This window comes from Amblyomma americanum, chromosome 11 (genome assembly GCF_052857255.1).
Source record: "Amblyomma americanum isolate KBUSLIRL-KWMA chromosome 11, ASM5285725v1, whole genome shotgun sequence".
Lineage (NCBI taxonomy): Eukaryota > Metazoa > Arthropoda > Arachnida > Ixodida > Ixodidae > Amblyomma > Amblyomma americanum.
In genome coordinates this window covers 77,166,374-77,310,552 of record NC_135507.1, presented here as the reverse complement: position 1 = coordinate 77,310,552, position 144,179 = coordinate 77,166,374, and the positions used below count along the sequence as shown (strand labels likewise).

Below are 144,179 nucleotides of genomic sequence, written 5' to 3'. Positions count from 1 at the left end.
AATCATATTGTGCGGCCAGCAGTATCGGCGAAAACGTTTTCACTGAGTCCACGGTGACAAATGGATGTCCAAACGCAGGCTCGGTCAGCTGGCTTGTATTCTGCGAGGCACCGACGAAGATTGTAATGTCAACGGTTAGTGCCCTATTCGTCTTGAGTGCGCGACCAGGCATGACATCGGGGTTCTTCTACGGACTATACTATATAAACATAACTGTGCTGAAATGTAGTGGGGTGTCCTCTAGCACAGTCCCTTTATCAAAGGGAGTGCCCTAGAGGGCAGCTTCGTCATCATCCTGTCTACACCCACTGCAGGGCAAAGACCTCTCCCACATCTGTCCATTTAACCCTCTCCTTTGCCAGCTGCGACCACAATATGCCTGCAAACTTCCTAATCTCATCCGCCCACCTAACTTTCTTCCTCCCCCAGCTACGCTTGCGCTGTCTTGGTATCCACTTCGTTACCCTGAAGAACCAGCGGTTATCTTGCCTTCGCATTACATGCACTGCCGAAGCCCAATTCTTCCTCTTGACCCTGACTAGGATGTCATTAATCCCCGTTTTCTCCCTCACCCACTCTGCCCGCTTCCGGTCACTTAACGTTACATCCATCCTTTTTTTTTCCTTGGCTCGCTGCGTCGTCCTTAACTAAATCTGAACAATTTTCATTAGCCTCCACGTTTCTGTCCCTTAGGAGAACACCGGTAAGATACAGCAGTTGCACACTTTTCTCTTGAGGGATACCGGTAATTTGGTCTTCTTTATCTAAGAGAACCTGCCATATGCGCTGCACTCCATTCTTACCCTTCTAGTGATTTCCCTTTCATGATCCGGATCAGCTGCCACTACCTGCCCTAAATAGATGTAATCCTTTACCACTTCCTGCACCTCGCTGCCGATTGTGATCTGCTGTTTTCTTCCTAGACTGTTGAAAAGTACTACGGTTTTCTGCATGTTAATTTTAGACCCACCATTCTGCTCCGTCTAACGCATTGATCATGATTTTCAGTTAATCGCCTGAATGACTCAGTAAGACAATGTCATCAGCCAATTGCAGATTATTTAGGTATTCTCCATTAACACTTATCCCCAACTTTTAACTAATTCAGGCCTCGGAATACCTCCTGTAAACAGGCGGTGAATAGCATTGGCGAGATCGTGTCTTCTTGCCTGGCCAGACGCCTTCCTTATTGGAATTTTATTGCTGACTTTATGGAGGACTACGGCAGTCGTACAGTTCCTATATATATATATATATATATATATATATATATATATATATATATATATATATATATATATATATATATATATATATATATATATATATATATATGTTACGAACGTAGGTTGCGTTGGCTCTGCAGAATAAAGATTTAAGAGAAGTGGGCACTTCTACAAAGACACTTTTATTTATCAACGTTTCGACCGCGGTGCGGTCTTCTTCAGGACTGTAGTGGTCTCGCGTCAGATGGACGTTTTAAGTTTGTGAGCTCAAGAGGAGGGAGAAAGGAGTGTAACACGCAAATAGCAACAACGGTTCAAAAAATGAAAAAAAAATAAATATGGGGGTGCGGGGAGCAGACAGGGACAATATTGGGGGAGAAAGCAAAAAATAGAATTAAAAGAAAAAAAGGGGGGGGGACTATTATAGTAAGGAAGGGTGGGGTACAAAAGGAGATGGCGAAACGAGAGAAAGGGAGAGGAAGACGGCGCGGGGGACATGGGCAGCACGGCAACCACAGGCGTACGAAAGCAAAACGTGCAAACAAAACACACAAACAAAATGCACAAACACAAAGGGCGCCGCTGCAGATGCGTGGCCGAAGAGGAGCCGCTGAAGAGGATTCACGCTGTTCACGTTCTCGCCTGTTTTTGAAGTCCCCTTGAAGGATTCACGCTGTTCACGTTCTCGCCTGTTTTTGAAGCCCCCTTGAAATATTCAAGGGGGCTTCAAAAACAGGCGAGAACGTGAACAGCGTGAATCCTATTTTATCCACAAGTTTAATACTATTCAAGAAGGTCTTAACGAAAAGCCTGGTACCCTTTCTTTTATTCACGACCTCAAAACAAAATAATACTACATTTCTCGTTAATTGGCTAACTCAGATATACCTTTTATAACTCCTAGTGTATATCCCAGGCAATCATACACCTCCTTACTTACACTATCCTGCCTCGTGCAGTATTGATAAGCTTTTGACGTTCTTTCCTTACATTTTCCGACAATTTGAAATCTTTGCACACAGCTAGCCCAGCCCTCCTCCCCTACAAACAAGTATTCCCGGCGAGGTCGGTTCAACGACCCACCCACGGAGAGGGGTGCACCGTTCAGTGAAACCCAGACCCCGTGAGTAAGTTCTTAGACATGTGCTCGTTAACGTAGTCCACTCCTTCCTTAACGTTCTAGCCCTCGGCTCACCGGAAATTAGTGAGACCCAAAAGGCGCCTGGTTTGGCCTGTTCGTCACTGCCAGTGTCATTTGCGCAGCGGCTCCTCTTCGGCCACGCATCTGCAGCGGCGCCCTTTGTGTTTGTGCATTTTGTTTGTGTGTTTTGTTTGCACGTTTTGCTTTCGTACGCCTGTGGTTGCCGTGCTGCCCATGTCCCCCGTACCGTCTTCCTCTCCCTTTCTCTCGTTTCGCCATCTCCTTTTGTACCCCACCCTTCCTTACTATACTAGTTCCCCCCCCCTTTTTTCTTTTATTTCTATTTTTTGCTTCCTCCCCCAATATTGTCCCTGTCTGCTCCCCGCACCCCCATCTTTATTTTTTATTTTTTTTTCATTTTTTGAACCGTTGTTGCTATTTGCGTGTTACACACCTTTCTCCCTCCTCTTGAGCTCACAAACTTAAAACGTCCATCTGACGCGAGACCACTACAGTCCTGAAGAAGACCGCACCGCGGTCGAAACGTTGATAAATAAAAGTGTCTTTGTAGAAGTGCCCACTTCTCTTAAATATATATATATATATATATATATATATATATATATATATATATATATCCCAGTATTTTGACATAAGGCTCACCTACACACTGATTCCGCAGCACCTGTACGACTGCGGAGGTTTTCACTGAGTCTAATGCTTTCTCATATTCAATGAAGGCAATATATAGGAGTAGGTTATATGCTGCGCATTTCTCTATCATCTGAGTGATAGCGTGAATATTATCTATTGTGGAATACCGTTCACGAAAGCCTGCCTGATCATTTGGTTGATTAGAGTCGAAAGTTGCCCTGAATCTGTTAGTGATTACCTTAGTAAATACCTTGCAGGCAACGGACAGTAACCTGACCGGTCTGTACTTTTGCAAGTCCTTGGCGTCTCAACGTGAGGAGTCAGCGTAAGGCATCAGTCAGCGTAAGGTAACAGTCAGCGTAAGGTATTCCACAAGAGTACATTACAAACGGATCTAGTTGTTACTACTAGTAAGCAGCATTAAGAAAACAAACGAAATACGTTTACGCCTGCCTACTGCATGAAAAATGACAGATATTAACCCTTCTCGATCTTAGAAGGCATCAAGGCTCTGACTAACAACGCATTACCCATTAAAGCAAAAGGGTTAACTGTCTCGATCGGAGGAAAATCCGGCATCGGCGGAGCTGGGAAATTCAGAATCGTGGATTGTGTGTAGCCCCGCCGCGGTGGCTCAGTGGTTAGGACGCTCGACTACTGATCCGGAATTCCCGGGTTCGAACCCGACCGCGGCGGCTGCGTTTTTATGGAGGAAAAACGCTAAGGCGCCCATGTGCTGTGCGATGTCAGTGCACGTTAAAGATCCCCAGGTGGTCGAAATTATTCCGGAGTCCTCCACTACGGCACCTCTCTCTTCCTTTCTTCTTTCACTCCCTCCTTTACCCTTCCCTTACGGCGCGGTTCAGGTGTCCAACGATATATGAGACAGATACTGCGCCATTTCCTTTCCCCCAAAAACCAATTATTATTATTATTATTATTATTATTATTATTATTATTATTATTGTGTGTAGGGATTCTTCGGTGGGCGTTCGAAGCGAGCGGACGTGTTTTTTTGCTCTCTGCTCCTTCGGACGCTGGGCCTAAGGCTTCGCGGCGTTGCGGGGTCTCCCCTTGGAGGCCACAGACACCGTGAACGAACGAAAGCCTGCGTTCGGCGGTGACAATCAGCAACGCAGGGCAGGCCGCTCACGCTCACGATCACGGAGACTAACACCATCCAGAGGAAGTCGTCCAGCACCATTCGGCGAATGCAGGCCGAGATCGCTGATCTGCGGGACACGGTGAGGTGCCTGACGGCGGCGCTCATCACCACCTCGGAGAACCTTGAGTCCGTCATCGGGACCTTGGACGTGTCGCCGGTGGACCCACGCGTTCTAGCCTTGAGGGACGCCATGGCGCTCGCTCACCAGACGCAGAACTCCATGGCGGCTCCCTCCCCGCCTCTGGCCACCCCTGCGCTTCCTGCCGCCACTGCTACACCTGGGGAACCGGCTGTGATGCCCTCTCGCCCTGATGCTGCTGCTGCGGGCTCACCGCGGACACCTGCAGCCGAGGAGAGCATGTGCACCCCAATGGACGAGTCTGCTCTCCGGAAACGGCGACGCTCAACGGGGTCCGAGGAGGAGATGGACTCGAAAACGAAAAGGGACATCGCGGTGGCCACGCATGAAGCTCGAAGCCCCCCCCCCCCCCCCCACCGTCACTGTTCCCTCTTCCTCCACACTCGAAGGAGCAGGGCCTTCCCAGCAGGAGCCCCATGGAGCCCACCTCCAGCCTGCTGCTGATGCTGCTGCTGTTGCTGGTGGGGCGACGGCGTCCGGAAGAAAACCGGGCGCGACCTCACAAAATCCCGCCGCACGAGACTAGGCTGCGGCTAGGTCTTCGTCTGCTGGCAGCGAGCGCGCCACATTCCGCGGCGCGCCGCAGCAAAGCGCCGCAAGGCAGCGGCGACGCTGATGCTGGGGCCAGCCTGGTCCCGTGGCGCTTTATCACTACCAAAGCGCAGCGGCGTCGGAGAGCTGCCCTGGAGCGAGCCGCGGCTGCCGTGGAGGTCCCGTCCAGCCTGGTGGGGACGGTGCTGTTTCGGCCGGCGAACCGGGGCACCGCCTTCACCGGGGAACAAGGTTGGGAGTTGGCCGAGGAGATCGGATTCCGCCCGGGCGTCCTCGCCGTCCGGGTAAACATGCGGCGGAATGTGGTGGCAGTGGATGCGGGGAGCAGCGATGCTCTCCAGGCCCTGCTAGGCACGGCCGTCATCCGCGGCGTGCCGGTCTGCGCCAAGGAGCCTCCTCCTCGGAATCAATGCTCCGGCCTTGTCTTAGGTGTGTACGGGCGGTGGTGGTGGTGGTGAAAACATTTATTACGGATGAATAGGAGGTATGTTTGGATCAGCCCGTAAGGGACAGATCCGTACAAGCACTAGGTGGAGGTCCCTAGTATGGGACCCCAGTGGCGGTTGCCGCCGCCCGCGCGCGCCCGACTAAGGCTTGTTGGGCCTGTAAGTCGTGGCAGCCGAGCAGGGTCGCCTCCCAGTCCTCCCGGGTTGGGTTGGGGATGGGGGGAATAGCGGGGTTGGAGGGGCAGGCCCAAACCATGTGATAGGTGTCAGAGGACACTGCACTACAGTGTGTGCAGCTGCCACTAAAGGAGGGGTCAAAATGTTTTAGCGCTGCCGGGCACAGCAATGTATTAGTGAGAAGGCGGAGAAGGAGCCGCTCATCCGCCTTCTTCAGGCCTTTACATGGACTAGGGTAAAGGCGATGACAGTTTTAATAATATGTTGTAATATCTTTGAATGTATAGACCGGATTAAAATCGGGTTCCTGATCGGATGGGGAGGAGAAAACAGCCCGGTGAGAGAGCGCGCGGGCGGCTGCGTCTGCTGCCTCGTTTCCTGCCAACCCCTGATGAGCAGGGGCCCATATGAGGTAACGGTGTGCGGGGTCCGTATCCCGTATGCAATTTTGGTATATTCGATAGGCTAGGAAGGGAGTGCAGCCTTGTTCGACGTTCCGACAGGCCCCTCGCGAGTCGGTGATTATGTATTTTGAATTGGAATGTGAGGCCGCGAGAGCAATCGCGACCTCTTCTGCTTGTGTTACACTGCGGGCTCTGAAAGTTAGGCCGTTAACTGTGTTGCTGTTGTGAACTACCGCGGCCGTGTACCATCCCCCGTGGCGAGGGCCGGAGGCGTCCACGTAGTAGACACCTGTTTTGTTGCCATAATATCGGGCTAGCGCTTCCGCTCGTGCCAGGCGCCGACCATTATGGTCTTCGTGTGACATGTTTGCTGGAAGAGGCCGCACGTGGACGGCACGTCTCCACAGTTCCGGGATGCGAAACCTGTCTTCCATTGGAGGGGTGTGTTGGATATGGAGTCGAGCAAGAAGGCGGCGACCCGACTCCGTTAGCGCGCGTGTACTGGTTTGTAAGGTGCGCCTCCCGGAGCTCCAGGAAAGTGTTCACCACCCCAAGAGCCATAAGCCGGCTGTTTGAAGTAGTGATGGGGAGGTCAAGGGCACGTTTAACAATTTTGCGAAAGATGACCTCAAGGGCGTCCTCCTCTTGTTTCCGTAGGTGGAGATAAGGAGTCGAATAGAGAATTCGACTAGCTACGAAGGCGTTTGCCAGCCGCAAGGCATCCTTACTTCGTAACCCTCCGCGTTTGCTGGAAACCCGGCGGACCATGCGGCCCACCTGGTCCCCCACCTTACGGAGTTTGGCCAATGTAGTGTCTGGCCGCCTGTGTTTGTGGATGTAGAGTCCGAGTACCCGTATCTCATCACTTTCGCGTATGGGACCGCTCTCAAGAGAGAGAGATATTTTAGTTGTGCACTTCTGTGAGGGGCGGAGGTGCACAAATTCCGATTTTTGAGGGGAACATTGAAGACCGCAGCGGCGGGCGTAGCGGTCTACTATCGTCGCCGCTGTTTGCAGGCTGGTTTCAATGTCTCCTGTGCTGCCCTGTGTGGCCCACAGAGTGATGTCATCGGCGTACAGGGCGTGCTGCACGCCGGCGACACCACTCAGCTGGGCCGGCAGGTGCATCATGGCCAGATTAAAGAGCAGCGGGGAAAGTACCGTGCCTTGAGGGGTTCCCCGCGTGCCGAGTAGGTAAGGACCATGGTCTCTATCTTGAATTCGAATGTAGGATTGACGATCCATTAAAAATTGGCTTATGTATTGGAATGTGTTGAGGCCACAGTCGGTGTGACTTAGGTTAGTGAGTATGATCTCATGTGTTACATTGTCAAATGCCCCTTTAAGATCCAGGGCGAGTACTACCCGGTCATTATGGGGGCATTCGAGGGGGTCAAGGACTTCCCGATTGAGTTGCAGGAGGACATCCTGTGCGGATCTGTGTGGGCGGAATCCGAACACGGTGCTCGCAAAGACTTGTTTGTGTTCAAGATATGTAGATAACCGATCCCGCACCATCGTCTCCATTAGTTTGCCCACACATGAGGTGAGAGAGATGGGGCGGAGGTTATCTGTGTCAATTGGTTTGCCAGCTTTAGGAATAAAAGTCACCAAAGCCGTTTTCCATTCGATTGGCAGGGGGGTGTCCCCGCGCCAAATCGCATTGACGTATTCCAGGAGGGACTGGTATGCCAAGTCGGGCAGGTTCGTCAAAAGCTTGACGGTGACCTTATCCCGTCCTGGCGCAGTGCCCCGTTTCATTTTGGCGAGAGCCGCCCGCAGATCATGGAGCTGGAAAGGTTGATCCAGCTCCGTGTTCTCTCTGCCTGCATAAGAGTACGCAGATCCACGGGGGTCTTGGGCTGTACACAGATACTGGTCCCGAAGTTTCTGTGCCAGTTGAGTCGTGTTGCCAGGAAAATGGTGCATGGCTCGCTGCAAATGTTTTTGTGTTTCGGTTCGTGTTTGGGTTGGGTCGAGTAGGGCTCGAAAGAGACGCCAAGTGTTTCGGCTGGACATTTGTCGCGCGGCCGTGTTGCATCTATCTACCCAGTTGGAGTCGGCGAGTTGGGCCGCGTACTCTGCCGCTTTCTGGGTAAGCTCGGCAATTCGAGCTTTAAGCTTTCTGTTGTGTTTCTGGCGTCGCCAACGGCGGACGAGGCTGCGACGGGCTTCCCAGAGGTGTAGAAGGTGGTTATCCACGTCCGTGACCGCGTCTGAGAGCTGGATGTGTGTTTCATGCGAGGAAAGGTGTGCCAGCAGCTGTTTGGACCATGGTGTGTAGCCTTGCGCGGAAATGGGTGTATTATCAAGTGAGTTAAAATTTTGCCTGAATTTCGTCCAATCTGGGATGTGGGCTTGTGTTCTGGGACGCTTGAGGGGGCGTGTGCGTAGTGTAGTGTTAATGATGCAGTGGTCGCTACCGAGGGTCTCCTCGGTGTTGAGCCAGTCTGCGTGTTGTATGTTGCGAGTGAAGGTTAAGTCCGGACACGTATCCCGTGTCACGGAATTTCCTAGCCGGGTTGGGTGGACAGGGTCCGTGTGGAGGGTGAGGCCCAACGTGGACGCAAGCTCCGCCAGCTTACGCCCGCGTGACTCCTCCTTGCGATACCCCCATTGCTGACTGGGAGCGTTAAAGTCGCCCACAATAAGCAGGGGATCGCGGCCCGCTACTCTTAGCGCGCGGCTAAAGAGGTCCGCAAAAGTCACTCGCTTTAGTTTGGGAGAGCAGTACACGTTGAGTATATGCAACGGTGGGTCCCTGCGGCGGACTGGTAGGAGGGTCACCATTACATAAGAGTACTCTAGTGGGAGGTCGAGATCCACTAGATTTGCTGTGTAGTCTTTGTGGACAAAAAGACAAGACGCGGGATCCTGTTGGAACATCGTGTAATTTGAAATTGTGGCGCCCAGGCCTGGCTCTTGGAGGGCAACCACGGCTGGTAAGGACTCGAAATTTTCAAGGTAGAGGCGGAAATTGGCCCGCTTAGTGCGGTCCTTAAAGCCTCTACAGTTCCACTGTGTTATTGAAGTTGACATGGCCGAATTGGAGATGGCGGAATTCCTTTGATTAAGGTATCTCGCCATGATTTAAAATTCTTGGGGGGGGAGGAGGAGGGATTGGCTGCCTCAGACCCAGCTACTTGCGCCATCAAGGGGGTGATGACGGAAGAAGCGGGGCAGTTGTCCTCATTGTCCGAATCAATAATCAGACGAGTGAATTTTGAAGGGCGGGATACGTCCCTAATGGGTCCCGTCCGACGGAGGAGGCGGGGGTTGTCCGAGATGTGTTTTGAGACCACCGCGGGGACGGCAGATTTGACCTTTGTCAAGATCTGGTCCATGGCGGTCTCGATCATATATCGCAATTTAGACGTTAAGCGCTCCTCCATCGCAGAGATGGCTGTCACGAGGGCAGGCGAGATCTCCGCGTCGCTCTCCATTGCGTCCGAGTTCTGCGGGCTCGGTGCGGCGGACGCCAATTTTGATTCTAAATTTTGAATTTTGTTGCGCAAAAGCTCGTTCTGTGCCCGGAGCACGTCTATCTTTTTTTTGTATTCCGCGTCGAGTGCGGAGACGGTTACGGGGGAGGGTGAGGGATGGGAGGAAGAGGAGGCGATCTCAGCCCAGCTGCTCACCTGTTTGTGGTGTTGAGGCGCTGATGCCCGGGCGTCGGCAGCGCCAATTGTCTTGAGGGCCGGGAAGTGGCCAGTGTCTCTGCCGCTGGGCGGTGGAGGCGCCGTCTTCTTCCCGGGCGCTGGTTTCAGCGACGGTGAAGAAGGTGACGATGTCTTGTGGTCGGTGCCGTGAGAACCACGCGGCGTTCCGCCACCGGCACCTGGTTTTGAATGACTTGGCTGCTTGCCAGGTCGCTGGTTTTTTGGCACCTCTGGGCGCTTGCCTTGGGGCCATGCACCTTGAGCTGCCGGAATTTTCCCGTGCAGTCGCGGGAGTTGGTAGCGTGGGCTTGCCCACAGACTGCACAGGACAGACTGCATTCATGCTGCGCCTTGACTCCGTCGACGGTCGGCGCCGTTTGGCCACACAGGCCGCACTTTTCATCCGGGCAGGGGCAGGTGTCTGCTCGGTGGCCCACAGAGCCGCACCGCACGCAGGCCGGAATGGTTCTCTTGTACGGACGCACAAGGGTCACCTCAGAGTTGTAATGCACATATCGCGGCACCACTTTTCCCACGAAGGTGAGCGACGCGACGTCGGATTTGCCAAGCTTGCGGATATCGGCAAGCTCTCCAGCACGCCACTGGATCTTGTTTTGGAGGGACTCACTGGTCTCGTGCTTGGCCACGGTGATGACGCCGCGGCACACGCCTCCAGTGAGTTTCAACTGGCCGTACAAGGAGTGCTGGCCCTTCGGTGATGTTAGTTGAAAATCCCGCAGAAGCTTGCCCGCGACGTGCGGCTCTCTGGTGCCTGCGACGATCAGGTTTTGCTCCCATGTGGGGAGCAGGCTGAGGGATGCTGCGGCCTTGGCGCCCAGGTAGTCCGCGAACGCTGCTCCCAGCTCTCCATGTTGGTAGACATCCCTGAGAGCGACGGTCACCCGGGGCTTCAGGATGATGACGATGTAGGCGGCAGTGGCTTTTGTTTCCAAGAGGGTCCGGTCTTAGACTGGGCCCCTCCGTGAAGCGCTGCAGCGCGCGCAGCAGCGCTGTGCCGTGTTGAGCGGCCTGCCGACGTGGCGTCCGCTTTCTTGGAGGCGGCGTCCCGCTTGCTGGAGCGGCGTTCCACTAGTGTTTGAAGAGCCTGGGGTTCTCGATGGGCGCAGAATCCAGACTCTCAGGCGTTGGAGCTGAAGGAACCTCGGACCAGGCCATGGCGTCCGGGTCGTAGCCGCGTTGTACTTTTTGGGCAGCCATCTTGACACGGGTGGGCGACTCACTCACGGCCGAGCGTCGGCGTAGGCGTTAGGCCTAGCGCCGTCGCCACGAAACGCAGTGAGGATCGGCCCTAAAATGCGTAAATGTTGCCCCACCTGTGTGTGAGTGGTGTCCACAGGTAGCTGTCGACTTCGCGAACACAGACGCGGCTGTGTTGACGGGGTTCCGGCCGAGGAACCGTGGCTCCAGCCAAAAGTTGGTGGAGACGATGCGCTGTATGTCCACTCGCTTCGCGCGCTCACAGCGCCACCTCTGGACGGGTGCAGGACGGCGGAGGAGCTGCTAGCGGCGGCGGAGTCAACGGTACCGATGGTGTCGGCGTCTGTCGGGCAGCACACTCGCTCTCCGTTTTGCGGCGCCGACACCCCCGGCGTTCATCACCATAATCAAGCGCAGGCTCGCGGTCCGCCCCTGCCGTCCCCGGCCGCTCCAGTGTGCCAAGTGCGCCAGCCTGGGACATGCCACTGAGGTGTGTCGTGCTCCTGCCCGATGCACGCGCTGCGGCGGGCCGCACGAGCCTGGTACCTGCGCGAGCAAACCCCGCTGCATTAACTGCGTGGGGCGGCACGCAGCCATTGACCCAGCGTGCCCGCACTGGCAGCGAGAGTGTCACGTGGCCACTTTAATGACCACATCCATGCCACCGATGTCCAGGCGGGTTGTCCGGGCCGTCGTCCAGGCTGAGACAGCGGCCCGAGCCCAGCAACATCAGCAGACGCCGCGCGCTCTTTCTTATGCGCAGGCCGTCAGGGGAACACCCCAGCAGAGCAGCAGCAGCAGCCACCGAAGCAACGGCAGCGCCGGCAGCGGCAGCGGCGATCCGGTTGCCCGGCGTCCCGTACAGCGCGGCCCGAGCCTGCGGCCGCTTCTCATGGCCAGCCCCCTGACGCACGGGACGCGGAGATCGCGCGCCTAAAGCTGGCGTTGCACGCCCTCAGCGCACTTTTCCCGGAGTGCACCGATGGACACCGAGCTTGCTTAGAAACAGCGGGTGCTCCCGCACAGATAAGCCAGTATGATGGCTAGCCGCCGGACTGTCTCCCGCATACAATTCATCCTGCAGTGGAACGTGCGCTCACTTGCGGCGCGGTACGCCGAAATGCGAGTTCGCATCGCACAGGATTCGCCGGAAGTTATCGAGCTGCAGGAGACGTACGTACGTTCACATGACGGGAAGCCCCAGATGCGGCTACCTGGCTACATTGGATACCACTCAGCCACCACGTGCGAGGAGCCCGCCTGTGCCGCAGTGCCCTGTTGTGTCACATCTCATCGCCCCGGGAAATCAAGGTGCGCAATATACTTGCGGCAGGACGTCCAGCACACCCTCGTCGGCTCGGCTGCGGCGACATCTGACGCCCAGGAGTGCGTGGTGGTGACAGTGCGCGTCGGTGGTGTTGACACGTCGGTGGCCAGTGTTTATGTGCGTCCAGCTGTCGCGTGGAACGCGCTGTGTTTTCTTGCTGTGTCTTCGTGCTGCGCCCCGCGCCAAATCATCTGTGTTGATTTTAACGCCCACCATCGTGCGTGGAGCAGTGCGCGCTACTCCGCGCGTGGAGACGACCTGCACGACGCAGCACGCAGCTGGGACTCACCCCCTTGAAAACCGGCGAGCCCACCTTTCGACGACGTGGAACACCCGGCTCCTGCATCGAGGTTGCCTTCGCATCCAGAGGCATCGAGGCGACATGGCGCCGATCACAATCTCTCTGGCTCTCGGATCATTACTCCATCCTAATCGAACCCACTGCATTGGAGGCGCGCCCCAAACGTGCCTATTCCATTACCAACTAGAGTGCGTTCAGGCGGGCGGTCGACGAGGCGGCGGCCACTGGCGCAGATTTCTTTTCAAGTCTAGTCCGAAGCGCTCTCGCAGCCACCCAACGAGCAGAGGTAAGGGCAGGGCAGCCCACACCTGATATGAAGCTGCTCAATCTGCGCGAGAAGAGAGATCGCACAGAGCGACGGGTGCGACGGACTGACAGAGCCGCCGACTGGACTGTCTACAACCGCTTGGACGCAGCAGCGCGCCGCCACGCCAACAAGCTATACCGCCGGCAGTGGGCTTCACTATGCCAAAGGATGGAGGAAGATGTCAGCTCGCGGAGGCTGTTTGACACCCTGCGGCGCATCACCGAACCACAGGCAAAACGCATAATATATCTGGGTGAGACAATCAGTTAGAAACCCCAAGTGGTTAAGCTCGTGTTTATGATCGTTAGCTGTTCGTGACTGCAAATGGAGCCGGTAATGACTTGTCTAAAAACCACTGGCTGATGCATTCAGCGCACAAAACGTCAGTGGCCTAGTTACAGCCTTCTGCTCAACAAAGTCATCGTCTAAGTGGAACTCTTGTTTGCTTTCAACGCTTATTCTGTACTGGGTGCGTTGCATCGAAGTTTTAATCAATGTCAAATTATAATTTGAGATTTAGGCGAAGCGAAGATATTGATGTTACTTTTAAGTTCGCTTTACCCTGTTGAGGACGCACTGCAAAGAAAAAAACAGGCATTTGCTGTACAATGAAATTTGGCCTTTGAAAAATGGGTTGTCTGAAGAAAGCAAACGGTGCAAAAATTGTCTGTTATTTCTTCCTTTTCTTCTGAGCCCCTCCTTTATCCTTTCCTTTACGGCGCGGTTCAGGTGTCCGCCGAGATGTGAGACAATACTGCGCAATTTCCATTCCCCAACACCCAATTTATTATTTATTATGCAAGAATTGTCTATACTTCGTCTCACAAGATGTTTGCAGCACTACGGAAGGTAGAGCTCTCTCGTCCAATCAGGGCTGCAGAAACGCAGAAAATAGTCCCTCGAATATTTGAGGAGTGTATGACTATTAATCAAAACAATAAGCATTGCAACTAAAAACATGATTTGGACAGGTATATTTAAATGGTAGGGAGTGTTTCAATCACTGGTGAAATTACCAGACAAAGCCCGTACGGACACAGCTCTGCGGAGGCCTGCTGCGAGGTAGTGATGCGTCGCCACTTTCCAACATGGCGTCGGACGAGTCTGTTGTGTCTCCTGTGTGCTCTACACCGACAGTGCGCTGTTTCCCCAAGCAGGCGAAGCAGGTGGCTTTAAATGTTCTTGAAGCGCTTCGCGTCGAGTGCGGGGGCAGTTGGAGTACAAATGCGCTCATCAAGAGGACGGCAAAACTCACGCAGGTGAGCGAGCGAACGCTTTACAAGTGGACAACGGAGACGTTGAACGCGGGCCGAGTGTTGTCACCGAAGAAGCGTGCTGGCGGAAGAGGCCGCGAGCGGACGAAGAAGCTGGACGATTTTGACCTGAGCGTGTTGCGAAGGTTGGTACACACCTTTTTCCAGAGAGGGGAAATTCCAACTATCGCGAAGGTGGTTGCGCCTTTCGAAGAGGACGAAACGCTACCGACCGTGTCCGCAGCGACAATGCAGAGGATGTTGAAGAAACTTGGCTTCCGATATAAGAAGCGCTCTCGGAATGCGATGTTAATCGAAGCGACGCACATTGTGCAGTGTCGCCGCCGGTACCTGCGCCAGATAGCGGAGCTGCGACGCCAGGGTACGCCTATTTTCTTCACCGACGAAACGTGGGTTAACGCCGGCCACACGCGAATTCGAGTGTGGACTGACTGCACCATCCAATCTGCACACCAAGCGCATCGATCCGGACTGTCGACTGGTCTACAAAACCCCAGTGGCAAAGGTGGCAGGCTTATTGTGACGCATTGCGGTAGTGAGCAAGGTTTTGTCGAAGGCGCAGCGGAAGTTTTCCGAGCGAAGAAAAACTCGGGCGATTACCACGAGGAAATGAACGGGGAACACTACGAAAACTGGTTCTCCAGGAGACTTCTCCCACTACTACCACCCGGCAGCGTTATAGTAATGGACAACGCGCCATATCATTCTGTGAAGCAGGATAAAGTGCCGCGGATGAGTAGCCTCAAAAAGGACATACAGGCTTGGCTGTCCGGAAAAGGTGTCGCGTGGAGCAGCGGCATGGTGAAGGCCGAGCTCATGCAGCTTGTCAGCAATGTGAACACAGGTGGGGAGCAATACCGTGTCGACTGCATTGCTAAAGCTGCTGGCCATCTCGTTGTGCGCCTGCCACCGTACCACTGCCAACTGAACCCGATAGAGCTTGTCTGGAGCGACGTCAAGGGTTTCGTGGCCAGCCAAAACAAGACGTTTAAGCTCCAAGACGTCGAGCCTCTGGTTTGGCAAGGCATCACGCAAGTGACTGTTGAGAAATGGAAGAATTACGTGCAGCATATTATCAGTGAGGAAGATGTGATGAGAAAACTGGACCACATCATCGACGATGTTGTTGACCAGGGACCGGCCATTGTTGTCAACCTGGAGGACGACACAACCAGCAGTGCTGAATTCAGTTGTTATGAGGACGATGAGATGATCGAACCCGTTTAACGTGCGTTGCCTCTCGCGCAGCACATGGGCTTGTTTTGCATTTCGCCACCATCGACACTCGGCTGCCTCGGCACGCTGGAGTAAATAAATTTATATGCACATGACACGATTACTGAAATTTACTGCGACGCGACAACAGAGGAACTGATGAGAACAGTACCCTGGCTGTCTCACATATATCGGTGGACACCCGAACCGCGCAGTAAAGGAAGGGATAAAGGAGGGAGGGAAAGAAGAAAGACAATATCTCGGTGGACACCCGAACCGCATCGTGAAGAAAGAGATAAAGGAGGGAAAGAAGCGAGAGAAAACAGAAAATTGAAAGTTGGATTTTGAGGAAAGGCGCGGCGCTGCGCGGTGGAACACCTGTGGCTCGGTGCTACTATAAATAGAGGTAGAAAGACCCACCTGGACATCAGGTGGATCGAGCCACAGGCGCGTAGGAACACACAAATGTAGTGCGCGCCATACTGATTGGACGAGAGAGCTGTACCTTTCGTAGTGCTGCAAACATCTTGTGAGACGGAGGATAATCTCGGTGGACACCACAACCTCACCATAACCGAAAGGAGGAAAGTCGTAGTGAAGGAAGAAATAAAGAGTTGCCGTAGGGTAGCGACGGCTCTGAAAAAATTTAGACCACCTGTGGATCTTTAATCCCACAGAACACGTCCGCCTTGTCTTTCCTATAAACTATCAACTTCATTATACTGCAAGAATAACAATTAATAATAATTCGTTTTTGGGGAAATGAAATGGAGCAGTATCTGTCTCATATATCGGCGGACACATCAAGCGCGCCGTAATTAGGGAAGGGATAAAGGAGGGAGTGAAAGAAAAAAAGAAGAGGTGCCGTAGAGGAGGGCTCCGGAATAATTTCGACCACCTGGGAATCATTAACGTGCACTGACATCGCACAGCACACGGGCGCCTTAGCGTTTTTCCTCCATAAAAACGCAGCCGCCGCGGTCGGGTTCGAACCCGGCAACTCACAAATTGAAATTTTCGTGAACATTCCGAGCGATAACTTCTCATGGACGTCCGGCGTGAGTGGCGCGGGCAGCTTTCGAGGAGCTGCGGAAAGTGTCCCATCATTATCCGAGCGTTTTAGTATTGGCAAATGTTCAAATTATTCCACATGTGAATCAAATTTTTTAGACGGGTTGCGGTTCTACTCAAGTGAAGGAGTAAACGATGCCGAATCGTAAAATCATTCCGACTAAGTTGAGGGTACGAGCACCATTCCGTCTGTAATAATGTTATGAGTTTTGGCGCTTGCAGTCATCATGTTTTTTTTTTGTTCAAAAATTCACTGCAACGCCTCCTGTGCATTAAGCGGGCGCGATGTAGCGCTGAGTGCTGAACGTTCTCTCCAGGTAATAAAAGAGTTCAAGACGGATTTTCTATACCACAGACAGCGGGATAAGCTGAACAAAAGAATTTCTCGGTGCCAGAGTAGCACAGCTTGCATCAGCAAACATGCCATGATCGTGCAAGGTATCCACTAAGATAATCGTTGAAAATTTTGAGGCACCTTAATCTTTCGTTGACCAATGAGGGTAGCTTACCTTCCTAACGGCGAGTGGGTGTGGCCCATATGACACCTTGAACCAGGTGATAAAGATATACGCAGAATAAGGTGGGTATAAGGTGGCCGACCTGTCAAAGGACACGTTTAGTTTGAGGGACATGGGAGAAGCCGTTGTCCTTAACTGGTATTAATCAGGCTGATTTACAAGTGGGTGATGATTAGAGAGGATATATAGCGCACGCGGCCTCATAGGGGTCTCCAAGAGAAGCTTGTGCCGTTCAAGAAAACTGCAAAGCTTAGAAGGCCTGTTGGAATGCATTTGGTGTCAGAACACGCAATAATTGCGACATTTTAAAAAGGCAACAGCGTCAAAATAACGTCGGCAACATTTCCACGCTGTTCTCAACAAATCCGTCTCCGGCGAATGACGAGTAGTCATCTGCATATGTGAACTGTGAAGTAACGAATAGTCTTGGAATATCTTAGCCATTTGTCATACACAACCATGAATTAAACGAACAAGACATTAGCGTAAGCCTCCGGTAACTGTACGGAACAACGTTCATTGTTGTCCTTCGTCGAGAAAATGACGAATTATGAATCGCTGTTTCGGCAATATCGAATATAGAGGTTGGCACACAGTATTGGAGGCAAGGTTTGAAAAATGAAAGCAGCGTCGGACGCGGATGGAACAGAGTGCATAGTATTGGCACTAGCCTAGAGATAACTCTGCCTATTTTTATTTTTCCTTAACTCATTTGCTTTGCGTAATTCAACCTTCATAAACCTCTCAAAACATTCTTTCCTACACGATATGTCTCACGTGGTGCTTTTTTCCGCGTTCTGAAGAAAGCCCGAGAAATATGAAAAATATCTTGTGAGAAGGCGCTTGCGCTGAAGACTGAATTGTGCACAAATGTGCAGAATTCAGACTTTTGGAGAGAGTATTAGTGGCCGCAGCGGAAAGCATAACGGTCCGCTATGGCCGCCGCCTCCTGCAGGTTGGCCTCAATGCCTCCGAGGGAGCCCTGCGTGGCCCATAGTGTGATATAATCGGCATACAGTGCATGCTGCACACTGCCGACAGCGCCCAGCTGGGCCGGTAGGTGCGTCATATCCAGATGTAATAACAGTTAAGACAGCACCGCGCCCAGTGGTGTACCACCCTTGGGTCTTAAATGAAAAGGACCATGTTCGTTATCCTGGATTCGAATATAATATTGTATGTGGGTCAGAAGTTGCCGCATGTATTGAAATTGTTTTTGGGAAATGAAATGGCAAATATCGGCTGGCACCTGAACCGCGCCTAAGGGAAGGGAGAAAGGAAGGAGTGAAAGAAGAAGAGACGAAAGAGGTGCCGTAGTGGAAGGCTCCGGACTAATTTCAACCACCTGGGGAATTTTAACGCGCACTGACATCGCACAGCACACGGGCGCCTAAACGTTTCGCCTCCATCGAAACGGTTTCGCCGCGGTCGGGATCGAACCCAGGGAACTCCGGATGAGTAGCCGAGAGCCCTTACAACTTTACCGCCGCGCCGCAGTTAGTTTGAAACAGGTGGTTGAGAATGATCTTGTGGGTAACGTTGTCGAATGCTCCTTTCAATTCCATTGCGAGTACGACCTTGTCATTGTGGGGTATTCAACGGGGTCGTGGACAACCCGATTGAGTTGTAGCAGGATATCCTCTGCAGATCTGTGTGGGGTAACCAGAACATGGTGTCTACGAAAAGGTGTAGGGATTGCATGAACTCGGACAACCTGCCGGATACCACCGTCTTCTCGAGTTTGCCCACACAGTCAGAGAGATGGGACGGAGGTTGTCCGTGTTGATGGCCTTGCCAGCTTTAAGAATGAAGGAGACCAGGGTGGTCTTCCAATCGATGGAGAGTGGCACTTCCTGAATCCAGACTCAGTTTATGCAACCCAAAAGGATAGGTATGAGTGCGCTGGCTATCCAGTGTGCGGAATGGAATAAAAGCAGGTTTCTGGAGTTGGACACCAACGTCACGTACATGAAAGCGAGATTGAGGTCTCCACTGACCCGCACAGCCGGTTTTGCGCCTTTCCTTTCGTGAAAATGAACATCCTCTACAACGTTATCAGCGCCAATGAACACCGGTGGCTCACATGTTTTGTTTAGTTTTTGAGGCAAGGAAATGGCGCAGTAAATGTCTCGCATATCTCGGTGGTCACTCGAAACGCGCCGTAAAGGAAGAGATAGGAGGGAGGCAAAGAAGAAAGGAAGAAAGAGGTCTGAAAACTGGGTTTTGAGGAAAAGGCGCAGCAGGGCACAGCGAGGGAACACTTGTGGCTCGGTGCAACAAGTAGCGTATGCCCCGTACAATAGTGAAGGCGGCGCTAGAATGCGCCGCAGGCTAGGCTAGTGTAGCTTTCGCTAAAAAAGTTTTAGTTACACACGTGCAATTGAAACAGCAACGCGATACATGAACATTCACAATGCGACAGCGGATTAACATAAAAATTCAGGGGGCCACTTTGCTGACCTAAAGTGCGAAGAGGCGCACGCCTTTAGCGCGTTGTTGCTGCTTCTTTCGCTGATGTGTGGTTAAGATGTTAATTACTCAACTGTTTGTGAATCTTAAATGCTGGAGACACTGGAAGGCGTTTGGGAGGCATCCGTCAGATCCCACACCTTCCCGCACTCTCCAGCGTCCTAGGCAAGGAGAACTTCCTATGCGTTGGCAGGAAATATTATATTGGAGCCGTCTCCACGCGACAGCATGTGCATTATTTAGGACAACATCTAGCGGGGATACCAGTCTACGTCCCAATTTATAATGGTCTATGATCTCCCCTCAGTAACCTCCCTATGATCTCCCCTCAGTGTGCGGGGGGCCCGACGACTACCCGGAAGTTATCTAGGGATAGCTCGTGAGCCGCCTCGTTGCGAGGGACGGCAGCATGCGCGGGTGTCCAAATTAACTGAATTTTCCTATCAGCGTTCTTTGGGTGTGGATTTTGGCCGCTTCCAGTGACATCGTCCCCTTTCCAGAATTTTGGACAGTGGTCTTCTGTCGCTAATTTTAATCTTGGCTTCCATGCATACACCCGCCGCGGTGGCTCAGTGGTTAGGGCGCTTGACTACTGATCCGGAGTTCCCGGGTTCGAACCCGACCGCGGCGGCTTCGTTTTTATGGAGGAAAAACGCTAAGGCGCCCGTATGCTGTGCACTGTCAGTGCACGTTAAAGATCCCCAGGTGGTCGAAATTATTCCGGAGCTCTCCACTAAGGTACCTCCTCTTCCTTTCTACTTTCACTACCTCCTTTATCCCTGCTCTTACGGCGCGGTTCAGGTGTCCAACGATATATGAGACAGATACTGCGCCAATTCCTTTCCCCCGAAACCAATTATTATTATTATTCCGTGCCTGATGTCAGCGCACGTTAAATATCCCCAGGTGGTCGAAATTATTCCAGAGCCGTCCACTACGGCACCTATTCTTCCTTTCTTTCACTCCCTCCTTTATCCCTTCCCTTACGGCGCGGTTCAGGTGTCCAAAGATATATGAGACAGATACTGCGCCATTCCCTTTCCCCAAAAAACCAATTATTATTATTATTATGCCTACACAAGCGAGCGCTATCACAACTCCCTCCTCAGTCTCTATGTTGCGGCCTCAGATGTTCTGGGCGTTTCAAGTGCTGCCATAGCTTAGGGATTACGATCACTGCAAACACTGTGGGGCGAGAGAGACCCTCGACCACAGAAATTGGGCGTGCCCACAATCCTCAGGGGTGGGACAAAATACGGTAAGTAGAGAAGCCTTGGAGACCTTGCTGCAAAGCAGCGCGGATCCTACCATCCAGCGACGCAGCATCCATCTGGCGGAAGAGGCCACAACATTCGTAATGCTCCCTGCCAGCCTCTAATCCGCGGGCGCACGACTCCGCGTCTTCCCGCGCCTGGGGCGGGGAGGGAGGCTCCTTTTTTCTGATGGAAATAAATGTTGTTTCAATCGATCAATCAACCAAACAAATATTCAATCTTCTTTGCCTGCGAAAAGATCAAAACACAATCTGTAGCGAACCATGATGGCCGCTGCCCCTTTTCGTTACTGGCGCATGTCCTTTGACTCCACTCGCCAGCACTCGCTCGCTGGTGTCAGCGTTCCCGTCGCCATAAACTGGTGCAATGCTCTCGAGCGTCCCCCCAGCGGCTGCTTCCGGGCTGCTGCTCCTGCGGGCCCCCGCAAGGCACAGCAGACGCTGTGACGTGGTACTCAGGCCGGCTCGCCGATCTCGAGCCACACGAACGAGACGACGACGGCGCCGACTCACCGGCGCTGCAAGGCCCGTTCGTTGGCCCACTGGTTGCCTTGGGTTCGTTCGGAGCGTCGCTAGAGTTGGACGCACTCGATGCACGATCCCGAGCCGGGGTTCGCGTCACTGGTCCTGCCTGGTGACTCAACAACTCGCTGGCAACACCGAACTCGTACTGGGAAATTGTCGGCGAGATTTTCTTACGCGTCGGGTATTCTGACAGCTGTTTGCGGGATCGAAACTTTTGCCCGTGCGGGCTGAAGATGTATACGTCGTACCTTCCAACTGTTCGGCCACTGTTACGCTGGTGAATATTGTCGCCGACAAACGTAGGGCGGCACGAAAAAAGAGGCTTTTTTTAATCCGAAGGTCAGAAACCCAGCAGCGCGCGTTCGAACGGGAACGTCCTCCTCTTCGCTCCCACACGAGCCCAGTAATGCCGCTCGGCCGCATGGCGGCGCTCGCAGAATATGAGCAGTGTGGCATTGCCCCCCTCCTTTTAAGAGGCATCGCCTCGATGCCTCCGGCAAGGGTGATAAAGAGTGTGGAGAAACCGAAAGTGCGATGGCGTGTGGTGGCAGCACTGAATGTGAACTCCGGGAGGAGCTAACGGGCGTAATACGGTTTCATGCGGGACACGTGTACGACTTCAGACTTGGGCGGGCGAGAAGACCGGACAACTCCTTGCGGTTACACTTCATAGTTCACATCGCTGAGTTGACGTAGCACCTCGTAGGGACCGAAGTAGCGCCGCAGAAGCTTTTCAAAGCGACCGCGCACACGTATAGAGCTCCATACCCAGACGTGCTCGCCGGGTTGGTAAATCACCCCCCTGTGGCGGAGGTTGTAACGCCGGGCGTCAGTTGTCTGCTGGTGGCGAATGCGTTGTCGAGCAAGGTGGCGAGCGGCTTCTGCATCGCGAATGAATTGGTCAGCGCCTGGGACAGACGAGGAGGTACAATCCGGGAGCAGCATGGCGTCAAGCATAGTCAGGGCATCTCGGCCATACACCAAACGGAAGGGGGTGAAGCGCGTCGTTTCTTGGAGGGCGGTGCTGTACGCAAACGTGATGTAGGGAAGTATTTCGTCCCAGTTGCGATGGTCAGCGTCGACATACATAGACATCATATCTGTGATGGTCTTGTTCAGCCTCTCAGTAAGTCCATTCGTTTGAGGATGGTAAGCAGTCGTTTTTCTATGACTGGTGCCACTAAGACGGAGGACCTCGTGTGTAAGAGCCGACGTAAACGCGGTTCCCCGGTCAGTTAATACAACCACGGGGGCGCCGTGGCGAAGCACGATGTGGTGAACAAAGAACTGTGCAATTTCAGCCGCGGTGCCACGGGGAAGAGCCTTGGTCTCACAATAGCGGCTTAGGTAGTCCGTGGGAACAACAATATACCGGTTTCCCATGGAGGACACCAGGAATGGGCCCAGTAAGTCCATGCCGACTTGTTGGAATGGGATTTGCGGTAGATCAATTGGCTTCAAAGGCCGGCCGGTTTCGTCGGTGGTACCTTCCGTCGTTGACACTCACGGCAGGTTCGAACGTAGCGTTGGACGACCGCAGCAAGCCGTGGCCAGTAGTACTTGTGGCGGAGGCGTCCCAATGCTCTGGAAAAACCGAGGTGGATAGAAGAAAGGTCGTCGTGGCATGCAGCGAGAACTTCTTTACGAAGCACGGTTGGGACAACGAGGAGATACGCAGTGTCGGTCGGACCGTAGTTTTTCTTGTAGAGGACTCCATCTATTAAGCAAAACGACGAAAGTCCGCGCGAGAAGAGTCTGGGCGGAGACGGAGCGGTTCCTTCGAGGTACTCGATTAGAGGCAGCAGTTCGCAGTCGGCCCTCTGGTGGTGGGCAAGGTCGGATGTGGTGACAGCGCCGAGGAAAGCAGAATCGTCGTCGGACTCATCTGGTGGGCACGGAAGAGGAGCTTGGGAGAGACAGTCTGCATCGCTATGTTGCCGACCCGACTTATACACGATGGTGACGTCGAACTCTTGCAACCGAAGGCTCCACCGTGCAAGTCGCCCCGATGGATCTTTGAGGTTCGCAGGCCAGCACAAGGAGTGATGATCGCTGACGACTCGAAACGGGCGGCCGTACAGGTATGGACGAAATTTTGTGATTGCCCACACAACAGCGAGACACTCCTTTTCCGTTGTGGAATAATTCACTTCGGAACGGGACAAAGTGCGACTTGCGTATGCGATCACGCGTTCCACACCGTCTTGCCACTGCACAATCACCGCACCGAGGCCCACATTGCTGGCATCTGTGTGCAGTTCCGTGTCGGCCTGCTCGTCGAAGTGGGCAAGGATAGGCGTAGATTGGAGGTGGGCCTTAAGTTGTATGAAAGCTTTTTCCTGATCTTGGCCCCAGAAAAAGGGTTCGGAGTCTTTTGTCAGGCGAGTCAGCGGCTCTGCGAGCTTGGAGAAGTTTTGAACGAACCTCCGATAATAGGCGCAAAGCCCCAGGAAACGCCGCAAGCTTCGTTTATCTGTTGGCTGGGGAAATGCAGCAACGGCGGCGGTCTTTTCTGGGTCGGGGCTAACGCGTTGAGCGCTCACAATGTGGCCAAGAAACTTGAGCTCCCGAAATGCGAAGTGGCACTTTTCAGGCTTGAGAGACAGACCCGCAGAACGAATTGCTTCGAAAACGGCACGCAAACGTTTCAGGTGCTCCTCGAACGTGTCGGAGAAAATCACGACGTCGTCGAGATAGACAAGGCAGGACTGCCACTTCAGGTCAGTTAGTACGGTGTCCATCATACGTTGGAACGTCGCAGGGGCTGAACACAAGCCGAAAGGAAGCACCTTAAATTCGTACAGTCCGTCAGGAGTAACGAAGGCGGTCTTTTCTCGGTCACGTTCGTCGACCTCGATTTGCCAATAACCGCTACGAAGGTCGAGTGACGAAAAGTAGGTAGCATGGCGGAGGCGGTCTAATGAGTCATCAATGCGCGGCGGTGGATAGACATCTTTTTTGGTAACGTTATTGAGGCGTCTATAATCTACACAGAACCGTAGGCTGCCGTCCTTCTTTGCGACGAAAACAACAGGTGACGCCCAGGGGCTCGTCGATGGTTGTATGACGTCGTCGTGGAGCATTTCGGCAACTTGGCAGCGGATAGCATCGCGCTCCTTCGACGAAACACGATAAGGACGCTGACATAGCGGTGTCTGGTCACTGTCGACGATAATACGGTGCTTAGTTATTGGCGTCTGGCGAACCTTGGATGTTGATGCAAAACAGTCGCGGAAAGAGTCAATAAGGCTTTCCACGCGGCGTTTCTGATTGGTCAGAAGGTCAGGGTTCCCGTCGGTCCTAATGGCTGTTGCAGTGTCCTGTTCAGCTATTTCGGGAGCCGTTGTTGATAAGGCACATTGGCCGGCATGTTCGCCAAGTTCTTGAAAATGGGCAATCACCGTGTTTTTCGTCAAATGTTGGGGTTCACAACTAAAGGTGGTCACTAAGAGCGTGGTACGCGCGTGAACAAGGTCGACAAGGGCGCGAGCAACGCAAACTTGCCGAGACAGTAGCAGCGACATATTCGCTTCGGCAATGCCCCGAGTACCGGAGCTGGTATCACACTGGACTGTAACAAACTTGCTTGGTCTCGGCGGTATCGTTGTGTGGTCATCAGAGATGCGTAATGGTGCTCTGTGCGGCTCGGGGTCGGTATCAACGGCTCGCTGTGTCGAAAACGATACCAATTGCTCGTGCAGGTTGATGACCGCCCCATACTCTTTAAGGAAGTCCATGCCGAGAATCAGTTCTTTAGAGCACTCTCGTAGCACGGCGAAGGAGCCAGTGAAAGTTGCACCGCGGATCTTTATACGGCTGGTGCAGACGCCAACCGGCGTTACTACATGGCAACCAGCTGCGCGTATCTGCGGCCCATGCCAAGGTGTTAGAACCTTTCTGAGGGTTGCGGCTAGGTTACTACTCATGACAGAAAAGTCGGCTCCGGCATCGACGAGTGCAGATACGTCATAGCCATCGGCGGCAACAAGAATTTCGGCGGCGGAAACAATTGTTTGACAATTTGTCGGCGAGGTTTTTGGTGCCGTCGTCGATGGGGTCGTCGCTGAGGTCGTCGGTGAGGTCGGCGGTGGGATCGTCTTTAAGGTCAGCGGGTGGGGTCGTCGCATAAAATCGTCGGATGGAGGCTGTTCACTGTCTGCGGCAGCGGCGGTCCTACCCCCAGAGGGCGCCGTCTTCAGTTTTCCCGACGTGGGGACGTACCTTTGAACTGGCCAGAGGATGACGGGCGGCCGGGTGAAGAGAACCGCCTTGGGGATGGCGATCGGGAGTGGCGTCGCTGCGAGGTCGAAGATTGCACGTTTTCAGCCAAGTACTGTTCGACATCCCGTGGTCTTTCACCGTAGCGTGGTCGAGGTGAGTCAGGTGAAAACCCCCTTAAACCCATCCTGCGGTAGGGGCAGTGGCGGTGGATATGGCCAGGCTCTCCGCAGTGGTAACAGAGCGGCCGATTGTTTGGCGCACGCCAAACGTGCGCTTTGCTCACGGGGGGCCTGAACTCCTGCGGCACGGAGGGTGCTGTTGCCATTGGCTCCTGCAGGTATTGCACAGGAGCGATGGGGGAAAAGGCTCGCATCGCTGGCTCGGGACTTCGTAGCGCCTCGCTGTACGTCATAACGGAGCGCGCCGGGTGTGAAGCTGGGGGGTGGCTGCACAACTCGTCGGATTTCTTCGCGGACCACGTCCGTAAAGGCAGCGACGCTGACCTGTGGAGTTTCAAAGCGAAGTTTCGCCAGTTCCTCGCGCACAGGCTTCTTACAAGTTCCCGAAGGTCCTCGGCGGGCAGCGACGTAGGCGTGTACTGGGACTGGGAAGAGGCTGCTACAGTAGCCTGACGTCCGTAGTGGGCGCCCCGTTCCTGTAAAGAGCGCTCGATACCCATTGCCTCCTTGGTGAAGTCGGACACTGTTCGTGGCGGGTCACGGACCAGTCCGGCAAACAGCTGCTCTTTTACGCCACGCATTAAGTGTCGTACCTTCTGGGTTTCGGGCATAGCAGGGTCGGCCCGGTTGAACAGTCGCGTCATGTCCTCGATGAACATCGCGACGCCCTCGTTCGGCTGCTGTGATCTCGAGCGCAGGGCGATTTCCGCTTTCTCTTTTCTTTCGCTGCTGGTAAATGTCGCCAGCAGCTCTCGACGAAAAGCCTCCCAGGTGGTTAAGGAAGCTTCGTGGTTCTCAAAACACGTTTTGGCCGAGTCCTGCAGCGCAAAGTAGACGTTGCGCAGCTTGCGCTCGCCGTCCCACTCATTGAAACCCGCCACTCGGTCAAAGCTGGCCAACCAGTCTTCGACGTCCTCGAACCTGTCCCCGTGGAACGGAGGCGGCGATCGAGGTGCATGAAGGACAAATGGCGGGGCACTCCCGGAGTGCTGACTTGTCTGGCTAGCCGCGGTGGATGTCATGGCCCTTACCGGCGCTGTCAGTTGGCCGAACTCGGGTTGTAGGCCTCGCAGGCGGCGGCTCGCTTTGTGGACGGGTGTTGCGTCCAAGCGTCGCTGATCCGCGTCAGAGTTGCCCTCGGGGTGAGCGTTCATGGAACGATACCCAGCGGCTCCACCAAAATGTCGCCGACAAACGTAGGGCGGCACGAAAAAAAAGGCTTTTTTTAATCCGAAGGTCAGAAACCCAGCAGCGCGCGTTCGAACGGGAACGTCCTCCTCTTCGCTCCCACACGAGCCCAGTAATGTCGCTCGGCCGCATGGCGGCGCTCGCAGAATATGAGCAGTGTGGCAATATTTCGACTCCACCTTCGGCGAATGAGTGGCTCATCGGGCATGGCTTCGGCTGGCTACGATGCAGGGGACGGAATAAAGCGGGGGATGGAGTTCACGGCTGGCGACACACAACGGCGGGCAGCGCAGAACACGGCCTGTCCAACCGAAGCGATCTCTTCTTCTTCGTCGTCTTCTGATTCTTCGTCTTTAATCGGCGCTTCTTCAGCGATCTGCCTACTCAGTATCAGGCGCGGCCGTCATGGTTCGCTACAAATCAAACAAAAAGAACTCACTCGTATTCTCAGTCGCACGCAATGCTACAACGCTTCTCTTCTTTAACAATTCTTTTTCGTTTGGGCATAACCAATTTTTTTTTTGTTGTAGTAACTTAGAAATGGCAGCTGAGGGGACGATACACTTCAAGAGCGTCCCCTTGATGCTAGGAGAAGGTGGATACAACTCAGCTGGCATATTGCCTGCTATTTTACAGATTTTTTCTAGCCTTAACAAAATCAATCTTCAAGTTCATCCGTATTTAAAAATAAATACAAACAACTTCAAGGCCACGCCAATTATCAATGTAGGAAAACAATCCTTATGAGTGATATTCAATATTCCGCAAATAAGGTTCTCCAAAGGCACATCGTTGCTCGAAATGGCCCATTGTTGCCAAAGAGATGGAGTAGTTCGTTTCCAACCGATTTCTTTCGCTGGGTTGCTGAATCCATAAAGTGAACTAATGCGGCTTTTTTAGCTCACACTTGATGCGTTTTTCTGCGTCAATTCTTCACTGCAGAGAGTGCAGGAAGACTTTTGATGATCACATACGCCGAAGCACAGAGAAGAAGTAGTAGGATAAGTGGAACAATTAATGCTGCTGCAGTAGGAAAATGCCACCGCCGTTCCGCTGAATTTCGTCTGCGTCCTAAACAAGCGCATTCTTTTTTCGTCCCCGACGCCACCGAAAATATTATTTCGATGACGGCTCCAGACTGCATACTACACGACCAGTAGCAAGCGTATACCATGGCGGCATGGAGTATCGATTAGAAAAACCAAACTGGTTTTCTAAGAATGGAAATGACGCAGTAACTGTCTCAAATATCTCAGTGAACACCCTAAACGCGCCGTAAGGAAGGCATAACGGAAGGGATGAAGAAAAAAAAAGAAAGAGGTGCCGTAGTGGAGGTCTTCGAAACAATTTCTGAGGGATTGGCTAAGTATTGGGCGGCTGGTCCTGTTTTCCTTTTCTCTCTGTGCCTTTGCATCTTTTCTCTTGTGTGGATAGCGCACGCGGTGAGTTTCTAAATCTCAGGTAACGTCTACGCAGTCTCGCGGCCAGGGGATGTCCCCCTGGTCGGCTTCCCTACCGCCTCATGATATGCCTCTGGAAGATTTTCAACGCTCCGGCATCCGCAGCATTCCTGTGGTGCTGGTGCAAAATGATGGTGGTTCTATTACAATTAAGAATTCAGGGCCAGTTCGAGTTGCTCTCCAGGTGGCCACTTCGCTTTAGGACGCAATCACTGAGATAAGGCAGTTTGGACGTGGCGGAATTCTGTGCCGTTCACCAGACCTGTCGTGCATAAAGGATCTTCTAAACTGCTCTTCTTTCGGGTCTCTTTCGGTAAACAGCTTCATTCCGTCTCATCTGGCCTGCACAAAAGGTTTGGTTCGCAATGTAAACGCTTGCTTGTCTCCAGTTGAGACCGTCGACCTTCTCTCTGCAGCGGGTGTTGTTGCTGTGTATTGCTGTAGCCGGGAGGTGAACAATGAGCGGGTGCCAACTTGAATGGTTATTGCCACTTGTGCGGGTACGGCCTGCCTCTCAGAAATAAAAGCATGGTCTCTGGTCTTCCGTGTAGATCCACTTCCGTTTAAGCCACTTCCGTGCAGCAATTACTGGCGATATGGCCGTAGTGCCCGTGGCTGCAAGTCCACCTTGCGCTGTTGGAAATGCGGCAATGTCCCATCCATCAAATTTATGCTCTGATCAAAACGAGAAATGTTTCCTTTGTGGTGAATCTCACGCTGCCAATTCCATGGATTGTCCTTCTCGGTATCAAGAATTGCAAATTCTAGATTTAAACGACCGCAAACGGTGTTCGCGCTGCGAGGCAATATCAGAAATTGGAGAGCTCACGGCTATGCAGGTGTGTCAGCCCGTTCAGGAGTAACACTAGATTCATCTATCTCTCAGGCAATATATAGTGACTGCTGTGGAAGCCTCTATTGCTAAGATGGTTTACAGGGTAGTGTCAACTGTCAAGAGTGCATATATAATGCTCTGACAACGCAGATTACCCAGGCCAGGCCATGCAGATTTCCCAGACTTCTGCCCTGTCAGCCATGGATTCGTTAATGACCAAACATGCCTCGCCTGAGCAGTCTCAGCCCAAGAACAAAATATTGCTGTTTCTCCGCTTCCTCAGTCCACTAATTCAGATAATGCTCAAATTATTCATGGTGCAGAGATGGGGTATTCGGATACGCGAATCGTCAAACGCTGTGGATTCCCATGTCTAACCCTTCTTCTCCACATCATCAGCCGAACTCAAAGAAGCAACAGAATGGCTCTAGCAACAGAATGGCTCTATGCCAAAATAAACTATTTTAGGGCAGGCAGTTGCTACTCCCCGGATTTCTCAACCATAGAGGTGTTAAGAGTTCTCCAGTGTAACTTCCGGTCACTTATTTACGCTTCAACAGACTTACTGTATCTTATATCTCAACATAATCAAGACATAATTATTTAACAAAAAACTTGGCTTATATCTGAAAAACACTTCCATTTGCAAAATTATTCTGCATTTCGACAAGATCGTCAGTCAAGAGGAGGAGGCTTACTCATACTAGTTTCTTCTAAAATTTATCACAGGGCTAAGATTACTTTTCAGTCCTCTACTATCGTCTGTGAATGATTGGCTTTAGACTGAAATTCCAGGGTGCTATCTGTTTTCATTAGTGAATGTTTACTTTCCTTGCGGTGTGCAGGATACCAACTGCTAGATCTCCTGCTCCTTAATTATCAGAAGTCAGTTGTCTGGGGCGGGGACTTTATTTCTCTTCATCTGTCGTGAAGCTTTAAGGCAGATTTCTGTGGTTAGTGCCTTTGGTATTGGGCTACTGATAAAAACCTTTCGTGTATGAATTCAGGTTGGGCCACATTTCTCCGCGCACAAATTCGATCTCTGTTGGATTTAACTTTCACCAGCCCTTGTTGGCCTGTACTCAATTGGTCGACTGTGGATTGTGCAACATCTAGCGATCACATACCTATCGCTTTTGATAATTGCCGCTTAACTCCGGCGTGCTCTCAGTTGAGGTCATATATAAACTATGACCAGTTTCAATCCTCCTTGCGCTCCGCTTTTGCTTCAGCGGTTAATTCTGCTGAAGAGCATACAGCAAAAGGCATATGCTTGGCTACTGAGGAATGCCGAAAGAAGTCCGAATTTTTGGTACATACATTAAGAGGGAACACTTCCTATAGATGGTGGAATGCAGATTGCTCGCGGGATTACAGACACAGAAAGGCTGCATGAAAGAAGCCCCCACAAAATTAGTGCCCAAAAGATTGGCATGATTATAAGTTCATTGCCGCTACTTTAAAACGCACAATCTCTCAAGGGAAAGAAAATTATGAATCCGAGCAATTTGATTTCCTATCAAAATCAAGAAATCGTCGCGCACTTTTCCGATTATTAAGATCGTGGAAAAAGAATCCGGTTTCAGAAAGTTCACCCTCATGTGTTTTGACGCCGCAAGAAGCAATATAAACCGTTGAGACAATTGCCAAAGGATAAGAGCAGCGTTTCGCCTCTCTACTTCCTCTGCGCTCCGCGTTTGTGGAGTCAGTGGACCAGTTTCAGCATGTCCCACTATTGCCCTTCCGAGCTTTCCACGATAGTGTTGAGGATAACAACTGCTGCTCCTGGCCCTGATAGGGTAACATCAAAAATGTTAAAGGTCATCTTTGAGGAGTCCCCTACATCCTTATTGCAGCTGGTTAATTTTTCGATTAAACAAGCGTGGTTTCATCCTGCGTGGAAAATTGCAAAAGGGATTCCTTTACCTAATAACAATGGTGGTGGCTATTCTCTGGATAATATTAGACCTATTGCAATGACATCAAACGTGGTTAAGTTAATTGAAACGGTCGTACTTCTACGTGTTTCAAAATTTGTAGACCGCAATATTATCCTTAGTACCTGTCAAATTGGTTTCCATCAAAAATGTTCTATATAGAATGCTCACACCGACATTGAGAGTCATATTCGTCTTGCGCGGCACCAAAAAATGCATGCTGCGTTGGCGACATTAGATGTAGCCAAAGCTCAAGACAGCGTAGAACACTACATATTATTGCAAATATTACATACTCTGCTGTTCCTGAATTACTTATTTGCGTGGATATCTGCATTCCTTGAAAACAGACAGTTTTTTGTGTACTAAATGGTGCGAATTCTGGAAGATCTAAACAATCCAGAGGTGTTCCTCAAGGGGCAGGCTTGTTGCCTGCGCTCTTTAAAATTCTAATGAGCTCTAATCCCAGCCATCAAAACTTTCGCACACACGTCTATGCGGACGATATAGCATTTTTCACTGCAGCAGCTTTCATTCAATATCTCTATGTGCGCCTGCAATCGCACCTGAATTTGCTTGAAAGTTGGTTGTGTGACTTACGTCTCAGCTTAAATGTAAACATGTGCGCAGTACTTGTTTTTCAAATGAAAAATCCTGTTCGCCTGTCTCTCAGTTACCAGCGGCAGTTACCAGCGGCAATATATTCCTCAAGTTAAGCCATTAAAATATCTTGGTGTCATTTATAATGACAGCCTCACATGGCGCTCTGACATTGACCATGTCGCAGTGAAAGGGGCTCGTGCTGTGGGCATGCTGCGTATATTATGTAATCCCTGGTCTGGAATGCGGAGAGATTCACTTTTGCTGATTTATGTTTTGTATGTCCGACCAGTTTAAGAATTTGGATTTGTGCTCTTTTCTGGTACGGCTGCCTACAAAATTCACCCGCTCGTTCTTTTGGAGCGGGAAGCGCTTCGGTTGTGCCTTGGCCTCCCCAAATTTGTGATCAATAATGTGCTTTATCTTGAAGCCCGTATACCTCCTTTATCATCTAGATTTCAATTCGTAACTGCTCAGAGGTACCTAAGGATATATAATTAAGATTCATACCGCTCCTTATCGGTTTTTTGTTGCCAGCCGACTTCCTGTATTGGAGTCCACTGGACTACATTTCATACCCCTTAGGTAGTTATGGTACAAAAGCTGCTTGATCCTTAAATATTCTTTTGAATAACATCCTTCCGACAAAAACAGTGGGTACTCTGGAGAAATTGTCCTTGACGATGTTTTTCCGAAAAACGCTAAGCATTTACCACCCGGAATTGTGAAATGGATTCTTAGAAGACCATTTACAAAGCCTACCTATTAGCTGAACGGTAGCTACCGACGCCTCTCAATGTGATGAAAAGGCAGGGGCGGGAATATATTGCCTGCTTCTAGATTGGTCTTTGTCTGTGCGGCTTCCCGACTGCACCACAATTTTCCAAGTGGAGTTTCAGGTGGTGGTGCTTGCTCTTCGCAAACTAGAGCCAGCTTTCTCTTCAGTGGCTCTCATAAGAGACTCTCTTTCTTTTTGTTCGTCCCTTGCTTCAGCTGTAGATTCGCCAATCCTAAACACCTTCCATTCATTACTCCCTCCGCATTTGAGCCTTGTTCACATGATATGGGTGCCAGATCATAGTGGTGTGACTGCCAATGAGGTTGCGGACTGTCTGGCAAAGGCGTTGCTCAATGGCCCCGTGCTACCTATCGTTCCCGCTACAGCGTACATCACAGCCGCGAGGTTCCGGCGACAAAATTTGTTAAGAATGACAACTGGATCTCTTTTAAGATCTGATGATTACCTGTACCTGAGGTATTCGTGGAGCAGTCAATCATGCCATGCATGGCCGCTTGAGGTATCTCTATCAAGGCTGCGCTGCCGGATCCAACCTTTAAAATTTATTTGCACAGGTCTGGGTTGGCGCCTAATCCTGTCTGTGTATTGTGTGGTGAGCACGAAACCAGTAACCACTTTTTCTTGTTTTGTCCCCGATACACCATGATTAGAAGACGGCTTTTAGAGAAACCACTACAACAGCTTGGCCCATGAGCAGCCCAGTCATATTCTCGTTTGGAGCCACCATACTTGGGTACAGCCACAAGTCTGTTTTTACCACCGTCCAAAACATTTTGATGGAATCAAATCGGCTAGGTTGGTAATTATTTTTGATTTTTCAATACTAGTTTTATTCTTACAAGTATCATTATCGTTTAACCACTCGGATATAAACATGAGTCTCGATTACCTGCGTGTGTTATGCATTTCGCGTTTCATTTCGTTGTTCCGTTTTGTTTACTTCTTCCCTCCTCAGCATTCATTTTAATTTCGTGCAGGAGTTATTTACCTGCATTCATTCAGAGAACTGACCCAGGCCTGCAAAGCCGAGCGTCGGCTCTATTCCCGACCCCAACCCTCCTTAGACAATTATCACCAGACAATTTGGAGGCGGCTCCAAACACGCACCTTACCCTCCCCTTACATACGCTCGCGCTCTCACCAAGTCCACACAAACCCCTCCTGTACCCTCTTTCTTCCACCACCCCAAAGCCACTCTCGATCATATCCTTTTGCTCTGCCCGGTGTATCCTCCCCCTCGGGGCCTGTAGCACCTTACCACTTGGGAGGGTTGGGAGACCCTACTGTGCTCCGAGGACCCGGCCAAGCAAGCCATCGCCACAGGCTGGGCTGCCAGCGTCATGTGCCTCCGGGACATGAACATTTCAGTGCATTGGGGCCGTGCGGGGGCCGAAGGACCTGCGTGTTCTAAATTCCCCTGTGTCCATTAAAGTTTTCGCCACCACCACCCTCGGCACTCTTTCAATAATGACAAAAGTCAAAACTTTGTTTCCTTACGTAAAAAAGAAGCCTTTCCGATTTTACTTATCAATGATGTATTACCTTTTGGAACAGGGATAATACCGGCTGGTTGGTATTTATTTTCTGTCAACATGTATTGGCTCCCAATCATGGCACATTTCACGAAGGCGTGATTAAGAAAATGGCTCATGTACATCCATCTATGAATTATGGATCGAAGGAGTGCATATGCAGTGAAAAGTGCAATGAAACTTGCCCTCTCTTCATTGGATAAGTGAGCTGCGGTTTGAATGAGAACCGATTATGGGTAATCCCTATCGATGCAAGCCAATTTGTACCAACACGCACTGACTCACTACCTCTTCATGTGACGGTCGATTAGATGCCTTGTGATTATTACCAAACTGCAAACGCAGAAGCTAGCGATATCCACTATTCCGGCATCATTCCTTTATTATTGCGATAATATATTTTGCCAATATGAGATTTCCTCTGCGCACATGTAGTTAAAACAGACGGTAAAAAGGGCTTGTTTATATGAGTCCTGGCGGCGTGAAGTTCCGTCAAGCGCTCTCGGAAGACAGTCCCTCATGAACCAACCACGCTTTCGTTGCCAAATAATGGAGTGGCGTTTGCTCTTAAAATCCGGCTTGCTACAAATGGGATTCGACTTCGATTGCATGGTTTGCACTGCAGTGATGTTTCTGAAGCGATCGTGTCGTTGGGGATTCATGTACACGCCGCGCCAAAAGCTCCCAGGCCGTAGAGAGTAGTATTCAGCAGTTCATTCTGGCTCTTGAGGCACCTGTGAAAGTATTGAGCTCTATACAAGTGAGAACGACACATGTCGAACCCCCTTAGAGAATTTCAAATTTATGTTTGTTGTATAAGTCCAGTGCACTGCTCAAAGGCAGACTTGGTGGCCTAACGACTTTGGACTCACCACATACAGGGTTGGTCAAAACTTACCAGGTCACAGGGTCTGCTTTTCGGCACTATATCCTGACACTGTTCAAAAGCAGACCCTTTGTCCTCGGAACTTTTGACAACACCTGTAGGTATAAATGAATAAAGCGAAATGCTTAAATACAGCGTGACTTTGAACAACAGGGTTTTAAGTGCAAGAAGAATTATTTGTTTGCTCTTAGTGCTTGTTTCCACTTCAGAACTTTTTCTAGTTATTGGACTTTCAATGATGGCGTCCATGTCAAGATAGCACCGCTTGTTAACTTGTGAATGCGAACAGAAAAAGCACGCAAATGTATCCGCAGAGAACGCTGCTGGTATGCAATGTGCTGCGTCTGTAAGATATTGAAAGGTAAACGTATTGTCTTCGGGTTAACTGCGTGTGCCAGAAGCCAGAAGCGTGTGATGAAGGCACCCTATGGTGTTCCATGGAGAAGAGGTTCGTTAGGATCCAAACACCTCATATGATAACCAGTAACAATCGGCCCCCCCCCAAGGTACCAATATATATACTGTTAAACTCCCACAGATTAAACTTAACGTTTCTAACATAAAGCGATAGTGCAGGGTACGCTATGTTCGCACGTTTCAATCAGCTCTCAGAAATATTCGAGCATTTATTTTTTTATGCCACTAGACACGCGGGCTGCAACTGTTTGAATTGAAGAATTGTAATGTTTCCCACTTACACCTCGGTATATTGCTCACGTGTACCACATACAAGAAATTTCTGCCATATGCCTAATTTTTACCCTTCTGCAGTTTTATTTCCTTACCAGTTGTAAGAATTGGGGTATATAAGTTCATTTAACGCTTCCGAATTCCTTATGATGTCTTCATTTTATTCTCAGACAACTCGTATACATTGAGCGTAACTGCATTAAAAAACTGCTGATTTAGAAGCCTAACACTAAACTAACTTTTAATGGCTAACACTCTTAGATAAACTTTATCACCCCTATCCGTCGCTTCACCATAATTTCTTCCAGTTATTGTCCGCCTTCCTTCGTCGTCCCGACTACGCACGCAGAAATTATTCGCGGCGCGTGTCGGTCATTACAATTTGCGAAGTCATTATACCACGGACAATCATCGACTTGAACAGCATATAGGCGCACTAAACCACTATGCCTGGTGCATTTAAATTTCATAGAATGATACAGAATAGCGTTGGCATTTAAATATTTCTCAATTGTACTTCAGTTTTTTGTACCTTTACAATAGTTTTGTGTGTGCGTGAGTGCGTGCGTGCGTGCGTGCGTGTGTGCGTGTGTGTGTGTCCGCGCGCCTTTCAACGTACTCCTCTATATCCTGTGTATTTTACTGCCTTGCAAAGATTTGTATCATAATGTTATTATGCGCTATTTTTATAACTAGCTCGTTGAGTACCTCTTTCTGCCTCTTGATCTCCATAGTATTGCACAGTACAGTACACCTCAATTAATTTTGGTTTATTCCAAATAAACTAGGACCTTCGGGGAATATTTAATTAAAGTTAATTATTAACCATGAAACCAGATACTCAGGCCAAGAAGTTAGTTGTAAGGTGTATTTCCTTGAATCAGCTGCATGCTTTTGTGCACATTTAAGGCATCGCTTAATCACAAAAGCTTTTACTTGTGAACCCACTTTTTTATGTGAGCACGAACAAGATACGAGAGGCGCCCTTTTTCCTCAGAATTATGCTCTATATTAAGACTAATCTGCTCTCTTATTCCTTTCCTGCAGATCGGTAAACATTTCTGTGCATGTGCAACCTCTTGAAGAAGTGTACCCGCCTATAGTGGTCGTCCGTGTATTACGTAAGTTCACTACGCTACTTGCGACACGAAAATGTTTCGGGCAGCATTTTTAAGGCGTAAAATTAGGCAACGGTAACAAGAACGCTTTGCCACTCCTTAACAAGTGACATCGGTTCCACTTTTGTAAGAGACCATTGCTATATTGCGGAAGAAGTCAAACCGACTTCCAGTTTCTGCGGGGACCGGGGTGCTAAAATGGTTGGCTATGCATATTTTTGATCCCACTTATAGGGCAAATTTTGGGGACTTTTTAGCACAATCTTTCAATGAGATCCACAGCTATAAATTCGTGGATATTTTGGGTGTATCCCCGAGTAATCAAATGCGTACGGTTGCAGAATTACTGGAATAGTGCGCAGGAGGTTCATCTTCTGAAAAGGGAACTTCTATTCCATATCAGCGCGGCTTTGATATAACAAAAGTACCCACCGCCACAGGTGAGTGGCTTCGGCAATCGGCTACTGACCCAGAAGAAGTGAGATTTGAGTTGCCCCCCCCCCCCCCACCTTTCAATGGAGGTAGGACCGGAGAATTTCCGGTTGGTTGCCGATACTGCATTGAAGTGATACTAGACTGTAGCTGCTATCTCTGTCCTCGAGGTCGCCGTCAATAATAATAATATATAATAATTGGTTTTGGGGGAAAGGAAATGGCGCAGTATCTGTCTCATATATCGTTGGACACCTGAACCGCGCCGTAAGGGAAGGGATAAAGGAGGTAGTGAAAGAAGGGAGGAAGAAAGAGGTGGCGTAGTGGAGGTCTCCGGAATAATTTCTGCCACCTGGGGATCTTTAACGTACACTGACATCGCATAGCACACGGGCGCCTTAGCGTTTTTCTTCCATAAAAACGCAGCCGCCGCGGTCGGGTGAAAACTACCAAGCAAAGTAGAAATACGTCTCTACAAATTTTAAATACCTTTATATTGTTGTTATTGCTACTACTCGTCTTATAATTTTTCGTGCATTGAGTCTTTGTGGTGAGTCTATATTTAACCCGCTCCACCATGGCCTCACTGTTCATTTGTAACTCAACTCTGATCAGGTATCTCTTCTTCCCGCCGTGTGCTTGCGCTTTACGCTTCTTCTCCCGATGTAGCTTGGGGCTGAGTGTAGAAATTATGTATGCCCACCAGCAGTAGGGCCTATTAAAGGGGCCTGCTATATTAAAAATAACTAAACACAAGTTATGCAAAAAGATTTAGGACACCACCGGGAGCTGGCTGTACTGCTCATAATTGGCGCTACCATCACGTAACCTCCACGAAGTGGCCACGTGAGAAAGCAAAAGCTTCGATTCGAGATTCCGCAGTTGGTGTTGTTGAAAATCTCTGCCTCCTACTCTCATTTTTAAGCCGAAAGCCTATAATGGCTCATGTTGCGTCCGTCCATTACTCTCTTGCGCCCATGGCCTTCGAGACCACCGATTACGCTAGCGCATGCGGATAACCTCGGGGGCCATGTTTCGACATTGGTAGTTCACTACGCATGCGCGAGGTGGCGCCGCCAGCGCAAGCGCTACGTCCGCGCCAGAGGCCTCGCAGCTGCCGACCGAGCCGGGTGCCGCGCAACCTCCCTCCTAGCGCTCGCTTCAATGAGTCTCAAAATGCGGACAAACGCAAGTACTTAATTAAAATCTGACGCCCTCATCAGCGACACAAGCAGCAATACCACCCTGATGGCATTCGCGTCACCGCGCTTTAGGCCAACAAAGTGCCTCCTCAATTTTTTTCTCTTTGTGAGACAACAAAGATTGTTCTTCCAACAACTGCAGTGCGTGCAAATAGGTACACAAAACAGAGAATAATAAAATGTTTATTCAAAAGTTTACTGCTAAAATTTAAAATCGCATTACAGCCCTTGCACAGACGAGAACTGATTCACTGCAATCGCATTTGGAGTCCGATCGCTGCCTTGGCAGTACCGGCACATGCATTTTTAAAAATATGATCTCTACATGTGCTCCAATGACAAGCAATTAACAGTGCATGTCAACAAGAAAAAAATGCCTTAAAGAGTGAATGGAAACAAAAGCTTCCTAAATTTTGGGTTGTGGAAATAAAACAGCGGTTACAATAACAGTAACAAAAGCAGAAAAAGAAGAAATCTGGAACTGCTCAAGCACTAATTACGTGCAGCCGTTCCCGTGTGAGACGCAGTCCGATTCAGCTCAACCTTCGTTTTTCTCCGACGCGTGTCTCCTATCCGTTGAGTCCTGGGTGCTGCCGAGTGCCTCCATGTGAGGCAGGCAGGTGTGGAGGAAGCAGCCCTGGAAGGAGAGGGCGAAAAACATTCAGGGGCTGTGGGGATATATCAATGCCATAAACTAGTCTAGGTGATTAGCACTTCTGGAAAAAAGAGGTCAAGGACCTTTCGCGATCCGCAAGTTGCTGCTCGTACTCAAAGAAGAGAACGACGTATTATAGTATGAGTATAAAAAAAAAAATCAAGGAAGCTTGGCAGTGTGTGCGCTTGTAGGACAGCCTTCGACGCGAACCAATAGCTGATGCTTCTAAACAACGAGAGTTCTGTTCCACAGGGCCAAGACCAAAGAAGTTGTAGACATGCCTGAAAGGCCACATCGATGTATAGCGAGTCGTAGTAGAATTCACAGAAAAGTTTCTGATATGCAGCTCAGCTGGCCCCATTCTAAACGGTGAAAAAACCGCCTGTTTAGGAATCCATGTTGAACACACTGCAAAGGCCGCACCGCAAGATACCAGTAACGGCGCTGCGCGTCTTACAAATAGGAACATTCAATATATGCAGGCCGGCTGCACTGAGGCTTAGTTATGTACTTAACGTTAGCCCGTGCAGAAGCCGTTTTTTGACGTTGCCACTCAGAATGCATTTCGCTTTATCGATTCCGACGGTTACAGGCATACGTTCTGCCTTCGTTGACATGATTAGTTCTGCTAGGAGGAAAAGGAAAAGCTACGAGAATATTTAATACATTCAAAGCAGTGTGAAAGCGCAATTCGTGCTGCGTGGAAGAAGAAGAAGAGCAGGCAGTGCCGAGAGACGGAGCGCTCGCCCTAGGCCAGCTGGGAACAGACAAGGCAACTGGGAACGGACGATTTTGCTCGTGGTTGGCACCCGTCGGATTAGTGCTTACGCACGAAAAGAGAAATTTGTAGCTCTGACAATGACGCGTAGGAAGACACAATGTTTCGATTTGACACGAACTAGTGCAGTCAGTAAATTAATTTCGTGTTCTTGCCAATTCGCTTACACAAGAGTATAGAATGATCGGTGCGTAAAGTCACGCTTACGCGTAGTGTCAGGTGCCCGAGGCATAAGCACGCGCGCAAGCCTCCGCACGTACACAGAAACAAGAAAGCCGGGGAAGAATTCAGTTTACTAATAAAACGTGTGCCCACAAAAAAGCAACTCACTGGCGCTGATTCTTCAGATGCGCTATAGCCGCATACAAGTTAAGACAGAAGTGGCAAATGACCCTCAAAGGAGCCGCATTCCAGCCGATCGGGCCGGCCGATTCTCCACCTTCACCGACTATCCCTCTCCGGCCATTGACCCATCCCTATGGACCTCCTATAGTCGCATACAAGTCAACAAAAAAGCGGCTTTTCACCGTAAAAGGACCCTCCTCCAACCAGTGGAGTAAGTCGATTCTCATTACCTTGTATGCAAGGCAATGCAGAGAGCGGCGCCACAATGCAGTGGCGACTATCCCTGACCATGGAGCTGTAGGGACTGGACTATCCTCTATCATCTGTCACTGACTCCAGGGATTGTTGCACCAGCAGGGTGATGAGAATCGGCCAACGCCAACTAGTAGGCTGGGTTTTCCTCCGAACAGCATCCTTAACGCTGTAGCGTTAAAAAGATTTTGAGCTCTAAACCGACCCTTGAGAAGAAGGACATGACAAAGCTAAAGGCCTATTCACCAAGTGTAGGAAACTTCATTTGCTTTCGGTTTCAACTGCTACAGCGCCCCTGGTGACTGAAGGAGACTTTATGTAAAAAAAAGAACAAATCGTGGACAACCACGCAGCATAACAAGTTAATGTCGGTGTCTGAATTGTCTGAGTCTTCGGGGAACGAAGCTGCTTTCTTAGCGCCGTCGCGGGTGCGAATCGTTCTCGGGGATAAAGTTATTTCAGCTGCATTCCGTTGCCATGACAACACTACGACGCTACAGGAGGAATTGGCGCTGACTTCAGCATTGCCTGGACTACGGTATGTAGAGCAAGTTTCTTGTCGCGAATTAGCCCTCTTTCGCAATTGTTCGAGAACCATTACTGTGCGCACGCATTTATCTCGGAGCCTTTTTCTTCTTAAGAAGTGCTGCTTTGCTGCTCCTCTGCCTTCACAGCCATGCGATTGCACTCTGTCACGTCACTCGAGGCGCCAACCACAGAGCAGCGGGAACGGTCCACACGCTCTGAGTGCTGCGCAGTTGACACCCCTCCAAACCCACTGTTCTCCGTGTCCGAATTCATGCCTCACTGTCATAGGTTGTCTATGACGTCACGACCTCTGCCGAACAGTAACAAATTAGGTGCGGCGATGAGCTCAGCTTTTTCTCGGAACGTCCGATATAACGCTATTGCGTTCAAAAGTAAAAAAAAAAACAATAATGAAGCAGTACAGCACGCTGTCACAAAGCTGCGGAGTTGCAAGTTGAAGCCTACCTCTTGTCATGAACTCGTGATGCATGATGGCTCCGATGCTCGGCCGCCTAGCGGGCTCCGGTTGTAGAATCCACCGGATGAGGGCGCTCGCGTCTGGGGACACAGTCGGGGGAACCCCGAATTCGTTTATCTTGATTCTGGCGATAGTCTCTGCCTTCGTAGTTGATTTGAAGGGGGCACGCCCCACTAGCAGCTTGTACCTGCGGAAAGCAGTTTTTGGCCTGTCAGTGTGCGCGGGAATCCGCACACAATCCTGTGGCAGACATCACACACACACACAATCACAGCTTGAAGGACTGCGGGCACAGCCATGCTACGACACCCCTACCGGCCAATCACCACGAAACGGTAACGTAACTGCGGGCAAACGACGCTCGTGATGCACGAAGTGTCTAGTTTTGAACGTGAAGAGCATGATCTGATTTTTTTAAGATGAAGAGGAACCTTATAGCGGTTGTTGTGCATATTTTCTCTGAAGAAATTGTTACTTCTTTCCTGGAAGATACGTATACCCAGTTGCGCACCTGAGAATCACCCCGACAGGTTATCAACTGTACTTTTTCGGCAAGTGAATTAACGCCACTTCGCGTCTGGTGGCCGGCGTCTCCGAATCCCAAAATAAGAGGCGTGTCAGCGGAAGGATTTTGCAGAAGACTGCCCGCCAGGTTAGTGGCAATGAGAGTTGCAAAGAATAGTTTGGGCTAGTGGCGTAATTTCATCGTTGTGAGAAACAGCCTGAACTGAATGAGACAGGGAAGAAGGAAGAAGCACATTTGCCGTCTTTTTTAATTATTTGTCCCGTCAAGTCTGCGCTGTTTTATAGAACAATTATAATGTGCGCCCAATTTATTGATTCTTAGGTTTTCTCGGAACCGAAATTTAAAGCACCATGAAGGTTCAAAAACAGTAAAGAATAAAGGTCATGGTATCTATCACAAATATCCGCAAGTGCTTTGTCCCTATAAAAGCGCGCCTGTAAACATAGTGGAATGGGCAAGCACAATTCATCCCTGCGGGGTACAGTGACTAGTTGAAATACGAAAAATTATGGGGCGTGCAATTTGCTTTAACTAAATTAACCACTTGGGCATGGCGCCTAGTTCATTCGTAAAATTCACATCTATTTGAGTCGACGTAACCCGACTGCGAGCAGAACTACGAAGTTTGAACACAACCCATCACCACCGTCAACTCTGGCTCGACTTGCTTCACCAGCTCAAAACACAAATAAATGCCACGGCCATGCTTTCTTCCGTCGTTATTGTCACCACAAGGCAAGACAGGCAAGGTTTTGCCAGTGTTTATATACACATTTCAAAAAGTAGACTCTTCCTTTAATACTTTTACGGGCGAATATAACTATACGATACGTATTGCGAGCTGTCGTTGCAATCATTAACTTGTAACCAGTGGCAAACTGTTCTGCGCAGACATCAGGTGAAACTCACATGATGCACCCGACGGCCCAGATGTCCGCTTCGTAGCTGTAGCCCTTCAGCGTCAGCATCTCGGGGGCCATGTAGTTGGTGGTTCAGCAGATGGACGTCATGAGTTGGCCCGGGTAGTGGACGCGGGTGGCGAGTCCGAAGTCGGCCACCTTGAGTCGCGAGCCTTTGGAGAGGAGCAGGTTTCCGAGCTTCAGGTCTCGGTGGATGACCTGCTCCTGCACCAGGTACTCGCAGGCGAGGAACAGTTGGCGCCGGAGGTGCCGCACCTCTGGCTCCGACAGCGTCTCCCGGCACTTGTGCAGCTCCTCATGAGACTGCGGAATAAATGTGCTAATGAAGCCTGGGGAAGACCCTTGAAGGCTAGCAGCGCTTAAGAACATGATAGAGAAAATGGGGTCCCTCAGGATTTAGCTAGGCTCATGCAGCACATTTGTTCAAATCACGGCAGTCTGGAGAAAGCTTGATTGAAGTAATTGCTCTCCGTTGTACAAAATACAGTGCCCACACCAAAATATTAAATGACAGTTTTCGAAACAACGAAGGCAGTTTTCATTTCTTGGCTGCGCCCTAAATTATGACTAAAGAACACAAAGTGGCCATTATCGCAAAAATTGCCGAGACAAATAACCAAATACATATTCGCGTAACCTAATTTCATAGAAGCAGTTCGGAACATAGACAACCTAAAATATCCTCTCATCAGGCCTTGAAATATAGAAAAGTGAAGTGCCTTCAGTTGCGTAAGAGACAATACGTCTCTTACGCAAAAGTGTGCCCGCCGGTCGCATTTCGGTGGAGGTAAAATGCAGAAGGCCCGTGTACTGTGCAAAGTCAGTGACCGTTAGAGATTCCAAGGTGGCCTAAATTATTCCGAAATTATTCCACTATAGCGTCCCTTACAACCTGTGTTGTTTTCGGAAGTTAAAGGGGTGGAGAAAGGGGGTCTCAATAAAGTGGCGATATGTCCTGGATGTTAAAAGACGACGGTTCATAATTACCCCACAGCAAGAAATATTTTAATGCGTTTTGTGGAAGCCGAGCTATATGCAGACAAAATGTTAACTTCCGCGTCTTCGCGCCTTGCCCTCTCCTCTCGCACGCCAAAACGGCGGCGCTCCTCCGCCGGCCCCACTCACTCGGCCCCTCCCCTACCTCCGCCGGCTGCGGCGCGCGCGGAGCGGCCGCGGCCGCTTCGCGTGTATTGTCTGACAGAATTTGGCGCTGTGAACCAATGATTACCCCCGGCGGCAGTCGTTATTTGCAAGGCGTGACGTCGTCTGCCAAATTTTCGCGCAGAAGCTCCGCACCGCACGTTGCCGCGAGGTGCGAAAACGGGAAAATAAAAAAAAATATTGTAAATTTCCCCCTCGCTATTGAGGTCTCGAACGTGGCATGTACGGTCGGGGGCCTGTACTCTACATAATGCAAACATTTAAAATCCAAGCTAATACACCCCTTTCTATGTCCCTTTAAGCACCATTAAACGAAATGAAAATGAACCTTGTTGACAATAGCCACATTTTAGAATCAACGCAAAGAAATTAAGAGGAAATATATACCACCGGAAGGAGGAATGTTAACACACCTGTCTTGTGCACAGCTGCAAGATGATGTACACGTTCTTGTCGTCCTCAAAGTGGCTGTGGAAACGAACGACGTTCTTGTGGCACAGGGTTCGGCGGATGTTGATTTCGTCTTCGAGCTGTGGACAACAAATTAATGAGTAACCTCGGAAAAGGTTGAACTAAGCGTGAAGAAAAGAAAGTAAAGTGGTGGACTAAGAAGCTGGTACTTATGATTAATAAAGGTGTACGCTGAAATAACAAAAGCCATAAATGTGGCAAGGGTAATCGGTCACTAGAGTTGAATCTTGACATACATCATATGGGACCGGATCGCACCGTATAATAACCAATGGTTTGTTTTGTTTCCCTCTGAATCTAGAAAGCCGTAGAGCATCACTAAAGAACAGTGACCTACATGCAAGAGGACTAAGCGGCTTCGATATCTAAAGTGGATTGTGTAGCGTAATAGAATACGGCCGCAGGGCCCAAATCCACGAAACGTTTGTGTTTGGAACCGGCAGGATTTGACGTCTCGTTATTTTAATGTATGCGTGGGTAGGGCGAACATTCTAGGTGGACGAGGGGGAGACAACAGCCGATCCGCGATCACACAATCTTTTTTTTGCATTCGATAGAGGGCGCTACTCATTTTGAACTTGCGCGCGAATCCTATGCCGTAGCTCAACCTTCATTACTTTCGTTTCCATATGATTCGGTAGGTCTGCCCGCCTCACTGCGCCGGCGTAGCCAGAAAAAGTGGCTGGGGTTCGACGTGGTGTCAAATCAAGAGTTAGGATCAAGGTGAGGTACCCAATGGCCATACTCTTATGATCCCGTGGTCATACTACTATAGTTTGGGTCATACCACGGCGGAGTTAAGTGCTGTTTGACCTTTTGAGACAGTGAAAATCATTCCCTGATGCACATAGAAATCGGAAGTTGTACTCCCGGGAGGAGAGCTCTCACTCTAAAATCCACAAAAGCAATTTTTTGTCCTCAGTGTCCAATTTAGAAAAATTCTTCAAATAGAGAAGAGACAGAGTGATATAGGAACTCACATATTGCCGATGCATCTCCGATTAAAGATGGCTCTTGGAGACGATTTTGCCAGCGTACACCACGTTCGCTTTTTTGTCCACAAACTGGTGGTACTGCGCCCATCCGCCCTGAAGAAGAAATGTCAGCCTTGTTGCAAGGAACTCCAAATGACGGCTGAACGCTTTCGCAATGTGTGACTGAAACACTCAGGCAGTGGATTCCTTCACTCGAATGCGAAATTGACTTGATGCCTAAGTGCTAAAATAGACCACAGCACGAAATTCAAAACAGCTCGGACTAATACAAGCTTAACGAGGTATGTTTCAAAGGTATGATTCAGTTCACAAAGCATAGCAGACAGGAATAATTTGGAGGCAGCCCTTACAAATTGAAGGGAAAAGTGCAAAAGTAAATTTTGTCACCGGAATTCTCCTGTTAGTTGCTCACAATAGGCTTTATGAGGCGTTAAGATGCCTTTTATTGGCACAGTAATGCCTGTATAGTAGAGGACGTCAGAAAACAAGAGAATCGCATTAACTAATAAAGTGAGTAATATGGCTTTCAAATGATAACTCCTCACAAAATCACCATATCTGTAACCTAGTTCCCCCGGTTTCGAACAGTCGCGGTCGTCCGGCCCACATGACAAGCTACCCTCCGTCCGCCTCCCATAGGAAGAACCAGCCGCGCTGGCTCAGTGCATGGTTATAGCGCCCTGCTGCTAAGATGGAGTTCGCGGGTTCGAAACCGGCTGCGGCAGCCGCGTTTCAATCGAGGCGAAACGCAAACAGCGGACATGTGCTGAGCGACGTCGGTGCCTGGTAAAGATCCCCACGTTGACTAGTTCATTAATTGGGTAGAGGAAATTTACACATCACTCTTGAATGGCACCTCTTTATCTTCTCCTTCCTTCACTCCTGCCTTCACTTAAAGCGCGGTTGAGGTGTCCACCGAGATGTCAGAGCAATCTTCCTCGTTTGGGATAACCAGTCTTCCTAACCGAGGAGGGAGAAGTCTGAGTAGAGAGTACAGGCGCCTGCGTGCCAACACAACAGCTCTTAGGAGGCGGCTCTCCACTCCAGGGTTGTGTAGTGTTCCTCTATATGCTATATAGAGACACTAAACTAGAGCAAGAAGCAGCGTATGTCCCTCACAGGAGTCCCTTCAGCGGCGAACACACCGGCACTCCGCTCTCTTTCGCGCAACATATACACCCCAGGCAGGATTATATACAGGTTGGTCGCTTGGTCAGAACGACTTGGGGCAATCTCCTCAAGGAACTGTTCACACTCTTTGTGGAGAATCCTTAACCCCCTTGCGTTTAAGAATTGTAGAACTTCTTGCTGGGCGAGCTGGTGCATAGCTTTCTTGGTATGGTGTCGCTCACACGGCGAGACGAAGACAGGAAGGAGTAGGACAACAGAAAGAGAGCAAAGGGTGATAAGAACAGGGTGATTCAGAATAAGGCGAACCTACCCCCTAACCGATGCGGGACCCACATGGTCAAAATTATTCCGGTGGCTTTTTACACCCTCTCTCTCACGGGACGGTTGAGGTGAGCCGGTCTCTTAGCACCAAACGCTCCTTTGCATTGAGATGTATTGTCAAGCTGTTTTATGATAGTTTGATAGAAGAGTCGCACTAAAGAATTTCTTGGTGACAGCCATCCGCAGCCAGAACTCCTAACGGAAAAGCTACCGTGTTCTGACCACTACAAGAGCCGTCTCTGCCAAAAGTATTTAAACAACGGGATTTGATTCTCAGCTCTATAGCGGAGACAATACTGTACCACTAAAGTCTGCAACGTCTCAAAATGTCAGCTGAAAGCAGGGGACACATGTCCGGTGCGCCGCTCCGGTCGCTGCTTCCGAACTGCCGCCCCACTTCAAGCAGGGACGCACGGAACGGCGAACACCGGCGTGCCGCTTCTCTCAAACTCCGCCCACAGCCGGTGTCAGCTTGCCATCGCAAAGCGGTGCCTTGGTGTATACGCTTTACGTCCGCCCAGGAAAGACAAAACAGCCCTGCTATCAGAAAGGCTGCTATATTCGAGCAGCGACAAACCATGCGTGCGCAAGTAGCGAGGTTTCGGCAAAAGCGCCGCCCGCGGAGTCGTCGGGCAACAAACGGCGCTGCGGCCGGCTTGCCCTGGTCGTCGATAGGCCCATAGCCTAATTCGCCTCGAAGCCGCACCGGACTCCGCTTCGGGAGTCGCCTGTGCTACAATAAACGGCTTACTCGTGACATCGCTTTAGCTCTTCGCATTATTATCTCATAATAAAATTAAAATTTTGTCGGTATGAGTAGCGGACCTAGAGAATGCTAGACGAGCCGCACCACAATGGCGGGCAGCGGCCGCTGCAAAGCTGTTGTGGCACCAAAATTGCTTCAATCGCAGTCATGGCGGAAAGAATGAAAGTACTCACAATGACTGACAGCTATGTTCTAGCAACGGCAGCATGCCCTGCACAAGAGGCGAGCTTTCGGCAACGACCCCTCTCGCGGGCGACAAACTTGTCTGCTGCCTGGTTGTCGCTAAGCCTAGCCAGTTGCGCATCGATGCCGCCGCTGAAGGTGTTTCGGAAATGGCCAGCGCTGTGTTAGAAAGGCATTACTATCATCACCGCTTTATTGTGAATCCGGTCTAATAATTAAATAACGATATGCTCAATTTCCGCGCCGCCTTCAGCAGAGGAGGTAGCAGCAGGCCAGGCGAGCCGCAACAGCAAAGCGGCTATAGGAAGAAATTTGTATCGCTTTCATCACTTCCACCAGCCTCGGCATTAACCAATGATTATCAAAAGTAACTTATTTTTGACAATCCTCTCTCCTAGGGCATGTTATGAACGTGAACAAACAATACTAGCGCATTTTTCAGGTGCCGGCGGCCGGCATTGCACCCTGGCAGGCAGGCCCCGAGAAGAGCACCCCTGCGTCATCATGAGGTTGGCGCTCTCCGCGTTGGCATTGGCTGCCGCTTCCGGCCGGAGCGGGCACGGCGGACGCGTTGCGCCAGGCATATCAAGGCGGCTTGATGCATCCGGTACTCGCCGGACATGTGACCCCGCCTTGACGGTTGCCGTCACCTTACACGTCCAAGGTGTTGGACCTACAACTTCACAAAAATTTTAAACGTATGCATTTTGAGTTTGAAGATCGCTTTTTGAGGCATTTTTAGGAAAACGTTTTTTAATGGTTTACTACATCCGAATACAACTGAGAGGTGCAAACAAGCAGGCTGGTTAACTAATAAGAATGGTTAACTTTTTACCTTTTATCGTAAGACTTTAATTACGAGAGGCGTGTACCCTACCGTAAGTAATATTCTTATCAGTTTATCATAATTTCGAAAATGCCTTTACCGCCGTGCTCAGCAAATTTCGGCTTTTTCGATGAGTTACTTGAACTCCAGGGGTTGCTTTGCCTGCATGTTTTTCTAAAATGTTTTTGTTTAGGCACGATGTATCCAAAATTTGTTCGGCCGGAGTGCAGACGGTAACCGCGTTTTCGAAATTCTAAAAACTAGTATGGATATTGCTAACGGTGGGCTACACGTCTCTCAATAATTATAGAACCGTACAGCGATAGCTAAAATGTAAGCTATTAGGTATTGGTTAACCAGCCTGCTAATTCGCACACTCTAGCTGTATTCTGGCCTACTCCGGCGCTCGCAATGCTATGCCGCAAAGGCGGTCTTCTAAATGAAAAAGCCTATTTTAAAAAAATTGTCTGAAATCTTAGAACACCCTGTACATAGACCTTATGGGGCGCCATTCTTGCTGCGCACTTATAACTTCCGTGGCATGGTTACGTTTGCCAAAAGGTGTACATTAACCTACTCGCACAGCGTATGAGCCCTCAAGCCTTATTTGCGTTTTACCCAACGCACGAAGCGACAGCAGCAATTAATATTTCGGTTTCTTTCACGGGTTGCTGTTACAATCAGGCTATGCTAAAAGGGTACCTGCACGTTCTGCGGTGTAGAAAGTACCGTGCCCGTTTTCATAAGGCGACATACCTTGCCGAGGAACTTGCCGCGGGAGTATTCCCTCTGGGAATTCGTGTCGATGACGACGTCGGGAAATTCGTCGCCGGTCGTCGCAGTGCTAGTCAAAATCTCTCCACCAGCGGCCATCATCAAGAAGATAAAACGCTATCTCGATTCCACGCTTTTCGCAGCTGCAATGCACACTACCACACAAGCACCAGCGACTGGTCTCGGCAGTGCCGTTGCTGACAGGTGCGGGACGGTTTTGAAAAGGTAGCCTCATAGCACCACGTGCATGAGAAGAAGGCACGCTATTGGTTGGCGCCACTGGCCGCGGAGATGCATGCAGTGGCCGCACCTAGGTCGGGCGTGGTCCTCCTATTGTAGACGCCCTATTGTAGTCTATTGCACACGTCCTTGAAATCCCTTCCCTTATCTTGCTTGGGGAGTAAGCTTTGTGGTTGCCTAGGGTCATCCAGGCTGCTGGGTTTTCCTGGGAATTGAGCTCTTTTGGGTGATCTCATCACACGTGATTATCGACAACGCGGTGCAGCTGCGAAGGCTGACACGTCATGGGGTTCGTGATGAGCTAGAATTGGCACCATGAACAGTCTGTACTATCTTCGCCAAGGTTAGGTTTCCTCTTGCTAACTTGGAGGACACGGAGACCCAGTTCATGAATCACGCTTTCCTGCTGCAGAGTTACAACTGACAATTGCATGTCCAAATATTAGTTAATCGTTTTCCAGGCGAGAGTCGGCGTTTGGAGATAACAAGATTTATTTATTATTAATTTCGTTTCGGCAAGTTGGTTCACAGTATGAAAAGTGCTTTCTTGCGTCGAGTGTGTTTCGTTCTTTGTCTTACTGCGCATGAACGTACTTTTGAAAATTTTGGAACAAGTGGAGAGGCAGGCATGAGCAGACAGGCCGCCCGAAAAAAAATGTTGCAGTGCGTGAGCTGGTACAAAGGCCCAACCCACCACGCACTGTTGGTCGGCGGCGCCCGCATCACGTGTTCAGACGTGACTAGAAACTGTTCTGCTGTCCGATGTTGGCAAGCGGACACGGCGGACGAAAAAAGCAGAAGACGCACTGGGCGAACGAAAGTTGCTAAACTTCTTTGAAGTGATTGGCAAAGTTGGGAAGCAGGAAAGATAAGCAGACGAGCTTTTGTCCAAGCCCCACAGACCTGGTGTCTCAGCACTCCTAGCCCTAAGAATGAACGAACTGAATTCGCATACCACAAACATGGAATCGGAAAATCTCAGGAGCTGGCAGTAGAATGGGGAGCAAATGGTGACTTAATCGGATTAACGGCGGCGTCATGTAAGTCGGTCAAAATGAGAGAGAAATTTACAGCAGCCGGAAGTATTCTGGCCATCCTACCGAAGCGTTGGGAAGTGTGGGCTGATTGCAAGACCTAGGGCGCAAGCTTCGCGCCACGCCGCTGAATCCCGCTGGGGCAAGGCCACCTGACATTTCTCGCTAACCGGTCCGCCGTAGGGAGCCTACATGTAACCCCCAGGGATTAGGATAGGGACATCATTTGCGGTACCTCTTGATGTCCCGGGCTAAATTTCGGCGGTTCCATTTCTGCGGCTTTCGTGGAAACCATGCCATTTAGCCCCCAACCACAATAGCCCATTGAGCTTCTTTTGTATAGGGAGCCTACAGGTGCTTCAAATTTCGTGTGCCACGGGGATGAGGGGCAGAAGAAAGAGGGGCTCATCACTGATCAGCTACCACCAGCTTATGATATCGCGTGGTGCTGTGCGGCTGTTAGAAAAAGCACAATGCCCCTTTGCAAGCAGCCCTAGCTGCAGCAACCTTTTCTTCAAAATTCGGGCGCCTCTAACAAAAGCGCTGGGGGACAAGGAGGAGAGATAGGTGCCAATGCTCCCCTCCTCCTTGCACTCAGATTTTTCTTTTTTTTTTCTTCTGAGAACAGAGTGAACCATACAATGCTCCCGAGCCCATCCCTGCAGCCCCCTTTGTGCTCCCGTTCTCGAGCCTTGGCTACCCTGCCTGTACAATAGCGGAAATCGCCGCCCACTCTGTCTGACAGCCGTTTTAGGCTGTTTTAAGCGACCTTGTACTGAAATGTCCCCAACCTAAGCAAGGGGTACAGGGAGGCTCCCTCTTGGATGGATGCATGGCTGGACGGACGGACGGACGGACGGACGAACTGACTGATGGATGGATGCACAAGGCTGAACCCTTTAAATCGGGCGGTGGTTCAAGACACCTAGCCCATAACTTGTGAAATTTTACTCTTGCCTTGATTTTGGTCACCGATCAGATAACTTCCGCTTGGTTGCTTGTACACCCTTAAAATCTGCTTTTCCTTCACTGTCCTTAAACCCCAATGCCTTGGATAAATCAGCCCCGCTGCTTTCCACTGTAGGATGAAGTCCTTTACAGAAAAGTATCAAGTGTTCAACCGTTCCCTCCTCCTCTCCGCACGCAACACACAACGCGTCTATCTCGTGGTACCTGGCTCTATATGTCTTTGCCCGCAAAGCTCCCGCCCTGGCCTAAATAACAAAGACCTTCCCCTACAATTATCATATATATTTTCTTGGGCAGTTTCCTGCTTAAAGACCCGGTATGTTCCCAGAGCCGATTTCGTCAACATCCCTGTTTTCCACAGAGCTCTCTCTGTTTCTTTAACCTTTTTCTTAACTGATAATTGCTGATTTGCACCCCTACTGCTATCCAGATATCTGCTCGTCAATTTTCTAGTTCGCTTTCTTCATTTCATGTCAACATTCTTTATGTACATCTATCTAAAAAGTTTCCTAGCCCACTGCTTTCCTAGCCCACAAGCAGCGCTATCTGCCTCATGGATTTCGAACTACTATTGCGATTTACAGCCACCTTCGCTATATCCGGTATATTTCCTTCTTATATCAGTTATTAATTTGTTAACAACTACGCATCACAACACAAGGAATAGTTTCACATCATCCGGTACCCCCTGCGACCAACGGTTCGGCTGCAGTGGCACGAATCCCCGACATCCGACGGTGCGACTCCCACACATATCTTGGAATTCATCTCAATTAGAAATTTTTATCCTCATGAACATGCCAAGTCATTTGACACCAGTTCGAACATTCTGCATTAAGCGGATGGATCCCTAAATTTTGCGTAAATGGAGATGCGGAGAGAGAGGTAAATGAAGTACAGGTATCAACTCAGGTGCTACGCGCCCACTCTGGCTGTGAGGCAGTGAAGTCACGTCAAAACTCTTTTGGTCAGTTTTACCTTCATTGCAGACAGACGGGTCCCTGGCAAACGTAACTGGTGAGAGTTAATGCTCTTAAAAGTTATTATAAAGGAAGAGAAAACATGGTCAAGCAAAAAAAAGCGAAAAAAGACCCACGATCAGTTAAAGACGCACAGAGACTGTCGCTGGAAAACATATGGACAAGACCAGAGAAATACTGAAAGGAAGTGGGCGAGGGGGTGGGGAGGAATGCGGAAGACGTGTTCCTGAGAAGTCGTGGCAAGAGAATCAGGGCGCAAGCTAAAGTTAAAATTGAACAAAGAAGAGAGAAAAAATTCATTCATGGGGTAAGGGATGGGTCTGGGCGGAAGTGTAGGGTGAAAGTAACAATTAAGTGAAGGTGTGAGGAGTTGGTGAATGCTCTGATCATGTGCAAGACCTGCCTTAAAAATTACGTCACTAACGGAATGTACCTGAGAGATTGGCATTTTCCTCTGGATAAGTTAATTCCTGCTGGGTGTAAGGTTTTAAATTCATTAGGAATGCTTCTTTTTGTTTCCTGTCCTTTTCAGATTTGAAACCTGATTGAAGAAAGAACAGTTTAAGTTCATCGAAGTTGTGACAGCGTTGATTAAAATGTTCCGCCGCTGCCGTCTGTAGTTTCATGGAAGTAGTTAGCGCAAAACTTAGACAGAGACGGAGAAGAAACACACAAGACGACAGACGAGCGCTACTACCAACTGTTTATTGGGGCGTAACGCCCGGAATATATAGCCGAGCATGTAGACAGTTGGAGGCACACACGTCATACACCCGCGTTGTGACAAGGCGAAAGCGTATCCAGAAACGCACATTCAGAAGAATAAATCTGCAAGGAAGGATCACTGGCGCAGCGATCAGATAGCCTTTTGATGTGGAAGGCCTCCAGCACAAGCCGCGCTGTAACAGATTTATTCTGTTATAGATTTATTCTTCTGCAGATTTATTCTTATGAATGTGTGTTTCTGGATACGCTTCCGCCTTGTCACAACGCGGGTGTATGACGTGTGTGCCTCCAACTGTCTGCATGCTCGGCTAAATATTCCGGGTGTTACGCCCCAATAAACAGTTGGTAGTAGCGCTCGTCTGTCGTCCGGTGTGTTTGTTCTCGGTCTCTATGTTTTGCGCTAACTTCTTCCATATCATGCAAAGCCAGCTTGCCCGACAAAACGCACTTCTGAACTGTATTTCACTGCGGTGTCAGCTCGATGACCATTTAATCTGGCGTTCAATGATTTCCCGGTTTTTTAGATATATTGTTCCTGACAGTAGGAACATTGAACCATGCAGGTAATATCAGACGACGCGCAGTTAAAGCTAGTCTATATACGGAAGCAGAAGTCGCTTGTTGTGTTTCTAAAGGTATTTTTGCCTTGTAAATGCTTGAATGCTTTTTCTCTAGGTCGAAAGTACGCAGTTACTGTCGGCAGGGGTTCCTTATCAAGCCAGACTGTACTATGTCTTTCAGGTTTGTGGTGCGTCGGCAATTATTTTTGGTGAGACGATCGTTGCCAGTTATAATAGAATGGGATTTCCGAAAAATGTAGTTTGTGTTAAGGAGGGCGTTCGAACATTTTGTTTTAAGTGCAGGAGGCCGCCACTGTTAGCTTTTGTTAATTTTCTTTAGCATCTCGATCCGTTTTAGAGTCGTCGCTCGTTGCAAAGCATTAATAAAGGGGTTATGAGGATGGTTCCTATCAATTAGAGTGCTTTATAGCGATGGAATGTGTTTAAAATGGTCGTCGTAAGTGCATATTCTTCTCAGGAGCGTTGCCTGTCCTACAAATATGCCTTGCTTACAATGTCTTCGATGATGGCCAGTGAAATCCAAGTATTGCTGTCGGGCTGTAGAGTGTGGCTTTCAGCTGGCTATTTTATAAATGGACGGTAGTGTCGAGAAAATTGAATAGCGTTGTACAATAATGGACGGCAAATTTAACGCTTGAGTGGAACGAATTAAGGTGCGAGACGGATGCGTTTTGGGGTCTCAGATCCGTGTTCCTATATTTAAAAAAAATTTCGTCTTATTAACGAAGGTATATGAGCGGTTTTCTTGAAAATGAATTTAGATGATTAGACCAGTAGCTCAATCAAAAATATTTGCATACATCTGTGCGAAGGGAGTGCCCAAACTTGTTCCAAATGCTTGAAGGTAAGAAGAAGAATCGAACTCAAAATAGTTGAGCGTGAGTAGCAATTGAAGCAGCGAGATATACACTTAAGATTCATGTGGGTGTAGATTTTGAGTTAGGGCGTAGAGGACCACATTGATCCCTTCATTTATGGGAATATTTATTCAATTTTCCCCTTTCTTCTTTGGTCAAATTTATCTTTAGCTTGTGCCCTAATTGTTTTGCCCCCATTTCTCAGGAACAAGTCTTCGCATTCCTTTCCACCCCACACACACTTCCCGTCATGCCTTCTCTGAACTCGCCCGCATGTTTGCTCTTATTCATTTATTATTTGCTTTTTCGGTATTTCGTTCTACCATGCTGACTAATCCCTCATTTGAGTTTTCCAGGTCAACACGTCCAGTCATACCAAGGCACCCGTCACAACTGGACACAGAACCTTTCAAGGCCACGCTGGCTGTCTCTCCACACTCCACACCCCCAGAATCCTTCCTGCTGATTTGGCCTTTCTCATTTCACAGTTTTGGAGGTCAACCGGTTAATCAACTTTAGCAGCCACCATGCCTGGTCAAGATTCACCCTCTCCATCCTAACACCGTTCCCACTTCACACCCTCCGCACCCTCAGCGGGCCTTCCTCCTTGAAGGGATGACCCCTTTTAAACCTCGCCAGTGATGAACGCTTTGCCCAGACGAAGACAGGACCTCTTGGCTTAACGCTGCCAAGCACCCTGAAGTTTCCCTTACTTTGTTCCCTTTGACTGTACGTATGCAGGCAGCGCGGGGAGAAATGAAGAGCTTTAAACGGCTCTTAAATAACGTAAATGGTTAAAAAACGATCAGTTCAAAGGCAAAAAAAAAACATAGAACGAAGCATAGAACTGTATAAAAACTGGAAAAAGCAGATCTTTAAGGAATACATTTCTATGATTACTCAACAGTCAGTGCGCTACACTTTAAAGCTAGATCAGGGTGTCTTAGAACGCGAAGATACAAAAGTAAATTTAGCCAAGAAGATGACACGTGAGCAATGTTCGGTACATATAGAAAGAATTGAACATCTTATACAAGAATGTGCCACTATCTTGGGGATGTCTATGAAGACAGTCACTCTTTCAGAGGCCCTAGGGTTTAGAGGCCACAACGGCCATGTGAATGAATCTGCGCTAGAAGTTAGCAAAAAGCGAATCGAAGCTTGGAAGAAGAGCAGGATTAGGATTTGTATTTGAATAAAATGGTGATCTAAGAGACCAGTTTATTACACCGTTAAAAAGTTACCAAGCAAAAAATAAAGGCGAGCATGGTGGCAACTGCTACCACACGGTTTAAAAGGGGACACTGCTATCTTGCATCCATCCACATTGGGCAAGACGGCGAATCAGTGGAGCTTCACGCATACCTCGCCATTTTATATTCTCGTTCCTATCACATTTTTTTATGAACATGATTTCGCGTGTTAAAATCAAGGTGTGCAGGACAAGCTTCAACCAAACGAAAAGCAAAAAAGCCCAGTTTATTGCGTAGGATCTGTTAAAAGGTTCCAAGTGTCCTGATACCTTTTGTTCTTTCCCAACGTTTTCTACTCCGTACATATGTGTTTTTGGAAGATGTCAACAAATCATAAAATGCAATCTTGTAACAGACAGCCACCCATTGAAAAATCAAATGAGGGTCCTTCTGCATTGATTTCTTTGACTTCAAATGTTCAGTCATGACGGTAAATGTAAAACGAGCACATGTGAAGCGCCTTTTGGCTGGACAAACCGCCTGTCCTCGCTAACAGGTGAAACAGCTACAGCTGAAGCTGTGATGATTACTTATTGGGCGACCACAGTTACGAAAATTGTTCGTATGTGTGAAGCGTTACAACGTTCCACTAAGGCCGCCAGAGTAGTGCAGCCGCTGCCGGACATGAGCGCTAAAGCCTGAGAGAGCGGCCCCGATCACCGCCGTCACCGCCGGACGATACTGGCGTCCCAGTGTCCGAAATCTACGTCACCGCGCAGTCGGTTCTGTGGACGCCTGTTGAACAAGCCTAGCGATAACAGTGCTTAATTAGAGTGTAATTAGTGCAAGTGCGTATGTAATTAGGGACACAACAACGTACACTAGAATTACGTGCTACAGACTTCCTGCAAAATTCGCAGTCAGTGGTGGACTGCGTTCCGAAATCCCATGCGATTTTTCATTCACATTGAGGTCCTCTATCTGCAGTAACCTCCTAACAGCGTTATAGTATTAAGGTCCGGTTACTGTTTGTGTAACCGTCGAGATACATGATGACCCCATTCATTCTTCCCGGACAGAATCCTCTCGACATCGTCTCTCAACTATTCTATGCCTTCGTCGAGACATTTTACGAGATGCTTTTCTTGCCTGCAATATTCCATCGTCCATAAATAAGCTACCGATAGCCATGGCCTTTCCCGCCGATCGCTCCCGTTATCCAGGCACGTTCCTTGATTTTTTTTTCCTCTCTGTCATCTTTCAAGCCCCTATCCCCCATCCCCAGTGTAGGGTAGAAAACCGGAGACTCACATCTGGTTAACCTCCCTACCTTTCCTTTTCATTCTCTCCCTCTCTCTCTCTTTTTTATACCTTGCCTTTTTGTTTTTCGACGTAACAACTTACCAGTGCCTCACCGCTTCACTCCGCTGTTTACCATTTGCACTCCTTTAAATTGTATAGCCATCGATAAACACTGGCTAGTCTACATCCCTGAATCTCAAATAGAGCGAATACACCTATTTCACCTTCCTTTAAATGCTGATCTATTTCTTACCATTACGCTCTTTCTCAGCCCTTACACATGTTTGCGCAACTAATCCTGTGCAAAATTTATTTTATATATTTCCTTCCTGATGCTCCTAGTGGCCGTTTTGTTGCTTCTGGCCTTCATTATTGCATTATATGCTTCGCTGATACTTAACTTGAAGCCCGGAGTTCCCGTCGACCCCATAAATAAAGCTACTGCATGGCCTACCTGGCCGCTGTCGGTCCCTGCGCCCCAACCTGAACAAAAATGGATGTCATTTCTTTCAAATCCTCGGAAAACGCCTACTCCGTGCAATAACCTGTCAAGTAGGTTTTTCCCAGCGGGATTCAGCGGCGGGCCGCGAAGCTCTGCGCACTGGGTCTGGCAACTGGGTATAGGAAAAAAATGTACCCGGATGATTCGTCCCCGGAAAATACGTCCCCCGAGAAAAAGCCCCTGAGTAAAAAGTACCTGAGCAACATTTTACCCCAACAATGAATTCTTCAGGAGCTCACTTAAGGAAAAAATTGTCCTCTTTATTGGACTCTTTCTTGCCTGAGAATAGCTATGCAAACATGAAGTATTTGAACCACTAGATCACACTATGGTTGTGTAGTACAGGTCAAGCCAACGTTTCTCTTCCCAATGTTTTGAAAGGGTCGCTAGTTCTATTAATGTCTCTTTCATTGTGTCCGATTTCCATGAAGCCCCGGTTAATCCGATTAAATCCTAGTTATTGCCCATTCTACTGCTGCCCCCTGCGATTTCACGATAGCCATGGCCAGAGGTGACCGATCAGGGGGAGAGGGAGAGAATCGGTCAAAGGAGAGAATAAGTTGGCGCCATCCGCTGGAGGGCCTCATTTGAGGTGGTGTTTGCTGATTGATTCTTGTGTTGTATTCGACTGTAGTTAGTTCACTGTTCGGCATAGACATGCAGAGATGTGAAGGGGAGATATCGGAGAGATGGGGTTGGTAGGGTGCGGACAAAAGCTCGTGTTCTTAACTTTCCTGCTTCCCAGTGTTGAAGAAACTTTCGTTGACCACTCCGTTGTCTGTTTTTCTGCTCCGCCGTGTCGGCTTGCCAGCATCAGACTGCAGATCAGTTTGTAGAGACGTGTGAACACGTGATGCGCTGGCCACCGACCAACCGTTCGTCGTCGGAATCGCTCGTTACAGCACCTGGCGCCTTATAACATTATCTTTCACTCGGCCGGTCAGCTCATGTCCGCCTCTCCACTGGTTGAAATAAAACCATCATCTTCTTCACCGCATGCGCAAACGACAGATGACAACAGCTGTCAAGCAAGCGTGCAGCACTTCGAAGGCAGAGTACGGATCTCATCTCATGGAACCGGGTCTCGCCTACGTCACCCACATGCGTTCGCTTTGAACGAGTTTTCTAGGCAGCAGCAGAGTATTCCCTCATTCCTCCAAGCGCACGTCATCTTGGGAAAAGACGGGATTTTCGTCTCTGGTATCACCGCCTTCATTGTCCTCTCGGGGAGAGCCCCGGCTGCCACTCACCTATCTCCCTTACCCCCTCCAGTTTAGTTGGGGCGCTGTGTCTCTGGTTTGAGTCACCGGCGATAAGCATGTGTGTACTCTCTCCCTCTCACCGACTTTCATCTATCCTCTACCTGTTATCACCACCATTATGGCTTTGTCCCTTCCCAGACTCTTGGCTCTGCCCTCATCTCTCGGCTTTTCATCGTTAATCTCCTAGGTATCACTCCATTCCCTATGAGTCACTTTTTAAGAGCCGCTCTTGATTCATACTTCCTGACCGATTTTCTCTATGTTGTCCAAGCTACCAAACCAATTGACCACTCCGTGCTCATGTTCTGCCGTGTCATGTCCGCCATGTTCATTTACTATGTAGCGGCCACGCTTTCCTCCATTTCTGGCCACCTTTTCCTCAGTATTCAGCTCTCCCCAATCCCCCTATTCCAGCTACCTTTCCAGGGCATCCACTTACGACTCTTGTGTGGGGTTTCCACTGTGTATCCTCATAAAGTAAGCACACGAAACCTGCACATGAATACTTCACAGTTTAACACCACGTAATTATTGCTTCAAGAAAAATCATTAGAATATGTACGGGCTCGGACATCGCGTGAAAGCACGTGGTCACATAAACTTTGAAAAGTTCGTTCTTGCGCAATAAACCAAAGCACGAAGCACATACGACGCAACAATGTAGTTTTCAAACTGTGAACAAACTTGCCCAAATGAAATTAATAACAGATATATTTTGTCATGACCAAAGGCCGACTCCCGCCTGGAAAACGATTAACTATTATTTGGACATTCAAGTTTCCGTTGTCACTACACAGCAGGAAAACGTGATTAAAGAGCTAGGAGGAAGCCTGACAGTGGGGGATATAGTACAGGCTGTCCATGGTACCCTTTCTAGCTTGCAACGAACCCCAAGACGAGTCAGTCTTAGCAGCTGCAAGGCGTTTTAGTCAAGGTGTAATGAGATAACCCAAAACAGCTCAATTCCCAGGAAAGCCCAGCAGCCTAAATGACTTGAGACGTCTTGAAGGCTTACTCCCGAAGCAAGATAAGGGAAGAGGGGCGTCTACATAATGAGGGCCAAGCCCGACTAGGTGCGGCCACTGCCTGCAACTCGGAGGCGAATGGTGCCAACCAATAGCGTGCCTTCTTTTCCGGCACATGATGCTATGAACCTACGTTTTCAAAACCGTCGCGCACCGGTCAGGAACGCGATGTGATGTCAACGTGATGTCAAACGTTCATGGCCTGGCTGGCAAAATACAGTCTTGCTTCTGAACTGGTTTCGCTTAGTAAATAGTTCCCCGACCGTCTTTATTCTCGAAATTAGATACGCCTCGGTATGCGCCACACCTAGTCGCACCTCCTGCACTAAGCTGACAGCAGTGCAAAACGCTCGGAAGGGGCGATATATAAATACATATATAAAGTATATAATACATAAAATTATATAATACGTAAAACCTATAAAAAACACAGTAAAGCAGGGCGCATAATGAGACTTTCCCGGAAACCATAGTAGGTATGGAATTTTCGCTTTCATACCCGTGACGCCATGACAATTAAAGTGTACTGCCGTTTTTATGAACAGAAAGAGCACACGTGGTCGGCGTGGTAAGCGCATATCTCTTCTTTTATTAAATTGCAATTTGCATTATTTTTTAACATAAACCACTAATAGGAAATTTATCCAAAACAGTTGGAAGCCGCTTGAGCAATGGCGAAATTTTCCTTCAAAGTCACCACGAATAGCAACAGGACGATCTCAATGCTTTTACAAAGCACACATCTAACCCTTTTACCGAAGTCTGATTTGTTCCGTTGTGAAATTATAGTCAGTGAAAGAGACATGAAACGAAGTATTTCAGCAGTAATTTAGTTGCTGAAGTGACTACCGCCGATGAATAAAGTGAAAGAATTCGGCGACGCTGATAGCAACAAACGTGCTCGGTTGACATCGAAGAGGCACCTTCAAGATAAGGCGCTAAAAAAAACTAAAACAACCCAAAATAATGTCGAAATAGTTGCGCCTGGCTGCAATCCTTCCAGACAACGCTGATCGCATCTCGGGTAACAAAGTGGTATACGCGCGCGCCAACGGTTTTGAACTCGAACAAGCAAGTAGTACAACACTTTCGCGGCATTACTTCTCTCAATAAGCATCAGCAGGATGTTTAAACGAAAAGTAAGATCAACAGCAGCAAATACAATCCAAAATAAACACTGAGAGCGCAAACAACGATGGCTCAAGAAGATTTTCACTGAGGCCGCGTCCTCGAATCGGCGTCCACATTCGTACACGGTCACTGCAGGCTTGTATTGCGTGTGGCGACGGAGTCCTTCGCGGAACAGCCGGCCGAAGTGCGGAAGGGAAGGTGTTCCCAGGGTGTGTCAAAAGATGTCTCACACTTGTCTGTTTTGGCTAAGCGAAACCAACACTGGTTCTAACTGCAGGCTGTATACCCCACCCTACCATTACAAATGAATTATCGCAGAAAAAATGCGAGGGAGATTAGGGGGACCCAAAACGGAAAGGGTGCGTTTCCTTGTGGCAGCTAGGTAGTGGATTACTGGAGAAAGGTCCTTTCTCGGACCGCCACTCCTTGAGACGGAGTATTCTTTCGTTCTTCTGTCTCCCAATTTTGGCAAGATATAGACCTTCACCCCGAGACGTCACGAGGATTTGGTGTCGCTGATGTCAGCAGCAAATTTCGCATGGCAGGCAAGACAGGTTGCGCCTGCCCGTGCCTACCGCAACTGTGGCAGCCACTAGCGGCTGCATCATGCCTGTGCACTGCAGAAGCTGCATGCATTGACCTGCTGTATTGAATACAGAGTGTAGCAGCATGTATTGAATACACAGTGGCAAACTATTTCTCTGAATACGCCGCCCGTGGCCAACGCGAGCTCGTGTACTTCGAGAAATTACTAAGTTGGAAGCATAAACCATTGCTCTGATTGGCAGAAACTAGAAACGCGCTAGAAGCCTTCAAAAACCCGGGCACAACACCTCTCCGCGACGCCACTCCCTGGCCTTTTGCTTACCGCGAGCCCGCAAGCGACTGCAGCGCCACCTCGTTTGTTTGCAAACATGCAGCAGGTCTATACACAGAAAGTTCTCGGCCCGACTTTTTGTTCGCGGAAGAACTGATGGTGTCTTCGGCTGACGGCACTCGTGGAGTTTTCCGCGCACTCGTGCGGTGCCCCACGTTCGGCTGAATGTCACTGTGCAGTGCCTTACGTTCGGATGGGACGAGCACGACACGAGAGCGCGCCACCGCGCCTCCGTGGAGAGCGACGGTGGAGCGCGGTGCAATCCCGTCGTGCAGCTCGCGCTAGCAGATGTCGCGGGCGGACGATGCTGTTGGCGCAGACAATATCACTACACAGTGGCCGATAGGAAGCATCGTCGAAGAGGAAAAAACACGAAGCATCACAAGTGGGCACATTTTAAAGAAATGTTGATTATTGTAGCAGCTGCAATGCATTTATTCGCGCTACAATCATGTAGCCACCGGCCGGCGAGCGCTGTGCCTTGACCGTTTGAAAAAATTAAAGGTTCGTCAATATTTTCAGTGCGGCGAACGGCAAATGCGGTTCATCTGGCACGCATGCACTTTATGACATCATACTTTTTGTCAACGTGAGCAAAGTTTAAAAGATATATCAATACAGTGACAATGTGGGGAGCTGAGATTGGATTGAGAATCATCGGCAGATACTTTCGGAAGTCACTTTAAAGCGTATGCATCAAAACCAGCAAGCATAACGCCGTGGCGTGTCTGACAAACCTGCACAAGCAGAGTCGCAGTATTTCATGAGCATGGTCGTGGTTCCCGCATTGCCCACCGTCGCTATGAACGCCGGTCCTGCGCGCTGTTACTGAAGAGGTTGTTGCTAACTGTAAAAATTGCTGACTGCAGTCATAGGCGTCGGCAGCTCGTAAAAATGGCCTCTGAGATTCGTAAGTGTCTCAGAGGCCACGGTGAACAGAGGGCAGAAAGAGCAACGGCACTCTGAGAACGTTTTGCACGTTCGGCTGAGGTTCAAGCGGACGTGCCACTCGTGTAGTATTTGACGTCATTTCCTAAGAACCGGCACGGAGGCAGTGCGGCTAAGCCGAAGACACCATTATACTTTCGTGTCGCGGTCAAGGAGGTGTCGCGGTAGAATTTACACACCTGTAGGGGAAACAGCTCTCTCCTTTTTGTGGTACTTAAGTGCTGCCATCTATCGGGAAAAAAAGTTCAAATCTGAGTTGCCTCGTAGCTGGTGAGCCCTTTTAAACAAAAAGTAATGTCAACAACAGCAAAGGCAATGCAACATAAACACTGGCAGCGCAAACAATGAGAGCGGTAAAAGCTTTTCACTGAGGCCGCGTGGTCGAATCGGTGTGCACACTCGTACAATCACCAGGCTTGTGTAGCGAGTGGCCACGGAGGAATGCGCCGAAGTACCGAAGGGGACGCGTGCCGAAGGTGTGTCAAAAGTTGACTCGCACTTATCTGTTCTAGCTAGGCGAAACGAACACTGCTCATAACTACATGCTGCTTAGCCCACCCTACCATTGTAAATGAATTTTCGCAGAAATGATGCCAGGGAGCTTAGGGGGACCCAAACCCGAACACGTACTTCTCCTTGTGGCAACTGAGTGGTGGTTTACTGCCAAAAGGTCCATTCTCTTACCACCGTTCCCTGAGAGGGGTTATTCAGAAAGTTCTCGGCCCTACTTTTTGTTCGCGGAAGAACTAACACTTTCGGGTCGCGGTCAAGGATGTGTCGCTGTAGAATTTACACACCTGGAGGGGAAATAGAAGTTCCTTTCTTTTTGTGGTAATTAAGTGCTGCCATCTATCGACAGAAAAAGTTCAAATCTGAGTTGTCTCGCGGCTGGTGGCCCCCCTTAATGTACAGCTTTTGGCAAAGGTAACCATGCCAAGGAAGTTAGCAGTGTAGCGCAGCAAGAATGGCGCACCATATGCTCTATATACAGGGTGTTTCACCTAAGGCTTCACATTACTTTTAAATGTGAGCCTTCTGAGTTAGAAGGGCCCTTTTTCGGCATAGCATTGTGAGCTTTGTAGTACGCTAAATACAACCAAGATGTGCGATCTAGAAGGCTGGTTAACGAATACAGAATAGTTTACTTTTGAACTTTTGCTGTTAGCTTCTATAATTATTGAGAGGTGTGTAGCCCACCGTTACCATTATGTATATCAGTTTTTTAGAATTTCGGAAACGCTGTAACTTTCTGCGTTCTGGCCGAAAAAATTTAAGTATACATCACGCCAAAATACAGACGTTTTCGAGAAGCTAGCAGGCAAAGCAACCTCTCCACTGCACGTAACTCATCGAAATAGCCAAAATTTGTTGGGCCACAGAGCCGACGGTAACGGCATTTTCAAAATTCTGAGAACCGGTACGGATATTAGCTATGGAGGTCTTCACTCCTCTCAATAACTAAAGAGTTCTACGATAATAGATAAAAAGTTAACCATTCAATATCAGTTACCCAGACAGCTAGTTAGCACTTTAGCACTTCTTTGCTGTATTCGGGTGCAGTAGACCGCTTACAGTGTTATGCCTATAAAGGCGGTCTTCTAACTCGAAAAGCATATTTTTATAAATTGTGTAAATTCTGAGGTCCAACACCCTGGGAGTGTTACCTCAGGCTGACCTTTCGAGACTTTGAAGACTTTAGTGGTACCGTAATGTCTCCACTCTACAGCTGAGAATCAAATCCTGCTCTTTGATTACTTATGGGAAATACTGCTCTTGTAGTGGTCAGAATGCGGTTGGTTTTTCTTTAGCAGTCCTGACTACAGGTTGCAATATCAACGAAATTCGTTTTTTCGACTCTTAAATCAAACGATCATAAAATAGTTCGACAGAGCATCTTTATGCACAGGAGAGTTTTGTACTACGAGACCGGCTAACCTCAACAGCGCCATGAGAGAGAGGGTGTAAAAGAGCGCCGGAATAATTTCAACCACATGGCGTTTGGGTTAGAGAGATAGGTTCGCAATATTCTGTACCTCCCTATTCTTGAAGGCAACGGGGCTAAGGATTCTCCGCAAAGAGTGTGAACAGCTCCTTGAGGAGATTGCCCCAAGTCTTTCTGCACAAGTGGCCAACCTGTATATAATCCTGTCTTGGGTGTATATGTGGCGCGAAAGAGAGAGAAGTGGCGGTGTGTTCGCCGCTGGAGGGACTCCTGTGAGGGACATACGCTGCTTCTTGCTCTAGTTTAGTGTCTCTATATAGCATATAGAGGAACACTACACAACCCTTGTGTGGAGAGCCGCCTCCTAAGAGCTGTTGTGTTGGCACGCAGGCGCCTGTACTCTCTACTCAGACTTCTCCCTCCTCGGTTGGGAAGACTGGTTATCCCAAACGAGGAAGATTGCTCTGACATCTCGGTGGACACCCAAACCGCGCTTTAAGGGAAGGCAGGAGTGAAGGAAGGAGAAGATAAAGAGGTGCCATTCAAGAGTGATGTGTAAGTTTCCACCACCCAATTAATTATTTCTTCCACGTGGGGATGTTTAACAGGCACCGACGTCGCTCAACACACTTGAGTCTTTTGCGTTTCACCTCGATCGATACGCGGCTGCCGCAGCCGGATTCGAACCCGCGTACCCCGGCTCAGCAACAGGGCGCTATTAACACTGAGTACCGCAGCGAGTTTCTCATTTGGCAGGCGGACGGAGGGTAGCACATCATGTGCACCGGACGACCGCGACTGTGCAAAACCGTGGGAACTCGGTTACAGATGTGGTGATTTTGGAAGAAGTTGTCAGTTGGCAGACATGTTACTCAGCTTACTGGTTTACGCAGAACTCCTGCCTTCTGTCGTGCTCTACTCTACAGGCATTACGTACCATGCTAACAAAAGGTATCTTAATGCCTCAAAAAGCCTATTGAGAAACTCTACAGGAGAATTCCGCTGAAACACTATGTTTTTGCACTTTTCCTGTAAATTTTAGGAACTGCCTCCATATTGACACGTGTACTTATCTTTATCGGGCGGCCACGTTTCGCCGCCTAACAAGTGTTATCGCACAGCGCGGGATGCGCCTGCATCTATCCGAAGTTTCTGGCGAGTCATCGATGCTTCTGTTCGCTGTCTGTTGTAGACGAACCTTATGTTATCTGATTTCATCGCCTGACGCGAATGGTGTAGAACTTTGTGGAAGGCACGCGGGTCCTAACGATTAGTCTGGAACATTCGACGACTGCTATATAACAGCCGACGCGCTTGACCCGTGGATCAGATGTTCGACGATCGCCGACCGTGTTCGCCGCTACCATTGTGCTGTAAGTTTAGCCTGTTTTTGTGGGCACAGGTTCGCCCAATAAAAGTTAGTTTTGTATTTCACAGTATTGCTACTCTGTTCTTCAACGTCACCACCACGTTACAATAATGCTGCCTACTATGCTTTGCGAACTGAATTATACCACTGAAACTTACCTGCGTTCAGCTTGTATTAGTCCCAGCTGTCTTGAATTTCATGCTGTGGTCTATTTTTAGCCCTTAGGCATCAAGCCGATTTCGCATTCGAGTGAAGGAATCCACTGCCTGAGTGTTTCAGAAACACAGTGCGAAAGCATGCGCCCGTCATTTGGATGTCCTTGCAACAAGACTGGCATTTCTTTTTCAGGGTGGATGTTCGCAGTGCTACCAGTTCGTGGCCAAAAAAGCGAACGTGGTGTACGCAGGCAAAATTGTCTCCAAGAGTCATCTTAAATCGGAGATGGATTGGCAATACGTGAGTTCCTATATCACTCTGTGTCTTCTATATTTGAAGAAATTTTCTTACTTCCACACTGTGGTCATAAAGATTGTTTTTGTGGCTTTTAGGCCGAGAGCTCTACTCCTCGGGGTACAACATCCCGTTTCGATGTGCATGAGGCAATGACCTTCAATGCCTCATGAGGTCCATACACACACACTCACTCCATACTCACAAGGTCACATACAAGCTGAGCTGTGGTATGTCCCAACCTCTGGTAGTATGACCAGGGGATCGTGTGCCTACTGGGTACCCCTCCTTGACCTTTCGTTTAAGACAGTGGAGACCATATATAACCAAGCTTTTGTACGGATAACAAGGCTCAAGCCACGCTGAACCCCAGCCAATTTTTCTGGTCACTCAGGCGCAGCGAAGCGGGCAGACACACAGAATCTTATAAAAACGAAAGTAACGAAGGTGGTGCTGTGGCATAGGATCCTCGCGCAAGGTGAAAATGAGTGGTGCCCTCTAGCGAATGCAAAAAAAGCAGGTGTAATCGCTGATTGGCTGTTGTCTGCCCCTCACCCTGTCACAATGTTCCTCTGCCCATGCTTAGGTCGAAATGACGAGACGTCAAAGACAGCCGATACCAAACGCAAACGTTTCATGGATTTGGGCCCTGCGGCCGTTTTCTATTATGCTGCATTATCCAGTGTAGATTTCGAATCCGCTTAGACCTCTCGCTATAGGTCGCTGTTCTGGAGTAATACTATGCGGCTTTCAAGCATCAGTTGGAAGCAACCAAACCATTGGCTGTGATACGGTGAGATCCGATCCCATATGAGCCAATGGTGACATCGATTCCGAGGGACGCTTGAAAGACGCGGCAATATCACCGAACAACAGTGACTGTCGTGTATGGACCAAATAGATTCGATATGGATAATGGGTCCTTACAGAATACGGCCCCTGTGGGTTGGTTTTGCTGGCGTTTTCAAATGCTTATCTAACCTCCCTTTTCGTCGGAAGTAACACCGTTGACACAGTACCGTATCGAGAGAGGCAAACTTCAATCTTTCCTTGTCCTTGTAATGCTGCCATGTATTTTTCTGTAACCTTTTATCTGCAGAAGGTGATCTCAAGCAGGGGACAACATTTTTAATCCATTGTGGCAAGACAAATAAAAGTAGAGCCGCATATTGCAATATTCCGCTTTAGTGACCGATTACCTTTATAATAGTTATGGTTTTTTTCGTTTCAGCGTAAGGCTTTATTAATAACAATTAGCAGCATTGTAGTCCATCACAATTCTTTCTTTTGCTTACGCTTAATACAAGCTTTGGCGATGTAACTAATGAACTTGTTGTATACAGCTCGAAGAGGAATTCAACATCCACCGAACTCTGTGCCACAAGCACGTCGTTCGCTTCCACGGCCACTTTGAGGACGCCAAGAATGTCTACATCATCTTGGAGCAGTGCACAAGACAGGTGTGTTAACATTCCTGGTTTCGGTGCTATACATGTCCACCTAATTTCTTTGCGTTCATTCGAAAATGCGGCTAATGTCATCAAGGTTCGTTTTCATTCCGCTTAATGGTGCTTAACGTCCCAAAACAACTCTGGATGTGACGGACGCTGTATTGGAGGCCTCCGGAAAAATTTCGACCACCTCAATTTTCTAACGGTTACTGACTTCGCGGAGTACATTGGCCTCTTGCATTTCGCCTCACGAAAGAGCCACCGCAGTGGCTTGGATGGAACTTGTTTCTTTCGGGTCAGCAGCCGAGCCCCATAGCCACTGAGCTTTTACCACGGTGCTCACGGTTGCATCCATGCAATAATTAGACTGCAAGATCACATTTAGAACAGCGCGAACTAGACACCAACAGAGTAGCCATACGGCCTAGTTGGTGTGTATTAAACTTAAGGAAACCAGAGACAAAAAATTCGGCACATAAACTTAACACTGCTTACGTGTAGGAATGCGAAAGCAATACTTCCTCTGGGTGCTACTGCCACCCACACACACCACCCACACACGCACGCGCGTACGACACCACCCTGAACGCTGTACCTGCCGGCTACTCCGCGGTTGCGAAGGGTCAAACGGTCGCCGACGACATGGGGGCACTGCATGCATGATGCTCCCGCGTTATAAGGTGAAGACAGAAAGAGGAAGTAGACCGAACAGCACGGGACGGAACTCAAGGGGAAGGCTCCTCAAGCGCATTTCGTTGGAAGCTCTTCTTGATAGACCGAGTTTGCGGGGCCTGCTCCTCGTCTCCCGTCCATCGTGCCCTCTTCTGTATGAAGACCCACCGACAGGTGAAATTTTGCGCTGTCGGCACGAAACCATTTTTAGAATTAATTTCGCTTCTCTGCGTAGCGCTCTGCACTTTAGTCTTCTTGGCCGTTTAGATGACCCCTTCACCTCTCTTTGCAAGGAGATTATCCACATTGAGCCTTATCCGTTAAACTTCGGGGCTTCCTTCTTGCTATGTCGCTTTCATTCCCTCGCTTACAACTGGCAAGCTCCGCTTTATCATCGAGTCGCTAGCGGTGTCACTATGGGCTACGCCCAATGCCCAGGCGGCAATTCACCATCCATGGCACGAATACCTTCTTATCGTGAAGCCGCACCATTGACAGGCAGCCTTTCTCCCCAAGTGTTAAACTGCCAGCCTCTCGAGGTGGGATTTCAAAAGCGAAAGCTTTACTGGCCGCGAACTTGCGATTTACCCGTGGCGGTACTCCGAGGAGGCACATGACGTCACAACGTGCGCCTCGCCGCGAAATTTTCTCTCTCCCTCGTTACCTACTCACTACTGCGCATGCGCCACTAATACCACCGATCCACAGGTGTTCCGCCGCGCCTTTCCTCAACATCCAACTCTCAATTTTCTCTTTCTACCTTCCCTCCCTTCCTTATCCCTTTCTTTACGGTGCGGTTCGGGTGTCCACCGAGATATGTGAGATGGTTACTGTGCCATTTCCTTTCCTCAAAAACCAAACAAAACGAGTGAGCCGATGGCGTTCATGGAGTTCATTGGCGTTCACAACTTTGCAAAGGCCATTCATTTTCACGAAAGGAAAGGCGCACAACTAGCTCCGTGGGCCAGTGGAAACATAATAATAATTGGTTTTTTGAGGCAAAGGAAATGGCGCAGTATCTGTCTCGTATATAGTTGGACACCTGAACCGCTCCGTAAGGGAAGGGATAAGGAAGGGAGTGAAAGAAGAAAGGAAGAAAGAGGTGCCATAGTGGAGGGCTCCGGAATAATTTCGACCACCTGGGGATCTTTCACGTGCACTGTCATCGCACAGCACACGAGCGCCTTAGCGTTTTCCCTCCATAAAAACGCAGCCGCCACGGTTGGGTTTGAACCCGGGAACTCCGGATCAGTAGCCGAGCGCCTAACCACTGAGCCACCGCGTCGGGTCATCAGTGGAAACCCCAATCTCGCTTTCGTGGACGTGGCGTTGGTGTCCAACTGCAAAAGCCTGCTTTGATTGCATTCCGCGCACTAGATAGCCAGCGCGCCCTTCCTGCCACCCTGGGAGGTGGCGTGAAGTTAATGGTTGATCGCAAGAGATTGATCACCAAATGATCGCTGCTGCCTAGCAATTGCTGCAGTGCCGCATGTCCGTCACAACGCGTTCAGCGCTCATGCATTCAGGCCATATTTCTCTCTCACCACCGCCACATTTATCAAAGCTCCAGTGAGGCATCCGCATATCCAGGGAGCCAGTTATCCACACCTTCCTTTCCTGAAAGCCATTTTCAACGCCAACGCCAATGAACACAGTGATCGCCGACATCTTTCGCTTTGTAAATCCTATATAAGCTGAGCTAATCCACATTAATTTTTGCTATCGCCGTCGTCATTAATATTCATCCGCGAGGGAGTACGTGCAAGCCAAGTTCGAACGCGTGGCCGGATTGATAGCGTGTTTAAGTTCTTTCTATAGCTGTCAGATTTCATTTTGCACAACACCGAATTTCCCCTGCCGAAGATTTCATTTCCCCTGCAGAAGATACTGATCCGGAGTTCTCGGGTTCGAACCCGACCGCGGCGGCTGCGTTTTTATGGAGGAAAAACGCTAAGCGCCCGTGTGCTGTGCGATGTCAGTGCCCGTTAAAGATCCCCAGATGGTCGAAATTATTGCGGAGCCCTCCACTACGGCACCTATTTACTGCTTTCTTCTTTCACTCCCTCCTTTATCCCTTCCCTTACGGCGCGGTTCAGGTGTCCAACGATATATGAGACAGATACTGCGCCATTTCCTTTAACCAAAAACCAATTAATATTATTATTAATATTTCTGCCGAAGATCAGTGAGCGTCCGGTTTATGAAAGCCTATGCTATACAATACTTTCTGTAGCTTTAGGCGGTACGCGTTCTCAGGGGCAAAAGACACTCTCTTATGTCGTAAATAAACGCTCTCGACTCGGCCGCGGTTTTCGTCTGGAAAGAACGCAACACGCAAGAGTGAAGACCAGACATCGCTGCGGATTGGCTCCTCTTCGCTCTTGTTATTTTTGCTGTTTTAAGACAACATGCTCAATCAACGAAGCCGTTTACGCTTGGATTGTTCCGAGGGCTGCTCAGACCGCGCTCCTGGCAAGATTCCACCCGTTCGTTCGCTCGTTCTTTCATTCATTCATTCATTCATTCATTCATTCATTCTTTCATTCATTTAATCTTTATTAATGAAAGAGAATCGTTGAGTGCGTGACGCCGGCCTGACATTATCAGCGTGTGTTGAATGCACGGTAGCCAGGGAGCGCCACTAGCGAATCCTCTGACAGCCGTCTCCGCGGAAGGTGTGGAGTCTTGCAAACTGTAGTGCAAAGAAAACCTTGTACAAAGCGAACAGAACTGTCCCAAAGAACATTACAGCAGAAATGTGGCATCATTTTTTTTTACTTTTCGTCTCCTACACAACTGATGGTACTTATTTACTTTTGAAGGCCTGATGATATGATATTTAGGGTTGCCTATCAGCCAAACCGCTGCTGTAAAATTAGGTTGTTCCAGTGTATAATTGGGTCTTTATTTCTTGCGGAAATTTCTGCGAGAATTCTGCGCTCTCGAATCGTAGTTTAGCGCACAGTCAAAAGCTGAAAACTTCATTTGTTGCTTCGAAAACAGCCCTGCAATTTCTGGTGCCCTCGAGTGAGCACTGTGTTTTCTATCACGAAAAACAATTACTTCAATCAAGCTTTCTCCAGATTTGCGTGATTTGAAAAAGTGTGCTACATGTCTTTAGTTAACTCCTAAGGGACCCCATTTTCTTTGTCATGTTCTTAAGCGCGTCTATCCTTCAAGAGTCTTCCCCAGGCTTCATTACCGCATTTATTCCGCAGTCTCTTGAGGAGGTGCGCAAGTGCCGTGAGAAGCTGACCGAGGCAGAGGTGCGGTACCTCCTGCGCCTGCTGCTCCTCGCCTGCGAGTACCTGGTGCAGGAGCAGGTCATCCACCGAGACCTGAAGCTCGGAAACCTGCTCGTCACCGAGGACTTGCAACTCAAGGTGGCAGACTTCGGACTCGCCACCCGCCTACACTACCCGGGGCAACTCAAGAGGTCCATCTGCGGCATCACAAACTACATGGCCCCCGAGATGCTGACCCAGAAGGGCTACAGCTACGAAGCGGATATCTGGGCCGTCGGGTGCCTCACGTGAGTCTCACTTGATTGCGCAGAATTGTTTGCAACTGGTTACAAGACTGATGCTTGCGGATGTCTGTGATAAGTGTCATAACACTTAGGTGCTTGAATTTATAGTTCCAAGAAAACCTATGCATCAGTAAATTGGGCGCTAATTATAGTAATGGTGCCAAACAGCGCAGACTAGACGAGACGCAAACGAACGCAGAAGAAGACACCGCATGCGCTTCTTCCTTCTTTCCTATCTCATCTGCCAGTTCAAGGTGCTTCTCATAATTATTAAATTACGCCACGAGCCCAAACTCTCATTTGCAACCCTCATTGCCACTGACTTGGCGTGCAGTCGTCTACAAAGTGCTTTCGCTGTTGCGCCTTTGATGTTGGGATTCGCAGACACCGGCCACCAGACCGCAAGTGGCCCTAATTTCTCGAGAAACTATGTTTGACAACATATTGGCATGATTTCCAGGTACCCAACCGATCATGGGTATCTTCCTGCCAGGAACTTACCTCTGCCGCAAAAGAAATATTGTCCATAATAATCGCTATTAGGCCGCTTTTGATGTTAAAATAATGAGATGTCATGCTCTCCACCTTCAAAACCGGGCACTTTCCTGCCCCACAAGCGTTCTTTGCCCGCACTTATACGCCGCTATTTCGCCGAGATTGGTCGGTAGGGGTGTCGTAGCATGGCTGCGCCCGCAATCCTTCTAGTTTTTCGGGCTGAGATGTTGTCCGCCACAGACGGTGCGGATTCTCGCGGACACTGATAGGCCGCAAACTCCTTTCCTCAGGTACAATCTGCTGGTGGGGTATCCCCCCTTCAAGTAGCCGACAAAGGGGAGAGGACTTTGGATAAAATCCATTGGAACGTATTCAAGCTCCCCTCGACTGTCTCTCCCGAAGCGAGCGCCCTCATCCGGTGGATTCTCCAACCGGAGCCCGCTAGGCGGCCGAGCATCGCAGCCATCATGCACCACGAGCTCATGATGAAAGGTACGCTTCATCTTGCGTCTCTGTCTGTGTGTGGGCTGTACTGTTTCAATCATGGTTTCTTTTTTCAACGCGAAAGCGTGATAGCTGATGTTCGGCAAAAAAAGCCGTGCTCGTCGCCACACTAACTTGGGAATGTTCGGGAGCGGTCGTGACGTCACACCACCGTCAACAAATGAGAGCGGGGCATGACGTCAGGCACGGAGAGCGAAGGGGTTGGCCGGGTGTCAGCTGCGCAGCAGTCAGAGCGCGTAGAAAGTTTCGACTGCTCTGTGGTTGGCGCGTCGAGTCGTGGGACTGAGGGCATGAGGTGGCTGTTTGGGCAGAGCAGCAGCGAAGTAGCGCTTCTTAAGAAGAAAAAGGCCTTGAGACGAATTCGATAGTACAGAGTAATGGTTCTTGTGGAGTTGCGAAGGAGGGCTAATTCAGGGGCGCGAAATTAGCTGTATATGCCATAGTCCAGGCAATCCAGACGTCAGCGCCAATTCCTCCTGTAGCGGGCGGCAGAAATCCAACTGGAGTGTCGTAGCGTTGTCATGGCAATGGTATCAAGCTGAAAAAAAATTATCCCTGAGAACGACTGGAACCCCGACCGCCGTTAAGAAAGCAACTTCGTTCCCCTTTGCCTCAGACAGTTCAGCCACCGACATTAGCTTGTCACGCTGCGCGCTTGTCCACGATTAATTATTATTTTATTCTAGACATCAGGTCTCCTTCAGTCACCAGGTGCGCTGAAGTAGTTGAAACCGAAACCAACGAGAGTTTCCTATCCCTGCCTAACTGACTTTTAACATTGTCGTGTCCTGCTTCCCAAGGGTTGGTTAGCAGCTCGAAATATTTTTAACATAACAGCGTTTAGGAAGTGTTCGGAGGAAAATTCAGCGCACTAGTTGGCGTCGGCAGATTCTCATCGCCATGCCAGTGTGAACAATACCTGAAGCGGAAGATGAAAGAGGATAGTCCAGTCGTTGCAAGGTCGGGGATAGTCGCCTCTGCATTGTCGCGCCGCTGCCTGCATTGTCTCACATAGAGGGTGATAAGAATTGACCGACGCCACTGCTGGGAAGAGGGTCCGTTGACGGGGAAAATGCGCTTTTTTGATATTTTGTATGCGACTACACAGCAGGTCTAGAGGGATGGGTCAAGGTCCACAGGGGGATAGTTGGTGAAGGTGGAGAATCGGTAGACACCGTCGACTGGAATGAGGCTCCTTGAGTTGCATTTGCCACTTGAGTTGTATCCGACTATAGCACATCGGCTGAAATAGCGCCATTGAGTCATTTATATGTGGCCACATGTTTAATGAGTTAAGTGATTTTTTCCCCGGCTTTCTTGCTTCTGTGTACGTGCGGAGGCTTGTGCGTGCTGACGCCTAAGGCATCTCACACTAGGTGTAAGCTTAACTTTACGCATCGACCATTCTTTACTCTTGTGCGAGCAAATTCGCAAGAACACGAAATCATTTTACTGACTGCACTAGTTCGTTTCAAAAAGGAACATCGTGCCTTCTTACAAAACCGTTGCAAATAAAGTAGTCCGTTTTCGGATGCCTTGTCTGTTCCCAGCTCGCCTAGCGCGAGCGCTCCTTCTCTCCGCACTTCCTGCTCATCGTCGCCTCCTACGTAGCACGATTTGTCCATTCACACTGATTCAAATGAATTAAACATTCTCTGTAGCTTTTCCGTTTGATTTAGCAGAACCGAGATTGGTTGCGACGACAGGGAAGCGTGTCATAGTAGATATGAATAATGTTGACATGAAAATTTCATCATAAGAGAGCTTGTTGCAGGATGTTGCAGCAATTTTTATTCACTGAAGAAAATTTTATGGCTTTGACTCGCAAGAACAATGTCTACAACATCACCTTTGAGTCGTTCTTTTTTGTCCGTGATATAATTCACGTTGGGAAAAACTGCTGTGCATGCATATTATCGGCACACAGAATTATGTCAGCAAAGACAGAACGTATACCTGTAACCGTAGAAATCGAAGATGCGAAATGGGTTTTGAGTGGTAACATCACAAAACGGCTTCTGCACGGGTTGGCGTTAATTACAGAACTAATCCTTAGTGCAGCCGGCCTGTATATACTAAATGTTCCGATTTCTAAGACGCAAGACGCGGTTTCTCGCATCCTGCGATGCTGGCTCTGCACTGTGTTCAACATGGATTCCTGTTACAGGCGGATTTCAAAAGGTTTACAATGGGACCAGCTGAGCTGCATTTCAGAAACATTTCCGTGAATTCTACTACGACTCGTTATACATCGATGTGGCTTTTCAGGCGCGGGTGCAACTAAGAACTTGGCACGGTGGAATGCAACTCTGATTGTTCAGAAGCTTCCGCTCATGGAATGCGTGGAAGACAGTTCTACAAGAGTACACATTCCGGATACTTTTAACAATTTTTCTCTGCTAGCACCTGTTTTTACATTCACATTTTCAACGTTTTCTCCTTTGACTACGATCAGAAACTTGAGGGTCGCGACAGGTCCTCGACCTTTATTTTCGAGAAGTGCTAATCACCTCACCTAGTTTATGGCATTGATCCATCTCCACAGCCCATGAATGCTTTGCGCCCTCTCCTTTCAGGGCTCCATCCTCTACACCTGTCTGCATCCCGTCTCGCCCAGGAGCCTCGCAGGGATGCACTAGGCACCGCCCAGGACTTAACCGAACGGAGACACGCGTCGGAGAAAAACGAAGGTTGAGCTGAATCGAACTGCGTCTCCCATTGAAAAGGCCAGCACGGGAATGGCTGCACTTACCAAGTGCTTGAACATCTCTAGATTTTTGTTTTTCGGCTTTTGGTACCGGTATTGTAACCGTTTTTTTTTTTGCACAATACAAGGTTTAAGAAACTTTTATTTTCATTCAGTGTTCAAAGCATATTTTTTTCTGTTGACTTGCACTCTTAACCCTTTGTCATTGCAGCACATGTACAGATCATATTTTTGACAATGCCTGTGTCGTTACTGCCAAGGCTGCGATTGGGTTCCAAATCCGGATTGCAGTGAATCAGTTCTCATGTCAGCGATGGCTGTAATGCGATTTTAATTTTTATACGGTGAACCTTTGAATAAATATTCAATTATACTCTGTTTGGTGTATCCATTGGCACTTACTGGAGCTGTTGGAAGAAAACTTTTTGTCCTCTCACCGAGGAAAAAAATTATGGCAGGAGGCAGAGCTTTTCTACCCCACCAACCGCGGAATCTCGATTCGCGAAACTCTGCTATCCCACGCGGCCACTTCGTGGAGGTCACCAGATGGTATACCGCCAATTAATGGCAGGACAGCCAGCTTCCAGTGGTGTCCTATAACTATGTGTGTAATTTCTTCGTGATTATTTTTAATCCATCAGGCCCCTTTACTAGGCCTACAGCTGGTGGGCATGCTCAATCTATGGACTAAGTGCCAATCTACATCGAATGAAGAAGCGTAAAACGCAATCACACTGCAGCAAGAAGATGACATGATGAGATTTGAGTTACAAATGAGAAACAGTGAGGCCATGGTGGACAGTGGTAAATATATACTCACAGCAAATACTCAATGCGCACAAATTATAAGACGAGTAGTGCAACGTCGGAATGGCTTCACGCCCGATATCGGCGTGACTCACACTCAGAAGTACTTGTATTTGGGCGTGTTGGTTCATATCTTTTCAGGAGGACACAGGGGCGCAACAAAAACACACGGACATAGAAGTAGACAACTGTTATCGCCACAGTCCTCATCACACTCCTTCTCTAACCGTTTCGCACAAAGCCTATATTAACACGCTTCAAAGCAATAAACGTTGTCTTGGCCCAGCCACCGCTGTGTATGGTGCGGATTCTTCAGTGGCGACGAGAATGGGATCATCGGGCTGCCCTCTTAGTACGCCGCAGCCTTCGCCACCGTGGGAAATGCCAGCCCCCCGCCGTTTGACGAGACCAGAGACAAGTGGCCAGCTTACCAAGTTCGACTGGAGGCTTTCTTTGAAGGCAATGGCATCACGGACGACAAGAAGAAGCGGGCCCTGTTGGTTGCAGCGCTGACGACCCACACCGTGGATTTACTTTGTGGTCGATGCGCGCCAGAAAAGGTGAACGAACTTTCTTACGCCCAAGTGCTCGCATTGTTGCAGCAGCACCTTTCACCGCAACTAAACGAAATATCACAGTCGTACATGTTCTTTACACGCGACCAGCTGCCAGGCGAACCTGCCAAAGACTTCATAGTTGCCATTCGTCAAATAGCGGACACATGCAATTTTGGCGCAACGCTGGATCGAATGCTGCGACATAGCATCGTTTGTGGGCGCAGGAGTGCGTCGACAGTTGCTGGCGAAGCCGCGGCTGACGAGGAGTGAAGCAGAGGAAATCTTGCTATCAGCTGAAATGGCAGAAGCGAGCGCGCAGCAGATAAGGAGCCAAGCCCCTGACGGAAGCGTACATGCGATGGGAGGACAGGCGTATCGCCCAAGAAACCGGCCACGGATTATTTCGTGCGAAAGGGCACGAATCAGAGGATTGCCAGTTCCGTTCGGCAATATGCTTCAATTGCCAACAGCGGGACCATATCACCCGAGCCTGTTTCCGCCGAGAGAGAGTTCATTTAAGGGCCACCAGGGCTGTCGCGTCAGGTAAATGCCCTATCGTCTCCGGCCCACCGCTAATCTCATTGATACTTCAATAAATGTTTTTCGCTCTCTCTCTTCACATTTTTATTATTATTCTATTCAAACCACTTACTGCTACTACTTCTTGATTTCAAATACGCTAATATGTAGCCGAGTGTGTTTTCTGGCCAATTCTCCTCTCTTCCTGTGTTCCAACTTGGCATCTATCATGTTGATTTCTATAGTCCGCTGTGCTGCCCGCAACCTAACTACAAGGCTTTCCGAAAGTATAGGCAATGTCTCCGCTTCATATGTAAGCACAGGCCGGATAAAAATGTTTAATGATTTCGTCATGAAGGATACTGGAAATGAGCTATTCATGACATGACAGTTGCTGCTAAATATACGAAACAAAATAAAGATATTTATTTTCCTGCTTACTTTCATCGCGTGGTAATAATGAGCGGCTATCTGCATTTAGTAAATGCATTCATGTTTCGCATACGAAAGAAAATACTCTGCCTTTCCGAGGCGAATGAAACATATATGTCGCCACCGTCTGGAAGACGGAGTAACGAGCGTTAGCTGCTTAGTAGCGCCATTTCTGGTCCATGCGATGCATTGCCACGAGATTAGGGTACTTTCAGTCACTCACGGCGAGCCGGCGCCTTCCGCCTTGAGGTCGGGTGTATTTTGTGACCCATTTGGGCCGAAAAGTTTTTCGTCTCTTTGGAGGGCAACCGCCGTGGTGGCTGAGTGGTTAGGACGCTCGGCTACTGATCCGGAGTTCCCGGGTTCGAACCCGACCACGGCGGCTGCGTTTTTATGGAGGCAAAACGCTGAGGCGCCCCTGTGCTGTGCGATGTCAGCGCACGTTAAAAATCCCCAGGTGGTCGAAAGTATTCCGGAGCCCTCCACTACGGTACCTCTTTCTGCCTTTCTTCTTTAGCTCCCTCCTTTATCCCTTCGCTTACGGCGCGGTTCAGGTGTCCAACGATATATGAGACAGGTACTGCGCCATTTCCGTTCCCCAAAAGCCAATTATTATTATTATTATTATTATTATTATTATTATTATTATTATTATTAATATTATTAATATTATTTGGAGGGTCATTTTTGCTTACCGTAAGGCGGTAGGTACCCCAAATGAATGAACTAATTAATTATTAAGTTATTATTTTATTGAAAACATTAATTCCCTCCGAAAAGGAGCCCCCAAATCCGCGGTCCCGGCACGCAAGCCTGGGTCGCGGGTAGGGAATCCTCCGCAGCCTAAGGACAAGTGAAGATTCATTGCTTCTTTGCGGCCTCAGCCGCTAGGCGGGTGGATTGCTGCTGCAGATGGCGGGGTCCCCGCTCCGCAGCGAAACTTGTCAGGGTTCTGTACTGTTGATGTTTAAGCCGGCGCCCGGGGAATCGGCGCATTACTAAATTATGTGATAAAAAGTGCCCGTTAAACCACAATTCGCCCTGAGGTACGAAATTGTGAGCTACCGAGTGTGACGTCATGGCCGACATATTAAGCCTGACCATAAGTAAATATTAACCTAATTAGGCGATACTGGTGTCTTACATGTTGTACTCATCGAGCCCATTACGAAATGCCACTAGTAAGATTGCGACTTCTTTGGTAAAATAATTATAAGCAATGAATTTAAGCCTAACCATAACTAAATATTGACTTCATTACCTAATGTTGGTATCTAACGAGTTCTACTCATCTAAACGATTCCAAATATCTAATTTGTTTTAGGATGGCCTCATTAATTAATTAGTATAAGCGAGTAACCATAGTCGCGTGACTAGTTAATTTTGACGTCCCAAAATCTGTGACTTCAGCAATCATTCAACAATTCGATATACTAATGACGTCAGCAATCAATCACCAACTAGGTTAATAGATCGTTTACTCTGGGTGGCCGCCATCTTCAATTCGTCGGTTTCACGCCGAAGGGAGGTGGTAGCAGACCCCACGAAATCGAGAAACGTCATGAATGAGAGCTAACGCTATTAAAACTTTATACATCTTTAAAATATTTTGAAGGGCCATCTTTAAACTTTGCCTGTGTGTACTCGATTTTGCTTTGCTATTAGTCTCCTAAGGTCCTTATCAAGACAGGTGTGATGAGCGAATCACGAATTGCCAGGCTATTAAGAATAATAATAATAATAATTTGTTTTGGGGAAAGGAAATGGCACAGTATCTGTCTCTTATCGTTGGACACCTGAACCGCGCCGTAAGGGAAGGAATAAAGGAGGGAGTGAAAGAATAAAGGAAGAGAGGTGCCGTAGTGGAGGACTCCAAAATATTTTCGGCCACCTGGGTATCTTTAACGAGCACTGACATCGCAAAGCACACGGGCGCCTTAGCGTTTTGCCTCCATAAAAACGCAGCCGCCGTAGTCGGGTTCGAGCTCGCGGTAAGGAAAGGAAAATGAAATGAAAATGTATTTTTCTGGAAAGGAAGTGACGCGTCTGACATATATCTAGTTTGGGCGCAGTAGGGCAGTGCGGGCACGCAGGAATCACGCGGGGAGCGGCGAACAACGCAGCACTCACCGAAAGCGTGTTCACCACGAAGCTTGCGGCTTGCTGCCCGTTAATTCGGCGCGGAGGCTATGGCGGCGTTCTTGGCATCGGCTTTGGCAGAGAACTATGTACCGATGAACTAAGACTTCAACTTGAGTCTCGCGCGTTTCGGCAAGGCGCCTGGCAGCGCTTCTACGTGATTTGCCGCTCCGCGCGTCCGTTTCACCATACGTAGCAGAGACCCGACGCGGTGGCTCAGTGGTTAGGGCGCTCGACTACTGATCCGGAGTTCGCGGGTTCGAACCCGACCGCGGCGGCTGCGTTTTTATGGAGGAAAAATGCTAAGGCGCCCGTGTGCTGTGCGATGTCAGTGCACGTTAAAGATCCCCAGGTGTTCGAAATTATTCCGGAGCCCTCCACTACGGCACCTCCTTCTTCCTTTCTTCTTTCACTCCCTCCCTTATCCCTTCCCTAACGGCGCGGTTCAGGTGTCCAACGATATATGAGACAGATACTGCGCCATTTCCTTTCCCCAAAAAACCAATTAATATTATTATTATACGTAGCAGAGCGATTTGTCCAACGGGCAAGGTGTCGCGCCGAACGGGCAATGGCGTTCCCTGGACTCCCTGGCAGCGTTGGAACACACTGTCGCGTTCCACTCTTAAAGGCGAAGCTTAAGCGTCCTACAATTTTTTTTAATATGAAGATTATGCGAAGGTGATGAAGAATTTTGCTGTCCGCCAAGACCACGAATCTTCGGCTCTTAAGCAATAAGGGCACTCGACAGCTACGACAGAGTACACGCGATCAATCCAGTCGGCTGAAGCCGCGTTTTGATAGAGCCGAACCACAAAAGCGCCATTGGGCTGCGCGATGTCAGTGGACGTAAAATTCCCCCAGATGGTCGAAATCATTCCGGAGCCCTCTACTGCGGCACCACTTTCTTCCTTTCTTGGTTCGGTTGGTTGATTTGGTTTGTGGGGGTTTAAACGTCCCAAAGCGACTCAGGCGATTAGAGACGCCGTAGTGAAGGGCTCTGGAAATTTCGACCACCTGGGGTTCTTTAACGTGTACTTACATCGCATAGTAAACGGGCCTATAGAATTTCGCCTCCATCGAAATTCGACCGCCGCGGCCGGGATCGAACCCGCATCTATCGGCCCAGCAGCCAAGCGCCATAACTACTCAGCCACCGCGGCGGCTTCTTTCTTAGTTCCTTCTTTATCCCTTCCCTTACGGCGCAGTTCGGGTGTCCACCCAGACTTGCGAGACAGATACTGCGTCATTTGCTTTCTTCAAAAATGTAAATTGTAAATTGGTTGTTGGGGAAAGGAAAAGGCGCAGTATCTCACATCTCGGCGGATGCCTAAACCGCTCCGTAAGGGATGGGATAAAGAAGAAACGGACCGAAGAAAGGAAGAGGTGCCGTAGTGGAGTGCTCCTGAATAATTTTGAGCACCCGGGGATCTTTAGCGTGCACTGAATAATAATAATTGGTTTTTGGGGAAAGGAAATGGCGCAGTACCTGTCTCATATATCATTGGACACCTGAACCGCGCCGTATGGGATAAGGGAGGGAGTGAAAGAAGAAAGGAAGAAATAGGTGCCGGAGTGGAGGGCCTCGGAATAACTTCGACCACCTGGGGATCTTTAACGTGCACTGACATCGCACAGCACATGGGCGCCTTAGCGTTTTTCCTCCATAAAAACGCAGCCGCCGCGGTCGGGTTCTAACCCGGGAACTCCGGATCAGTAGTCGAGCGCCCTAACCACTGAGCCACCGCGGCGGGTAGCGTGCACTGAACAAATTTTGCTTTCAGTTTTGCCGTGTTCTTGTAGCATAATGAAAATGACAGTGTATACGAAAGACAAGGCGCCCGTGTTCTGCGCTATTAAAGATCCACAGGTGGTCTAAACTGGGCCCCTGCTACAGCAACTCTTTATTTGTTCTTTCACTGCCACTTTTCACCTTTCCCTTACGGTGCGTTTGGGGTGTCTACCGAGATTAGACAATTCTTGGACCATTTCCTTTCCTGAAGCAACCTATTTTAATAATAACAATAATTGTTTTCGTGGAAAGGAAATGGCGCATTATCTGTGTGATATATTGGCGGACACCTGAACCGCGCTGTAAGGGAAGACATAAAGGAGGGGGTGAAAGAAGAAAGGTAGAAAGAGGTGCCGTAGTGGAGGGCTCCGGAATACTTTCGTCCACCTCGGGATCTTTAACGGGCCCTGACATCGCACTGCACACGGGCGCCTTAGCGTTTTGCCTCCATAAAAACGCAGCCGCCGCGGTCGGGTTCGAACCTGGGAACTCCTGATCAGTAGTCGAGCGCCCTAACCACTGAGCCACCGCGGCGGGTAACCTATTTTTCAAAGGCCAATTTTCTTTGTACAGCACACGGATTTTGTTTTTATTTTATGCGGCGCGTCGTCAGCAGGGTATATCAATATGAAGAGTAACAATAATATCTCCGCTTCGCCTAAATCTCAGATTCTAATGTGACATTGATTAGAACTTCGATTCTACGCCGCCAGTACACATTCAGCGTTGAATGCAAGCAAGGGTTCCACTTAGACGTTGAATTTGTTAAGCAGAAGCCTCTTACTGGACCACTAATTTTTCGTGCGCTGAATGCATTAGCTAGCGGTACCTAATCAAGTAAGCACCGGCGCCATTTGCGGTTCTTCATTCTTGGCGTTCACAGACACGTTCTTTTCTGATTTTCAAATACTACTCTGGTGCTGGGTCACCGACACAAACTAGGAATACGGGGCCTGCACTCCACTCTGAACGCGAATACGCCCATATTGAAGCAAAAAGGAGAGCATCTGTAATCTAGCGCACTCGATATCATAAAAGGTAGTGTGATAGAGGACACCTCACTACATTTTGCACCTTTCTGTTTAGCGTATGCAGTGCGCAGAAAAACCCCGATGTCTGGTTGAGCATTCAAGACGAGTAGCGCACCTTCGATTCTCATCACAATCGACGTCGACACCACATAGAATGCAGGCCAGCTACACCGAATCTTTGTTTGGACACCCATTCGCCACTGTGGACTGAGTGAAAATGTTTTCGCCGCTACTTCGGGTCGTACAAGATGATTCGCCTACTATGTCAGCAGGAACCTGAAGTTGTTCATGATGGAGTGGCTAGATACAAGCGACGTCGACCCCGAAGAGAAGTGGAGCGTGTCGTGCGTAGAAAGCCATTTTATGAGCGCTCCTATAGCCATGCGTTTCTATTAATGCACTTTGTTCCAAGGCGAAAGCTTTATATGTCGCATTATTTTAAACCTGCAATGGTGGCTCAGTGGTTAGTGCGCTCGGGTACTGATCCGGAGTTCCCGGGTTCGGACCCGACCGCGGCGGCGGCGTTTTGAAGGAAGCAAAACGCTAACGCGCCCGTGTGGGGTGCGATATCAGTGCACTTTAAAGATCCCCAGGTGGCCGAAATTATTCCGGAGCACTCCACTGCAGCACCTCTTTCTTGCTTTCTTCTTTCACTCTCTCCCGTATTCCTTATCTTACGGCACGGTTCAGGTGTCTAACGATATGTGAAACAGATACTGCGCCATTTCCTTTACAACCAAACTAATTAACAACAACAACTACAACAACAACAATATTAATAATAATAATAATAATAATAATAATAATAATAATAATAATAATAATAATAATAATAATAATAATAATAATATTATTATTATTATTATTATTATTATTATTATTAATATTATTATTATTATTATTATTATTATTATTATTATTATTAATATTATTATTATTATTATTATTATTATCATTATTATTATTATTATTATTATTATTATTATTATTATTATTATTATTATTATTATTATTATTATTATTATTATTATTATTATTATTATTATTATTATTATTATTATTACTTTAATGCCCGTAGTGTTCATTGCGGCACAAAAAATCGAAGGGCCATCGAGATGGCAATATGTAAAGAAAGAGATAGATACTTTAGGTCCACAGGTGTCGGGAATTAGGCAAGTGGGTCCTGTGTGGCCCCAGGTGGAGGGCGACGTCGGTGTGGAGTTGGTCCCAGCTTCCCGCAGAGGATGCTGGCAGGTGGACCCGTGGGGGAAGGATATTTTGCCACCCCAAAATATGTGCGCCTGAGCGGCGGGCTATCCTCGGTTGTAATTTGGGCATGTGGGTTGTTATTCCCATCGGTGATTAGTGGTAGCCTTGAGTGTCTAGGAATTGAGTGCATCTCGAATCTGCGGAGCAGCATGGTCTGTGCTCGGTCGAGGCGGGAATCGGCGTCTCGTCTGTTTATGAAAATTGGTGACGCCGGTAAACGTTGGGGGGCTTGAGAGAGGGCGCCTGGACACGTGGGGCTAGCTAGCTGCCCGAATTGTTAATCCCTGGGCAAGTCGCTCGGCCCCTTCGTTTCCAGCGTTGCCCGCGCGGGCGGGTACATAGATTGGGTTAATCTAGCAACCGGGAGTGCAGCCGCGCAGGATGCGTGCGACAGGAATCCAGATGCTGTCTGCTGTGTAATTTAGGACTGCTCGTATTGAATCACTGATGGCTGTGCGCGTACGGCGGTCAGCTAGGGCCAGCGCTATCGCTGTCTCTTCCCCTGCGGTGGCGGAGAGGGCAGGCACCACTGAGGTGGAGATAAGGGTAGATTGCGGCGTGGTTGCACGGACCACGTAGGTTGTTGCATCTTGCCCTGCCGCGTCCACGTGTGTGGCGTGTGCGTGTTCGTCGGCACGATAGAAATCCAATGCTGGGTGTTTGCGTTTACTTCGTGCGTCGTGTCGCCAGGGAGCATGTTCTTGGGTAGGTTGACAACGACGCGGCTATGTAGTAACCTGGCGAGTAGTGGAGAGGGAAGTGACTCGAGCAGCTTCGCTGCGAGGAAACATTACCGGAGAGGGCGTCGCAGTAGAAATAGCCGAAAAGCATGCGCCGTGTGCAAAAGTACCGGAAGGGGCGGAGCGTCGGAGGCAGCAGGCGATGTATCAGACCACTCAACACATGAGTTATTCGTGCCAGCAGCGCTCACGCAATAGGAGTCATAAGTGTCTCTGCGAAGGGTTTCGCTGCTGCCCGTGCGTCATTGTCTTCAGACTCCAGTGTTGATGGTGTGTGTGTGATGCAGTGTGATGGAATGGCGACGCCGTCAACGTCTGCGACCTGCGAGGCGACCACCTCTACGTCAACAAGAAGACTAGGGTGCCCACGAAGGTAGGCTACTGCTCCAAGGCATAGGAGTCGATAAATGCTATACGACGGCTTCAGAGGCCGGCAGCAACACCGACAATCACTGCTACGGTAAGAGCGCGGAAAGCTAGTCTGTAACGGCTGAAGCGGCATAGAGACGAACTGCGCAAGCGATAATTGGACATGACGCGACAGAAGTGTGCGGCCAACGTCGAGTTGCGGAAAGGTGAAGTGGAAGCAATGCTGCAGAGGCACGAACCGGAGGCTGAGGCATGGGCTCAATCGCGAGCAGTGCATCCTTTCTTTTAAACGATTCCCCCCGGGACTGTAATGTTTCGTAATGCATACACGTAACCAGTCTCTAGTGTCTCTGGCGATTTTTTTTTCGACACCTCTTTGTTTTTAGGCATCTGATCGACTTTTCTTCGAAACAGGGCAATCCCGCAAAGGTTCTCGGTGTTTTGTTTGTTCTTACTCAGAGCCGCTGCTACGCGGCTTTAACATTTCCTGACGCGACCGGTGGATAGTTTTATCTAGCTTGACCGCAGCTACGTCCAAAGATTTCTACATTGCTCGAGATTGCGTAGTTACATTTGAGGCTCAATAAGAGCTTTTTTGCCACTTTTAAGTTCACCACGGCCGTTGGAAGCGGAAATCCTGTTTTCCAAGGACCCTTCAACACTTTCTTGCTATCTACTCCGCCTAGTTGTTCAGGTATCTGTGACCAAAAAGCAGCCCAATAAAGAGTCATTTAATAACCACTTAAGCAAACGCCAACTAGACAGACAAGTCATGGACATTTTGTCCTCTCTAACAAAGGTGGTCGCCGTCTCCGAAGCGGCTCTAGCTATAATCGAGTTCACAAACTATTCGACACCTTTAGCATACGATGTTCGGGAGTGCGGCCATCCCCAGTGTTCGAGAGTCAGGCCATCACCGATGCGCCAGTGCGCCAGGCACGCGCGCAGCCGCCGGGTACGTGGCGCCATCTGGCTCCCTCCAAGCTATCTGCACATGCGCACTGACGACGCCCGGACTCACGGTGGTACGGTAATGGTAGCATGGTACGCTGTATGGTAAAGGTGTCTAATATCAGCGCGGATGGTTATCGTGTCTCAGATGGCTAAATAAAAGGTACAGCATGTTTTATCCTTACATGCGAAAGAAAGCACGCCATTGCTCTCTTGGACAAAATGGAGCAATGTGTATTTTCCCGTGAGATGGGAACAAGGGCGAAGTCGGCGGTTGGTGGTGGTTTGTTCTGTAATCTTTATTTTGTTTTCCTGTTTTTATGTTTATTTATTGCTTATTTTCATTTCTCTTTTTGATTTTTATTTCATTTATTTTTCGTTTTGTTTTTTTCGATTTCTGATTTATTTCAATATATATACGTTGCTTAAGAACTGCTGCTTAATCAAATTTTACAGTTTAACGTCACAGCGTTAAGGAGCTTGTGTCGCAGAAGAGCCGGTGTCGTCGGCGTCGACGTCTTTGGCCGTGAGCGAAAAATGGCGCATCTCGGTGGACACCTGAACCGCGTCGTAAGGGAAATGATTTTAACGCGATAGGGTTAAGGGTTGGTCAATTGATTGAATGGTTGATAGATTGCTGGGTCGATCGGTTGATTGACAGATAGATTAAATGATTAAATGATTGATTGATTGGTCGATCAATCGATCGACTTTTCCTTCCATTACGGCGCGATCCGGGTGTGCAGCGAGAAATGAGACAGGCGTAATTTCCTTTCCTTAAAAGCATTTTTTCATTTAATTTTCGTTCCCTTACGGCCCGGTTCGGGTGCCCGCCGAGATATGTGAGACTGGTGTCCTTTCCTTAAATTGTACAACTGGCCACGCGTCGCGCCGAACGGCCGATGGCGTTTCGTGTACTCCTCGACAACGCTGCGACACGCTGTCGCGTCTTACTCTTAAAGACGAAGTTTAAGCGTGCTCCAATTTGTTGTTTTGTTTACCACACAACTTACGATTGGCAGTTCGGCGCGACGACTTCCATCTAGAGGGAGGAGCCAACGAATGAACGCCATGAGCGGACGCACTTCACCTCGGCTCCGTGGATTTTTACTCGCGACGGCGAATTTTCGACCTGAAATGGACTGATACCACCCATAACCGGACAGAGAAGGTGTTCGGCACCCGTTCCCACCATTTTCTTTCCAATTCCGACCACTTTTGCCCGAAAAAGACTCTAACGCTTCGAGCAAGGCGCGGAACGCTAGGCCTCGCGTTGTGCCTAGCACAAAAAGGGCGGTCCTCCAGCCCACGCCTCGCCCCGCACCACGCTGCGCGGCGCTGTAAATAAGCTCGGAGGCGTCCCTGCTACCCACAACAAATGAAGTCTTGGATTCCGACATGGACTTAAACCGACTCTCAAGACCGAAGGCAGAACGGTCCGACGACCAGTTCGTCCCCGGCCTCGCCACCACCTACTACCCCTCTGCCCAACGGCTGGAAGATAGCCTTGAGCAGACATCAAGAAAGGAAGTTTCGCAAAGCAGCCCGGACTGATACCAACAGCCAAGTGCAGGGCAGCACTGACTCCCAGGACCCCCCACCAAATCACAAACATCCTACGCCAAAGAAACGCGACCTTCGAGTCCGCCTCCCGCCTCTACCGCAAACGGACATCAAAATCGTGATTCGACCTCGCCGAGGACTCGCTTTAAAAAACTTCTCACATCTCGATCTTGCCCAAGCAGTAAGAAACACCTGTCCAGAACCGTAGCAGGTGGAAGGAAGGTACCTCCTCCGCCATCCCCCCCCCCCCCCCCCTACGGAACAAATATCCTCGTAGCGAGCACTCCGCACGCAGAAGTTGCCAACGAACTTCGACAAATTAAGACACTTTCCGTTGGAGACCTCACTCATGTTGTGAACGCCTACATACCTTTTACAAAGCACGACAGACGGGGCGCAATCCACGGAATTCCGGACCACAAGACACCGGAAGCTCTTCAGACGGGCCTATACATCTGCTCACGCGGGACCACCGTACTCGACGTACGACGCATGGGCAAAACATGGTCAATGCTGATCACTTTCAACAGCCCGACCACCCCCAAAGTAGTGTACTTCAAGAGCGCGGAGTTTCGTTGCCATCGGTACCGCCCAGCACGACAATTCTGCTATGTGTGCACGCAGCCGGTTCATCGCTCAGATGTGTGCCCCACACCAGACCTGGCGGCTTGCAGGAAATGCGGGGCCCAAAATCCTCCTGACGGACATCAGTGCCTGCGGAGGAACACACGAAATCGGCAGCAAGGAGTGCCCCAATCAGTTCAAACCACTCAAGCAAAAGCCACCATTCGTCCGATCCTCCACCCCAGCCATCAAGGAACAACACCGGTCCAGAAAAGACAACCAGGCCCGAACTCGGATGCCGCGCTGGTTCAGCACGGACGACGAGTCATCTAGCCAAAGCTTCAGCAGTAGGAGCAGATCGAGATCCGTCTCCACCAACCGGTCAACCCCTCCTCCCCCTGCATCCAAGCAAAAAAAAAGGAAATTAGCCGCCCACACCAGGGGCAAGCCAAGGCCACGGACAAAAAGGTGAGCTCGGCAGAGCTCCTTAAGAACTCTCCCACTGTTCCTTCGAACACACCCACTCCACCCAGATGCTCAGAATGCGCAAAAATGGCACACACTATTGACAAGCTACGATCCCAGGTAGCGGGGCTAGCCCGCAAGTGCACTCCTCTAACCACCCGCCACGTTCAACCTCCCCCCCCCCCGCCGCGCCCCGGGACGTTGAGTCTTCCCCCAAACCACTGCTACCCCCACTGGCGACACCCACTCCCACACCTCGCCAACCGACAACCACCCCCCTCCCCAACACATATGAAGAAATAGAGGGACGTCTCTTGAATGGCATTATGAACAACATAAACCCCCTTCTCACAACATTCACCTCCCAGCTCTCAGCCCAAATCGCCCAAATAGGGGCGCGCCTGGACGCACATGACGCACAATTTGTTACCCTAGAAGCACTGATAAACACCAAAGCGCCTAGCACAAAACGTGTTACCAGCTCTGATAACCGTCGATCAAAAACCTACCGGTCCGCGACCGCGGCGGTCGCTATGAGTAGCGTCAACGAATCTGTCAGGAGCTTTACCAGCCACCAGGATGGCTCCGCTCTCTAAATCAGACACTCCTGACCGCCTAGAGATCTGGCAATGGAATTGCCGAATTTTCAGGAGAAAACAAAGCCTCTTGAAACGATACATCAATGTCACCCCCATTCGACCCGATATAATATGCCTGCAAGAGGTAGGAACCGACCCGGCGCAGACTCTCCCAGGGTATTACACAGTCCACAACGCGAGCTCGCCAAAAGTTGCCACGGTTGTTTTTAAGGACCTCACGCTGGTCGAACACTCCTTGAGAGAACAGGAGATCAACTACAACATGATCGAGGTCATTCCCAACAAGAGGGGCTGCAAGAGCACCTTCGTTCTGAACGTGTATCACCCCCCACAAGCAACCAAAGCCGATTTCTCTGTCGTCCTTCAAGAGGCAGATCAGCTAGCTGTTTCGAAACAGCTTATCGCACTCGGTGCCTTTAACGCCCCCCGCAGGGAATGGGGCTACAAAACGAACTCGCTGCGTGGTCTGAGCGTGGTACGAGCTCGGGATTCCCTGGGCCTGGAAATACTTACTGATCCTTTATACCCATCCCGCGAAGGAAACAGCGTCACGCGCGATTCATGCCCTGCCTTTACAATCGTCAAGAACATCCATAACGCTACGTGGACAAATCTCGGAGAGAGCTTAGGTAGCGACCACTATATCGTAAGCACGTCTATCACCTCCGCTAACATTCGTCGCACCCTGGGAAAAGCCAAAATCACGGACTGGATTAAATACCTTGCACAGCCCGTTCCGGAAGACCCCATTCAATCAATCAGTGAATGGAGTGAACAGATTCTGAAAGCACACAAGGAGGCCACCACCGAAGTACAATGCACACCCGATAATCCGGCGCTCGATCGTCACCTTCTGAAGTTGTGGCAGACCCGACGGACTCTGGTTCGCAGATAGAAACGCCAACGCCTCAATCATCCCCTGAGACTCTGCATATCACAGATCACGGCAGAAGCACAAGAGTATGCACAACACCTCTCTCAACAGAATTGGCAGGAAATTGCGAGTCACTACGTGGCACGCTGGGGACCTCCTGCATCTGGGCGATCCTCCGCAGCCTCGTCGATCCGCAAACAACGCGGTCTGCCACTAATTGTACACTCAAGAAAAACGCCCATCTGTACCCCGGAGACGACGCGGCCCTCCTCACCGCCCTCAAAACCAAATACATCGGCACCCCCCATCCTCCCAGCACAATCTCGTGCACGGGAGGCCCAAATGAGAGGCTGGACGCCACCATCACCACTGCCGAGGTTTACGCCGCGGCTCGATCTGCCACACGCAACACAGCAGCTGGCGCGGACAAAATCACAAATGGGATGATTCGAAACCTGGGCAAGTCGCAGATCGAGGTCCTCACTACCTACATAAATGACACCGTATGGGAGGCGGGAGAACTCCCTGCAGAGAGGAAACACTCCGAAATCGTGACTATCCCAAAACCAGGCAAACCAACAAGCCTGGAAGCATTACGACCCATCTCCCTCACCTCTTGCCTGGGCAAACTATACGAGTGCGTTATCCAGACCCGCCTCCAAAACTACATAGAGGATAACAACCTCTTTCCACCCACTATGATCGGCTTCAGGAAAGGTCTTTCTACGCAAGACGCTTTCCTCCTTCTCAAGGAAGAAGTACTCAGTAACATCCCGAGAGGCGGCGAGCACCTAATTATGGCACTTGATCTGAAAGGCGCTTTTGACAACGTTTCTCACGACGCCATCTTGAAAGAGCTCAACGCCCTCGATTGCGGACCCAAGTCCTTCAACTACATCAAAAACTTTCTCAGCAACTGCACGGCCACGATTGGCATGGGAGATGTCCGCTCCGGCACAGAGCAGATACCCAACAAAGGCACTCCCCAAGGCTCTATCATCTGTCTTCTCCTCTTCAATATAGCTATGATCGGCATGGCAAAACCACTCGAGGCTATTGAAGGCATCGGCTATACTATCTACGCTGATGATATTACCATCTGGTCCACCTGGGGTTGCCTTGCCGACAATTGCATAGAAAGACAAGCAGCCAATTGTGGCCTCCGCTGCGCACCCGACAAATCCGAAATTATCCGCATTCAGGGCTATGCCTACAAATCTCCCGACGACATCGAGGTTTACCTCGAAGGCACGAGAATAAAGGAAGTCCCTGTTATCCGCATCCTGCGCCTTTGGCTTCAGAGCGACAGGAAAGCCAACCACACGTTACAGCGTCTCCGGACAACTGCCCTCCAGATATCCAGCATTATTCGGCGCCTCACCCGCAAACGAAAAGGCATGAGAGAGGAGGATACAATTCGACTGATACACGCTCTAGTTATGAGCCGCCTGTCATATACGGTCTTCCATTCCTACTACTTCTGGGGAATGAGCGAGACAAAGCAGACGCCATCATCCGTACCGCCTACAAACATGCGTTAGGCCTCCCGATGTACACGGCCAGCTGCCACCTCGAGGACCAGGGACTGACCAACACAAAAGAAGAAATTCGAAAAGCTGTCCTAGCATCGCAAAAGGAACGCCTCCTCACCACCAAAGCTGGACGTGCTATCTTGGAAATAGTGGGTTCCCCGGCTGACATATGCGCCGTCCAGGACAACTGAGACCTACCCTCAACTCTGCGAACTCGCATGTATGTAGCTCCACTCCTGAAGAACATGCACTCGGACTCACAGAAGGGACGACGAAAGGCGCGAGTGGACTATCTGCGCCGCACACATCGACAGGCACAAAATTCTGTACACGTCGACGCAGCCATGTACCCCGATTCAACAAACGCGGTGGCGGTCGTCTTGGACACCAATTTCAAGGAAATCGCCAGCACCTCCCTACGAAACTGCTCTCCCACAGTAGCAGAGACTGCTGCAATTGCCCACGCAATCCAGCACGGCGATGCTACGGGAAATGAGTCAAAAATTATTACTGATTCCCAGTACGCGTGTCGCCTCTTCCACACTCCGTCGCTCCCGTTCTGACTACCCCACAAGTTCAAAATTCCACATGCAAGCACCAAATCACTTGGACTCCTGGGCACGAGGGGCCCGAGGGAAACGAGGCAGCGGACAGTCTAGCTCGAGGATATACTAACCGAGCGACTAACCACCCCGAACTCACCCCTCTCCACTCTACGTACGGCGAGCGCCTCCTCCTTCTCCGAACACAAAGACAAGTCTATCCCCCACCACACCGTAAGCTAACGGCGGCAGAGGCGAGGGAATGGCGACAACTACAGACGAACACCTTTCCTAACCTACACAAGTACCACATCATCTTCCCCGACAGATATGACAGAATCTTCCCCTGGTGTGGCGGAATTCCAACAACATATCATGTAACATGGGGCTGCTCCGGTCCCAAGCCCCCCGAACTAGACAAACATCACTCCGAGGAACAGTGGGAGTCTGCCCTGCTCAGCTCTGACTTGGCGACGCAGCGGAAGCTGATATCCCAAGCAAGAGCAACTGCGGTGGACATTGGGGTCCTGAAATAAGGACTCCACCCAAAATCTGTATTTTCGCCTCTCTATACTACCTTTTGGGAATAAATGTTTTCTACTACTACTACTACTACTACTACTACTACTACTACTACTACTACTACTACTAATACTACTACTACTACTACTACTACTACTACTACTACTCCATCTAGAGCGTCCGTCTACAGCTTCCGTGTGCAACTTCCGTCCACACCGCTCACGAGCCAGGGAAGCCTTTCGCTTAAAATGTTCTCTCGGACATTACGCCACTCGACATTCCACACCTCGCTGCAGCTGCGAGCGCTGAGCCGACGGCGCTCGCTCGCCTCGCAACTATCGAATCAGGTGACGCTGCGTTGCGGAGCCAACGCCACTCTCGCAACTGCCGGAAATGGCGTGACGCGCAATCCTCTATATAAAAACGTGTGGCGTGTATTTACCTTCGTGTGATTAACTTAACAGATCCTTCGCTCGTCTTACTGGGGTAAGCCGGGTTGAACCACAGCTAACATTTTGGAGCAAAAAGCTCCACTTCTCGAACGCCCACCTGAAGGTCAAATGACGCATGAATTTCACCCCTAACGCCCCGGACGTGAGGCTTAGACGTCATAACACGTACCTTTTAGCACTAGCCGCCGCGGTGGCTGAGTGGTTATGGCGCTCGGCTGCTGGTCCGAAAGACGTGGGTTCGATCCCGGCCGCGGCGCTCGAATTTCGATGGCAGCAAAATTCTGGAGACCCATGTGCTGTGCGATGTCAGTGCACGTTAAAGAACTACAGGTGGTCGAAATTTCTGGAGGCCTTCACTACGGCGTCTCTCATAGCCGTAGTCGCTTTGGGGATTAAACCACCGTAACCCTAAACCTAAGACTTGTAGTACTTGAAATCTAAGGTTCGACGAAATCTTGTCTGGTCGGGTGAATACATTGGCGAAAATAACGAAGTGCTGACCAAAAGGTGTTGTCAAGATGGAAGGACGTTTCGACTTCCACACGGAAGTCTTGTTCACTGATGGAAAAATTTCGCACACAAAGCTTAAGTACGTTGTGCGAATCGTCGCAGGCATCTAGAGTATAAGGCACCTTCAGAACCAAGCCTTTTTTGCCCGTCGCCGCCTTGAACACCAGTGTCCGAACGAGTTCGTCAGCATCCAGTTGCAACGCGAATTTCGTAGCTAGTCTACAGTCTGGTCAGCGTGAGCGCACACACAAAGAGAAGCTAATCAGACTGCTACCTGGCCGTAAACGGAGTCCGGCCAACAGACCTACCCCCACCGTCCACAATCTGTCTTCGTGTAGGCCTACTCGAACAGAGCTCTCCTTTTTGGAGCTTGGTTTGAACTTCAATACGAGAGCGGCTCCGGACGCAAGAAAAATCATTTGTGCCGTGGAACAGGCTGTGGGACGGGTGGAATACAATCGCCGAGAAGAAGCTCGTACCCGTGCGATCAGCATACTCGCCAAGCTGCCACATCGGCACCCCACCCCACTCCTTGCTCAGGAGCGTGATGCAGTCAGGAGCCTGCGGAGCAATACGGATATCGTAATCCTACCTGCTGACAAGGGCAACGCCACCGTCATCCTAAACCACAGCGACTACGTTGAGAAAATGACGAAGCTTCTGGAGGATGATGGCACGTACATGCGACTCAAGCGGGACCCTACACTCAAGGTAAAGCGAGAGTTGCAAAGGCTTTTGACACACGTCTTCCAGTTTGTTCCACCACAGCACAGGTCGTTATACTTCACGCTCCTCTGCCACAATGCATCTGCCCCTGCTTAATATGGCCTCCCGAAGATCCACAAGCCAGGCGTTCCAATGCAACCAATAGTGGATTTTACCCGCTCTCCCTTGTACCGGCTTTCAGGCTACTTGCACAAAGTTTTTTCGCCACTCGTTGGCAAGAGACCGACTTTCGTACGCAACTCCTTTGATTTTCCTGAAAAAATACCCGAAATCACGATTGACAGCGACGAGATAATGGTGTCATTTGACGTCAGATCACAGTTTACCAGCGTCCCCGTGGATCTGGCGGTGGAGGTATTCCGTTCAGCGCTTCGGGACGACGACGGACTGAGTGCTAGGACACCCATCGATCCATCGGACCTGTTGAAGCTTCTGCAGTTTTGCTTGAAGAACACTCACTTCATCTTTCGGGGCACTGTCTACAAGCAGGTTCATGGCACTGCCATGGGAGCATCTATCTCGGTCACAACCGCAAACCTCAAAATGGAAGCACTGGAAAGCCGCGCTTTGGCTTCGTTCGAGCCGCGCCCGAAGGTCTTCCTGCGGTACATTGATGACTGCTTTTGCATAATCAAAAAGAATGCCTTGGCTGCTTTCACGAACCATTTGAACAGCATGGAAGATTCCATCCAGTTTACCGTCGAGGAGGAGATTTCTGGCCTTCTTCCTTTTCTGGACGTCATGGTGGAGCGACGTGATGACCGCCTATCATTCAAGGTGTACAGAAAGGACACGCACACAGGGTAATACCTTCACTTTAATTCAGTCCATCCTACGTGCCATAAGCGCTCCGTCGTTTCTACCCTCGTCCGTCGTGCGGAAAGAATATGCTCGAAACCCGAAGAAAAAGCCTCTGACATACGCCAAGTGCGACGCGAGCTCAACAGTTGTGGCTACCCACAGCACTTCGTGAACGCTGTAATACAGCAGACAACGAGACCAGCTCAGCTCGTTCGCCTACCTTGCCGTGCCCGAGCTGCAATACCCTATGTGCCAGGCGTGAGCGAGTCATTGGCCCGCGTTTTTCGCACCTACGATGTGCATATAGCTCACGTGCCTGCGTGCAAGCTTCGTCACGAGTTGGTGCCCGTAAAGGACAAGCTAAAAAAGGAAAAGTTTCCCGGAGTAATTTATAAAATCCCCTGCTCAGACTGCGATCACTCCTACATAGGTGAAAGCGGAAACTTTGAAAGACGGCCGAATGAGCACAAGAATGATGTCAAGAAAAAGAAGGCTTGTTCCAACGCACTGGCTGAACACGTTGAAAACACGAAGCATGATATCGCTTGGGAAGAAGCGGCAATTATCGGCCGTGAGAAAAACTGGATGTCACGCCAATATCTGGAGTCTTTGTTTATCCAGACAACAGATCAGACGCTCAACCGTAACATCGGCAATCTACCGCCCTCGTACGCTAGATGCCTGCGACGATTAGCACAACGTACTTAAGCTTTGTGTGCGAAATTTTTCCATCAGTGAAAAAGACTTCCGTGTGGAAGTCGAAACGTCCTTCCATCTTCACAACACCTTTCGGTCGGCGCTTCGTTATTTTCGCCACTTGTAGTACTTCTCCCGCTCGTTCCGCCGCTGCGCTGACCGCCGTTGTGACCGCTCGCTCTCGCAAATTGAGCCATGTGACCAATCACGTGATCCGCTCTTGCTGAATAAAGGCCAGCGCTCACCGCCTAGACACCACCCCTACCATATATGTGAAAGCCCCTAGATCTTAGTCCCTTAAGGCTAGCACTTTTATTTATAATCTTCCTTCAGTCGCAACAACGACAGACACTGCAGAACGCGAGGTGGCTTCCTTGCCCTACTGGAACTGGATCTAGGAGCTCTCACCACTGTGGCGAGTGCTCCTTGTCACCGGATGTTATCTGTTGCTTCAGATGACCTGGTTGTTGCGACGCGCGTCTTGCTGAATCTTTTCTCTCACATCTTTCAACTCTCCTGCTGTATGCAAGTGGCAGCGATTTTGGCTCAGCTTGAGCCAGTGCGTAGACCCGTGAACTTTCCTTTTCATCCTTGCCTATGTCGCAAACACAGCGTAGACACCGCGGGGATGGGGGTGGTGGTGGTTGCAACATTGTTGCCACAAAATGAAAGGGATAAGCTGGGCATAGGGCGTGTCCAGGGTGGCCTCCAGTCGGGGGCGACCTCTTGAGCTTTGCGTGATGAGGGCCAACTGCGTTGTTTTTCTTGAACTGTCCAAGAGCTTGTCCCATTCCCATTCCTCTGGCGAGAGAGCCGGCAATAGTGTTGTCGCAGGGAATATGCTAGCGCATTCCCATATTATATGGTCTTGGGGGGCGTGCGACCCGTCACCATAGAGCGGGCATGCAGGGTCGTATTCACCGTTTGTCATTTAAAAATAGGTAGGGGCTAAGAGTGGCCTTTGTAGGCGTCTGAGTGTCGTGGCTTGCACCCTGTCCAAGTCGGGGTCAGGGGCGAGATAGTAGATCTTAGCTCGCAATAAAGGTTTGTTATTTCCGCGTACGAGCGAGGCGCCTCGGCGGGGGCGTCCGTTCCTTAGAGGTCTCCTGGGCCCCGGTTGGTTAAAAAATCGGGCTAGGCGGTCGACCCCCTCGTTTCCGGAGCTACCCGCGCGAGCAGGAACCCATACGAGATTGATGTGATAGAGAGTTCGGTTGCGCGCATTTCCCATTGCGAGCGCGTTTACCGAGTTTTTCGCGAATTTTGAATGGCGCTCTTAGGGACTCAGAGTAATTTTGATGCCGGAATTCAGGATGACGAAAGGGATAGCTACTTCCTCTGCCTCGGGTATAGAGCTGGCGTCAAAGGTTGAGGCCTTAACGACGGCCGGCTTTGGAGTGACGATATATGGCACGTGTGTTCCGCCTTTGATGTATTGAGGTTTATCCACCATACGCTGCTCTTCGTTCGCTGTCGTACTATTTCTCAAGTGCCAGCGCCCTTGCTTTCCTGCGGGTGGCCTGTCTGCCTGGCAGCATGCTCTTGACTACTTCTTTTGCAACTAGTGTACTACTAATTTCGACTGATAAATGTGATGTTGCACATACTTCCGCAGCGGAGAGGATGTGGAGTTTGTCAAGAACTAAGCTTTCCGCAACAGTGCGTTACAAGCGGGTCACTTGTGTCGTTTTAAGGGCCTCGATTAGCACAGCGAGCGTGTAAAGAATTCCCAACTGCAGGAGTCGATCTGATTTGGCGTACGCCGGCAGGCCAAGGGCTGCCTTTATGCTGATATAATGATGCTATGAAGTGCCTCTTTGTCATGCCCCTGCGACGGATGGCAATGCGCCTCACCAGCCCGCCTACCCGGTGCGCCGTGACGCGTATACCGGCAGCTCATGTCCTTGTTTTGAATATTATCCTGAATCAATGTGTCACGAAGACTGAACGAGGCTACCGGGGTATTGTGTGGTTGTCAGTGCAACTCGATGGGTTTCCGAGGGTCGGGTGCTGCCTTTGAGACTTGTTTGTTCCTGTTAACTGAGAGTTCCGAATTAGCCGGTGAACACGAGAGGCCATGCCCCAGCACTAGGGTACCGTGTCGATAGCTCGTTGTAATGATTCTGCAAACTCTCCATCGGATCCAGAGTTGTTCCATTTGGTAACGTATTCGGTGTATATAGAATGATATATATTTGGGATAGCATCTAAAAGACGCCGGAGGTGACTCACAGTAATGTTAAAGAGAAAAGATGAAAGTTCAGCGCCCTGCCGTGGCGGTGGTGGTGGAAACATTTGTTGCCAAATACAGAGGGGGGCAAACTCCTTAACATGGCATGAGGCAACCCTTAGGAGGCTGCCCTTACAGGGCAAACGACAGACCTTGGAGCGCTATCTGCTTCAGGGCGTAGGTAATTATCCGGCGCTGGTCAGCGGCCGCCGAGCTGGCCAGCAGTCTCCCAGTATGACTCCCCCGTGGTGGGCGATGGAGGGTGTGGGAAGGTAGGACATGTGAGGAGGACGTGAAGGAAGTCTCCCGCTTTCCTGGAGAGCTTACAAGAAGAAAGGAATTGATCGAGGTAGCGAGCATGAATCAAAATAGGGTAGGGAGCAGTTCGGGTCTGGAGGCGGCACCAGTGGGAGGCCTGGGATAAGGTTAAGGAACAAGACAGCGGTGTGTAAACGCGCCTGGTATCTCGGTAGTAGTTAAGAATAACTCTGAACGTAAGCAGACGCTCCTGGGTTGGTGGAAAAGGTCCAACTCAGGCGGGGTTCCTCTGGTGCCTAGTGTACTTTTGTCACTACTTTTGTCCCCGAAATGCAGCGTAGCCGTGCGCTGGTTCGGAAAGGTGTTTATGTAGTCGTATGTCCGTTTGCCTACGTTCATCAGTGACAGGCGAGAGAGGATGACAGCGTATGACACACTGTCAAAAGCCTTACTCACATTCCGCCCCAGGATTGTACGCGTGGCTTTTAAGCGCTTTGGATCTAGATTGTATTGCTGTATCCACCACATGATGTCCCAACTCGAGAAAACTGCTCGAAACACAGTCATGGTCGGGGGAAATGTGTTAATCGCGTCGCCATGCCTTTGGAGCCTGTTTAAGACAACATGCTCCATTACCATTCCTAGACATGACGTTAGTGAAAGTGGGCGGAGGTTCCCAATCTCGAGTCTTTTCCCCTGTTTATGAATCCTATCTGTTACAGAAAATTTGAAATTGGAATTTTTTTTTCACCCACCGTGGTGGAGCAATAGTTAGCTCGCTCGGCTTCTGATCTGGAGTTCCCGGGTTAGAACCCGCACGCGCCGGCGGCATTTCGATGGAGGCGACACGCTAAGGCACCCGTGTTCAGTGCGATGCTAGTGCACGTTAAAGATCCCCCAGGTGGTAGAAATTATTCCGGAGACGATTATCAACTGGACCCTCCACTCCAGCTGTAGTTAAAAGAATGCTGTGCGCGTGTGTTTTTATTCTTCCTTAATGAACTTATCACGCGCACAATCTGGACACATCTCTTAATGTGTAAATAGTTTGTGTATATTACCTCTCCTCTTATCCTCTCTTCCTGTCCCCTCACCTCTTTCGTTTCATTTCTCCATTCTGCCTGTTATGCTTTATTCCCGCTCCCCCCCCCCCCCTCAGGTGCTTCAGTACCGATATTAGATGCCGGGGCTAACAACAATCTTTTCCTTCCTTTTTATTATCTTAATAAAAACCACTTTCTACTACTACCTCCACTACGGCACCGCTTTCTTCTTTCACTCTCTCCTTTATCCCTTCCTTTACGGCACAGTTGAGGTGTCTGCCGATATAGGAGAGATACTGTGCCATTTCGTTTCCTCAAAAAACGATTATCATATTAAAATTGGTTTTGGCGCTGGTTCTCTGCTAGTTGGAGAATTCTATTGGCTGCCCTCGTCCCATTTGCGCTTTACATGGGGGCGTTCTGCCCCTTAATAACGCGAGAGCGTTAAAGGCCCCGTTCCCCAGGAAATCCGCTGTTGGCGTTGTCAGCGAATGGCTTGAATGGCTAAGGCAGGTGGTCCTCAGAGAGCAATCTAAGAGGCAGGTGGGCCACCCATGACACAAGACCTTGCGGCGTCATCGCAACCTGCCCACCAGCAAATAAGCAAGCAGACCACCTCGGCTGGTTGTAGTTAAATTACTGATTGGTCGCTCGAAAAGAGGAACCTGGGTCGCGCAAGGATCACCGCTGGGAGCACCTGCCATCGCAGGGCAGTGGCGCATCGCTTAACCGCTGCACCACTGCGCTAGCAGTGGTGTGAGGGCTTCCACGGATTTATGACTGTGAAGTAGAGTGACCTTCTTGTTTAGTTTGGTTTATGGGGTCCTCTGGTCGACAACTTTACCGCTGTCCCGTAAATAAGCAAATATCATACTGCTCTCCATTGGAATGAAATACAGCCGTTATTAAAACGGTGTGAATCTGTAAAACAAAGTTTCGTGCGGCCACCTGCAATGTCTTGCGTCTATTCTATTATGAAACAAAACACAAAAACCAGAAACCGCAAACAGAGCCGATGCATAACTGCCAAGGCACCCCACGTTATTGTTTTCAGTGGCCAAAAAAGTAATCGTTTAGCAGAAATTTTTAGTAAGTTAGCTTAAAGACTTCGTTTTTTAAAGCATGCCTGCAGCCTCGATGACACTGTGCTACAGTCGTTGGAGCGAAATGTTCATCACGGTGTAGAAACCGATTAAAATTTGAGAATAATAATAATTACTTTCCTTGTTTCTTTAGTATATTGTAGTTGTAACAATAATTGGTTTTAGGGGAAAGAAAATGGCGCAGTATCGTTGTCTTCAGTAGCGCTGTCTCTTTATCGTTGGAGCCGGTTGTTCCGCGACGTCAAAAGGTGGGCTCGCCAGTGTTCAAGGCGGTGAGTCCCAGCTGCGTTACTGCGTCGTGCAGGTCGTCTCCACGCGCGGAATTGCGCGCACTGCCCCACGCACTATGTTGGGCGTTAAAATCACCACAGATGATGTGGCGCGGGGCACAGCATGAAGACACAGCACGAAAACACAGCGCGTTCCACGCGACAGCTGGACGCACATAAACACTGGCCACCGACGTGTCACCACCACGCACTCCTGGGCGTCAGATTTCGCCGCCGCCGAGCCGACGAGGGTGTGCTGGACGTCCTGCCGCCCGTATATCGCGCACCTTGATTTCCCGGGGCGATGAGATGTTACACAACAGGGAACTGCGCAACAGGTTGGTTCCTCGCACGTGGTGGCTGAGTGGTAGCCAATGTAGCCAGGTAGCCGCATCTGGGGCTCCCCGTCATGTGAACGTACGTACGTCTCCTGCAGCGCGATAACTTCCGGCGAATCCTATGCGATGCGAACTCGCATATAGGGCATATAGGGCGCAGGGAATACTACCAGACCCCATCAAGACGCTATTGTGGCCATAGGCAGTGCGCGCACTCGTGAGCGAACTTTGGTGAGCCTCAGTGCTTTCCTCGAGCACACCGGCTTGACGTCCCGTCTGTTCTCCGTCAGGTAGTTACACGCAGTGACCGAACGCTCCGTGAGTGCTACCTTGAACGATTAATAACTGGACGCCCCACTCCAGTTGTAACCAACACAGTGCTCTGCGTGTGTGATTTAATTCCTCTAAAATGAACTAATCACGTGTACAACCTGGACACATTTCTTATTGTGTAAATAGTTTGTACATATTACTTCTCCCCCAATCCTCTCTTCCTGTACCCTCACCTCTTTCATTTCATTTCTCCATTCTGCCTGCTATCCTATATTTCCGCTGCCACAGCTCAGGTGCTTCATTATGGATGGCAGATGCCGGGGCTAGCAAAAATCTTTTCCTTCCTTTTTACTAATATTTTTTAATAAAACAACTATCACCACCTTTATCGTTGGACACCTCATCCGCGCCGTAAGGGAAGGAATAAAAGAGGAAGTGAAGAAGAAAGGAAGAAGAGGTGCCGTAGTGGAGGCCTACGGAATAATTCCGACCACCTGGGGATCTTTAACGTGCACTTACATCGCACAGCACATGAGCGCCTTAGCGTTTTTCCTCCTTAGAAACGCAGCCACCGCGGTCGAGTTGGAACCCGGGAACTCCGGATCAATGCCCCGCCGCGGTGGCTCAGTGGTTAGGGCGCTCGACTACTGATGCGGAGTTCTCGGGTTCGAACTCGACCGCCCTAACCACTGAGCCACTGCGGCAGGTGCGCGCATAAGAACAAAAAGAGTTTTCTATGCGATGCCAGTGCATGCCCATTTATTTCCTCTCGTATTTGGAAAAAAAAGAAGCTTAGTTTTCAGGAAAGGAAGTGGCGCATTAACGTCCTCAAATCTCTCGGTGGACACCCGAACAACGCCGATGGAGAAGGGGTTAAAGGAAAGAGTAAAAGGACAAAAAATGGAGGTCGCTCAAGCTTCGCTGGAAGAGTGAGACGCGACATCATATTGTACGGTTGCCAAGGGGTCCACAGAACGCCATCGCCCTTTCGGCACAACGCGTTACCCGTTGGACAATTTAAGGAAAGGACGCCTTTCTCACATATCTCCGGGGACACCCGAACGAGGCCGTAAGAGAATGAAGATGAAATGAAAGTTTGTTTTGAGGAAAGGAAAAGACGCCTGTCTAACATTTCTCTCTGGACACCCGGACCGTGCCGTAAAGGAATTAAAAACACCATATTCACTAGACGCTCTTCTGGCCAAACCATCGATCTGGCGTGGTGTAGTGCATCTTAGCGTGCTCGTCTCACACTCCGGAGGCCCTGGTTCGATTCTCCAACTCGTACTATTTCCTTGCCCCGCCGCGGTGGCTCAGTGGTTAGGGCGCTCGACTACTGATCCGGAGTTCCCGGGTTCGAACCCGACCACGGCGGCTGCTTTTTAATGGAGGAAAAACGCTAAGGCGCCCGTGTGCTGTGCGATGTCAGTGCACGTTAAAGATCCCCAGGTGGTCGAAATTATTCCAGAGCCCTCCACTACGGACCTATTTGTTCCTCTCTTCTTTCACTCCCTCCCTTATCCCTTCCCTTACGGCGCGGTTCAGGTGTCCAACGATATATGAGACAGATACTGCGCCATTTCTTTTCCACCAAAAACCAATTATTATTATTATTACTATTTCCTACACGGTTTTATTTATTTATCCGTGTCGCAATTTCCGGTCACGGCCAAGACTTGCGACTCCGGCGACACCGGCTTTTCGGCGATTTTAAAAAAAAAAGATGCCGTAGTGGAGGTATCGGGAATAATTTCGACCAGCTGGGGATCTTTAACGTGCACTGACGTCACACAGAACACGGGTCCCCTAGCGTTCGAACCCGGGTACTCTGAATCAAAAGCCGAGCGCTCTATCCACTGAGCCACCAAGGCTTTTTTCTGTCATCATTGCCTGTTTCGAAAGTTTACAACAGATCCAAAACATGTTCTGCGCTACATTTTCAAACATCAAGAGAGGACATGCGTTTCACTCACGTGAGAAAATCAAAACTGACTCAAAGAATACAACTCTACCATTAACTCGATAACTTCATGTCCTGAACATAGCTCCTTGTACACTTAACGTAGCTTACATATGTTTTCTTTCAAGTAATCTCGGTCAAACCGGACATCTTCACCGCAGTGTCGTACAGCCATCCTACTTCGCCAAATGCTGTGCAGGCCAAGAAGGAAAATTAAATCGTACGTGTAAAGATCCGGCTCAACGTTCAGGAATCGTATCCCATACGGCGTCAGGGGCAAGTCTTTCTTTATTGTACGCTGGAGCACGTCGCAAAAGAGCAGCGCCTTTCAGCAATCAATAATAATAATAATAATAATTGGTTTTGGGGGTAAAGGAAATGGCGCAGTATCTGTCTCATATATTAATAAAGACGTGTTCTATTGACTCTGGCCTGTAACATAAAAAGCAGTCAGCACCCTGTAGTAAAAACAATCGCTTGTCCTCCATCCATGTTTTAACCGGCAACATACCGGTGTGCAGCTTGAAGAAAAACGTCTTCACACCCAATGGCACCACCATTTTCCTTACTCTTTTTAAAACATATTCTCCTTGGGCTCCACTATACACAGATCGATATATTTGCTCAGGGGAGACACGGTCAAGCAAATCTTGTAGCAAAGTCTGACGCGTGACATTTGTAAGATATCGCAAACTGAACCGAGCACTGAGAAACCGGAAACAATGACCACTTCTTTCAAAAATCTGCTTGCACTGTATCGCATCCCGTCTACAGTGGAAACAACACAGTTTGGAAAGCCGAAGAAAGCCTCACTTGAATCGAATTCCGCAGGAAAGGGTCGCGTTGATCTCGAAGAAATCTTGACACCACCTGCCTCAGGTACAACTGTGGCAAAGAAAGACCCCCTTTTATCAAACGCACAAACAAATTATCACGCTCAATCCTCTCTCATGAGGACTGCCACACAAAACTGAGCCACCACGGCAGGTAACGTGTTCGTCATGGAAACTTGTTTTCAGGAAGGGTAAGGGAGTATCCAGTACATGGTACATATCTGTACATATCAGATATCCGCGCCTGCGCTCGGGAGCTTGCGCGCGCGTCCGAAGCGGGGACCGGTTTGCAACAATAGAATAACCGCGGGGCTCTCGGGCACTCTTCATGACTTGAAGCACTTTCAGCTTCCTGGAACGTTTCTTCGCGGTTTAAGTTGTCCCTTCAGCGCCACCCAAATCGCCTTTCTTCACGCTTGAAATTTTTTCCGTCGGCTCGAGAGGGGGAACCAGCCAGTACAGGGAGCATGGAGGTGGATGCCTTTTTCGACACCCGTCGCGGCACGGCGCTGGGTGCGCAATCGTTCCGAACAATCGCGAGGAAGTGTCCATGGAGTTTCCGCTTTACTCACATCGAGTCTCAGGATGGTAAGCGTGGCTATAATGCGATTTGGATCTCGAATGTCTTGATGTATTTGCTACGTGATGTCCTGAATCGAGAGAGCTGCTCGAAAACAAATCATGGACGGGGGAAATCTGTCTTCTCCATTGGCGTGCGCTTGGAGCCCATTTATGACAACGTGCTCTACTATATGACGTTTGCGGAATTTGGCCGAGGTTCCCAATCTCGAGTCTTTTTACCCGTTTAGGAATGGTATCTGTTACAGAAAAAGTGAAATTGATTTTTTTACGCACTGCGGTGGCGCAATGGTTAGCGCGCTCGGCTACTGATCCGGAATTCGCCGGTTCGAACCAGCCCGTGGCCGCCGTGTTTCGATGGAGGCGAAATGCAAAGGCGCCCGTGTGCTATACTATATCAGTGCACGTTAAAGATCCCCATGTGGTCAAAATTATCCCGCCACCTCCAATATGGCACTTCTTTCTTCTTTCGCTCCTTCCTTTATCTCTTCCCTTACGGCGCGGTTCAGGTGTCCGCCGATATGTGAGACAGATACTGCATCATTTCCGCTCTCCAAATCATTTTTCAAATTGGTTTTTGGGGAACGAAATGGCGCAGTATCGGTCTCACATCTAGCCCGACACCTGAATCGGGCCGTAAGGATACGGAGAAAGGAGGGACAGAGAGAAGAAAGCATGAAAAAGGCGCCGTAGTGGAGAGCTCCGGAATAATTTCGACGACCCGGGGATATTTAAGTTTCGCCGACGAACCTTCCGGATGCAGCAAATCGTACCCTCCTTGGATTCAACCATACCTGGCTTGGAGAGATACCTCTTCCCCCGGCATGGAAAACAGTATTAGTGACGTTTATTCCTAAGGCAGGCAATCCAATTGATGGGGAGCACCCGCGGCCTATCGCCCTCACATCTTGTGTCGGCAAACTGATGGTGTGAGACAGGTTGTCCACTTACCTCGAAACACATCACACTTTTGCAGACACTATGTTTGGTTTCTGAGCACAGAAATCCGCACAAGACATCCTTCTACAACTCTATCATGACATATTAGAGCCAAAAGTACTCCCTCACAATTAAAAGGTATTCTTGGCCTAGGGTTTTAAATGTGCCTTTGATAATGTGAAACATGAAGTAATACTCAACCACCTCCAATATACCAACTGTGGTCAGAATACATACCGATACATTTGGCAATTTCTCACGGGTCGACAGGCCTACTTTCGAATTCAAGACAATGAACATGGACCCTAAACCATCGGATTCCGGGGTACACCACAGCGTGTGGTTTTATCTCCCCTTCTCTTCAACCTCGTAATGAAAGACCTTCCCGCAAAATTAAGCTCCATGCCCGGCATCTGATATGCCCTATATGCGGATGATATCTCTATCTGGTCAACAGAATGCAATCGGACACACGGAGACCTGCCTACAAGAGGCAGCGGAGGCAGTTGACACTTACGCTGCAGACATCTCCAGTGTGTTCCCACCAAATCAGAATTTGTCCACATTAGAACCTTTCCTCGGGACGACACTTTAATTCACCTCACACTCCCTACGGGTCCGATTAGAGAGGCCAAAGAGATCTGCATCCTCGGTCTCTTTATTCACCAGCAACGCAGACCGGACACAACACTCGCAAAACTCCGCATGTATGGTGATCAGGTGGGCCGTATTGTCCGGCGAGTCTCCAACAAGCGTGGAGGTTTACGAAGCAAAGATGCTTTGTGGCTGGTACATGCCTTTGTAACGAGTAGAATTCTCTACTCAACCTCCTACCTTCACATGCGCAAACACGACGAGGATCAACTCGAGGTAATGCACTGCAAAGCAATCAAAAGGGCTCTTGACCTTCCCATTACTACATCTAACGAGCGTTTGTGGGGCCTCGGGGTGGTCAACACCCATAGAGAACTCCGAGATGCCTATCTCGTCACAAACGTCACAAAGGCGGCCGTGAGCTGTGCGATGTCAGGTGGTCGAAATTATTCCGGAGCTCTCCACTAAAGTACTCATTTCTTCATTTATTCTCTCAGTCCCTTCTTTATCCCTTCTCTTAGGGCGCGGTTCAGGTTCCTGCCGAGATATGATACAGTTACTTTTCTTTCGATACTGAAGCACCTGAGATGGGGCAGCGGAAATAAAGGATAGCAGACAGAATGGAGAAATGAAATGAAAGAGGTGAGGGGACAGGAAGAGAGGATAGGGGGAGAAATAATATGTACAAACTATTTACACAATAAGAAATGTGTCCAGGTTGTACACGTGATTAGTTCATTCTAGAGGAATTAAATCATCCGCGCACAGCACTGTGTTGGTTACAACTGGAGTGGGGCGTCCAGTTATTAATCGTTCAAGGTAGAACTCGCGGAGCGTTCGGTCACTGCGTGTAACTACCTGACGGAGAACAGACGAAACGTCAAGCCCGTGTGTTCTAGGAATGCACAGAGGCTCACCAAAGTTAGCTCACGAGTGCGCGCACCGCCCTGCGGCCACAATATCGCCTTGATGGAGTCTGGTAGTATGCCCTGCGCCCTATAGGCCGCGAGCATATCGCGACGAGCATCGGCGAACGCGGTACAGTGAAGGAGGAGGTGCTCTAGTGTTTCCACTGCACCGCATCTGTCACACACATCACTCGTCGCGATTCCGTGACGCACCCGTCGTTCCCCGGGCCACACGCAGCCAATGCGAGCGCGGAGGATCATTGCATGTTGTGACCGTGTAAGTGTGCGACAGCCGGTGACACTGTCGATGCGCTCACCTCCCGCGATGCGTGGGTCGGGGTGCTGCTTTCGGAGATGGTCGTGGATGGCCGCAAGCACGTCCTCCAGCGCAATGGGCAGATCGCTGGTAGGTAGTTGGTGTGCAGCGGTCGCGAGGTCATCAGCTTCTTCGTTGCCTGCGATGCCGCAGTGACCGGGCACCCACTGTGCACGCACGTCACAACCTCTCTGCGCGAGGCACTCGATGCGCGAGCGAATTTCCCGCACTATTGGGTACCGCGGCCGTTAGATTGCAGGCGGCTGAGGGCGGCGCGCGAGTCACACAGCAGAGCACTCCTGGGCGGCGGAGGGCCGAGGGTGAGCAGCAGGTCCAGCCCGAGCCGGATCCCCATCAACTCCGCCGTGGTGGAGGAGCCCAGGAAGGCTGCGTGTTGCTGGCTGCGCAGTCACAGGGCGGGGATGGTGGCCGCCGCAGCAAGGGAGCAGCTGTCGCGGGAGGGGGGGGGGGGGCGCTGCGAGCGCGAGTGACAACGGACGAACTCCACGTGAGCTCCGCTGATTTCGTGTTTTTACCCTAGACAGTGAGACCCTACAATACTTCCGTTGATATCACCGGTTTCCTGAAGACGAGCGGAATCCAGGGAAACCAACCAGAAGTACGTACAACTAGTTTTGACCATTTTAGGTCAACTTTTCCCCGTGACCAAGCCAGATGCCTCGCTAGGCCTACTGCGCTGCGCCGAAGAATACGGAGCTCTGCGTCGCAGTGGCGTTCGCCACCTGCGTCGCAGCAGCGTTCGCCAGCTGGGCTGTGCCGTGGACCGTGTCCGCGCGCCGTAGTTCGCCATGAGGGTCACCGTAGAAGGCATCCTAATTTCTCGAGAAGAATTAGCAGCCAGTGATTGGTTGACTAAAGTTAACAAGCTCCGGGAAGCGCGAACAGCATCAGGGCCTGCCGTGCCAGATTTCCCTGGAGACAAAGCGGGACCGAACCAAGCGTCCCAAATCGACAATGGGCTACGTGCGAAGACGGAAGCTGAACTCACGCCTCGGCAAAGAGGACGCTTACTAGCCAAAAAATCTGTAGCATCGAACCAGCCTCGCTTACCCAGCAACGCTCTCAAGCTAATTGTGCGCCCACGGGGCGAACTGCTACTCTCCAAGATTACAACCTACCAACTACTGGAAGCAATTTGCACTGCTGCTCGCTTCACCAGGGACGCTGTTCGTCACGAAGACCTAATACAAGCTAACCTGATCCAGAATACTTTCGCGTACTGCACCCCAGTCGTCGAAAGAGCTGAACGGATGATGCAACTCAAAGAGATCACCGTTGACAACAAGGCGTATGAGATATCCGTCTACTGCGCTCCAGATGATAGCTCGAGCCGTGGTGTGATTCGCGGCGTCGACCTCCGACTGGATCGAAATACAATCCAAGCAGAGTTACAAGGCAACCATAACCCACCCATTCTGGACTTTCGGCGGCTCGGGAACACCACCGCAGTACTCATCACATTCGCTCAGCGCCAAGTGCCTACCTGGGTCTACTTTTGCAATAGTCGCCACAGATGCAACTTATTCAAGAGGAAGTACGAGGTGTGCTATCGCTGTGGCGAGCTCGGTCATCGAGCCGATGTTTGTGCAAGCACAACTACTAAGTGTAGAGGTTGCGGACTATCCAATCCTACCACCGACCACACGTGCAAACCAATCTGCCGCCTGTGCGGCAAAGAACATTTCACGGGCGATAGTCGCTGCAGGGAAATCTTCAGGATTCCTTACGAAGTCAAGCGCAGGAAGTGGGAGAAAATTCGAAAAGCTGAGGCAGAGAAACTCAAGACCCAAGAGACCGCCAAGCGGATCACACTCCAGCGCACCAGCCGATGGGACCGGCAACGCTCCGATAGCCAGCAGCGGCAGCTACGAGACCGCTCGAGCTCTTTTCCACCGCTCAAGTCTCCCGCTCCACGGATGGGTTCTCAGGGGACCTCCCGGACCAATCCCGGGCCACCTGCAGTCGTCCAGCAGACAGGGGACTCTCCTCATCCTTTGCAGCAGCCACCTGGGCTACTACCATCTCTACCCGATCTACGAGAACGTCAAGAACCGGTGAGTACGCAGGAAGGGACCCCCACTACTCTAGACACACACAAAGCGATTATGGAACTGACAGCAGTCATCCAACAACTTATACTCAGAGTAGAGGCTCTCGAAAAGCCAATGGCCACACTCCCTTCGTCTCCCCCGCATCCGCAGGGATCATATGAATCAGTACCTATGGATATCACTCCTCCCAACCGATCCGCACAAAAACGCAAAGCAACGTCCGACACCGATTCACCCGCGGAGGGTTGGCAGGCGCGTTTTGCCAAAGTTGAGGAAAGCTGCAACCTCAGTCAAACTCGCATCAAGGCTTTAGAAGCACACATCGAACGCTCACTCCACACAATCGGCTCACAAGTCACGCAACAATTTGACATGCTGAACAAAGCTATAGAAGCACAGGGCAAACTCCTCGCTGCCGTGGTACCCGCGGCCCCTGCGCCGACACCCGTTCAAACCCCACAACTATCCCCGCCTAATCATGGAGAGCAGCTCGGGTAACACCACCATCTGGCAGTGGAACTGTCGTGGGTTCGCGCGTAAGCGTCCGGTCCTCCAGCAGTTCCTCGCCGCGAGTGATCGCCCCGAACTAATAGCTCTCCAGGAATGCGACAAGAACACGAAACTTGCCGGTTACAGTACATACCTATCGGAACGAGTAAAACCTCGAATAGCTACTCTCGTCAAACGTAACCTCACTGTCCTCCAACACAATTTAGATCCAACTTTCCCGAATACGTCTTCTTAGAAATATTACCCCGACCCTCGCGTAAACGTTGCACTAGTCTGTTTATAATTAATGTCTACAGCCCTCCCCGAGCTCATAAGGATATTTTCGGTCCGCTTTTCCTCAAAGCCCAGCAGCTGGCGCAGGGTCAACCCCTCCTCATTCTCGGTGACTTTAATGCGCATCACCGCGCTTGGGGCTACCACTATTACTCCGCTAAAGGTCGACGCCTTTGGAATGACTGGCATATGAACCAGCTGACTCTTATCACGGACGTGTCCTACCCCACTAGACACGGTACGGGCCTACATCGTGATACAACGCCGGACCTGGCCTTTACGACCTCCGGAGTTAAAGCGACTTGGTGTCACACTCACGAAAACTTTGGGAGTGATCACTTTGTACTCGAAATCGTAATACACGAGCCCACCAGGCAATGTACGCGGCCAGCTCAGGTGATTAACTGGGACTCCTTCCGGACGCACAGGAAACAGCAAGACAAACCTCCCGCTATAACTGATATCAAGGCGTGGACAACCGAAATTGTCAAACAAGTGGCCGACGCCACTCAAACCGTCGAGTTAGAGGACAGTATCCCACACTGCGACCGCTACTACGCCCATCTGTGGGAGCGCAAGAAGTCGCTCGAAGCTCTACTTGCCACTCGGAAATGGGACCGCAATATCCGACGTAGACTGGCGCGCGCACATACGAATATCGAGAAATATGCAATAGAACTCACTCGACAGAGCTGGCACAACATATGTGACCAGATGAACAACACTCCAAACGCTCGTAAGACGTGGAACCTCCTTCGACATTTACTCGACCCAGCGGGAGGCAAGCTCCAAACACGCCAACAGCTCGAGCGAATCTTCCACCAGTATCCTGGCACGTCTGACGAGCTTAAACAAGAGCTTATAAATACTTACATCCGCCCTGAACCAACAACCAACCTCCCTTTCTATCAGGGCGCGGAAAATCTCTGTCTAGACGCTCCGATCACTTTAGCGGAGGTCCGAGCAGAACTCAATCGCCTCAAGACGACTTCGGCGGCCGGTCCTGACCGCATTTCAAATAAAATGCTTAGGAATCTAGACGACGCATCCATTCATGTTCTTACCGACTATTTTCAAGAATGTTGGGCCAGCGGTACCATCCCTCAAGAGTGGAAATGCGCCAATCTAGTCCTCATCCCCAAGCCAGGCAAACCACCAACCTTGGCCAACCTCCGTCCCATCTCTCTCACGTCCTGCGTTGGGAAGCTGATGGAACACGTTATCCAGACCAGACTCTCACGATACCTTGAAGACAACCATCTTCTACCAGACACTATGTTCGGCTTCCGCCCTCATTTAGCAGCCCCGGACATTATGCTTCTTCTCCATCATCAGGTAGTCATGAGACGTACACTAGACACGAAAGTCATCGTCGGCCTCGATGTTGCCAAGGCATTCGACAACGTCCTCCACGAAGCGATTCTTCAACAACTTCAAGCTCTCGGTGTCGGACATCGCATGTATGCGTACATCCGAAACTTCCTCACCGACCGCACAGTGCAACTTAAAGCCGGCACAGGAGATCCTTCCATCATCTCTCCGGGAAACCGTGGCACGCCGCAAGGCGCCGTACTTTCGCCGATGCGTTTTAACGTCGCACTGATAGGCCTGCCGAAGCTACTTGCCGACATCCCCCACCTGCATCACAGCATTTATGCTGACGACCTCACACTTTGGATCACGCGCGGCAGTGACGGCCAGATTGAAGAGACTTTACAGACCGCGATCGAACGGATCGGAGATTATCTAAGTACAGTTGGCCTCACGTGCTCGGCGACAAAGTCCGAGTATATTATCATTCCTTCCCCGGGACGACGCCCTTCAAAGATACTTCCGGACATCAACCTCCAGGTGCAAGGAAACCCGATTCCTCGAACAGACAACATCAGGATCCTGGGCTTGCATCTACAGGCCAACGGCAGACACAACATCACGATCCAACGCATCGACCAGTCGGTTGTGCAGATCGAACGCCTCCTTAAGCGAATCTCCAACAAGCATCATGGCATGCGAGAGTCCAACCTCCTGCGCCTCGTTCAAGCTTTCGTCTGCTCCCGCATCACCTACTTTGGACCCTACCTACGTCTCACTCGTGCCGAAAGCGAACGGCTAGACGCGTCACTTCGAAAAGCATACAAGACGGCCCTAGGTCTTCCCATGTCCACAGCTACCCATAAGCTCATGGCTGTCGGAATCTCCAATACCGTGAGCGAACTGATCGAAGCAACCCTCACCGCCCAGTATGAGCGGCTCTCACTCACACACGCTGGCCGAGCGGTACTGCAGCAAGTTGGGATCTCCCCGCCGAGATCGGCCCCAAGTTACGCTGAACTTACATCGGAATATCGCCTAAATCTCCGCATTCCTCCCATTCCCAAACGGATGCACCCGGAACACCACGCCGAGAGACGGGCCGACCGGGCTCGTCAGTTCGAGAAACGCTTCAGCGGACGTCCGGACGTCACGTATACGGACGCCTCTTACCATCCATCGAGGCCAGCGATGGTGGCGGTAGCTCTCGCCCCTCACCGCAGCTGGTACACAGCCTGCAGCATTCGCAATGCAGAAACAGTCATCGCAGCTGAGGACGTTGCCATTGCGCTCGCGCTAGCCGACCCTAATACCAAAGTCGTCATCAGTGACTCTCAACAGGCTATTCGCAATTACGATGCTGGCCGTATCTCTTGCCAGGCGTTACACATTCTACGTTCTACAGCACCCTCTTCCACATCTCGCTTACATCTTTGGGCTCCAGCCCACGAGTCGCTCAGCGGAAACGCCCAGGCACACACTCTCGCTCGAGATCTCAGCTGCCGAGCCGAGAGTGTGATCAGCCACCCTGCTTCCGCTGACACTAATATCCCATGCGCTTCTCTACTCACCACTTACACGGACATACTCCAGCACTACCGACTCCAAAGGTGCACATATCCTCCCGCACGCCGCGATCTAACAAGACGCGAGGCCGTCCAATGGCGCAAACTACAAACTGGCAGCTTCCCACACCCCCTCTTATACAGCAGGATCTTCCCGGAACAGATAGCCCCCATGTGTAAACACTGCTCAACTCCGGCCACAATCATACACATGGTGTGGACTTGTACACATTACAACACAGACAACGCAAACACCCCAGAGACGTGGGAGTCTCTCCTGTGTACTTCCAAGCCAGCAGACCAACGCTGGCTTATCCAGCGCGCGGTGGAGGCCGCGGCATCCCAAAGGATCCCCGCCGACCTCCTCTAAGTCAGCGCAACCGGTCCTTTGACTGGTCCCCTGTTTTTGGGCGCAATAAAAGAGTTTACCTACCTACCAGCTGTCGCGGGCCACTGATCCGTCGGTGTACACGAGGAGATGGTCCTGCTGCTCCTCGTGTATGACGGCTCTGGCCAGCTGCTGCACAGCACAGAGGGGCGTGCTCCGCTTTCCCGCAATGCCGACGATCTCTCGCTGTACCTCCGAGGCAGCAGGCCAGGGCGCGCCGGACCCGTAGAGAGGTGGGCCTTGTATCAATTTCTCATACTCGAGCAGCACCGCGCCCATTCGTGAGCGCGGGTGCGAGCGCATACGCTGCAGCAGCGAGCCGCCGTCTGGTGCGCGGTGAAGCCGGTCGATGTGATTCAATGCCCTGCGCGCTGCTTGGAGCTGAAGTGGCCACGCTCCTGCCTCGGCCAACGTTGCGGCGCACTGCGAGTTTTTGGGCAGGCCTAGGCACACGCGCAGGGACTTGCGGTGCTGAAGCTCGAGTTTCTTCCAGCACGGCTTGCGCACCATGACGAGCGGCAGCGCATAGAGCACCGCCCCCAAAGCTGCGGCATTGTATAGCCGCAGCGCGGCTTGCTGGGAGACGCCCTGGCCTCGAGCGGTGAACTTTTGCACGGCGGCGGTGATCCTCTTCATCTGCAGACAGGCCTTGGTCGCCGCGGGGCGGAAGGAAAGGCGCCAGTCGATGTCCAGGCCAAGGTACCGCTTCGATTTACGCCAAGGAATCGGAGTCCCGTCCAGTGACAGTGGCGCAAGGTGCGCGCGAGCGCGAAACGCAGGCCATGGCTACCGATTTGTCCGCGCTCAGCGACAGACCAAGGCCGCGCAAGCTGGCATCGATTGCGGTCAGGGCTCCCTGAAGGCACCCCCGCAAGCGGAACGCCTCGCTCGGTGGTCCCCGGCACCACAGGGATATGTCGTCTGCATATATGGACATGTACACATGGTGTCGGCCGCTCGTGGGGAGGGAGGCCGGCACCACCGACATGGCCACATTAAACAGAAATGGTGATAGGACAGAGCCCTGCGGCACGCCCATGTCCGCCGGGCGAGGCCTGGCGAGCTTACCCCCTACTCGTACGCGCATGGTGCGCCCGCTCAGGAAGCCATGAACGTATCGCAAAAGGCGCCCGCTCACACCAGCCCCCTCACGCACCGCGAGAATTGGTGCGCGGTGAACGTTGTCAAAAGCGCCCGAAGCGTTCAGTAGTAGCAGCAGCGCAACCTGGCCGGCCGCCTTCGCATGCTCCAGCGCTGTAACAACGTCCGATATAGAACCAGCCGTGCACCGCATCCCACGGAAACCTGTCTGCCGCTCGTCAAACAAATCAGCCTCCGCAGCCCGCTCGTTCAGACGCTGCAACGCCATATGCTCCATGAGTTTACCTGCCGCCGATGTTAATGCCACTGGCCGGTATCCGCTCAGCTCCGTGGGTGAGCGCCCTGCCTTTCGCATGGGACAAACGACTGCGGTTCGCCAATCCTCCGGTAGCTCCCCGCGTTCCCACACCAGGTTGATCTGCTGCAGGAGGATCTGTTGTTGCTGCGCATCCAGGCATCTGGTATGTCACCCCGTCCGGTCCGGGCGCCGAGCGGCGGCGGCAGCGCTGCAGCGCATTGTACAGTTCCGCCGCGGTGAACGGCGCATCACATGGACCTTCCGAGGCGACGGGCGAGGGACTGGCGTCGCTTCTGGGGCTCTCAGGAGCACCTATGTTAGCGGCGTTTTCGGGGCTGGGTGGCGCGAATCGATCGGCAAACCGCTCTGCCAATTCTACAAAGCTGAGCCCGCTGGAGATTGCGAGGGCGGCCAGCCGTTGACGGTTTGCCTGTGGTTCGGTGATGCGCCGCAGGGTGTCAAACAGTCTCCGCGAGCTGACATCTTCCTCCATCCTTTGGCACAGTGAAGCCCATTGCCGGCGGTATAGCTTGTTGGCGTGGCGGCGCGCTGCTACGTCCAAGCGGTTGTAGACAGTCCAGTCGACGGCTCTGTCAGTCCGTCGCGCCCGTTGCTCTGCGCGATCTCTCTTCTCGCGCAGATTGAGCAGCTTCATGTCAGGTGTGGGCTGCCCTGCCCTTACCTCAGCTCGTTGGGTGGCTGCGAGAGCGCTTCGGACTAGACTTGAAAAGAAATTTGCGCCAGTGGCCGCCACCTCGTCGACCGCCCGCCTGAACGCACTCCAGTTCGTAATGGAGTAGGCACGTTTGGGGCGCGCCTCCAACGCAGTGGGTTCGATTAGGATGGAGTAATGATCCGAGCCCCAGAGAGATGGTGATCGACGCCCTGTCGCCTCGATGCCTCTGGATGCGAAGGCAACGTCGATGCAGGAGCCGGTTGTTCCGCGTCGTCGAAAGGTGGGCTCGCCGGTGTTCAAGGGGTGAGTCCCAGCTGTGTTGCTGCGTCGTGCAGGTCGTCTCCACACGCGGAGTGGCGCGCACTGCCCCACGCACTATGGTGGGCGTTAAAATCCCCACAGGTGATTTGGCGCGGTGCACAGCACGAAGACACAGCACAAGAACACAGCGCGTTAAACGCGACAGCTGGACGCATATAAACACTGGCCACCGACGTGTCAACACCACCGACGCGCACTGTCACAACCACGCACTCCTGGGCGTCAGATGTCGCCGCCGTCGAGCCGACGAGGGTGTGCTGGACGTCCTGCCGCACGTATATCGCGCACCTTGATTTCCCGGGGCGATGAGATGTGACACAACAGGGCACTGCTGCACAGGTGGGTTCCTCGCACATGGTGGCTGAGTGATAGCCAATGTAGCCAGGTAGCCGCATCTTGGACTCCCCGTCAACTGAACGTACGTATGTCTCCTGCAGCGCGATAACTTCCGGCGAATCCTGTGCGATACGAACTCGCATTTCGGCGTACCGCGCCGCAAGTGAGCGCACGTTCCACTGCAGGATGGATGGTATGCGGGAGAGAGTCCGGCATCTAGCCATCATGCTGGCTTATCTGTGCGGGAGCACCCACTGCTTCTAAGCAAGCCCGGTGTCTATCGGTGCCCTCGGGGAAAAGTACGCTGAGGGCACGCAACGCCAGTTAGGCGCGCGATCTCCGCGTCCCGTGCGTCAAGGGGCTGGCCATGAGAAGCGGCCGCAGGCTGGGGCCGCGCTGTACGGGACGCCGGGCAGCCGGATCGCCGCTGCCGCTGCCGGCGCTGCCGTTGCTTCGGTGACTGCTGCTGCTGGGGTGTTCCCCTGACGGCCTGCGCATAAGAAAGCGCGCGCGGCATCTGCTGATGTTGCTGGGCTGGGGCCGCTGTCTCAGCCTGGACGACGGCTCGGACTACCCGCCTGGACATCGGTGCCATGGATGTGGCCATTAAAGTGGCCACGTGACGCTCTCGCTGCCAGTGCGGGCACGATGGGTCAATGGCTGCGTGCCGTCCTCCGCAGTTAATGCAGCGGGGCTTGCTCGCGCAGGTACCAGGCTCGTGCGGCCCGCCGCAGCGCGTGCATCGGGCAGGAGCACGACACACCTCAGTGGCATGCCCCAGGAGGCTGGCGCACTTGGCACACTGGAGAGGCCGGGGACGGCAGGGGCGGACCGCGAGCCTGCGCTTGAATATGGTGATGAACGCCGGGGGTGTCGGCGCCGCAAAACGGAGAGCGAGTGTGCTGCCCGACAGAGACGCCGACACCATCGGTACCTTTGACTCCGCCGCCGCTAGCAGCTCCTCCGCTGTCCTGCACCCGTCCCCACCGAACACCAGGCCGGAGCTTTGATTCCGAGGAGGAGGCTCCTTGGCGCAGACCGGCACGCCACAGATGATGGCTGTGGCTACCAGGGCCTGGATAGCATTGCTGCTCCCCGCGTCCACTGCCACCACATTCCGCCGCATGTTTACCCGGACGGCGAGGACGCCCGGGCGGGATCCGATCTCCTCGGCCAACTCGCAGCCCGGTTCTCTGGTGAAGATGGTGCCCCGGTTCGCCGGCCTAAACAGCACCGTCCCTACCAGGCTGGACGGGACTTCCACGGCAGCCGCGGCTCGCTCCAGGGCAGCTCTCCGACGCCGCTGCGCCTTGGTTGTGATAATGCGCCACGGGACCAGGCTGGCCCCAGCATCAGCGTCACCGCGGTCGGCAGCGCATTGCTGCGGCGCGCCGCGGAGTTGGGCGCGCTCGCTGCAGCAGACGAAGCCCCATCCGCAGCCTGGTCTCGTGCGGCCGGAATTAGTGATGTCGCACCCGGTTTTCTTCCGGACGCCGTCGCCCCCGCAGCAACAGCAGCAGCAACAGCAGCAGGCTGGAGGTGGGCTCCATGGGGCTCGTGCTGGGAAGGCCCTGCTCCTTCGAGTGTGGAGGGAAAGGGAACAGTGACGGTGGGGGGCCTTCGAGCTTCCCGCTTGGCCACCGCGATGTCCCTTTGGTTTCCGAGTCCCTCTCCTCCTCGGACCCCGTTGAACGTCGCCGTTTCCGGAGAGCAGACTCGTCCATTGGGGTGCACATGCTCTCCTCGGCTGCAGGTGTCCGCGGTGAGCCCGCAGCAGCAGCATCAGGGGGAGAGGGCATCACAGCCGGTTCCCCAGGAGCAGCAATGGCGGCAGGAAGCGCAGGGGTGGCCAGAAATGGCGGGGAGGGAGCCGCCATGGAGTTCTGCGTCTGGTGAGCGAGCGCCATGGCGTCCCTCAAGGCTAGAACGCGTGGGTCCGCCGGCGACACGTTCAAGGTGCCGATCACGGACTCGAGGTTCTCCGATGTGGTGATGAGCGCCGCCGTCAGGCACCTCACCGTGTCCCGCAGATCAGCGATCTCGGATGCATTCGACGAATGGTGCTGGACGACCTCGCTCTGGGTGACGTTCGTCTCCGTGATCGTGAGCTTGAGCGGCCTGCCCTGCGTTGCTCATTGTCACCGCCGAACACAGGCCTTCGCTCGTTCACGGTGTCTGTGGCCTCCATAGGGAGACCCCGCAACGCCGCGAAGCCTTAGGCCCAGCGTCCGAAGGAGCAGAGAGCCAAAAACACGCCCGCTCGCTTCGAGCGCCCGCCGGAGAATCTCGCGGAGCCTAGCTGTTATTTTATTGCGTCTGAAGGAAGTATGGAAAGGAAAGAGCACGGGACTGCCCACTGGCTCAAGCTGAGCCACAATCGCTGCCACGTGCAGACAGTAGGAGTGTTGAAAGACAGGATAGGAAAGAAAAAGCCAAGCACGTTGCAACAACCGCGTCAGCCAAAACGACAACGATGTTTTAGCAACAAATACATCCAGTGACAAGGAGCCCTCGCAAGATTTGTGAGAGCCCCTAGATCCCATTCCCGTAGGGACAGGAAGCTACCTCGCCTTCTGCGGTCTCTTGTTGCGACTGAAGGAAGATTATAAATGAAAGTGCTGGCCTTACGGCGCTGGGATCTGGGGGCTCTCACACGTGTGGTTTGGGAGGTGCCTAGGCGGTGAACGCTGGCCTTTACTCAACAAGAGCGAATCACATGGTTAGTCACATGACGCAACTTGCTACAGCGAGCGGTCGGAACGGCGGTCACCGTAGCGGCGGAACGAGCAGTAGCGGTGCGTCGAGTCACGTGTTACGAGGTCTCAGTCGCGCGTGCGGCGAGCTAGAGGTCAAATGCATGCGTGATTTCACCTTCAGCTTTGCATTCCAGAAGTGGAGCTTTTCGCTCCAAAAGGTAGCTGTGGTTCAACCCGGTTAACCCCCGTAAGACGAAGCGAAAGATATGTTCAGGTAATCACGCGAAGGTAAGCACACGCCACACGTTTTATATAGCGAATAGCGCGTCACGCGATTTCCAGCAGTTGCGCAAGTGGCGTCGGCTCCACAACGCAGCGTTACGTGACTCGATAGTTGCGTGCGGGGAGAGCGAGCGACGTCGGCTCACGCCCGCAGTAGCGACGAGGCGTGGATAGTCACGTGGTGTAACGTCCGAGAGAACATTTTAAGGCGATTCTTTCATGGCTCATGAGTGGCGTGGACGTAAGTTGTAGACGGAAGTTCTAGACGCAAGTCCTCCGCACGAACTATCAACCAGAAGTTGTGCGGTAAATAAAACAAAAATGTAAAACTTGATTAAGCAGCAGTTCTTAAGCAACGTATATGTAATGAAATAAACCTAAAATTGAAAACTGAAAAAGTAAAAATAAATAAAAATGAAATATTTGACATTATCGAAATGAGAAGTAAATAAAACGTAAACCGCTCTCATTTAGTTTGGGGAACGTCAACAAAAACTAATGTGTTGAAGCTTGAAAGGCTACAGAAAAAATAGTACGAATAACTGAAAACGTTGAATACGCAGCACCTTCTTCACTTATCTTTGCTTCGCTTAATTTATTGAAAGTAAGAAATATATGCGAATACAAATTATGCAGCCAGTATCGTTTAAGTGTCAAACGAGAGAGTACAGTTTTTACGGAAATGGCAGAATTAAGACCCAATGATCCCACCTACAGCACCAGAACTCCGGAACGATGGAAAGTTCCAAGATGTCGCACTGCTTATGGACAACAAACACTCCGGTATAATCTTCCGCGATTATTGAATGGTGCAGAAAAAGAAGGTGCTGATCTATTCAATATGTCTCTTCCAAATATGTACAAAATATTGCTACTCATACTCTTTTTTGTGAATCAATGCAAAGGTCTATCCTTGTTTCATTTTCGAAAAAAAATTTTCCAGGCGTCCAAATCCAGTGCTCTATTGAAACTCTTATGTAGGCTTATTTTATTGTCTGATGCGATACAGTGCTGTTTTTCTTTTCTCTTTGCAACAAACAATGTGACTGTCTACTGCCCCACTCTGCTGCTGTATACACTGTAAGGGGAAGGAGGATTTTTCAAGCCGCAAATGTAAGGCTTTTCCCTCCACCTCCTTCCACTTCTTTGTGGAAAATAAAACTTGTATGTATGTGTATGTATGTATGTATGTATGTATGTATGTATGTATGTGTGCATGTATGTATGTATGCATGCATGCATGCATGTATGTATGCATGTATGTATGTATGTATGTATGTATGTATGTATGTATGTATGTATGTATGTATGTATGTATGTATGTATGCATGTATGTATGTATGTATGTATGTATGTATGTATGTATGTATGTATGTATGTATGTATGTATGCATGCATGCATGCATGTATGTATGTATGAATGCATGTATGCATGTATGTATGTATGTACGTAAAAATCAGAAAAACAGAAAGATAACAGAAATAAGAGAAAATGAAAAATTATAGTAGAATGAGGACAGGGAAAGGCTTTCGCATCTGCGCTCTTAGGCTGATTTATTTTTTCTTGCGTGAGAGTCACGGACGCATGAACCAACCAGCGACTGCGTCCTTGTGGCGCATCTCGCTAGGAAATAAGCATTGCTCCATTTTGTTTGGGGAAGCATTCGAGAGCAATAGCCTGCTTCCTTTCGCATGTCAGGATGAAACAAGCTGTTCTGGGAAACGATGACCATCTACGCAGATGTTACACACCTTTACCATACCGCGTACCGTGCTACCATTATCGGAGTACCGTGAGTCCGCTCGCAGTCAGTACACATGCACAAATCGCCCTGACGGCGTCAGATGATGCCAGGTAACGGGCAGCTGCGTGCGCGCCTGCCGCCGCATCGGGACCAGTCAGCGTGGGCGCACTGTTGATGTTCGGTTTCCCGAACACGGTGTGCCAAAGGTGTCCAATAGTTTGCGAGTTCGACTCTCGATCGAGCCTTTGCGGAAGCGCCGACCACCCTTATTACGCCGATAGTGCGGTGGGGACAAAGTGTCCAAGACTCTTTATTGGACTGACTTTCGGCCGCGGATACCCGAACAACCAAGTGGCGAAAATAGCAAGAAATGTTTTCGGCAGTCTACGTAAGGAAGGATTCCTGCTTCACTCGGACGCGGTGAAATTAAGACAGGCAAAGAACCGTCTGTCGAGTCCCAAAGGTAACTACGCAATCTCGAGCAATGTAGAAGTCTTTTCACGCGGCTCCAGTCATTCTAGATAAACATAGCCGTCTTTCGCGTCAGTAAATGTTGTAGCCGCGTACCACCGGCTTTTTGCAAGAACGAACAAACATCAGGAACTTACGCGGGACGCCCTCCTATTACAGAAGAGTCGATCCCATACTTATGAACGAAAGAAGAGGTGGGCCAAAAAAACTCGGCAGAGACAAATAAAGACTGATTTCGTGTATGATTTAGAAAGCTCTATAGTCCCGCGGGTGAAATGTTTAGCCTGAGCCTTCTGTTCCGCCTCTGCCGCATTGCTTCGACTTCATGTTGTCGCAACTCCCGATCGTTTTCACGACGTTGTCGAATTGCCTTCGCTTCACGTTTCCGCAGATCGACGTTGGCCGCACTCGTCTGTCGCTTCATGTCCGCTTCCCGCTTTCGTGGTTCAACGTCTCAACCATCTGAAACTAGCTTTCCGTGCTCGTACCGTGGCGAGGATCGTCTGTGGTGCAGCCAGCCTCTGCAGCAGTCGCGCAGCACTTCTCGGCTACCGTGCCTTGGAGCCGGTTACGTACCTTCGTGGGCGCCTTAGTCTTCCTGTTGTCGTAGACGCGGTCACCTTGCAGGTCGCATACGTTGATGTCGTCGCCGTTCCATCACACTGCATTGCACACACACCATCGACAAGGGATTCTGAAGAGAGAGTGATGTGCGCGTGGCCGCGAAACCGTCGCTTGAGCGACTAAGTCATGCACCAAGTGGATTAATGCTGGCACCTGCTAGGCGGCCGGCCCGACGTATCCAGACTCCCTCGCTGAAGCCCCGCAGACTTTTGCTGGCATCAAGAATTTTCATAAAGAAACAAGACGCTGTTTCCCGCTTCCCCACCCTGACCTCGGCCACGCCCAAGCCACCCTGCTCCGCATATTGCAGACGCGCGCAATACTTAGCCACTGCAGGCTATCACTAATCACCAACGGGGAATACAACCGCACATGCCAAAATTGCAAAAACAAAGACCTCACCGCCCAGCTAGGCGCGCATCCTCTGAGTGATGCGAAAATAACCGAGCACTGTGGGCCCTCCTTCCAGCCCCCTTTGCGGAAAGCTGAGACTAACTCCTCACCCAGCCAGACGAATCCACTCAACCTGCACTCGTTCCGTGGGCCTAGGAAGTTCCCCCGTTGCCCCCCCCCCCCCCCCTGGGCCCACACAGTTCCCGCCTTGCCCTAATTACCGGTACCTGTGGTAATTGAAGTTTACTCTTGCAACTTCCAGCCATCTCCATGTCCCTGCGATTTTTGTGCCGCGATTCTAACTACAAGCTTTGAAGTAATGGGACTTATAAGGCTTCCCCCTTGAAATAAAGTGCATGAATAGAAATGCTTGGCTATATTAGTGCTCAGAAAATGGTTTTCTAACCAGGATAATCAACACTTTTCTTCGAGGTCAACGTCGCTCGTTTCTTTTCAATCCATCATGAACAACTTCAGAGTCCTGTCGACATAGTCCATGAAATTATCTTGTGCGACCTGAAGTAGCAGCGAAAACGTTCCACAAAGTCCACCGGTGCCGAATAAGTGCCCAAAAACAGACTCGGTGTAGCTGGCTTGTATTCTGCGGGGCGTCGATGTCGATTGTGGTGTCAATCGACGGTGCGCTACTCGTCTTGAATGCGCAGCCGGGCATGGCGTCGATATTCTTCTGCGCATTGTGCACTCTAAACAGGAGGGTGTAAGAATGAAATAAAGTGTCATCTAGTACATAAAACGGAGTAAACTAGAGGACAGATTGCTCCGTTTCTACTCTTATGTAGTAGTATTCTTTGTTTAGACTGCAGGTATGCGACGACGTCAAGTTTGTCCTCATCGGTCACATCCTGCAACACTGCGTTGAGCGTTCTCATGGCCTCCCTGCCATGTGCGTTGTGAAAGGTATTCACGGGCTTGCCCTTTTAACGGCGATTTATAGGCGAAGACAACATACAGTAAGATCACTTGCGATGGCCTGTGTTCTGTGCCAACGTAGATGGAGTGTAAGACTAACATGCAGTTCTTTTCCACTTTACCACCTTCACGGTGCCATTACAATGCCTACGGCAAGTTAGACGTACAGTGCGATGTCAGTGCACGTTAAAGATCCCCAGGTGGTCGAAATTAGTCCGGAGCCCTCCACCACTGCACCTCTTTCTCCCTTCTTCCTTCACTCCCTCCTTTATCCCTCCCCTTACGGCGCTGTTCAGGTCTCCACCGATATGTGAGAGAGATAGTGTGCCATTTGCATTCCCCAAAAACCAAGTTGCATTTTTCGATACATTGGCAATTTTTGGCCGACAGGCAATCCTACTTTTGAATCCAGGATAAAGAACATGGTCTTTTTCATTTAGGAGCGAGGGGTACGCCACAAGGCACAGTGCTGTCTCCCCTGTTAATCAATCTGGCTATGGTGCACCTACCGGCACCGCTGGCCGCTGTCGCCAGTGTGCGGCACCCTCTGTATGCCAATGACATCACCCAGTAGGCCACGCAGAGCGCCCTCGGAGACACTGAGGCCAACATACAGGAGGCGGCGACCATAGCAGACCGTTATGCTTGCCGCCGCGGCCTCCAATGCTATCCCGAAAAGTCTGCTTTTGTGCACATACGCCGCTGATCAAAGTGCCCAGCCAAACTTGCATTGTCTCTTGAGACAGGTCCATTCCCCGAAAATATCTACACGGGGTACTGGGCTCTTTATACATCAACAAAGACAATCAGAAAAGACATTGGCCAAACTTCATAATGCGGGGATCAAGCAGGACGCATGGTCCGCCGGGTTTCTTACAAGCGCTGGGGTTACGATGCAAGGACGCCTTGAGACTGAGACATGCATTTGTATCCAGTCCAATACTATATTTGACACCGTACCTCCACTCGAAGTGATTCCCTGCAAAATTATTAAGCGGGCTCTGGACCTCCCCGCGAACACCCCTAACTAGCGCCTCCAGGGGCTGGGCATGAACACATTTCGGGAGCTCCGGGAAGCCTACTTGACCAGCCAGTATACACGTCTCTCGAAGACATCCTCGGGTCGCCGCCCCCTTGCCCGACTCCTCATCCAACACACCACTATCATGGAAGAGCGCGTACGTGTTCCATCCCAATGAAGATGCGCCATCCACTTGCGCCCTCTTCCCGCGAACATGAACTGTGAGGACCATAGTGGCCGGCGCATGGCGCGGGCGGAAACCCGGGCCCGCCACTATGGATCGAAACCCGGCGTATTCTACGTGGATGCCTGTAGAGTGGGTGGGGCCAGTGCGAAAAAGATTCGTCGTCTGAAGAAGGCATTCGTAAACGTGCTTGAATAGAGCCAAGCTTTTTTTTTACTATTACTCAGAGCTTTTTCCCCGTAAGATTTATCCGCTGTTATTCGAAAGCTAACGTAAAGTTGTAGTTCGACTCGTTCAATTCGAAAACTGCTACAAGGTAATATTTATACAAAGTAAAAATTGTTGCAGCCTTCATCGCCTTCTATTGTTCTCACGTGCTTCGACCTTTGCTTCTTTGAAACAGAATCAAAATGCTGTTTTTTTTTTGCAGCCTTGGACGCTTGGCCGCTTCGGCGACGCTCGGCCAGCATCATGAATTTCGGCGTCATGCGATAAGAGCCGTTTGCCCAGATACCTGCATCGCGCATAGCGCCCGGTCGCGGGCAACAGTCTCGCTGCAGCCGACCTTGTCCACCCATCGCTCGCTTGAGAGCAACACAGTAACTGAACGCAAGAGCCTTGTCACGTGGTATTTTTCAACTTGGCGGGCATTCCTTGGAAGCCGCAAAAAAGGAGCACGTGAGACATATCGTGTAGGAAACAATTTTTTTAGTTTTCTGAAGGTTCTCTGCAACTTTGCGTATCACACTTAGGGTATGCAGCGAATACTTAAAATGTTGAATTAAGCAAAGCAAATGAACTAGTTAAGGGAAAAATAAAAAATAGCCTGAGTAACTCTGGGCTAGTGCATATATTATGCACATGACTCCATTCGCGTCTCACGTACATTTAATTTTTAAAACCTTGCCTCAACTTATGTGGGACTAGCTGTATATTCGATATTGCCGAAACATGGCAATTTATAATTCGTCATTTTTTCGACGCATGGCAAGAGTGAACGTTGTTCCGTACAGTTATCGGAAACTTACGCTGATGTCCCTTTGGTTTATTTCATGGTTGTGTATAACCAATCGGTAAAATAATCCAAGACTATTTCGTTACTTCGCAGTTCATATATGCAGACGACTATTCGTCATTCGCAGGAGACCGATTTGGTGAGAACAGCGTGGAAGTGTTGCCGATGTAATTTTGACGCTGTTGTCTTTTTGAAATGTCGCAATTATGGCGTGTTTTGACACCGAATGCATTCAAACAGGTCTTCTGACCTCTGCAGTTTCCTGAATGGCACAAGCTTCTCTTGAAGTCCCGTATGAGACCGCGTGCTCTATAATATCTCACTAATCATAACCCTCTTGTAAATCAGCCTGGCTAATCGCAGTTCAGGACAACGGCTTCTCCCATATCCCTCAAACTAATCGCGTCCTTTGACATGTTCGGCCACCTTACCCCCGGAAAATAATCTCATCTGTCCATCTGATTTTCTGCCCCTGTCTGTTTCGCTTGCTTCCTCCTACCATCCATTGCTACCACTTATGACCATGCATCGGTTATCTGCCTTCACATCACATGTACTTGCAATTACGTTTCTTCTTGATTTCAAATACACTATCATTTAGCCGAGTTTGTTCTCTGGACAATTCTTCTTTCTTCCAATGTCTTAACAGTGCATCTATCATGTTGATTTACATGCCCCGCTGTGCTGTCCGCAGCCTAATTACAAGGCTTTCCGTAAGTATAGGCAATGTTTCCGCTTCTTATGTAAGTGCGGGAAAGATAAAAATGTTTAATGCTTTCGTCGTGAAAGATACTGGAAATGAGCTATTCCAGACCAGAGAGTTGCTGCTAAATACACGAGGCAAATTTGAAATTTTTATTTTCCTGGTTATTTCCATCGCGTGGCCATAATGAGCGGATATCTGCCCTTAGTAGATGCATTCATGTTTCGCATACAAAAATAATATACTCTGCCCTTCTGAGACTAGTGAAAAAAACTTTTTGCATCTCTGAAATGTTTTGAAGGGCCACCTTTCTACTTTGCCTGTCTGGGTACTCGATCTTGCTTTGCTCTCAGACCCCAAAGCTACTTATCAATGCAGTGTGATCCACCAGTCGGGAATTGCCCGGCTATTACCAATCAGCTTCTACCGCTAACTCCTCTCAGTCCACGGTATTGAATACATAATTTTAACGCGCGTTAAATAGTACTGAATAAGCACTGTCGCCCTGGACTAACGTTCATTCTGACTTGAATTTATCACTTCCCTTACGGATGTATATTGTACCTATAAGGTCGCTATACTTGTATTTTTCAGCAGCTTTGCATACTAATCATTCAAACACTGGAAAGCCAATGACCACGGGACTGCTGTGGATTCAGATAAGTGAAACGTTTTCTCATACTACACGCAGGACAATATCGCGGTTGCTTATATTCTGCGTACATATTTATCACCTTGTTCAAGGTGTGAACATGTTCCACAGCCAGTCGCCTTTAGGAAGGCCAGCCACCTTCTTTGGTCAACGAAATTCTGAGATTCCTCAAACTTTTCAACGATTACCTTAGTGAATACCTTGCATGGTTATGTTATGGTTGCTGATGCAAGCTGTGCTACTCTGGTATCGAGAAATTCTTTTGTTCAGTTTATCCCGGTCTCTGTGGCATAGGAATTTTAATTTGAACTCTTTTATTGCCTGTAGAGTATTTTCAGCACTCAGCGCTAATTTCTTGCTCATTAATGAACGGGAGGAGTTGCAGTGAATTTTTGAACAAAAAAAACTGATGATGATGACTGCCAGCGCCTAAACCCAGGGAATTATTACTGACGGAATGGTGTTCGTACCCTCATGGTAATCGGAATTGTTTAACGATTCGGCGTGGTTTAATCCTTCAGTCGAGTAGAACCACAATCTAGTTAAAAATTAATTTGATTCACATGTGGAATACTTTGAACATTAGCCCTTACTTAAACGCGAAATTTCATTTCGTGTGCCGTGTGCATCTTTATTTCCTTTGTCTTTCCTTTGTTCAGTGCTTTCAGTCGGCTAAAAATCCGGCAAAAAAGCACATTTTTTCTTATCGAATTCCTATCGTGATCAGACTGATTTCTGAAGCATGAAGAGTGAGAGAGGTGCATTGTATTCACTGTAATTTCTCGAATCGCCAACTGCCAGCCTCAGCTGAGTAAGACTCCAAACAGCTGAATACAGACGCTAAACCATTGATTGTGCCATTCTTAAAGCAAATAAGTTTCGAGCTATTTTTGTTGCATGAACACAAACCACGCAGGGGCAGATGACATCTCGCGTGTTGTGCTCGGCAGCAAAATTTGCCATTAAAGAAATTTTATTTTCATTCATGGTGAACCACACAGCTTCGCTACATGCATTGCAGATGTTCAGGTTCACCGATCTGCAAGAATACAGGTTTCAATGAATGAATGCATCCTTCGCATGATAAGCTCAGGATTATTTCGCTCACGTAGCAGTTCCGGATTAGCGCTATGTCTATTCGTCCTTAATTAAAACGGTTTAAAGCAGCAATCCACAAGTCTAAACAACTGAAATTTAATGTGAGGATATCAGAGACAGACACAATGTTTTACAATGTGAATATGAGACGAGTGTGGCGAAGAATTCTGCAGCCCATCAAGTCCACAATGCTTCGGCCCCTCAGTGAAAAAGCACTCGACAGCTGCGCCAGAGTACCCGGGATCAATCCAGTCGCCTGAGGCAGCGTTTCGATGGAGCCAGAGAGCGGACGCCGGCGTCGAGGAGAGTGGACGCATCCTATGTGCGCACCGCAAGTTTTCGATGTTTTCGTCGGTTTTGTCGTTTGTGCTCGCAAACTACTGAGCTATTTCAACGCCGGAAGTCTTCGCGACCACCGGGATACCACTCTTTCGGCATGTGCAGCCCTCTTTTGCAATTTCCACAGACTTTTGGACTCACGCCACCCGGCCAGGCTGTTAAGCCTAACCTGGTGAGCGGCTCTTCGAGCCGCCCGCCGAGCGGACGCACAGGCTGGCTTGTCGCGGTGTAACTCAGCTGCGCCATGTCTCGCATGGAAGTAACTGTGGAAGGAGAGAGTATCCAGCCTGAAGAGCTCCACTCTCAAGTAGGTTGGTTTAAGGTTAATTATTCCAAAGTCAAGGCCCTCTCGAAGACAGGGGAGGGAGAGCAAGCTGGCGACCCGACCCGAGATGGGAGGCAAGACAAAGCTTCAGCGCACATAATGGCGACAAAGAGAGAGGGAAGGAAGCTGGCGAGGCAATCTGTTGGCACGCAGCAGACGCGCCTCTCCCCCGAGCTTCATAAAATAGTGCTCAGACCGAAAGGGGGTCTCAAACTGATCATGGAACGCACTGACGCAACAGTGGCGGACGCGGTGAAGATAGCGGCATGTTTTAAACCGGCGGAAGTTAAGGAAGATATCGTGCTCGTCAACCACAAGCAAAACTCGATTCTCATAGGCACTGACAGCCAGGAGAGGATGCAAAAGTACCTGAAATTCGGCTCCATTTCAACGCCAAAGGGACGCGTTGACGCGTTCGTCTACCTGGCTACTCCGGACGGCTGTGGGAAAGGAGTTATACATGGAATTCCGGTCTCGCACACCGGGGAATTCATTCAAGATATGTTGAAGTGCTCGCGTAACCCGGAGGTGATGGGAGTCAGGAGACTTGGGCGTGAGTCTCGCAGCGTGTTGTTACTCTTTGAAGATGAGACAGTGCCGCACTGGATTTATTATGGAGGTATGCCGCTACGCTGCCATCTCTACAAGAAAAAATATGAGGTCAGTGTGACATGTGGCCAACTCGGACATCGAGCCGACGTATGCCCGAACCCAGACAACATTAAGTGCCGAGGATGTGGTATGAGCAACCCCCCTCGGGAACATACTTGTGGCCCAAAGTGTGCCCTATGTGGGAAAGGGCACATACTCGGAGACAGGAAGTGCCGGGAACTGTACAGAACCCCGCATATAATTAAGAAGCGACAGTGGAAGGAACGAACGCAAGACAATGAGAGCAAGGCAACAACAGACAGCGAGAACAACGCATCTGGACGACAGAGCAGACCAAGAACCAGGGCAGAAGGAGGATTTCACATGCGACAGGACTCCTTCCCGCGCCTGGTGTCGGGGACAGGCTCTGGTGGTCACGGCCAGTCCACGGGACGCTCCAACTCCCGAGGTCGCTCGGGTTCCCGGGACCGCCTCAGCTGCAAGGGCCCTTCCAGCTCCCAGGGTCGTTCCAGTTCCCGGGGTCGTTCCGGCTCCCGGGGTCGTTCCAGCTCCAGGGGCCACTCCAGCTCTCGCAAGCGCTCCGCTTCCGGGGGGCGGGACAACACTGGCAACAAATGGAACATCGGAGCCCGGCCCAAAATCGAGGGACGCTCTGAGTGTCATCAGCAAGGGTCAACGCCGCCCATGGACAAGACCAACGTGCCGGATTGCCACAAGAGGGTGAGCTTTGTAGATAAGGTCTCCCATACTCATCCATCCGGTGGGTCTGAGGACATCTTACAACTTAAACGCATGGTGGAAAAATTAACCGGGGCGGTTACGGCCCTTCAAAATGAAAACGCGGAACTTAGGAAGCAGCTGCCGCTTAAGACCCAGATAGATAGGAAACGACAGGAAGCCGAAAAACCTCCACATAATACCCAGGAGGGTACGATGGAGTGGAGAAATCCCTACCATCACCCAGCAAGAGAAAATCGTTGGAGGGCGCACAACCCGAACTTACGCTGGAGGAAGTCTGCCATAAACTGGAGACCAACATTCAGACCCAGATTCAGGCCCTGGATACCAAAATACAAGCGCAATTTCAGGCATTGGAAACTAACATGCAAAACCAAATTCAGTCGATTCTCTCCGCAATACAGGGACTCACAGACGTAACACAAGGACACAGGAATGAGCTCTTAGCCATCAATATATGGCAGCAAACTGTGGAACATACCATTCAGCAAATTCAACATGGCCATATACACAAAGAATAACAACTACTTGCTGTGGCAATGGAACTGCCGGGGGTATCGGCGGAAAAGGCCGATCCTCTAGCAGCTCCTTGCGTCTCTGAAGGTCCACCCAGAGGTTATCGCCCTCCAGGAGACTGGAGGCGCGTCAAAATTATTTGGTTATCAAGCTTTTAACGCCACAGGCGACAAACCTAATGTTACCACATTCGTTAGAAGGAACATTACGGCCATTGAACATGACACGGGCATCCGCCACATAGAGCACGTCCTCGTCGACTTATTACGGCCACAAAGACTCAACGCAGTCTTTTCATTCTGAATATTTATAGCACTCCAAGTCAAAAGAAAGTTAAATTCGACTCCCTCTTCAGGAAAGTGATGCGTATCGGCAACAAGCACGCACTGGTTATTCTAGGTGACTTCAATGCCCACCACCCTGCGTGGGGTTACCCGCGGCCCTGTACGAAGGGGAGAGAGCTATGGCTAGACATACAGCAAATGGGCTTCACCCTGCTCACGGATCCTCTTACCCCCACAAGAATGGGTAACAGCGTGTGCGCTGACACGTCTCCAGACCTCACCCTGGTGAAGAATGCGGGTACAGCTAATTGGTCCAACTCCTTGCTAAACCTAGGCAGTGACCATTGCATACTTGTCACGGAAACTGACGTTGGCCCTGCCAAGCGCCAAACGCGCTCCCCGCATATTATCGAATGGGACGCTTTCCGCGACGCTCGTAACCAGGACGGGAGAAAGGCAGAAATCACAAACATATAAAAATGGGCGGAGGAACTCCGCAGGGACGCCAAGAATGCGACTAAAACGCTCGACGACAACGCGGAACTTGAAGTACTAGACAGCCGCCTTCTTCATATGTGGGAGGCCAAAGCTAGTATGGAAAAGCGATTAAAGAGACAAAAGTGGAATCGCAATCTCAGAAGACGCCTAGCGCGCCACAACAAAGAGATTGAGGCATATGCACTTAGACTCTGCGATCAGAACTGGGAAACAATGTGCGACCAGCTTGAGGGCAATATCGGCTTCGCCAAAACATGGAACCTCCTTCGGCACCTCCTCGATCCAGAAGGTAGCAAATTAACACAGCGACAAAATTTACAGAAATTAGGTTATAAATTTGAAGGTTCGGAGCAGGAACTCCTCGATGCAATTCGTTGTCGATATATATAGGCTCCGCCACCAAAACTACCTTACCGCGCTATGAGGGTAAATCCAACAGCGAACTAGACGCTCTTATTCACGAATTCGAGGTTCGAGCAGAAATACTAAAACTGAAAACCAAATCAGCCCCCGGACCCTATGGTGTAACCAACAAAATGCTTAGAAACCTATATGACAAATCTATAACGGCGCTGGCCAATTTCATGCAAGAATGCTGGGAGAAGGTTGAGATTCCCCAACAATGGAAAACCGCTAAGGTAATTTTCATACCTAAGCCAGGGAAACCGCTCAATCTAGAAAATCTAAGGCCTATATCCCTCACCTCTTGCGTTGGAAAACTGATGGAACATGTCATACAAACGCGACTAACCAATTTCATGGAAGACAACGACTTATACCCCCATTCGATGATAGGTTTTAGATCGCATTTGTCCACGCAAGATGTCATGATACAGCTCACACATGACATATTAGACACTAAGTCGATGGATGCGAAAGTAATAGTGGGACTTGATCTCACTAAAGCTTTCGATAATGTAAAACACGAGGCGATACTAGAAAACCTGGCTCTTTTAAACGTCGGGGAGCGCACATACAACTACATTGCCAATTTCCTTTCGGACAGGATAGCGCGCATCCACTTTGGTGAAAGTCAGTCTCAAGACATACACTTGGGCAGCATAGGCACCCCTCAGGGTTCGGTACTTTCCCCTATTCTCTTCAACGTGGCCATGATACGGCTCCAGAAGAGACTGGAGGGGATAGATGGCTTGAATTTCTGCATGTATGCGGACGATATCACCATGTGGATGACCCATGGCCACGACGCGCACATCGAAAGTACGCTACAGAAGGCCATAAATGAGGTCGAAAACTATGTCAGCCGTAGGGGCTTGCAATGCTCGCCGCAGAAGTCTGAACTTCTTTTTTATATACCTCTGCATCAAAGACAAACTAGAACCATCCCTAACATCAAATTACAAACTCAAGGGGCGGAGATTCCTCATGTTGAAAAAATCAGAATTTTAGGGATGATTATACAAAGCAACGGGTATAACGGTGATGCAATAACTAAGATGGAAAACTGCGCGCAACAAACTATGCGGCTCATACAGCGGATTGCCAACAGAAGACACGGCATGAAGGAGCAGAATCTCCTACGGCTGGTACAGGCGTTCGTAGTAAGCCGTATCTCGTATGCTGCCCCCTTCCTTGATCTTAAAGTTTCAGAAAAGGAAAAGATAAATGGAATTATCAGGCGATGCACGAAACAAGCTCTAGGATTGCCCATCCGTACATCCACTCACCGCCTCCTAGAGCTGGGAATGCATAATACCCTGGAAGAAATTACGGAAGCAGTGAGAACGCCCCAAATCGAACGCTTAGCCGGGACCACAACCTGCAGGGCCATTCTAGAAAAACTCAATCTTAGCCGAGATAACAGAACCGCCAAAGTTGACATGCTCGGAAAAATTCGAGACAATATAGTTGTACCCCCATTACCCAGGAATATGCATCCTATTCATCACTCAGTGCGCCGGGCCAAGCGGGCAGAGGCGCTAGATAAACGCTTCCGCTCCTACAACGACGAGGACGTGGTCTACGTGGATGCCGCTGAGTATGGTAAGAACACGATGACCGTCGCGGTCGTCAATAATAAACAACTCGTCAAAATAAGTGCCTCCATACTCTCGGGTAACCCAGAGACTTCAGAGGAAGCTGCCATAGCACTGGCTTGTGTAGGCACAAAAGCGAGATACATCATCAGTGACTCCAAAGTTGCCATACTAAATTTCAGCAGGGGCCGGGTCTCCCCTCTAACGAATACAATTCTAAGCCGTCATGTAATAGACCGGAAAATTACGCTAGTCTGGACACCAGCACATGCATCCCTGCCTGGTAATGAGACGGCCCACGAGTTCACCCGAGGCTTCTCTTTCCGGGCGGACCCGAGCGAGGTGGTCTTTACAGACAGGGATCGCATGGTGACCTACAGAGAAATTACACAACACTATCGTTTGCAACGAGGTAGACTTCCTCCAGCGGATAGATCCTTGTCCAGATACCAAGCCATCAACTGGCGCCGGTTACAAACTTACACATTTCCAAACCCGGCCCTCTGGAGTCTTATGTACCCAGGGCAATTTTCAGAAAAATGCGCGAACTGGGAACTTAGGGCCACCTTGGACCACCTACTATGGGAATGTCCTCATGCTCCCCGGGAGGGACGAGGTATTAACACAAAAGATCAATGGGAGACCTTACTACTGAGCTCCGACCCGGCGACTCAGTTACAACTCGTCCGACTGGCCGAAGCCGCCGCCGAGAGTCAAGACCTCTCGGCCGTCGTCTAGGCGGGTAGCCCTCTGGCTACCCTCTTTCTGTTGGATATTAAAAATTTTCCTATCCTATGGATTGAGCCAGAACTCGAAAGGCGCTCGTGTGCTGTGTGATGTCAGTGAAGTTTAGATATCCACAGGTGGTCTAAATTATTCTGGGGCCCTCCTCTACGGAAACTCTTTATTTCTTCTTTCACTACGTCTTTCTTCCTTTCTCTTACGGTGCGGTTGGCGTGTCCACCGAGATGAGACAATTGCTGCACCGTTTCCGTTCCTCAAACAGCCCACTTTTCAAAGGCCAATTTTCATTGTACAGCACACGGGAGTTTTTTTTTTGCTGTTCGTCTTCGACAAGTTAAATCAAAATGAAGAGTAACAATAATATCTCCGCTTCGCCTAAATATCAGATTCTAATTTGAAATTGATTAAAACTTCGATTCGATACCGCCAGTACACAATCAGCGTTGAAAGCAAGCAAGGGTCCCACTTAGACGTAGGATTTGTTGAGCAGAAACCTCTTACTGAACCAATAACTTTTTTGTACGCCTAATGCATTATCTAGCGGTACCTGATCAAGCAAGCGCCGGTTCCATCTGTGGTGAAAGCTTCCTCAAGACGTAACTCGGCATACCTACCTGGTGCTGTGTCATAGGCGATCAGTGCCGATACTTTGCCCGTTTGTGTGTGCCGCGATCTTCAACTTCAAGGCGGACCCTTGACTCCGCCCGCCAGAAACAGCCATCCTACGCAAAATCATGGAACGAGCGCTGGACTTCACCTTCTCTAGGTCTACCAGCCACCTCATGGCACTGGGGATGGTGAACACTTTCAGGGAGCTTCGGGTGGCCCATCTCAACAACCAATACACTCGTATCACAAAGACAGGGTCGGGTCGCTGCTTTCTAGCCCGTCTTCCATCCAGCACACCCAATTCACAGAGGAGATATGCCGCCTTCCCGTACACTGGAGACGCGCTCTCCACGTGCGGTGGCTCCCCACCAACATGTCCAAAGAGGACCATAATGGCAGGCGCCTGGCGCGGGCGGATGCCTTGCACCGCCATTTTGGGAGCAAACCAGGAGTCTTCTACGTGGACGCCCCCGGCCCGGACCATAGGGGATAGTACACGGCCGCGGTCGTCCACGGGGGCAAAACAGTAGACGGCCTTACTTTCAAGTCCCAGTGAGCAATTCACGCAGAAGAGGTTGTCATCGCCCTGGCACCTTCCGACTCCTGCTCCAAATACATAATCACCGACTCGTGAGGCGCTTGTCGAAACGTCGAGCGAGGGTGGGCTACTCCCCTGACTTATCGCATCTACCAAAACCGACGACAATTATTGTGCGGAAAAAACAGAAATACCTTCAGCAAAAAATTAGGGATGATGTTGATGTTCCTGTGAGGTTAAGAGCCTCCCCCGTTTCCCCCACTTCCCTCCAGGTGGCAATGGTAAGGATTTCAAAATCCTGGATGATGATGATGATGATGATGATGATGATGATTAGTTTAATATTCCACCAGATAAGGAGGCCCCCTACTCCCCGACCCCGGCACGCAGGACTAGAGGACGGGGGCGGGGACCTCCGCGATCACAAGCAGGCAAAGAGGTCTTGACTCTTCGCGGCTTCTGTCGCCAGGCGGATGGCTTGTTGCTGTTGACCAGAGACCTCGCTCCGCAGCAGGGCTTCCCACGCTTCTGGGAATTCTCCCATGACTCGGTGAACGCGCGGCATTTCGGAAGAGCTTGATTACGTCTTTGAGCACTGTGCCAACTATTAAAATCACACGGGTCAAAACAACTGGCCTAGTGTGGTTAGCATGAACCGCTCTCTCTGTCAAGAGCACCATGGCTCTCCGCTCAAATTTACCTGCTGCGAAATCTTTTTCACACCGTTTTCACACCGCGTATGACGTCACACCGCGTCCATCACCTTAACCGCGCGTCGTCGCATGCGAAGCATTGCGTGTAAAAAGCGGAGATGTAATCGGCGGCTGTATTGCAACGCTTGATATGGATGCGCAGAAGGAGAGTCCAGCCGCTGCTCAACGGCGGTATAGACAAGATAACATTAACCATTCCGATCCTGAGGTTGTTGCCTGGCAGTTGCCTACTCAACAAAGAGAGAATGAGCGTGAGAAGGTGAAGAGAGCAGCGGAGACGCCCGCACAGAGAGAGGAACGCCTTGCCAAACGGAGACGCCAGACTGCCGAGCGTAATAGACGCCGCATAGCCGCCGAGATGGTGCCTATGGAAGGCGTCATTCAACGGCCACCAACCGAAGAGGATGTGAAGGCCCGTCGTGTGACTGATCACACCATTCGAGTTTCCGAAAGTGCATCAGCGACACCGATATTTCAAGCGGACATGTCTCTCATTTCTAGACATACAGCGCCAACAACAAGCCCGGCAAGAGAAACGTACCTCCCGCTATGTATATCCTGGCATAGCGGAGCTCATAATAATAATTGGTTCGTGTGGAAAGGAAATGGCGCAGTATTTGTCTCATATATCGTTGGACACCTGAACCGCGCCGTAGATGGAGGAATAAAGGAGAGAGTGAAAGAAGAAAGGAAGAAAGAGGTGCCGTAGTGAAGGGCTCCGGAATAATTTCGACCACCTGGGGATCTGACGTGCACTGACATCGCACAGTACCCGGGCGCCTTAGCGTTTCGCCTTCATAAAACCGCAGCCGCCACGCGGGTTCGAACCCGCGAACTCCTTATCAGTAGCTGAGCCCACTAACCACTGAGTCACCGGGGCGGGTGCGGAACTAAGCCACTGCCAAGTTTAGCGTTTCCTTACGGCGCGGTCCGGTTGTCTAGAGAGAAATGTGAGGCAGGCGTCAATTCCTGAGTTCTAACCCGACCGCGGCGGCTGCGTGGGCTCTGCGATGTCAGTGCACGTTAACGATCCCCAGGTGGTCGAAATTATTCCGCAGCCGTCCACTACGACACCTCTTTCTTCCTTTCTTCTTTCACTCCCTCTATCTCTTCCCTTACGGCGCGGTTCTGGTCTGCAACGATATATATGAGACAGATACTGCGCCATTTCTTTTCCCCAAGAACCAATAAAAAAAATTTCCTTTCCTCAAAACCAATTTTCATTTAATCTTCCTTCCCTAACGGCCTGCTTCGGCTGGTGGTGGCGGTAGTGCTTTATTAAAATAATTGTAAAAATATTGGCTGAAGGGTTAGCTTGGTAAAGCCTGGAAGATTGCGAAAGCAATACCCTTGGCTGCGCCATGGTTTGGCTGATGGTGTGGACATGGTTGCCCTTTGTTAAACTTATGGCTATACATTGTTTTGCTTGGTTTCTGCTATTGATATCCTTGGTACAATTATGACTTATCTATGTTATGCATAGCTATACACGGATTCACACTGGACACAACATGGTATTACTGTGATGTTGCTTTATTTAATCCTATGAATACGCTTTTGTGATCTGTGAAGTAACGGCTTTCAACACGGCGCTTTCTTCTGTTGAATTTGTAGCGTTCCATACTATTAATAGATGCAGCATCGTCTCAATTTGAAGCATCCATGATAGTCTCATGGGCATTAAGAGCGCCCATGAAACTTGTCCCCTAACTACTGGTGGTCTCCATAGTTTCGCTACCGTTAACACCACCCATTAAACTTGGTGCTGGACTTGTAGATGCACCCGCATCAAGCGATGTTGATGGCGTGCTCACCACGCTGCTGCATACGCACTTTGTTTAGCTCGCCGTTCTTCTCATCCTTCTCTTTCTTCAGCACGGTGTCGTCGCTCGGCCGCAGCAGATCGTTCAAGCCTCGCCTTGTACACATCCGAAATAGCGCAAAGCAGCGCGCCGACCACTGCGAGGAGGCGAGCTGTAGCCCCATTTATCCTCGTAGCGTGAAGTCACACTAGCGAGCGCCCACACTCGGTAGCGCCGCAGCAGCGGCGCGCAAGGCTTCGCCTCCACCATCGATGCCGCGAGCTGGGGCCCCGTCTCTCGGTCTGGCGTGACGTCACACGGTCACGTGACGCGCAGCTGTGTAAGGAGGCGCCACGACCACTGATGGGCCGAAAGTGCGAGCAGTGTTGCTTTCGCAATAGAAGGAAGGAAAAGATTTTGCTGGCCCCGGCATCTGCCATCGATACTGAAGCACCTGAGCTGGGGCAGAGGATATAAAGGATAGCAGGCAGAATGGAGAAATGAAATGAAAGAGGTGAGGGGACAGGAAGAGCGGATAGGGGGAGAAGTAATATTTACAAACTATTTACACAAGAAGAAATGTGTCCATGTTGTACGCGTGATTAGTTCATTTTATAAGAATTAAATCACACACGCGCACAACACTGTGTTGGTTACAACAGGAGTGGGGCGTCCAGTTATTAATCGTTCAAGGTAGAACTCACGGAGCGTTCGGTCACTGCGTGTAACTACCTGACGGAGAACAGACGGGACGTCAAGCCCGTGTGTTCGAGGAATGCACAGAGGCTCACCAAAGATCGCTCACGAGTGCGCGCACTGCCTTGCGGCGACAATAGCGTCTTGATGGAGTCTGGTAGTATGCCGTGCGCCCTATAGGCCGCAAGCATATCGCGACGAGCATCGGCGAACGCGGCACAGTGAAGGAGAAAGTGTTCTAGCGTTCCCAATGCACCGCATCCGTCACACACATCACTCGCCGCGATTCCGTGACGCGCCCGTCGTTCCCCGGGCCGCACGCAGCCAATGCGCGCGCGGGGGATCATTACACGTTGTGACCGTGTAAGTGCGGGACAGCCGGTGATACTGTCGATGCGCTCACCTCCTGCGATGCGTGTGTCGGGGTGCTGCTTTCGGAGATGGTCGTGGATGGCCGCACGCACATCCTCCAGCGCAAGGGGCAGGTCGCTGGCAGGTAGTTGGTGTGCAGCGTTCGCGAGGTCGTCAGCTTTTTCGTTGCCGACGATGCCGCAGTGACCGGGCACCCACTGTGCACGCAAGGTGGTGGTGGTGAAAAACATTTATAAGCAATAAATTTTTTACAGAAAAGTGATTGGGGTAGGACCCTATTGGCCCTTTCCCCTCACAGTACTAGGTGGAGCCCCTATTCCGGGGCCCCATTGGCAAGCAACGCCGCCCGCGTCCGTTGAACCAAGGCCTTTTGGCTCTTCAGGTCTTGACAGCCGAGCAGGGCCGCCTCCCAGTCCTCTCTGGTGGGGTTGGGGTTGGGGGGGATAGATGGGTTAGATTGACACGCCCAAACCATGTGGAAGGTGTCAGACACCTCCCCACAGAACTGGCACGTGCCATCAAAGGATGTATTGAAGTGTTTAAGCACCGCCGGGCACAGTACAGTGTTAGTGATAATTTTGATGAGGAGGCGCTCGTCAGCGCGATCCAGACCCTTACAAGGGGCCGGGTAGCGCCGGTGCTCCTCCTTGTAGTAATCGGTGATTTGTTTGAATGTAATGGCCAGATTGTCTGATTGGGAGTACCCTTCCAAGGACAGGGAGATAGCCCGGGGAGAGAGTGCGCGGGCGGCCTGATCGGCCTGTTCGTTTCCCTGGAGTACCTGGTGACCGGGGGCCCAAATCAGGTTGCGTGGAGTTGGATCTTCAGATCGACAGCGATATTCCAGTATGCGCCAGGCGCATCCTCTCTGCGCGAGGCGCTCGATGCGCGAGCGAATTTCCCGCACTAGTGGGGTACCGTGGCCGTTAGATTTCAGGCGGCTGAGGGCGCACAGCAGAGCACTCCTGGGCGGGGCCGAGGGTGAGCAGCAGGTCCAGCCCGAGCCGGTACCCCATCAACTCCGTGGTGGAGGAGCCCAGGAATGTTGCGTGTTGCTGGCTGAGCAGTCGCAGGGTGGAGACGGTAGCCGCCGCTGCAAGGGAGCCGCTGTCGCGGACAACTGAGCCGTCGGTGCACACGAGGAGTCCACCGAGATATCTGAGACAGTTGTCCTTTCCTTAAATTGTCCAACGGGCCACGCGTTGCGTCGAACGGGCGATGGCGTTCCGTGGACCCCTTGGCAGCCGTGCAACATGATGTCGCGTCTCACTCTTCAAGACGAAGCTAAAGCCACCTCCATTTTTTTAGTTCCTTCACTCCTTCCTTTACTTCCCCTAAGGCGTTGCTCGGGTGTCCACCGAGATACGAGAGACAGGTAATGCGCCACTTCCTTTCCTCAAAACCAGGCTTCATTTTTTTTTCAATACGAGAGGAAATAAATGTGCATGCTCTGACATCGCATAATAATAATGATAATTGGTTTTTGGGGAAAGGAAGTGGCGCAGTATCTGTCTCATATATCGTTGGACACCTGAACCGCGCCGTAAGGGAAGGGATAAAGGAGGGAGTGAAAGAAGAAAGGAAGAATAGGTACCGTAGTGGAGGGCTCCGGAATAATTTCGACCACCTGGGGATCTTTAACGTGCACTGACATCGCACAGCACACGGGCGCCTTAGCGTTTTTCCTCCATAAAAACGCAGCCGCCGCGGTCGGGTTCGAACCCGGGAACTCCGGATCAGTAGTCGAGCGCCCTAACCACTGAGCCACCGCGGCGGGGTGGTGGTAGTGGTGGTAGTGGTTTTATTAAAAATAATAGTAAAAAGGAAAGAAAAGATTTTTGCTAGCCCCGGCATCTGCCATCGATACTGAAGCACCTGAGTTGGGGCAGCGGAAATAAAGGACAGCAGGCAGAATGAAGAAATGAAATGAAAGAGGTGAGGGGACAGGAATAGAGGACAGGGGGAGAAGTAATATGTACAAACTATTTACACAATAAGTAATGTGTCCAGGTTGTGCGCGTGATTAGTTCAGTTTAGAGGAATTAAATCACACACGCGCACAGCACTGTGTAGGTTACAACTGGAGTGGGGCGTCCAGTTATTAATCGTTCAAGGTAGAACTCGCGGAGCGTTCGGTCACTGCGTGTAACTACCTGACGGAGAACAGACGGGACGTCAAGCCCGTGTGTTCGAGGAATGCACAGAGGCTCACCAAAGTTCGCTCACGAGTGCGCGCACTGCCCTGCGGCCACAATAGCGTCTTGATGGAGTCTGGTAGTATGCCCTGCGCCCTATAGGCCGCGAGCATATCGCGACGAGCATTGGCGAACGCGGAGCAGCGAAGGAGCAGATGTTCTAGTGTTTCCACTGCACCGCATCCGTCACACACGTCACTCATCGCGATTCCGTGCCGCACCCGTCGTTCCCCGGGCCACACGCAGCCAATGCGCGCGCGGAGGATCATTGCACGTTGCGACCGTGTAAGTGCGCGACAGCCTGTGACACTGTCGATGCGCTCACCTCCCGCGATGCGTGAATCGGGGTGCTGCTTTCGGAGATGGTCGTGAATGGCCGCACGCACGTCCTCCAGCGCAAGGGGCAGATCGCTGGCAGGTAGTTGGTGTGCAGCGGACGCGAGGTCGTCAGCTTCTTCGTTGCCGGCGATGCCGCAGTGACCGGGCACCCACTGTGCACGCACGGCACAACCTCTCTGCGCGAGGCGCTCGATGCGCGAGCGAATTTCCCGCACTAGTGGGGTACCGCGGCCGTTAGATTGAAGGCGGCTGAGGGCGGCGCGGGAGTCGCACAGCAGAGCACTCCTGGGCGGCGGAGGGCCGAGGGTGAGCAGCAGGTCCAGCCCGAGCAGGATCCCCATCAACTCCGCCGTGGTGGAGGAGCCCAGGAAGGTTGCGTGTTGCTGGCTGTGCAGTCGCAGGGCGAAGATGGTGGCCGCCGCAGCAAGGGAGCAGCTGTAGCGGGCCACTGAGCCGTCGGTGTACACGAGGAGATGGTCCTGGATCTCCTCGTGTATGACGGCTCTGGCCAGCTGCTGCACAGCGCAGAGGGGTGTGCTCCGCTTTCCCGCGATGCCGACGATCTCTCGCTGTACCTCCGAGGCAGCAGGCCAGGGCGCGCAGGAGCCGTAGGGGGGTGGGCCTTGGGTCAATTGCTCATACTCGAGCAGCGCCGCGCCCATTCGTGAGCGCGGGTGCGAGCGCATACGCTGCAGCAGCGAGCCGCCGTCCGGTGCGCGGTGAAGCCGGTCGATGTGATTCAGTGCCCTGCGCGCTGCTTGGAGCTCAAGGGGCCACGCTCCTGCCTCGGCCAACGTTGCGGCGCACTGCGAGTTTTTGGGCACGCCTAGGCACACGCGCAGGGACTTGCGGGGCTGAAGCTCGAGCTTCTTCCAGCACGGCTTGCGCACCGTGACGAGCGGCAGCGCATAGAGCACCGCCCCCAAAGCTGCGGCATTGTATAGACGCAGCGCGGCTTGCTGGGAGATGCCCTGGCCTCGAGCGGTGAGCTTGTGCACGGCGGCGGTGATCCTCTTCATCTGCAGACAGGCCTTGGTCGCCGCGGGGCGGAAGGAAAGGCGCCAGTCGATGTCCAGGCCAAGGTACCGCACCGATTTACGCCAAGGAATCGGAGTCCCGTCCAGTGACAGTGGCGCAAGGTGCGCGCGCGAGCGCGAAACGCAGGCCATGGCCACCGATTTGCCCGCGCTCAGTGACAGACCAAGGCCGCGCAATCTGGCATCGATTGCGGTCAGGGCTTCCTGAAGGCACCCCCGCACGCGGAACCCCTCGCCCGGTGGTCCCCGGCACCACAGAGCTATGTCGTCTGCATATATGGACATGTACACATGGTGTCGCCCGCTCGTGGGGAGGGAGGCCGGCACCACCGACATGGCCACATTAAACAGAAATGGTGATAGGACAGAGCCCTGCGGCACGCCCATGTCGACCGGGCGAGGCTTGGAGAGCTTACCCCCTACTCGTACGCGCATGGTGCGCCCGCTCAGGAAGCCATGAACGTATCGCAAAAGGCGCCCGCTCACACCGGCCCCCTCAAGCACCGCGAGAATTGGTGCGCGGTGAACGTTGTCAAAAGCGCCGGAGACGTCCAGCAGCAGCAGCAGCGCAACCTGGCCTGCTGCCCTGGCATGCTCCAGCGCTGTAACAACGTCCGATATAGAATCAGCCGTGCACCGCATCCCACGGAAACCCGTCTGCCGCTCGTCAAACAAATCAGCCTCCGCAGCCCGCTCGTTCAGACGCTGCAACGCCATATGCTCCATGAGCTTACCTGCCGCCGATGTTAATGCCACTGGCCGGTATCCGCTCAGCTCCGTAGGTGGGCGCCCTGCCTTTCGGATGGGACAAACGACCGCGGTTCGCCAATCCTCCGGAAGCTCCCCGCGTTCCCACACCAGGTTGATCTGCTGCAGGAGGATCTGTCGTTGCTGCGCATCCAGGTTTCGCAGCATTTGGTATGTCACCCCGTCCGGTCCGGGCGCCGAGCGGCGGCGGCAGCGCTGCAGCGCATTGTTCAATTCCGCCGCGGTGAACGGCGCATCACATGGACCTTCCGAGGCGACGGTCGAGGGACTGGCGTCGCTTCTGGGGCTCTCAGGAGCAGCA

The 144,179-nt window shown here is 50.5% G+C and overlaps 2 protein-coding genes and 1 pseudogene across 2 annotated transcripts; 2 read left to right on the top strand and 1 right to left on the bottom strand.

Moving 5' to 3' along the window:
* Nucleotides 1–42,694: 42,694 nt before the first annotated feature.
* LOC144109718 (serine/threonine-protein kinase PLK1-like) lies at nucleotides 42,695–49,349 on the bottom strand. Its single transcript, XM_077642515.1, has 3 exons — nucleotides 49,233–49,349; nucleotides 44,197–44,313; nucleotides 42,695–42,925 (listed from the first exon to the last, which is right to left on the bottom strand). The coding sequence occupies exons 1-3, from the start codon at nucleotides 49,347–49,349 to the stop codon at nucleotides 42,695–42,697; spliced, it is 465 nt and encodes a 154-aa protein (XP_077498641.1).
* A 17,280-nt stretch (nucleotides 49,350–66,629) lies between these two features.
* On the top strand, nucleotides 66,630–72,705 carry LOC144109717 (serine/threonine-protein kinase PLK1-like). Its single transcript, XM_077642514.1, has 4 exons — nucleotides 66,630–66,644; nucleotides 67,982–68,098; nucleotides 71,980–72,293; nucleotides 72,675–72,705. The coding sequence occupies exons 1-4, from the start codon at nucleotides 66,630–66,632 to the stop codon at nucleotides 72,703–72,705; spliced, it is 477 nt and encodes a 158-aa protein (XP_077498640.1).
* A 547-nt stretch (nucleotides 72,706–73,252) lies between these two features.
* On the top strand, nucleotides 73,253–86,045 carry LOC144109716 (uncharacterized; annotated as a pseudogene).
* The last annotated feature ends 58,134 nt before the right edge of the window (nucleotides 86,046–144,179 follow it).

Excerpts from the sequence above, each read along its gene's own strand:
- LOC144109717 (XM_077642514.1), top strand. Across the intron at positions 68,099-71,979 it reads TGGAGCAGTGCACAAGACAG|TCTCTTGAGGAGGTGCGCAA; the intron begins GTGTGTTAACAT and ends TTTATTCCGCAG. Across the intron at positions 72,294-72,674 it reads TGGGCCGTCGGGTGCCTCAC|ACACCGGCCACCAGACCGCA; the intron begins GTGAGTCTCACT and ends TGGGATTCGCAG.
- LOC144109718 (XM_077642515.1), bottom strand. The coding sequence starts at position 49,349 with ATGGCCGCTGGTGGAGAGATTTTGACTAGCACTGCGACGACCGGCGAC. Across the intron at positions 44,314-49,232 it reads GCGGCAAGTTCCTCGGCAAG|CTCGAAGACGAAATCAACAT; the intron begins GTATGTCGCCTT and ends TGTTGTCCACAG. Across the intron at positions 42,926-44,196 it reads TGCAGCTGTGCACAAGACAG|TCTCATGAGGAGCTGCACAA; the intron begins GTGTGTTAACAT and ends TTTATTCCGCAG.